The following is a 121,896-nucleotide window of genomic DNA, read 5'->3' as shown; positions in this document are numbered from 1 at the left end:
ATACTAGCTTTGAGAGTATTTGGGTCAGAATAAAATTATTTTCGTTGTCTTGTTTTTTGTCCCCATTCAATATAAATAAAAAAATAAAATAAAATAACTTTATTTAGCTACATGATAGCTCACAACTGCTTACAAGTAATAAATGATACAAGGTGAACTTACCATTGTAAACAATTTATAAACAAGTTTTAAGGTAAATGCAATGAAACATTGAGTAAGCGTCATCTGATCCCCGTACTAGTAAAAACTGTATCACGGTGTGTAGCTTTTTATGGGATGATTTTTAGTTTTAATTTGTTCTTTAATCTACAGCTATAAAGACTCACACGATACACCAATATTAGCGTGACAGAGTGGTCAAAAACAAAACAGCGAAGACAATTTTGACCCATTTGTAAATACTAGACATACTTACATAAAATAAAATTAATTTGCCTACTGTATTTTTCTTTCTTTTACTTTATCCTTGATTTTACTTAAAAAATACATTTTCTGAGAGTTTTATAAAAGTTTACGCATTAATTTAAGCAAGTTATTTGTAGTACACTTACACTTTTCCCAAGAGAAAAAGTTATAGAGAGTTTACAGTTAATTTTTAAGGTGACCGAATGTTACACAACATTAGAGATCATAACAATTCAATGATTATAAAAATTCTAATTATAATGGTTTTGACTTTGGGTTATATATATTATATACATTACATTGGATATTTCATACCGTTAGTATAGACAACCTAATTAGCTTGAACCCTAAATGGCTCATCAATTAATGTCCGTGACTACGAAGAAAATTACGATGTAGCTTACTTATCCACGATTACTTATACTTCTGTAATAGAGGGTTAACAATGTGCTTTTTATATGTGATTTCACATTGCTACATATTTCTTATGCAATTTCTTTTTTTTATATATACTTAGGTTATTCACTTTGGATACAATAAATAATACGAGTATTTACTTACTTGTAAGCCATGTCACGTTCTAACAAGTATGTAAATGCGTAACATGCATAGTGACAAGTGATAAAAATGCGACCGTGATACAACTACAGCAGCGGTATCATGGTCGCTTTTTATCACCTGTCATGCAATGCGGCAGTTTCGCACTTACATACTTGTTAGAACGTGACAGGCATGGTGACTAATAATAAAGAAGCGACCATAATAGTCTAACTTACCTAACGTACAGCGCCTGTAGCACGGTCACATTTTTATCACTTGACAACTGATAAAAATGCGACCGTGCTACAACTACAGCAGCGGTATCATGGTCGCATTTTTATCACCTGTCATGCAATGCGTCACTTTCGCACTTAGGTACATACTTGTTAGAACGTGACAGACATGGTGACAAATAATAAAGAACGGACCATATTAGCTTAACCTAACTAAAGTACAGCGCCTGTAGCACGTTCGCATTTTTATCACTTGTCACTATGCCTGTCACTTTCGCACTTACATTATTAGAATGTGACAGGCATAGTGACAAGTGATAAAAATGGAACCGTACTACAGCCGCAGAATAAATCTTCATTTATCAATACCTAGTTAGATTTTTTAAGGTGACCGAATGTAACACAACATAGACAATTCAATATTTAGATAAAATCTAATTATAATGGTTTAGACTTTGGGTCATACATATTTTATATTTAGTATGCTTAAATCTTTCGCGTCTTTCCTGTAGACATCGCAAAGTTAAGAGAATCTAAAGCTAATTGTTATGCTGCACCCTTACAGTCGAGATACATTTTTCAGTTTTTGAGACTTAAATAAAAAATCGGGATATATGTCTCAGAATCGTTAATTTTTATTGTATTGTCCAGAGGCCGTGATCGTTCCCTAAAATATGTTAGACCATATACTTAGTTTCTACTTGTCTACCTGCCACCTCGATTGCGAAAAGTCAATACATTGTATAAGTATCCTAGTATAAATAAATAAATATTAAATAAATAAATAAATATTATAGGACATTATTACACAAATTAACTAAGTGCCACGGTAAGCTCAATAAGGCTTGTGTTGAGGGTAGGTACTTAGACAACGATATATATAATATATAAATATTTATAAATACTTAAATACATATAAAACACCCATGACTCAGGAACAAATATCCATGCTCATCACACAAATACATGCCCTTACCAGGATTTGAACCCAGGACCATCAGCTTCGTAGGCAGGGTCACTACCCACTAGGCCAAACCGGTCGTCAAAAGTATAAAAGGTACCTATTTGAACATAGATACATCCCCAGGAAAACTACCTGTAAGTAAATTATCACAAACCAGGTCAATGAGGCCGGACACGTCAACAAACCCTTCAAATTGGACTATTTTGGCGACTAATTCAACGGAAGGTATTTCAACCGTCCAATCAAAATAACGGGCCGGTAAAATCAACATTTATACAACGAATTTTATAGAAGAAACATAATCATTTAATGTCTATAATAAATCAAACGATTGTAGGGTTTAAGTACTATGTCATTAACTATAATATTGTGTTTAACGCTTGATCGACTTGTCATCATTATGACATGAGTGAAAAAAAATGTTTTTATACCACGACCTTGGCAAACAAGCATTCGGCTCGCCTGATGGTTAGCAGTAACCGTAGCCTATGGACGCCTGCAACTCCAGAAACATGCACATGCGCGTTGCCGACCCTTTAAAAATCTGTAAACTCCTTTTTTGAAGAACCTCATACTGTAGACCCTCGGGAAAACCTCGGCAGGTAGCTCATTCCACAACCGGAGCGTGCGCGGGAGGAAGTTCCTCTTAAACCGCACAGTGCGTGACCATGGTTCTAGGGTGTGAAGATGAACACCCTGCCGTCGGCGGGCGGTGCGGTGATGGAAAGTAGCCGTGGGCATCATGTCAAACAATTCTTCAGAGCACAGCCCATTGTACAAGCGGTAGAACACACATAAGGAGTCAAAGTCTCTCCTTAGACTTAAAGGTTCAATACCACTTGTGAGTTTGGGATCGTCGACGATTCGTACAGCACGCCTTTGGACCGTTTGTATACGGTACGGTCACGTCAGAAAATATTGATACGAAAAAAGAGCCAAAAATATGTATATACGACTTTATTGCCCATATATTAAGGTAGTGTATATATATTTTTGCCACATTTTTCGTATCGATATTTTCAGACGTGACTGTACTATGAAAAAGGTTGTTTTGAAACTGGGGTCGTAATTTCGACAATTCATAATTTGTTTTTCGGTATTAATTTCGAGGGACACGTTTATCTTTAAGTACCATTATTAAACGTTGCGTGGGAATTAGTAAACTAAATTTAACGCTTGAAGGTAAAGGGAGTCCCTTTTAATCCCTAGTAAAGGTAGGTAAGCAAGATTAAAGTTACAAGCAAATACATGGCACAATACACTCGTAAGTTCATTTACCGAGAAATGTAGCCGCTTGCACACTTTTTAGCTAACATTAAAATTAAAATAGACTATTTACGATTCACTTCCAAAATGATTTTGTAGATATAATACTAGTATAGGTGCGAATAGTACTTAAGTAAATGACGAATCTTCCTTTGTTTGGTCAGAGAAAACTACTCGTAGTAGTAAACTATTCATACGATTTAGGTATTTATTTAGCTAATTTTAAGACTATGAAGTTTTTATTTTTGGGCACTGGCGTGACATGTTTCGGAGAGAAAAAATATTGACAGACCTTCCTATTTTCAAACACTTACAATACATTAGTGGCGGTCACGATAGACGGCGATGTCGCGCGAGTGGCTAAAAATACGTGGGTAAAATAAGCTTTAGGTGACAGATCGTTAAACAATAAAATCTTAAAATGCGGCGTTTGTTTGCTTGTTTCCCGGAACCCGCACTCATCTCGATACTTCGAGCGTAATGAATATGCTTTATCTAGTGCTTATTCTATAAGGTCGTATGCGCTAAAACGGGTTTAACCGTTTAAATTAAAAAAAAACAAGAATGAATCGAAAAATCACAACCACAAAATTGAAGTGCCTTTAGATTAATCTATATGGAAAATTTAAAGGCTCGAATCGGTCCCATTTGCTTTTACCCTTTTACAATGAAAATGTTTGTTTGAAAAGAGGCATCTTTAATACGATTTTCTTTACTATTAACCAATCGTAAACGGCTACTACAGAAATGAAGTCTATGCCTTGATTAACCAGTTTATCAAAACAATACTTTCATTCGTTATGTAATTGCTGAGATAAATCAAGATACCCGACGCCAAAATTTACAATGCGTCGTCTTAATGTTAGCATGACACGACACTTTAAATTCAACGATCATTGTAAAAGCTTTACAAGCGGAGAAATAATACCGATATTATGATGTTGTCAACCTTAGGTATACTTACGGATTTTTAAATCTGTTATTGATATATTTATGTTTTCGTATTTTGTTATTAATCGTTGCATTTGCTTGCGAAATCTCCGTTTGATCCCCATTCAGTCCAGAACCTAGTCGACCTCATGAAACGGTCACCGAACGAAACGAAGCCCTTCTACATAACACGGTTACAAAGTTCATTTACATAAGTAGGTACAAGACAATAACAAACCGACGACTTGAAGTTTTTGGGACAGAACGGATAATAAAGTGCCCTTTTTATCGTCTACCCTTTTAACTGAAGTTTTGAACCTTATTGTAACTACATTAGGTCTACCGATGGTCAGTTCTCGGTACATACTGTCAATTTACTTTCCTGTTTATTTATTTGGGCCCTACTCGTCCAATATAAAAACTCGTTTAAGATGTGTGGTCCTTTTTATCGCACGGTTACTCTAAACTATTACTACTACAACAATCGAGGTCCTTGCAGATACTCTGACCTAACCAGTCCTTTCCGATGCGTCCTCTTTGCGACCTCAACCCAAGTGAACGAGCCTGTCCAACATTTTCCGTGTGAGGACACGGACTTGCTAAAACTACCGTGTTGCCAACAGTATAATGTTATTTTCCCAACTACCCCTGTACTAATCGGGGTAACATAATAATGTTGTCACATTATAATTATTATTTAACTGCTATCTTAAATCTAAAATAAAAATAATAAATAAATATTATAGGACATCATTACACAAATTGACTAAGTCCCACAGTAAGCTCAATAAGGCTTGTGTTGAGAGTACTTAGACAACGACATATATAATATATAAATATTTATAAATACTTAAATACATAGAAAACACCCATGACTCAGGAACAAATATCCATGTTCATCACACGAATAAATGGCCTTACCAGGATTTGAACCCGGGACCATCGGCTTCGTAGGCAGGGTCACTACCCACTAGGCCAGACCGGTCGTCAAAACAAATCAAACATAACATAAATAAATCATGACAGATGTGCTACTGCAGTGCGTCAGGTATGTTTGTTTGAGGAGTGTACCGACTCCGACAGGACCAGTCATCGCTTACTTCATCTGTAGTCTATACGCCTCTTATCAGTTTCTATCACTCATAGACAAACCCCACGTCTTTTGAAAGTTGGCGTCTAGTCAGCGCTATGGAAAATGGCGTCGCTGCGCAGTTGCGCTAACGTTGCGTTGAGCATCAGCCATAGAGTTGACTTGACGCTAACGCTCGGGAGACGCTAGTGTGGGGTGGCCCATGCATATTTTTAGTTACAGGGACAGTATTTCGGACGAAGGTAACAAGAGAGCAATGCTATAAAAAGTCGTCGCAAATGAGGAATTTAACATTTGTAACTGAACTAACACTGGCCCCATACTAAAGGGCGCAGTCGTGCAACGCTGCGATATACTCCTTTTTAGGGTTCCGTACCCAAAGGGAAGGGGAAGGTAAATGAAATGTCATTTCGACTTGGGTCACGTGACGTGTGTTAAAAGATATTTTAAATTCAATATTTACAAAAATATTCTCACTAGAGGTTCACAAAAGGTACCTACTAATAATAGTACATTACGATAGAAGTGCGAAAAATAGGAAATTCGAAATGAGTGGCGATAAATTAAAACACGACCGAAGGGAGTGTTTTAAATCGACACGAGTTGTGAATTACCTATTCGCACATGTATCGTACAACGTTTTACAGTACATATGGCCCTTTAAATGTTCGACACAGTAACGTAATATGCTAATTTTCGCACTAGTGCTATAAAGTAGCATCATATGTACTGTAAAGGTAGTTTAGGTAGTTTACAGTACATATGGTGCTACTTTACGCAACTCGTGTCGATTTAAAACACTCCCTTCGGTCGTGTTTTAATTTATCGCCACTCGTTTCGAATTTCCTATTTTTCGCACTTGTATCGTAATGTACTATTACCATCTACAATTCTGCCCTAAGATTTGTAGATGGAAACAACCCTATTGTTACGGACCCTCCATGAGCGACTCCGAATCGCTCTTAGCCATTGTTTGTCAGCATACCGTAATGTGACACGTGCTGCAAAAATGACAACTGAATATCAGTATATTCACTATTACGTTCCTGACAGGGTAAATGCATCTTGTGGCGAACAAAGGCTTCATGAAGCGGGTAATGGTGTACGCAAGAGGGACATTCCAACACAATGACAACTTTTGTTTGTGACGTGACGAAGACATCCATCCTAATAACCTGCATTCATCCTTGGAATACCAATACTGTTATGCCAAGTAAATACTATTAATAACAAGCCAAAAGCATGTCGAGGCATGCTCAGTTTAGGGTTTCGTAGTTATTATTCTGTCAGAACAGGCCAAACGGGGGCTTATAATTTAGTATCATGTACATTACAAGCATAAGCGTTTTTACTAGGAAAAGAAGATTTTTTGCAATAACTCACAACCCGCTGGACTGATCACGTGTGCTAGTTTTCATTGAAAGTATTTACTCAGCTTTCATTTCAAGGTTTTTTTTTTCTATCAATATCTAATTAACCCTGTTTTTATCACTGACTCACTCACTCACTGATGATCATCAGAACTCTTAGGGTAGTTGCTGAAGTCCTAGAAAGCTTAAATTTGGTATTTAAGCTAGTATTTGTACACAAACAAAAACAAAATTATAAAACTAACACTAGACCCCACTCGTGTGTTGTGATCCTGTCGGTGAGTAAGGTTGCCAGCCCTCATCGTGGGGGGGGTGAGGTTTAGGGTCGGCAACGCGCATGTAACTCCTCTGGAGTTGCAGGCGTACATAGGTTACGGAGACTGCTTACCATCAGGTGGGCCGTATGCTTGTTTGCCACCGAATTAGTTTAAAAAAAACTTAGAATCCCCCCTTTAACCCTTAAACTAGTCAGTCCTTACAAAAAATATAAATAACCATATACTTTACATGACAACGCTATTCCAATTATGTAAATGTAGTTTATACCACCGACAACAATCGTACATACCGTAGCATTAAGTACAGGGTGCGTAGCCAACGTGCCAAATTGTTAACGCTCCGTAGCGAACCAAACGCAACTGTCACTGTCACACTAATATGGAAGAGTGATAGAGATGACTACGCTGCGCCACGGAGAGTTAACGATTGGCACGTTGGTTAAGCACTCTGATAACTACCTTACGAATTCCTATTCTATTCTATTCATTACTTTGGCGGTCGCTTGGACAGGTCTCCACGGAAGATCAGTGTTAAGATACCTGAAAGTTAACCTCTTCAGTGACTTTTATACTTTTTACTAATAGATGTGTTATAATAAATTGGAGCAATATTGTAAGCGTCTTGATAAATTTATTTTCTTTCTTTCTTTTTTCTTTCTTTCTTTTTTCTCCCTTTCTTTATTTCTTTGTTTCTTTCTTTCTTCTATAGGCGCCGTTAGCTTTAATTTAAGGTCTAATTTTTACTGTTCGTTTTGCGGAGTTTTATAGCGAATCAAACAATAAGACCGAGATAAACGCGATTTGAACAATAAGAAAGGTAAAACAATTTACAGTATAATAATCTGTACTTAATTAACAAACAGATCGTGCCATTCACGAAGACGCATACCTTGACTCGTACTGTCATGTTGTTAAAGGTTATATTTGACAAATCTGCGCGTCATCGTGTATGACTCGACCTATATATACTAAGAACCCAACCCAACCGCAACATTTTACATGCAACAAAGCTTGTCAAATACATGCAACAACATTCTTACTCACCCAACCTCGTTTCTCTATTACAATTTATTCAATCATCACCTCTAGCTTCAAGCAATAAACATCGATTCCCCATAACACGTAACAGATACGAGTATTATAAAGAGTGGCATTAACCACCCTTAGATATCTTGGCTACTCCCGCTTTCCCCATTCAGTATCTCTGGAGCCTTCGTGTCGAACACACCCCTTTGCGGTGTGTGTACGGGTTTACGTAAACAATTTGTGATAAGTGAATTGATTATACAAATGGGTGAGTGAATTGTATTTTAAATTTGAATTGAGTGGTTGTTTACATTGAGCAAGGTTATGTGCTTATTTTGTTTTCTGGTAAATAATACCGGCAAATTCAAGGTACGATGGTTTTAAGGAAGTTTTTTTTGTAATACTTAAAAAATAAACAGATAATGCCTACGTGAAAAAGCTACAAATACGTGTATCTAAAAGTTTATAAATAAATATTTCGGGAGAATCATACACAAATCGACCTGGCCCCAAACTAAGCAAAGCTTGTACTATGGGTACTAGGCGACGATATATAATTATATATTAATACATAGAAAACACCTATGACTTATTTAGGAACAAACGTCTGTGTTCATTACACAAATAATTGCCCTTACCGGGATTCGAACCCGGGACCATCGGCTTCATAGACAGGGTCACTACCCACTAGGCCAGACCGGTCGTCAAAATGTTGTACGTATGTATGTAAATACTTTATTGTATACTTTGTTGGTTAAGATACAATAAAACAGAATTTTTGCAATGTACAAAGGCGAACTTAACCCTAAAAGGAATCTCTTCCAGTCAAACTGAGCAATAGATTGATATTTTGAATGAATTATGAAAATGCTTCCCTACTTCCTTCAAACCATTGTCAGGGTAGTCAGCCGGTATTATTAAAAAAATAAAAATAAACACATAATACATTCCTTAATACAAACTAAACAACCACTGTGTTTTGTTTTAACCCTTTATACGTAGGGCACATTTATATTTTTTATGGCAAAAATGACCACTTTTATGGAATTGAACTTGACCTTGAATCTTTTTTGAAGGCTGTAAAGATTGTGCAAAGAGGGACATGATTGCCTTCCATAACGACCACCAAGACTGTGAGACGTTAAGGGTCGCAAGTTTTGTGATGACCTGCGGTGGCAGCAGGGCTCCATTTTGTCACTTGTCATTATGCCCGTCACTTTCACGGTTACAAACTTGTTAGAACGTGACAGGCATGGTGACAAATGATAAAGAGCCGACCTTATTAGCCCTACTGGTCCGCTGCACTCGCTGGCAAGTGGCAAAAACGACGACAAGGCGTCTCAGTGCCGTTTTCCAAAGATTTCCCTTGTCAGGCCTGCGGTAGACCATGTCTGCGTATCAGATGTGTCTGCGGTATTGCGAGGTGATGGACGAAAGTTGATTGTGATCTGTTTTTCCTAGTATGTAATCCTATTATATAATTTGAATTGTGCAGTGCTTTGGTCTCGACTGTAATGCTGTATATTATTACGTTTCAAAATAAAAATAAAATAAAATGTCAGCCTCGCATCGGTCTATTCAACCACCAAAAACCGTGTCTCTCCGGCGTTACACCATAAATCCTCTCTAATAGACGCAAAGACCCATGATGATGAAAATGATCATTAAAGGGCTAAGCATTATCAAACTTCGCTTTTGAATTAAATAGCAGTAGCTCTAACCTACCAATAAAAACCTTTTATATATCATTACTTTTACATTTCTTTGGAGTAAGTAAAACAGTATTTTAGGTACATTAAAATCACCTAGCTACCTATACTTATTTCATGTACAAAAAGAAAATATTAACCTGCTGTGTTTGATTAATCCGAACTTTCGTCTTGGACGATGTATGAAATTATTATGTTTCAATTAATTTACTTAAACATGTTCGATTATCTGTTTATGCCAAGACGATTGTCTGGATTACGCCAAGACGAGCACAAGGGCACTAGGTACCTACCTTTACTTATGTTTGGAGTATATAACAGATAAACAAAATTTTCGGGATATAATGACAATAGTGGGCTTATTAAGCATAAAAAAAACAATTAATTATATAGCTCTCATACTTTAGAATTTATTTTTATATAAAAAACCCCGATCTCGTCACTGACTCACTCACTCACTCACTGATGATCATCAAAACCCTTAGGGTACTTCCTGAAGTCCTAGGAAGCTGACATTTGGTTTGTAGGGTAGTACTCGTATTAGTACACTAACAATAACAAAATGATTATACTACATCGGTGGCAATCAAGCATACGCCCCATCAGGCGGGCCGTATGCTTGATTGCCAACGACGTAGTATAAAAAAAAAAGGTTATCATCCAATCACCGAAGTTAAGCAACGTCAGGCGGAGTCAGTGCTGGGATGGGTGACTGTTTTTATAGATAATGGTACGGAACCCTTCCTGTGCGAGTCCAACTCGCACTTGGCCGATTTTTCTTATATTGTCTCGGAAACATAATCTAGTTTATGTTTGTATTTTTTTATTGCATTTGCCTTTCATTAAATAAAAACTACACACAGTGGCGTAGCGAGCCTTGGCGGGGCCCCGTATAAAAATTTGTTTGGGGGCCCTTAGGAAGGGTAAAGATTTCTCACAAAAACGCACGTTGGGGGCCCCCGTGGCCCGGGGGCCCCGTATAATTGATACGGCAGGTACGGCGGTAGCTACGCCCCTGACTGCACATTTGCGGGAGCCCTCTCTTAAGTCGGTTTACATCAGTGCGCCTACTACAAAATTTCAAGCACTGTCACAGTGGCTTTTTGTTTCTATTATGCACCTACAGTTACGGGATTTTTTTTACCGCTGTTGCAACCTTAAGAAGGTCCATTATATCATATTTATTTAAACTTGCACGATATTTACTCACGCAATATCAAGTATAATTAAACTTGTCAATTACCTAAGAATACTATTTACCTTCGGGATTGCGAATCCAATGTTACACTTGAAGTCTGATGTAACTATAAAATTTATTTATACGCAATTCAGTCCTGTTTTAGTTATTACCCGACTATGGCAAAACAATAAGAGGATTATGATATTAATTATTAAATATCGAGTAAGTTTAAATAAATATGATAACAGAAACCCTTTAGAGCGTTTTTAAATTTTTCGATCCGATATCGGATATCGCATACGACTAAAAAGAAGCAAAAAGTAAAAAAGTGAACCATGTGAAAACGTTCTTAGGATGTAACAGTTGTATGAAACCCCCGTAACTTCTCCTAATTTAATAGAAACAAAACATCAGTATAGAAGCAGTACTGATACTGATGCAGACCGACCTTAAGTAACTACAAATATCGCAGGAATATGGCTTTATCTGTGCCGAAGCTAGACGTGCGTAGTGCGTGAGACTTTTTGCTTTTTAATTGCCGCTCGGAAGCGTGTAGGCCATAAATAACGTTGATATAGCGTTATGCGTGCATTTTAATTGCTATGCTAGATGTTTATTTGAAATAGGAGTGCAGAATGCAGCATATTAGCTCATATTGAACTACTTTTTTACCCGACTGGGAAAGATGAGAAGACGTTTTTTTGAATGAATATGTAGGTAGTAAATTTGTATTTAAGTTGATATTTTGTTTCAATAACTTCTTAAATTATACTAGATTTTTTTAAACGGAAATACGGGTATAATAATTATGTCCGGGATAATGATATAAAATGTATATTTGGCAGTCTTGCCAAGCAATATTTTGATACAACATTGCCGCCCTTTGCTGGAAAATGACCTTGAACGGCTTGAACCTATTGTGAGAATAGTTAGTGTTATATAACAAAACTAGTTTTCAGTCAAAACTAGATTTGACAAAGTGCCTTGGCGAAGCTATTTTTTTTAAATAATTATACAAGTAACTAGTGGAAACGAGATGAAATTTTTAGGTTTCTGATTTGTTTATGTATTGTTTCTGCCATAGAGTTATAAAGACTTTATACAGTTTTTATATAAAACAAGTGGGTACCTACGTAATTGCTGGTAACAACAGATATTTATTATATTAAATCAAACGAGTTATTCTTGAAAGTTGTATTTTAAAAGAAAACTTTTAAAGAACTTCACTTGAATCTTTCTTAAGGAAATACTAGTTATTTTTCCCGGAAAATAAGCTCGACTCGATAAAGTACTTGTGAAGCTTCAACAATTTGTTGTTGAATAAACAATTTGGTTCTTACCTGCATCTTCAATTAATTGAAAATACAAAGATGATTACCAATTAGCTACACATTCGCCATGTGAGGAAACATAGTTGAAATATTTTACCAGAAATTTGAAGCAAGTATAATTTTATTATGGAGAAGACAAGAGGAAGAGGTGGGAGATGACTGGAACTTTGCAAAGAGCGTGCGACTTTCAATCCGGAAGTCGCGGGTTCAAACCCCGGCTCGTACCAATGAGTTTTTTGCAACTTATGTATGATAGAATTTGATATTTACTATTCACTTTTCGGCGAAGGAAAACATCGTGAGGAAACTGGACTAATCCCAATGAAGCCTAGTTTCTCCTCTGAGTTCAAAGGCCAGATAGTAATGGCTTTCGTAAAAGTTAGTACCTACACCGATTCTCGGGATTAGTTGCCAAGCGGACCCCAGGTTCCCATGAGAAGTGGAAACAAGCCGGGACAAACGCTAGAAAGAAGACCAAAGAAGACCAAAAAGTCCACAGAGACACGTCAAAACGGTAGGTAGACGTCTTGTTGTTCCCCACCAAAGCTTGGTGGGCAACAATGAACCTAACCAAATTACGTAGGCTTTTTTCCAAGCTACATATCTGACAGCTGTAGCTGTGTTTCGTCAGGTGACGACCAAAAGTTACTAATTACTACCGCAAGTTAATAACCATAGAGGACCATATTAGTACTGAAATAAGGTTGATTTTTGTTTAGTAATTTTTTAGTAATAAGACTAATAAGTGAGTTTTAGTTGTCACCTGACGGTTTGTAAATAGCAACGGCGTAGTGCTATAGCAGATTACGAATTTCAACTCTTACAAACTGCTGCAAAGAATTTGTGAGCAATTTTTTTCGGATTGTTGTATTTCTTAGTCAATAATCTAATCACCAGATACAGTCAACAAAACAATTAGCACACAATTATGTATATGTACGGGGAGACACTAACGTCACTAACTATATAGTTTCGCCGACTATGACTGTCTGTTAAATAATCTTTAATAGAAAAAAATCGACTTTCTAAAACAGTTGAAAATGCCATGAAAATTATTACGACAATAGTGCATCTCAAAACAATTACAATTAGCCCCAAAGCGTAATACACTGGTCGTGGAGGAGTTCCATTCTGGTCTTCACCAGCAAAATAAATGTGTTCCAAATTGCTTGAGAAATGACTAATGGCATGAAAAATGACAACAAAAATGAGCCTTTGAAATTTTAAAGGCGGTAAAAAAAATTGTCCCGATGCACTCTAAGGTAAGGACACATTGTAAAGCCAGCAAAACTATTAGCTTAGAACGCCTCCGTGCAGTCACGTCATAAATATCGATACGGATAAATTGCCAAAAATATGTATACACGTCCTTATTGCATGCTTTTCAGTAAGTATGTTACAATTAGTTAGTTGTTTTACAAGGGGGCAAAGTTGTTGTTTAACCGCTCGTGCTAAAATTGATACCCGAGCAAGCGAAAGATCCCAAAATAAAACCACGAGCGTAGCGAGTGGTTCGAAAAGTGGAATATTGAGTTTAGCTAGGGTTTCAAGGTACAAGGGTTAAACAAGCTTTGTCTTCGAGTGAAACATAATTTATCACCACACAAACGCGAGGAAAGTAATAACTATGAAATATCAAAACAAAAACCAAATGAAATTCAAATGAACATTACAAAAAAAATATCATTCAAAATCATTAAAGTAAATTCTACCAGCTAACATAAAGAAACAACTCAAAATTTCTTGACCCCACATGTGGATAAAATGTAACTTTCTCATTCGTTTTTGAATAATCAAGACGGCCTTTACCAGTTGGTGTGGTGAAAACACATATGCCTACTCATGTTTATTTCGTTCCATTAAAGCTAAACCACCTAATCTCCAAATGGCCGCTTTGTAGATTCCTTTCATTATCTTAAAAAACAACAAAGAAAACAACAGGAAGATTCTCGAATGTTTCTCATTCTCGCAAAAGAATGTTCCAATAGGAAATGTGTTTGGGAAAGATGGCACAATCCATTATTATATCATTATCTGGAGGTCGATTCTGATTTAGAAATTTGTTATATATCTAAGGGGCACAGCCAAGAAGACAATTGTTCGTAGAAAACGCTAGTCGCAACTGAAGAGTGCGCGTAAACCCAGGAAACTAGAAATAAATAAAATATATAACTCTGAAAGTATACTTTCTGATAAAAAAAAAGTGGTGAAATCCCTCGGCTATGTTAACGGTCGGTCGGGTAGTCATGGGTGGGGCATTAAGTGAAAATTTGGAGAATTTTGATATTTTCTCGGCATCTGTAAAATTTCTACCTCTTTATGCGTTAAACGTTGAATGTCATATTCACCCTTTATGTTTTCAATGTATTTAATGAAAGTTATTGCAATTGGTTTCAATATTATTAACAATGTTTTTTTACTCCAGTCATGGGGTGTATGGCGCCATTCATTTTAAAATAAAGTAAAAACAGTGAAACATCAAGCTTAAACAGCTCTATGGCTCTTCTTTATGGTAAATTGTTGCCAGTGTTCAAAAACTCATGATAAATACTTATTTTACAGGATTTGGTTATAGTCTATACCATCCCATTACTGGCGCATGTTCCATTATAGGGGTGTTTACTATATATCACTAGCTATTTTATACCAAAATTAAACTGCTATAGTATGCAGGATAACAATTATTTAATATTTTTTAATATTTATTTAATATTTTAATATATATATACAGCATTACAGTCGAGACCAAAGCACTGTACAATTCAGATTATATGATAGGATTACATACTAGGAAAAACAGATCACAATCATCTTTCGTCCATCACCTCGCAATACCGCATACACATCTGATACACAGCCGTCCATCGACTTGCAAACATATCACAATCTGGTGCCCATGACAGAAGGGAGTTCAGCAGCCTTAGAGCCCGCACAGCAGGCGAGTTTTTATGTGCTACAGTGCGTGTAATTGGGACGGCCAAAAGCTTGTGACTTCGCGGTCGCAGGAGATTTTTGGGCACAAATGGAATAGCGAGTCTAACAGTTCGTCCTACCAGTTCAGGACAGTCTGTCTCGCCACGTAAAACTCCACATGCTGTCACCAGGAGATTGTAATTGCGTCTGACTGCAAGGGAATTAAAACCTAAAGATCCTAATAAGTACTTGGTCGGATATAAGAATGGATAGTAAGTATATAGCTTCTTATACAAGAACCTAAGAAATGTTTTTTGCACTTTTTCTACGAGAAGGGCGTATGTGATTTCAGCTGGGTTCCAACAATATATAATTCATCATCTTTTCGTATATTTTTCTATCAAGCCAACTTTAACCTTTTACTGTTTTTCTTAGTCTGCCCTCGGAAATATAGTCTTGGTTTCCGTTCCCTGTAAAAATTCAAAATAAGAACTGCAATTTTGTGGAAGCTCCCTCTTAACCCATTCAGCGCCAATCACGACACGTTGTCGTTTTGCCTGTACTGACAGCGCTACGACCGTAGCTCAGCGGTAAATGTGTTTAAGGCGTCTACTAACTGGCCCCAGAGCACGGAGCAGACGCAGGCACGCGTATAACCTACAAGGGCACCCGCGTCCGCGCCAGTTAGCGTTGCTCATACCGTAAAATGGGGTGAGTAGGGACGAAATCGAAGTTCAAACCTGGATAAGTTTATTTTTACATGTGGTACATTGACTTATATACAAAAAAGTGTTCCGCATGTATAAATTTTAGTTTATCAATTATAATTTGTTATTCCATTTCATAGTTTCAACGATAAACACACAATAGCAGGCAATCCCAGCTCACCCCGTAGTTGAGGCTAGATGGGATAGCAATTGGGTGAGATGGGAAAATTACTAGGGTTGACACTTTCGTATTATGACAATAGCTTGATTTGTCAAGAGAATATTTTATTTATGTTGCAAAATTTTTTTTTATTTATGATCCTACATAAAACCATTAATAATGGAGTAATGACAATTTATTCGGTACAAACACAACAACATAATACATATAAAACTTAAAATCTAAATCTAAAAATAAATAAAACTAATCTTAAAATAAATAATTAAAAACTATCCCCCTGTGGCATGGTGTCGTAGATGCTGGCAGCATTTCCTCGTTGTATCGCAATACTTATTATCTGTGCGAGGAAGCTGCCAGCTCTACGATCACCTGTACCGTCTGCTATTTTTTTGGCTAAATCCTTGAATACTGTAGACGCATTCGGACCCCACGGGCCAAGGGTCTCGACGCCAAATACGATTTCGTACCTTTTGGCGTCGAGACCCTTGGCCCGTGGGGTCCGAATGTGTCTATACTATTCATGGATTCAGCCAAAAAAATAGCAGACGCTACCGGTGATCGTAGAGCTGGCAGCTTCCTCGCACAAAGAATAAGTAAAACCATTTAAGGTTTTCTGTAAGTTGTGACCTTTATTTTTATGTTTTTTAGATAAGTCGGTTAAACACTCAGTATTAGCCTGTATTACTGTATGAAATAAATAAAAGGCACATTTTAATATAACATGTTTATTTAATTTGCGATTACTTCAACTCCTCCGATACTTCAATATTACGATAACGATACTGAACTATTAACACCAACTCCCCCCTCTATAATCCCGGTACACCCTTCGTTACCGTTCGTAACACTAACTCTTCCCATTCATGACAATCATGACCCAACTGTCCCAGTTGTTGTCCGAACTCACCACTGCGGCATTCAAATGCGGTTGAATCGTTTTCTATGTTAAAACCATTATAAATAAGTAAAATATAACTTGTTCTTTCCGTTTTCAATAAGCCCCGTAAGTATATAAACAAGATTCAAAAGGTTGATGAACCTTACTTTGGCAAATTTCAGAAAAACGAAGTTCAATTCCAACAAAATTCCACCGCATCAACATTGACAGTGAATTTCTGTTTTAAAATTGTATAATTTGGCAACTTAGTGCTGCCAAAAGAAGAATAAATATGTCTAAAAATATAATCAAATTACTTTAAAAGCAACCAGAGCCCGAAAATTAAAGTAGCTACTGAAAAAAGTAATTTTGAATTCGCTTCCATATCCCTTTACGGCCGGGAAAAATATTTTGCAAAGATTCATAAAAAATGCATGTGAACCGTTTTTAATTGTTATAAAATACGCTTATAAAATGTTTAAAAAAATCCTAGTGTCCTTTATCATAAAAAAAATCGCGTGCACGAAAGTGACGTTCAGGAACTATCTGGAAATGCACGAACGTGCAAATTCATTGAGTTTTGTAAAATAATATGACTAAAACGCAACATTTTACAGAACAATGCATGTGTATGCTGCACATGCATAGCATATGAAGTAATCAGTATTCAATTTAGCATAATTATCACAATTTTCTTTAAGAATCAACATCTTAACGATTAAAGAATGATTAAAAACAATAATCAACAATTGTAAAGTACTCTCAATTCAGTACATCTAAAGGAAATGCTTGAAAAAATTATTTTGACGTGTAACGAACACGTTGCATTTAATACAACGAGTAATAGCCCTGCTGAAATAGTCTGAAGCAGTCTGAAATTGGCGGGCTCTTGGAGATTTGGTATCGTCAAATTGAAGCATCATCTGAAACATCACTCAGACGCCTCAGACATACTTCACTACGTCGTTTTCTTGGTGGTTTAACCAACATTTCTAATATTTTGAAGCGAAAATCGAGAAAAACCAGTATTTCGCACCTAGGACGGCCTATGGCATCACAATCAAGCGAATATCCATAAAATGAATACTGATTCATTCACATGTAAAAAAAAAGAAAGAATTTAGTTTCAGTGTCCATCTCCTTGTTTAAAAAAAGGTCTCCCATGGGTTTATTAGTTCATAACTTTTTCTGAAGCTGTAACATACACGTATGACCGAATCTTTATCTCCCATCTCTTGACAACCTTAATGCTGATCGTTCCCGAGCAGTTAGACAGTAGGAAAACATATTTGTTGTCTTTCCTCCTAACTAGTGACACTGGGTCTGTCACAATCAGCAGATCTTTAGGTACATCTCATCGTATTCGTCGTTGATTCTTTGATTTCGTTTTCAATTCATTCAAAAAGCGAATAAGGGAATTCTTCGAGGTCATCGTATAATTCCTCAATATGTGATATACTCGTATCATTATTGCACAAAATTTCAAGGAATTTTTTGCCTCTTAATGGACGCTTAAAAAAAAACACAAATCTAACATTACAAAACGAAAAGTATTATAAAATTATCAAACATATGACTATTTATTTTGATTTGATTTTCTGCGCAGAAGCCGGATAGACAAAAACTTGCAAATAGTTATGACCATCGATTTACGGGCTACGGCCGAACCCACAAATTCGTGCACTTCTTTTTTACGAGCATGTAGTTTCCCCTTAATAACTTATTGGTACTCTAATTTGTGATAAATAAACACACATAACTCTTTTACTGTAATAATTAAGTGTTAAATAACAAGTTTGATACCAAAATTATACAAAATTAAGAACTTACGTGTGCCACTGCTCCCATCAAAAAATGCCACCATCTTCAAAGCAGTCTCGCGACAGACTGATCCTACTGACCTGCGGTATTTAATACTGAAACGTGTCGCTAATGTCTGCAGATTCGATCGGAATAGGTCTGAGCTCGAAAAGACGATTTACTTGCGGGCAGGATTTTTTAAAAGTAATTTGCAGAATTATATCGAACCGGTCGTAAAGGGTTATTCCCCCCACAATCCCTACTCACCCCATTTTACGGTACTATATTTTCACTAACCCGCTCACCCGCTCCGTGCAACCGCGTCAGACAGCGAACGCCCTTAATAATGTATGGAAATAGTGACGTGTCTTTTCGTAGCATCTGTTATTCTGAAACGATTTTCTATTCGTTTTGCGTTAGTCGATGTAGGATTGTCATTTTGGCTAAGTTCCTGATGACACGACTCAAGGTCGTGTCGAAATAAAATGAAAACCATATCAAATTGTTATAGCAGAATCCGTCACCCACGTTCACATTTCCATATTAATAACGTTTTCAAACAGGCGTACACGTGACGTGTATGTAGTTCATGTTATGCGTGAAAATGTTGAGCGGAATCAAATAATAGACTTGATTATTTTCGTCAGGGAATAAGAGCGCAATGTTCGTACTTGTATTAGCCCGAGTGAGACGCACGAGGCGAATAATAACCAAATGACTTTATTTAGATATTAAAATTTAAGTTCTAATTGGCCTCCAGCTTACTGTCGTCTAAATTTTATATAATGCCCCTTTAAACATTGTATAAGTTTTTGGTAAAAAAAAAAACATTTTTGGTACAAGCTTTTATCGCTGACTGTACTTTTCTTTCCACAGGCAACTCAAACTCATCGAGACAATCGTAACAACTCAAACACAATTAGTTTGCGTTGTTTTATCACAAAGTTTCCATGGCCACCTGCTGTCTCCATCATCAGATCAGCTCCATGTCACTACTATATTGCATTGTCATTTGATTTACACATGTAGGTATGCAAAATTTCAACTAAATCGGAGATCGGGAAGTAGGTCAACTTTAGATTCCAAGATTTGATCCACACTAATAACAAGAGCAAGTTTAATAAAAGCTTGTAAAATGGCTATATTTTCATCAGTCTGGCCTCTGGAGTGCAGTTTATCTCCATAACAAATTGTTGATAAAATTACCGGTTTTCAATTCCGATATAATTCCAAACATCAATATTTAGTTGATCAATCAAAAGTTACGAAAAGCGGGCGTCTTTCTTTTTGACAGTATAATATTGACGGTTTGTGTACATTTTACCAAGACTTTAACCATACAACTATTAAGGACTTCAACAAATCATACTTTTAAGGATAGCAAGAAAGCAAGAAAATGCTATAACGTCCAATTCTTTTATAATATCCACAGGAAAGATAATGCTAAAACGTTTTTACCGCATTTCCTATTATCCACAGCATATGGATGCGGCAGTCATTTTATAATAATATTGGCCATCCATCTTTTTTGAGCTATCTTAGATGTCACTTTTTGTGGGGTCGCTTCTTATGAGAGCGAATCACATTCTGCTGGAAATGAAATTTGATATCGTTTTATTAGGCATGCTTTCGGTTTTTCCATAATCCAATACTAACAGAGAAGAATAGCATTTTGAATCTAACGAAATAACGAACTAAATAATCCGAATTTAAGAAATCCGAATTTAACGAAAAACAATAATGAACTAAATCTTAAATCAGTTTGATTATGATGTCGATCGCTTCAGCATATCAATCAATCAATAACTTTAATTTGCAATAGAACATTCTTAAATGCAAGCAAATAATAATAATATGGCTTATATTATATGGCACACAATAAAGTTAACAAAAAATAAAATAAAACAATAACAATGCATTACAGCTTAGGATGTCAGAATGACATGTAGGCACAGTATAGATGTCAACTATTATTATTCCGAATCATATATTTTCATTTATAGCATTTGCAAAATATTATTTTATAGAATAATAAGGCTTATTTATAAAGTAACCTTTTAATTCAATTTCAAATGTCATAATATATTCTTGGTTTATTTGTTTTCACTCTTTTGAAAAAAAATAAAAACTTTTAGTCTGATTTTGCAAATTTTGAAAAAAAAAAGGAAATCCTATAAACGTGTTTAACAACGAGTATGACAAAGATGAATGAAATGCGAAAAAATATCAAAAATAACAGATTTTTACGTAGGTATATAAATAAATGTGGCGTCATAGAGTACGCAGGTAAAACAATTGACATCAAAAACAATTGAAGTCATACTATCTGTCATTCTTCAGACGAGAACGGGAAAAGATGACGCCGGTGGCGGTTCCTGATTCAAATCCACTGGCTTGCTTAAGATAAGGAATGTAACGTGTGCTATGATTTGTAATCAGTCTTGTCCAGTAATGACTGTGAGCTGAATTATTCATTGAAAGCCCTCGTCATCCGCTATTGAAGGTTCTGAAGTGCTGTCTCTAGTATGATACGCCCACGATTCCCGACCGATTTCAAATTGTTTTGACCGCGCACTCTATGACGCCTTGGCGGAACTGCATCGGACGCCACTCAGGAGTAACGTTACACCCTAGCTTTGTCAAATTTTATGTTTTGTGCTCCTTATATATGAGTATAACCTATCTATAGTTATATAACATCATCGATTTACACTCTGGTGGGCGCTGCCTCTATACGGGCCGTATGGACAGCATTTGAACAGTTTGACGACCTGTCTGGCCTAGTGGGTAGTGCCCCTGCCTCTATGAAGTCGATGGTCCCGGGTTCAAATCCTGGTAAGGGCATTTATTAGTGTGATGAGCACAGATATTCCGATTTTCTGTTACTACTGTTTGACTATTACTTATTCTGTGCCCACGGTTTATAGCCAAACAAATTTGTCAGAAGAAAACTGCGCGAAATTCAAATTTTACTTGGTAAGCCCCTACCCGCCTACATTTATTTTTGCCGCTTTTTCTCCTGACGGAAATGGCTTGACAGACTATATTATATTAACTTGTCGAAAATGGCTAAAAGTTTTCGCTTCAAGTATTATAAATACAACACACACGCCTTACAAGTCGGTTACACCGATGTTATTCAAACTTTTTTCAATGCCATGAAATTATATTGATCCCGCGAATTCTATTGACCCCGTTATACACTCCAAAATACACCAACATAAATCTTTTTAACTTCATTGATCCTTTTTCTTACAATATCCATGACCACTATTCATTGAGCCTTCAAATACCAAGGTACTAGAGCATTTTGTAAGTAAATAACACGAACCCGTGGACTATACAGAATGGTTAATTTTTACACGATGGCATATTGCCAGAAAGGCAAGGTCTTTGTGCCTATATGGCTTTGAGGAAAAGGGTTACAAAACATTCTGTATTCTGTTCAGACTTACAAATTGTTTGTAAATATTTCACACAATATAATATTTCTTGGTTAAAAATATTTACTTTAAAACAAGTTATACTAACATAGGAATATCGTATGATTTTGCTAACCATGGTGTAAAAGTAAATAACGTGTCGTGTGCAGTTTCATTATAGTTGACTAAACCGTTTCGAAAAGAATATTATAGTTGAGTTGGGAGCCCATACATGAAAATTACCCAATTACAATTTGGTATACGAAATCTTAATTCAAACATTACAGTCGACAAGTAGAAACAATATTTTACGTATGTGTGTGGGTTACAGCATTATTGTTTTCTAGCGAAGATATGCGTGTTTCACAGCAACTAATCTTAAAAATAACGTGTTTGTTTCATCGTCTCTGTATTTTAATATTAGGTATATCTATGATTCGACGTCTAAGAATGGAATAAACATTTATTCAAAAGAACCCGTAATCGACTTGATTTTTGGCAACGTATGACTTTTTAGCTGATTCGCTTAGATATTTTGAAACTTTGTCGGTGAAATACTTATCTGTAAAAATCTTAGTCAGCTAAATATAATATCTTTCAATCCCCGAGGCAGACGAAAAGAAAATGATATTTTTTCGTCTTAAATGAGTCTGTCTGCTCTTATCAGAGTTCAGCCATGCAGTTTCATTAAACATTGTGCTAAAACTTATTCTATATGTCACATTACATTATCTTTGGTGGAGGTCACCTTCTATACCTGAAATAATAAAATAGATTTGGTATCTTTTGGTTACATTTTCAATAATAAGAGTTTTATTTGTATAATGAATAATAAGTAATTGATTCTTATGCTTTGTGAACTGTTATATGAAGTATGGTTAATATTAGGTTAATTATAATCTTTTATAAAGTTCTCTCTTCTTCTTCCTCGCGTTGTCCCGGCATTTTGGCAGGGCTCATGGGAGCCTGGGGTTCGCTTGACAACTAAACCCAAGTTTTGGCGTAGGCACTAGCTTTTACGAAAGCGACTGCCATCTGGCCTTCCAACCCAGAGGTAAACTAGGCCTTGTTGGGATTAATCCGGTTTCCTCACGATGTTTTCCTTCACCGAAAAGCGACTGGTAAATATCAAATCTGTGGCCCTAGTGAAAAAGGGTACAAGTCTCTGGCAGTTTAGGTGTATAAGGGCATAAGTGTTACGTGGAACTTACACCCCTTTACACCTGCGATTACAAGTTTTGGCGTAGGCACTAGCTTTTACGAATGCGACTGCCATCTGAACTTCCAACCCAGAGGTAAACTAGGCCTTGTTGGGATTAATCCGGTTTCCTCACGATGTTTTCCTTCACAGAAAAGCGACTGGTAAATATCAAATCTGTGGCCCTAGTGAAAAAGGGTACAAGTCTCTGGCAGTTTAGGTGTATAAAGGCATAAGTGTTACGTGGAACTTACACCCCTTTACACCTGCGCTGCCAGAGACTTGTAGCCTTTTTCACTAGGGCCACAGAAATGTTATTTTGCACATAATAAGTTCCGAAAAACTCATTGGTACGAGCCGGGATTTGAACCCGCGACCTCCGGATTGCAAGTCACACGCTCTTACCGCTAGGCCACCAGCGCTTATAAATATCTAATAATAATTTATTTTATAAAGTTCTTTATTTACTAATAAAAGTTAAATCCAAATTACCAAGTCAAAGGAATCAAGGAGTTGTTCCTTAATGAAGATAAAACTGCAAAGGATTTGCAAGTTAAATAGGATTTATGAGTGCTTTATACAGTTATTTGTTTAACAAGGGCGTAAATTTTTGATTTAACTCATACTAATATTGATACCCGAGCAAACGAAGAATTCAAAAAGTGGAATCTTGAGCGTTGCGAGGGGGTCAAAGCACGAGGGTTAAATAACTTTGCTAGCAAGTGAAACCCACAAAAATACCACATCAACGGAAAAAGAATACTAACTTAAAGACATTATAAATCAAATCCAGATGAACGTTATTAAAATAACATTCAAAATCATCTCTTAAAGGTCAATTTTATTCGCCCACATGAGTAAAGAACTCGAAATTTCATTCACATTACATTCATCAGATTACTTTGCCACGTTTGTGAATAAAATGAAATCCTGTTCATCAGTTCTTGAAGATTAAATAGAGCCTGTTTTATAAGCTCGCGTGGTGCCATAGTTATTTATTTTACAAGGGGGCAAAGTTGTTCTTTAACCACTGATGCTAATATTGATACCCGAGCAAGCGAAAGTTTCCAAAATTGAACTACGAGCATAGCCAGTGGTTCGAAAAGTGGAATCTTGAGCGTTGCATGGGTTTCAAGGTATGTAAACAAACTTTGCCTCCGAGTGAAGCGCAAAATTTATCACCACACCTACGCGAGGAAAATACTACCTGCGTAATATCAAACAAATCAAACCAAATTAAATCCAAATGAACGCCATATAAAACGTATAATTCAAATCATTTAAAAGTCAATTCCAGCAGCTAACATATGGAAACAACTCAAAATTTGCAACTTTATCAATACTTTTTGAACTAACAAGAGGGCCTTGACCAGTTGGTGTGGTGAAATAGTACATTACTATAGAGGACGGGAAACGGCCGAGCGTAGCGAGGTCGAATAGGGAGACGCGGCCGGCAACCCCGTTTCCCGCCGAGATTTGTATAGTGCTTTTCTCAAGCTTGCAAGGAAATAATTTAAAAAATAATAGGATGATGATGATGATGATGATGATGATTGTTTCATGTCCTAATGTGATTAGGTTATTCAGTGTGTGGGGTATTGAAGGGGAACAAAAATGTAATTATTTTGGCGCTACCACGCACGCCATTACGCATTTTTCTTTTCTTTTTCTTTCTTTTTTCTTTTTTTCTTTTTTGTGTTTTTTGTTGTTCACGAAAGGGGAAAGAGAATTTGATTATCTTTACGCTACGACGCACGGTTTAGGAGATACAGCCCCTTAAAGATTTCTGCATGACTGAAAAAAATAAAACTTTTTGGGGCTGTATCTCCTAAACCGTGCGTCGTAGCGCAAAAATAATGAAAATTTTGTTCCCCTTTAAAATCTTGAAGTAATATTTAACAAACACAAAAAAGAAGAAAAAAAAACACAAAAAAGACAAAAAATTGAAAAAAAGCGTACTGGCAGAATGTTGCTTATAGGTTTTATAGTTGAATGCCTAGACGTGTATTTCCGGACCTAATTTGAAGTAAGTCATGTCAACATTTCATTACAAGTTTGAGAAAAAATATTTTATCGCATATTATGCTCGTCGAAATAAATACAGAATGATGTCCAGTAATATAAGTAGTTAAAAAAAATATTAACTATCTGGAATCGAAAAAGTAATTAGCGAAACTTGGAGATGTCATTGAACTTTCAATCTGCCTTTGATATTTCAAATTTCTACCTAAAAGGACAAAGAAAAGTAAAAATTACTTTGCTTTTAATTAAAATAGGTTAAATACTTTTAAGCGGCGCCAATTATTTAGCAGAAAGGAATTTAACAACCTTTTAATGAATATTTTAGCGTTATTACTTCAGTTATAATTGCAGCCTACTTATTGAGTAAAAACAATTTGAACTAAATTATCAATAAAAGATTCACAATAGTACATTACGAAAATAGGAAAATAGGAAATTCGAAACGAGTGGCGATAAATTAAAACACGACCGAAGGGAGTGTTTTAAATCGACACGAGTTGCGAATTACCTATTCGCACATGTATCGTACAACGTTTTACAGTACATATGGCCCTTTAAATGTTCGACACAGTAACGTAATATGCTACTTCTCGCACTAGTGCTATAAAGTAGCCCCATATGTACTGTAAAAGAAGGTTTCGTTTTCAAATTTGAGGAAGGATAGATAATATTTGTAGCTTATTAAAATATACAAATTGACCAAGAAACTATAATACTGAGGTGAATTCTATTCGATTAAAACATTTAGTATGTGCGTTCATTAAAATGTTTTTTTCACTAGTAATGAATTTACGAGTAACATTTTTGACCGAGTGAAAGATTCCCCCCTACAGGTCACATTTCTCGACCGAATCTTGTAAATTTAGGTAAGAAAGTTCGATAATTATGCAGTTTTTTTATAGCGATGAGGGCTGATGAGATCAGAGTCATAGGGGTTTACAAAGTTGACAGCTCACAGATCCACTAGTTTACATATAAGTGTATGTTCAAACCAGTACCTACCATTCAAATTCATATAATTCAAAACAAAAAGGGTTGGCAGGCATCCAAAGCTGATATCACTTCTTATCGAAAAAACTGTTCGCTTTGTTCTTTTGAAAACTTTACCCCTTTCAAATTTTGTTTCGGCGTGATTACAAATTTTTATCTTACAAACTTTTACACATTGCATGAATTGCGTCTTTTGTCAGCAGTAGCAGCAGTTATTATTTTAATTTGAAAACGCCTACGTTGAAATGTAATGTGTATATATTATATTTCAAGCAAACAAACACAAACAGCACCCATTCACGAGTATAACGCGTATCTCAGCCATCGCCTCCCTCAACCTTCATTCGGGAAAGTAGCCACCCGATCAACGACGTCACCGTATAAGCAAAGATTTTTAAGCGAGCATGACATGTTCAAGCTAACGGGGTATTTATTTATTTTTATTTATTTTAGCCTTGTTTTTCCTCTATATAATTTGATTTACAATGATATTGTGATTAGAGTGCATGCAATTTTTACAAATGATAATTTTTAATAATAGCAAAAGCAATTTCAACACAAATAATTAGTTATAACTTTTTTATCAAGGACCTCTTCATAGAGTAAAGGCCTCCTCCATTTTTCTCCACATAGATCTGTCATTCGCTTTATCAGTCCAATTTTTTCCTGCTACTTTTAAAACCTCATCGAGCCATCTCTCTGCAGGTCTGCCTCTGGGTCTCTTGCCTGCAGGTCCCTTCCATAAAGTTATCTTTTTGGCCCACCTGTCCTTGTTCATACGGGCAGTATGACCGGCCCACTTCCATTTTAATCTTTTGCTGTGCTCTAGAGCATCAATCAATTTTGTTGTTTTTCTTATGTCAGTACTTTTCTTTCTGTGTCTCAGTTTTAGATTCAAAATGCTCCGTTCCATGGCTCTTTGGGTTGTTAAAATTTTATGTCTCGTCTGTTTGTTGAAAATCCAAGTTTGGGATGCGAAGGTAAGATGCAGGAATCCAATATCTTTTTCTTTAATTTAATAGAAGTCTTTGACTTACTTACGGGGTATATTAATATTTAAATAATAATAACATGTAGATGTAAGACACAACATGTTTTGCTTGTTTTTTATATAATATATAAAAAAAAAAAATAAGTTATTTATCGACGCAAAAAAATTGTACTTACAGCAAAGGATAAGCAAACAAAAAAAGACACATAACGACAATAGGGACAATAGAGTCCATTGTTGACGGTATAGCTACACAAAATAACTAGCTTAAATTTACTTAGAGATCTAAAAGGTCTCTAAGTGTCAGAATCATATATTATAATTTTGTGACGTATTAGGCCAACACTCATATAACATTTTTGCTTTTTAAGACCTCAGGAATGCGTAGTTAAAATCTGTCGGGTTTAATTGGCCAACGGTATATCGCGACTTTCATTCCTACTAATATTATAACAGCGAAAATAATTATGTCTGTCTTTCTGTATGTCAATCTTAATATTACCCCCTCACGCTTAAATCGCAGAGGTGATAAAGATGAAAGGCATGGAGATACTTTGAGGCCCGAGAAAGACGACATATTTTTTATAAATCGTCATCATCAATCCATGCAGGCGAAGTTGCGGGCAGAAGCTAATATATGATATATTTCTCTATGTTCCGCAGCTTCCCCCAGTTCGGGCAAGCCGGACCGCCGCTGCCGTCTCCGGCGCTGGTGCCGCAGCCGCCGCTGTCAGCTATGGCGTCTGTTGCTACTGCCGTTCATCCCTATCCTCGCCCTGATTGTGCAGACTACACTATCGTTGCGGAACAGCGTTACTAATGGCAGAGAAGTTGCTGATGTGGAAGAGCAAGTGAGTCCTAGCATGCTCCTAGATATAAATTGGAGCTTTTCAAATCCAGCGTTGATGCTTCTTCCTCCATATCGTCACTTAACAGATGAGATTCTGGACAAATAATTACCTCTTTGAAAAAAGTTGTTGCCACAACCGCCATTGCAACTGCAGCCGTTCATTCACATTCTTACCGTGATTGTGCAGCCAACCAATACCTAATAAAATTAACAAACAAAAGTATTAAACACACTCCTAATGTAACATCATTAATTAATCAAAACACGCACACTATATTTTTCTTACCTGATGACCACTATGAGATCTTTAAAGCTATAAGGAACCTAAAAAATACTCCGTCTACGGGCTACGACGGTATTAATGCAAAAATCCTGAAACTAACTGCAAATATTATCTCATTACCGTTACATCATATTATAAATTTATCATATACAGAAGGGGTATTTCCGGATAGGCTCAAGATTTCAGTAGTGAAACCGCTTTTTAAAAAAGGCGATAAATGTGACATGTCAAACTATCGTCCTATCACTTTAATCCCTGTCCTATCCAAAGTTTTTGAACGTTTAGTATATAAGAAAATAGTCGCCTTTTTAGCCAAGCATAATTTAATAATCCCTAAGCAGTACGGTTTCCAAAAGAATAAATCAACAACACATGCCTGCTTCGAGCTAGTACGAAACATTACTTTAAGTTTAAATGATAAAGCAGCGGTAGTAGCACTGATGCTAGATATGAGTAAGGCGTTCGACTTCGTCTGCCATGAAACCTTACTGTCAAAGTTATATAAATACGGTATAAGGGGACAAGCATATCTTTGGCTAGAAAGCTACCTCAATGAACGGCAACAATGCGTTGAAGTTACCAAAGTGGTGAATAATCACAAGGAATCATATAATTCACCCTACGTGGTAAATAAATGCGGCGTGCCACAGGGAAGCATACTAGGGCCGATATTGTTTCTATTATATATTAACGATTTACCTAGAGCCACACAAAATGATACGATACTCTTCGCAGATGACACAACAATCATAATTAAAGAGATGAATGGTGATTCTCTATGTCATAATATTACACAGACGCTAACAAATGTTACGAAATGGTTAGATGATAATAATCTTAATGTAAATCTAAAAAAAACACAATTGATCCAATTTCAAACTTACAAAAGTAAATCTTTTGATGTAACTACAGACTTCAATAGCGTGCAACTTAAGGAAACTGATGCTGCAGTTTTCTTAGGTATTCATATGGATAAATTTTGCAATTGGAAAGCCCATATCAACTACTTGTGCAATAGGCTAGATCGTTTTGTTTATGTCTTGTATCGTTTGCGTTCTATTGTCTCTGAAGCGGCTGCAACCGCAGCCTTTCACGGCTATGTATCTTCACAAATTCGATACGGCTTAATAATATGGGGCAACTCTACCGAGTCCGATAGAGTATTTAAAGCGCAAAAAAAATGTGTGAGGTCATTGTGCGGGGCCCACTACCTAGATAGCTGCAGGCCATTATTCAAGAGAAAAAAGATACTCCCTTTACCATCCTTGTACGTCTTTGAAATGTGTAAATTTGTTAAAAATAATATACAATTATTTAAAAAAAAAGCCAGCGATAAACGGCACAAATACGACCTAGAGATACCGATGCATCAAAGGCTAAAGCTGTTCCAAAATAACTGCTACTGTATGGCTATAAAGTTGTATAATTCTATTCCCGTTGGTATAAGAACACTAGAAGGAAAGGCTTTTGGAAAAAAACTGTACAGTTTACTGATGGAACATTGTTTTTATAACATAAATGATTTAATACAATATTTTAAAAATAATAATGTTTAGATTATTTAATTAAGTAATTTGACATCGACACATATTAATATTTGATTTAAATTTTTGACATTTTAATGGAATGCTTGTTTTGTTTGTAATTTATTTTCGTGCTTAATATTCGAATGCTGAAATGCCAGCCAGACATGTAAAGAACTGTACAGTAAACTATGGGAACATTGTTTTTATGACATTAGTGAATCAATACAACATTTTAAAATTCATACTTTTTAGATAATTTAGTTTAGTAATTTGACATTGACACACATTGACATTTTTTTTCCCAATATTTTTCAGTACGGCTTCTTTTATATTTGTAATTTATTTTTGTGATTAATATTTGAATGCTGAAATTCCAGCCGAACATGTAAAGAACTGAATTTGTATACTAACAGCTTATCAACTCATGTTTTATCAAATAAATGATATAAAAAAAAATAAAAAAAACGCTGTCGCTGTTGAACAGTGTTATAGTCGTTCGATTTTCAGCTGGCTCGGAACGGCTAATCCTTTGTCTATTGTTAAGTAAAACTACATGACATGTGCTACTACCTGCATAAAAAATGGTCCAGTCACTTTAACCTATGGAAATTGCGATTTCTTGTGTGGTCCCTCTACAGTTAGTGAGTGCCGGCGAGTCGAACGCTAACGAACCAGTCTAATGTCCAGTGTTCTCGAGATGCGTAACAAATACGTTATCGGAGAGCGCACTTACACTGGTTTTTGAGCGTTGGACTAGCCCGCGCTCAGATGCCAATTAGAAATATACGACCCTTTTTTTTCAAGTTAGTAGCACGTGCGGTTTTACTTAACAATAGACAAAGGATTAGCCGTTCGGGCTACCTACAAATTGAACTTAATTAAGTCAGTTAAGTATCGGATGTTGAAGATGAAGAAAGTTGTAGCGAACACATTCTAAGCAATAATTTAGTTTATTTTAAAGTATAGTGTAGTGCATAACCTATGCCGAAGACCTCACAAACCCTCATGTTTCCGTCATTTCCAAAAACTGAATCCACATAGTTATTAAGCCTGCTCACAAGATTTTACGGAATTAAAGGAGAACAGTTGGGGGATTACCCAGTGCTAGTGATATTTTAATATAAATATAAATTATGAGGTATAAAAAAATACTTGCACTGCGTGTGCTATCAAAATCATTGAAGACTTGTCTTGGTCTAACTCTATGCATTCATCTCTTTCTGCTCAATACAAAATAACGTAACAAACGATGACATTTGGTGGAAACGAAGATGTTTTGGATTGTTTCTAGAATTAGTCTTATCGCCTGCGTGACCGCTATTTTAAAGCGTTGACGTCATTTTCTATCTGCATAGCTCCCACGGTCTTACAGTTGACTGCGTATTGACTCCTATTCATGTTCAATTATTCAACTATAATAAAATATATATTGACGCATAGTTATATTGGTATAATTGAGTAGGAAATATTAGCGTATGATATTAGGTATAAGGTAAAAGTGGGATAGTTAGTTGCCCGTCTTTTTAATCCATACGTAAAAGAGCAGTGTTATAAAAAATAAAAAAAACAACAGGTTGGACTCCGGGAGTGCCGGCAGAAGTGAAAACTTGAATAGCAATGTTGTGCATTTTTGATATTTAGGAATGGTTAGGGAATAATTTTGCACGAATTGCTTTAATTATCAGTATAAAAGTACTATCATTTATGTGGTAAAATACAATATTCATTTATTGCGCTATCGTACACAAATATGACAATTTATATTACATTAAATATTAACACTTCTGAACTATTACAATTATTTAACATTGAAAAGTTTATCTATCAGAAAAATCAACTTCCATCCATAAAATATCCATAATTTCAACGACTACGTCGTGTCCGACTTACGAATTTTCGATCTGTCGATCACGTGACCTGTCGCGAGTTTAACATTTTTTTCCCCATCCCAAAAAGTGCACAGCGCCGCTAAAGAAGTTTTCACTTCAAAAATCTTTTATTTCAAACCGAGTCCATGTCAAAGTCCATGTACACATTAATATTAAAATTACAAATAAAAAAATATAAATCACAATTACAAATTGTTTGACGACAATGATGTCTGTCTGTGGCATCATAGCTCTCCTACGGATGGACCGATTTCAATGCGGTTTCTTTTACGTGTGAGCCAGTTTCCTTGCGCTGTTTCTTAGCTGTTTGATATAAATCGTTCCAGGCAGTTGAATAATATCAGCTCTTTTCCAAAATGATGCCTTATTTGGCATAAAATGTTTTTTTTTTTTGGTTTGTATATAGGTATAGTGCTTTTGTGCATTTAAAATGGATTGGGAAGAATGCAAGAAGAACGGGATGATTTTTAATATGGCAAATATACATACACCGCTCTCGAAGAGAGTCAGTTAGCACAAAAAAAACAAGTACACATACTTTTACTATTTTGTAACTTACCTAGTGCTACCAGCTAAAAATTAGTTGTTGTCATCGTAGTAACTTATGATCAAAATGGAATTGATTTTGCCTGCATAATGTGCAAATATCTCTTGGTAAATATAAAAAAAAATTGTTGTCATGCGTGATAATAATTCAATACCAGGTTACAAATACTAAGAACCAATACCTTGTTTTGACAACTCTCAAATGTATTGTTTTATTTGTAAACGTTACAAACCGATGGCCCTGCAAAATGCCCCCTCGAGTGCGTATGCAAATGTCTATAGAACTGAATTAGCAAATATGTCAGTCTCAAACTCGTGGTAAGGCTACTGAAACACTTCATTTATTAGCAACACTTGTGCTACTGCAACGGGAATACGGGAAGGTTAAAATGGAGGTCGCTGACTGGGGTACTTTGTGACGCTAAAATGCCTATCAAAACCAAAGGCAAAGTATTTAAAACTGTCGTCAGACCAGCTATGCTGTATGGCTCTGAATACTGGGCTACCTTGAAGAAACATGAGCAACAACTTCATTCAGCGGAGATGAAAATGCTTCGTTGGGCAGGTGGCGCAACCCGCTTAGAGTGCGGAACGAGTACGTACGAGGATCCTTCAAGGTGGCACCTGTAACTGAAAAACTCAGAGAGGGCAGACTCCGTTGTTACGGTCATGTGATGAGACGGGACGACCACTATTCCGTGAAAACCGTGCTCAATATCACCACCAAGCAGAGCAGGGGCAGACCTCTGGCTTCCTGGTGGTCCACTGTCAAAAGAGGACATTGACAAAACGGGACAGATTATCCTGGCGCAGACGCATAAGAAGGTCCGACCCCAAATGAAGTTGGGAAAAGGGCAAGGTGATGATGATGAGCTACAGCAACGCTTACCAACTTGCATACTGTTATTGATGTTGTTTAAAATTATCCCCTTTTGAAGATAACCCAATAAAACTTTTTGGACCCTGTCCAATTTCGTCACTTCTGCACAAATTGCGTATATCAATTGTCTGTATTTCTGTAATTGAGACAAATTGCTTCCTGTAGCCATTAATGGTGATTCGTTCGTATTAGTCACTTGCACGTGTTTTATACCACAATAGATTAAAGTCGACCAGTATGTCAACCGATACAATTGTCGTAGCGACAATAAAAATAAATTTAGAAACCTGTAACTTCAATACATATTATGTCAAAATCGTTACTTAAAAAAAACTTATTCAAACGTTAATATTTTTGCTATTTACAATTTCACATGCAGATTGCATAGTATCAGGTTCACGTACAGTTTCCAAAATTGCAAATTTTCCACATGGAAAACATTAGGAACCTTTTCATATTATTTTATTGAAATCGAAATTTTCCATTTACAAAGTAAAAGCTAGCTGCAAACTTAGTACCGTTTCGGTATATTTCTATCAACTTCAACAAATACAAAATGTTATACACGTATTTAATAACTAAATCTTTCATAAATCTATTGTGTGTTAAACCTCGTTTGTACTGAAAAGTGTAAATAGATGACTAAAATTTCTGTCAGAATCCTTATCATAGTTATCGTACACAGACAAGAGATTAACATTCCGAATAAATCATACTTAGTTACAATTTTTTGCACTGATCGATATAATTATTTTTTACTAGGTTCTCAGTTATTTTACTGTTCAGCTAATATAAACTATGCCCAAGTTGACCTCATTTTTTAGCGATGTCACAAAGGTGCCGACTAGTTAGTAGGAATTCCGTTATTTTATTGAGGAAACGTACGGAATAAATTGCCAATAATTTCAGTAGCTCATGTAATATATTGTTTTGGTTGTTGCGGGGTCAAACCCCGGCTCGTACATACTAATGCGTTTTTCGGAACTTAAGTACGATATATCATTTGTTATTTACCAGTCGCTTTTCGGTGAAGGAAAACATCGTGAGGAAACCGGACTAATCCCAATAAGGCCTTGTTTAGGTACTCTCTGGGTTGGAAGGTCAGATGGCAGTCGCTTTCGTAAAAATTAGTGCCTACGCCAAATTCATCGGATTAGTTGCCAAGCGGACCCCTGGCTCCCACGAGCTGTGGCAACGTGGGGAAGAAGATTGCTTTATGTAGGCACCTAGGTAATTTTGAACTAGTAAAAATAATAGCTTATTTCAAGATTATTGAAGATTTTTATTGAAGACAGTAAAATATTTGACCGTAAACAGTTGTATTAAGTAGTAGTATACTCGTAAACGCAGCTATTTACGCCCACATAGAGGCAAAGGGGTAAAAAACTAAAAATCTTATTCATCGCAATTAATTTTTTTGCTACTTGTGATTTTTATTATGAAGAATTTTATGTAGCGTGTATGTTTATTATATTACTATTCACACATAATTATATTGTACACATTTACATATACACGCGTATTAAAGTATGTCTAGTAAAGGCTTTAGTCTCGAGTAATAATACTTTTTGATATAAAAAAAAACAACGGGTTGCACTCCGGGAGTGCTGGCAGTAGTGAAAACTTTAATATTAACGTTGTGCATTTTTGACATCTATTATACCTACGTAAATAAATTTGATTGTGGAAGATATTTTGAATGCGAACTTAAGTGTTAATATATAACATATACGTCATATACATAGTAATTCATGAGACGTGAGCAGGACTACAGCCTACACAATCAGTAAATGTTAATGAATCGTTCACCATCATATTAAGTAAAACAATCACGCTTCTTTTCTGTTATTTAACTCTTTGGTAAGGAAGAATTTGAGTATCTACAATCATGGACACCCAACAACACAAAGATACAATACAACACTATTATCAAAGATTAAATCTCTTTAACCATTATGACAGCACTTTGATTATGAAGAAAATAAAATCTCACACTCGAATGAGATACGATTTTTCAAAAGTAACCAGGCTTAAATTTAATTTAATTTTTTTTTTGGCATTAAATTTGCACGTCACCATGATGTCACGTGTCCGTCTAACTAATCTTTCTTTTTCAATCTGACGGTCACGTGACACCTGATGCGAGATTATCATTTTTTCGCCATCACAAAAAGTGCACAGCGCCGCTAAAGAAGTTTTCACTTCAAAAACTATTAAACATGGAAAAAATAACTGTCTTGGGTGGGACTTGAACCCACGACCACTGGATCACTACCAATCCCACCCAAGACTGAATTTTTTCCACTTTTAATTTATTTATAAGCTTAATAGCATCGTTCGCCGTCGTTTCTAATTAATACAAAATCAATGTTCATCTTATTCCAGTCAGTACTCCGAGTTAAGAGGCTGTCAACACCCAATGTCCTTGAAATTGATGTTACTTAAACAGTTTTTTTAAGAAAGACTATTTGTTTTAGTCAAGTAAGAGAAATATATGTTCATATTAATTATATTTCAAAGACCGTGGTTGTACTCGATACACGATTGAACGAAATCGGCTCGATAGAAAATAATTGCAAAGATTGGTCTTAAAATCACAATTAAACGGTTTTATGTGTTTATTGTTTTGACTTATGGGTCTGCAATTAAAATCACAATTACAAAACATTTATATCTAAACCGTGGTTGAGTAAAATATTACACTAATAATCCATTTTTTTTTATTTAAATATTTTTCTTATTATTCCCTTGCCCAGGCCCAGTAACATGCGACAGTGCTATCTCATTTACTCCGATACAAATAGACAGTGTGCGCACTTTAGGTATTGACAGCCTCTTAAGGTGATCATGTAATGTAAATTCTAAGGTATGCAAAACAGCGCCAGTATCACGTTTGAGTGGCGGCCTCAAAGCGGAAAGCGAGCCCACTAACGCCCCATACACACCTGGAGGCGGAGCGTAGAGAACGAGCTGCGAGCTGTTGGACTGAGCTGGAACGAGGCCAAGACGGTTGCTCAAGATAGAAAGGCGTAGAAGAATCTTGTGGAGGCCCTATGCACCAACGGGGTACCCTAGGCCCAACAAAAAAGATATAAATAAAAAACAAGCCTCATGTAAATTGTGATAAAAACAATAGACAAAAAAAATAAAGCATTAACATTTTGTTATAATATTTCTCATAGAAGTTACAAAATATGGGATAAGACTGAGATGCGTCGAGTAGATGACGATCCGATTATACCACCAGATAAATTTATCCATAGCTCACGACTAGCACTTCAATTGGGGATTGACCATTTAGCGTCGAGGCACAACTAAAAGGCACTTAGAACAATGTTATCAGTCCTAAAAATATTATAATATTATATTCGGAATAGGGGATATTACGCAAATCTCTGCGTAGAGGGCGCCACTACCACATTCTGAGGGCTTAGACTCTTAAGTGAGGAAAGAGAATCGAGAAGAGTCGTGGCAGAAATGGGAACTAACATCAATTTTAAAAGGCAATCAAACCTTAGACACCTGTCTAATAAAAAGTAAACAAACTTCTGTTGTTTATATGTCATTGTGTATTTTTATTTACAAAAACAGCACGGTTTGTGTATAAAATAATATCGAAACGCGCTAAAATTCTACATAGTTAAACACGGGAAATTAAATTTTTAAATTATTTCGTTTCGTCAGCGGAAAAGCGGCTAAAAGCTTCACTATCGACTTGCAAAATATACACAGAACCTGTTTCAGCTATAACGGGTATTTATACTATTGTATTTAATATTGAGTTATTATCTATTCAATAGTCCCCCTAATAATTAACCTCCGACAATAAATCGGTAAGTATATTCATACAAAATGTATTAATTTACAAGTCATTCATTATCAAGTAACTTGCAGACAGTTTTGATTTTGCCATTTCATGCATATGTACATGTAATTTATTTTCAGGATTGAGTAAAAGTACAGTATCTCGAATTTACCCTTTATTAGATGATATGCACTAATTTGTAATCCACGTATCAGATTCAAGCAAATCCGATTCAGATGAAGATGGTTCTACGAGTCTCTTTGGTTGTTCTGAAGCTAGCTCACTACGTGCTAGCTCAGTCATCAGTGACATTGAATATTTAGAGTCAAGACTTCGTTTATAATCAAATAAAGTTTTTATTGTTTAAGTTCGTATACTATATTTATTTGTACATATTCAAGTCTGATGCTCAAAATACACATTGAGCCAATGTAGCACAAATTAATTGTAGGTAAATATTATTGCAATGACATAAGGTCCACCGAAGGTGCACCGAAAAGCAGTAGCTTTTGGTAGTAGTAGGGGAATGTCGGGTGGAAAACGTCCGTCTGGGCGTCCCAGATACCGCTGGAGCGACGAAGTCCTAAAAGACCTGTTCGCCCTCGGAATACCCAACTGGCGTGAAGTGGCGCAGGATAGGGCAGAGTGGCGCTCTCTTGTGTCAGAGGCCAAGATCCTGTTTGGGTCACTGAGCCAGTCAAGAAGAAGAAGAAAAGAAATGACATTGAGCAGGTTCTTAACTAGTTTTAGTAGTTTTGTCAATTAAACTGTCACTGTACTTCCTGGAACATAAAAACAAACGTTCGGTATAACCTCTAGATAGAAAAGAGAAATGGCAGTCACTCCCGTGAAAACTAGTGCCTGCCCTAATTCATAGGACTCGGTTACTGAGCCGAAACCAGACTCCCAGAGAGAGCCGTGGCAAATAACGGGATTCAAGTACCATGATGTTTAGTGTCGTACTATAGCTTCGTGACAGTGTTGTCAGCATAACAAAAACCATAAAACATCTCTGGCACGCCCTCAAAAAAAAAACATTTATTTACCAACTAAATTAAGTTCACATTATTTACCAGGGGCCCCCGCACTAGGTGAGACCTGTATCGCGTGGAACCAGTTAGATTTGTACAGTATCTGAATTTAGTTACTTAAGTGTAGCATGCAAGTTACAAAAATCACTAAAAATTATACTTAAATCTTTGCGTACATTATAAACTATTACTTAGTATAGCTTCTGTCTCCACGTAGTTAAGTGATTGAAGAAAGGTGTAGGTAAGCTTTTTGGCCTCAATAACTGATCTGCCTTTGAGATGACAATGCATTAGCATGGCATTGTAGGTCGAAGCCTTAAGATGGTCCCCAAATCGTTTACCAAAGGCGGAGAAAACTTTCGGAACAGGTAAGTTAAAGATTCGCTTTTTGAGAAGCTAGACGTAACAATTCATGAGTGTAGACGATTTATGTGTAAGTAAGCAAAACGATTCTGTGCAAAGTTGGAAATCGAAAGGGTATCTTCAACATGACTTTCAATACAGAACGTTGAGCCCTTTCCACTTCCAAGATCGTGGTCTTATGAGCACTGCCCCACACGGTAATGCAATAACCAAACACTGACTGGCACAGCGCGATATAGACCATTTTGATAAGAGAGCTATCGGCAGAGTTGCGTAACTTTTTGAAAATTGGGATGGATTTCCTAACTCTCACGGCAAGTTTATGAATGTGATGCTTGAAATCAAGTCTTTCATCCACCAGCAAACCCAAGTACCTTATAACATCCGCACGCTGGATATGGTTGCAGGTACAGCTGTCAGTAGTCGGATCATTGCAAAGGTGAATTTTTAATATGGGGTCAAATGTAGGTTTAGACGCGGCGGTTTTGTGAAAACAGAGAAAATTCGTTTTTCACTATTTATAGGTAAGAGATTTGCACGAAACCAGTCAGCGGCAATTTTCAAGCCTCTTTCTGTAGCGGCGACGACATCTTCCCAACTCTTATCGTTAAAAAGTATTACAGTGTCGTCAGCGTAACATATTATTTCAGACTCTTCTCTTTCCGCACAGACGCTATCACGAAACACGAAAATCAAAATTTTATTATCTGCCTCTCTATCATTCCTGCATATTAGAGCGATAAAGAGGCCAGATAACGAAATTTCGATACAAACGGCTTTGATGCATCAATGTCATAGTACTTCTTCTTCTTCAGGTACCATATCCTCTACGGATGTCGGCTACCACAGTCCGGAACTCTTCTCTATTTGCAGTTTTTCTGCCCAGCGTGGCAGCGTCCATTCCCGTCCAACTCCTAAGGTTATCCATCAATGTAGTTTTTCTTTTCCCTCTGCCTCTTTTCCCTTCGATTTTTCCCTCTATTATCCCTTTAATAATATTATATTTGCTATGTCTGTATACATGTCCAAAGTAAGCGGTTTTGTCATAGTACGAACTTCTCAAAAACTGTTTAAGGCATAGTATGTATAAGTTACTCTATGGTTTATGTGATGTAATAGTGCTGCTCTCTGGCGGCAGACCATTGTAGTAATACTCCCTATTACGGAAGGCTTTTGTCTTATCCCTGTTTTCAACTTACCCCAACGCATCTTACCGACACTAGTTATTCCCATGTAATAGACCTTTGATCCTTTGAGTAAAGAAAGACGTTTTCTGTCAAAGGATACCCTTATCTCAATAAATTCCCCGTAGGTAAAGTATTAAGCTCCGAGAACACGGCGCTTAAGCGTTTATTCATGCTTGCATTGAGCTTGTTATTGAGTTAAGGTATTATTTAAACATCCGGGCTGGGAAGCTTCTGCATCCAGTAGAGTGAAACGAGATAAGGACTATAGGGAAATCCAAAGTTGCATACAAGAGCAACTTTTATGCCTCACCATTTATAATGTCAGGTGTTAGACCCCGTGCACCTCCATGATTTTGCTTTTAGTGATCTTTGCAGGCAAAAGATCCGATTTGTACATCGTCAATGAGACTTACTTGCGCCCTTTTTCTGTTTTTAAAAATCCTTACAAAATACTCGTCAACTCATGCTTGTTTCTTTTAGAATGGAATATTTGATGGTTATCTAAGGCATGACAGCCGCAGGTGCCTTATATATTATAAACTATATTGCAGTTTTATTTCACAGATTAATTTCACAGATATTACATAATTATAACAATAAACTATAAATAAACTTAATAATAATAAAAAAGGCTACAAATAAACTTAATCAGTTCGTGGACTGCGACCATATCTACACTACATATTTACTTTTAATCCACATCGATGGCAAACAAGCATACGGCCCGCCTGATGGTAAGCAGTCACCGTAGCCTACGGACGCCTGCTACACCAGAGATATTACATGCGCGTTGCCGACCGTTTAAAAACCTGTACACTCCTTTTTTGAAGAACCCCATACTGTAGCCCCTCGGGAAAACCTCGGCAGGAAGCTCGGTCCAGTAATTACATATACTAATCTATAGCTCGGTCTACAGCCGAAACGGAAAATTCTCTTAAACCGCACAGTACGCGACCATTTAGGTTCTAAGGTGTGAGGATGAACACCCTGCCGCCAGCGAGGGAGCGGTGCGGTGACAGAAAGCGGCCGTTGGCATCATATCAAACAATTCTTCAGAGCACAGCCCATTGTACAAGCGGTAAAACACACAAAAGGAGGCAAAGTCTCTCCTTAGACTTAAAGGTTCAATACCACTTGTGAATTTGGGATCGTCGACGATTCGTACAGCGCGCCTTTGGGCTGAGTCAAATGGTCCAAGCTGGCATGCAGGTGCTCTTGCCCAAAGGTGACAGCAACCAAGCAAAGGTGACAGATATAAGAGAATGTTGCGCCTGTGAACTGTGAAGATTCTTGCGGCCTCCTAGGGATCTCCACAATGAGTAGCTATATTTGTGCCCGGTTCTCATCTACTTTAACCACCCTAGTCAGGGGCCTTATTTTGTGATCCAGTTCGAGATCAGAATACTTAAAATAAAATACTAATCTATGATAACGCCATGCGATATACAATTTAGCTTGCATGACGTTTCTATTATTATTTTGACAAATAAAATAGAAGCGACTATAATATTTCTACTTATTATCTCAATGCCGCCGACTTAAGTTCATTAATTAGGTACTATTTGTTTCTCATAACGGACAAAAAATGGAATGCCTATTTTCTAATAACTACACAAATGATGCCATTGGTTCCTCGCTACATTATTTACCATATCTTCAAGTTGAACTAAAGTGGGGGAAGTAGGAGGCAGTGGTGGAGGTCCTTTTCCCTAGAATTTCACAGATTATTCCATTGGTTCCTCGTTGCATTATTTATCATCCGTCTGGTTTAACTAGCGCGTCACGCGGAGGCGAGCGCGCGACTTGACACTGAACAAATTACTGCCGGAAAATATTTTACATGGAAAAATTGAGGTTAGATCACCTTTTAGCTTGTTGCTGGGCAGGATTTTATCTAGCACTTAGGCTATTTTTAACTACCGACGTAATGAAAGGGGTGTTATACAGTACTCGGTGTTAAATATTGCACATTAGTCTTTAGAAAGAGACTATTGGAGTCGAAGTGGTGCTCAAAGGCCCGCAAAACCCCCAAATAATAATAAGAGAGGGAGAGAGACCACGCTTTACGTAGCTTAAATTCCGATACAGTTTTAAATTTGATTTGATATTTCGAAAACTTAATTAGCATAAAAAAACATCCCGTTGAATCAGCTCCACGCATAACGGTCTACACACAATGGCCGTAACGGCAATTATAAAATGTCATTTGATTGTTTAGCCACAAATTCAATCTGCTGTTCAATGAATGTTATGGACCCATTAAGGCTGGCTTTCGAATGAGGCGGAGAAGCTTGGTGGATTTAACAACTGGAGAGGACGCCTTGTCTGTAATTTTCTGTACAAAACAGTCTGCTGATTTTTGCGGGGGAGGGGCATGTCAAATGTACGGCTATTAGTACTTTACGTACAAGTTGCCATGTCAGATAAAAGTCAGTCCATACAATACATATGACCATTGGCCGAGATTTCCGACCGACGTGTAAGCTTTTCAAGGCGACTTTAGTTGTTAAATGGGATGGATCCTCCAAGTATCAGCTAGCCACCTGAGATTCTATAGACACACGCGCTAGGAAGCTTTTTGGAGATGCGGGATTGGTAGAGGCTAGGCTGCAGAGCCTAGAACACCGTAGAAAGACAGCCTATTTATCGGTATTCTACAGGATATATTTCGGGGAGTGTGGATGGAATTACATAATCTAATCCTCCCCATCTTCTGTTCTGTCACCGTGGGACTAGACGCGGACTTGCGTTTTACCCTTACGTCGTTACTCTGCTACTGATTCGCACTAAACGCTACGCATCCAGCTTTATCATGCGAACGGCTAAAGAGTGGAATTCAGTTCCTGCAAATCTATTTCCAGTCCACTATAACTTGGATCTTTATAATCGAAAGTGAATAGACATCTTTTAGGTAAGCATGTTATCCTAGACTGCATCGGCACTTACCATCACGTGACATTGTGGTCAAATGCTTACCTTTTCCCAATAAAATAAAATAATTACAACCAATGTTATTGTTTGACTCTTTTCATCTCCGCAACAGAGTGCTGGTGGGATAAAAATTGCCAGAATATCGTTTGCTAATAAAATCTCGAAAGTAATTCAGTTTTTGGTTTGTACAGGTAAGCAGAGCTACAGAACTTGGCAAGCTTGTGACGAGACTGCAGCAGGAAAGGTCAGAAGTAGCTTTCTTCATCTTCACCAATGGGAGTACGTTAAGGTAACTTGTTAATTACCGCAGGGGCCCATTTCACAAACGGTATTAGACTAATATTATTAGTCCACGAACTAAGGGCCCATTTCTCCAACGGTATTAGCCTAATAATATTAGTCCACGAACTGGGGCCCATTTCTCGAACGGTATTAGCCTAATAATATTAGTCCACGAACTGGGGCCCATTTCTCGAACGGTATTAGCCTAATAATATTAGTCCACGAACTGGGGCCCATTTCTCCAACGGTATTAGACTAATACTATTAGTCCACGAACTGTCAAGTCGTATGGGTTACCATAGCAACACACCAATAATATTAAACTAATACTGTTCGAGAAATGGGCCCCTGTCAAGTCGTATGTGTTACCATGGCAATTAGACTAATACCGTTTAAGATTTATAGATATTTGTTCAAACTTTCGTGATAGTTGCTATTGTAACCGGGCATATATGCATGGTACCTGTTTAACTTGTTTTGATCCTGAACAAAAATGGAAACGATTAGCCATAAAAACAATTTATGTAATAATCAAAGTTTTTGTCAATGAATTTAAAAGTTATGAAAGGTCTCCTAACACCATTATTATATAGTGTAGCAGCACGGTATTGTGGTTATTCCTTACTGATGAATTTAAATTAATTTCATCTTTCTCCTATTAAAAAGCCCTTGCCCTCACTAGCACGGGCGAATGAACAATAAGGTATCAAATTGAATTTTAAATTTTGAAAACAAAACTTTGGGCAGGGGTTACCCAACTATGTTTGCTCAGCGTTGGTGGAACCATGCAGACTCAACCAACACCAGACCAGTCCGCATCGGTCTGCTCACGCTTGCTCCCGTTGAAGCTGCTCGTTAGGGAGCGAAACATGTCGAACAATCTTTTACTTAATACATTCACTTGCAGCGGCTCGCTGGGCGGGTTCGCTGTTCGTAGACGCTTTTCACTGTCACTACATACGGGTTTTCCCATGCTATCGGCTATAAGCTCGTAGCGCGTAGCTGGCGCTGGCACTGAGGTCATCCGCTAGCCGACGCGGTTGCACGGAGCGGGTTAACGAAAAATAATATGAGCAACGCTAACTTGCGCGAACGCGTGTGACGGATTTTACCTACAATGGCACCCGCGTTCGTGTGCCTGTACGTGAACCCGCGCCAGCTAGCGTACGCCATGAATGTGTTAAAATACGTGAGTGACCCGTTGCCGAGAAACGTTACTTATTTCTCTATGTACATGGTAATCCGAATCGGCTTCCAAGTAGCCATGTTGCATTAACACACAGCCACTCACTGTAATTGCTAGCAACATGCAGCCCATTAAGTTGATTGTGTCCTGTCCTCACCTTCACTTAACGTTCCGTTTGGATTCAGACTTGGTACTACATACAACTAAATGTCAAATTTAATATTTTCTCGATCAAATACCTTTTTGATGTTTTCTGCAGTCGAATGAAGCAGTATTGCAGGGCGACTAGGGTTTGCAAGATCCGCCAATTTTTCGGATCCACATATCTCGGTTATTGAAATTTTACGGATCCGGATATCCAGATAGTTAAGGTAGTACAGGTCTATGTAAAAAAGTTACTTTCTCTGTCTGTCTAAGCTTTCTCTGTCTCTGGTCTGTTTAAGCTTACACGGGGTACAGGTTATGTTAAAGTATGTAACTTTACTTTTGAGTGACATTAACGTGAGACACTTCATTCGGTTCTTGTCTGTTTTAATTTTTTTGTCTTTTAATTATTTATATAAGAATTCAAGCCTTGGCGACCCTCTACATCTCTAAGGATAATTTAATATATATTTTTATATTTTATCTCTGACACGTAGAGACTTATACATCTCTAAAGAATTTTAGTATTTTATGGTTTTATTTTTTTATCATAGTTTTTTTTTGTGTAATTTGACATTTAGAGACAGTATACATCTCTAATAAAGTATTTATTATTTCATAGATTCGATATTCAGAAAGTCAGAAAAGTTTGGCCTATTTGTAAATCCCGCCAAATGTCAGGCCGTTATTATCGGTAGCTCTCGTCAGCTGGCCAAGTTGGATCTGGATACGATTAGGCCGGTGTGTTTCAATGGCACTCCTATACCTTTTAGCCCGTCTGTAAAGGATTTAGGTGTGCACTTGGATTGTACTTTGAGCTGGAGACCGCAGGTTGCCGAAATCAGTCGGAAGGTTACGGGCACCCTTCACGCTCTTAACAAATTCAGACACTTTTTGCCAGTCAAAACTAAAACTTTATTAGTTAACACCTTAATCCTACCCATTATCGACTATGGTGATGTATGCTATCCTGACTTAAATGAAGAGCTACTTGACAAGTTGGACCGTCTTCTTAATAATTGTATCCGCTTTATCTTCTGTCTCCGGAAACATGATCATGTGTCCTCGTTTCGTTCCCAGTTGGGCTGGCTCCCTATTCGTCAACGGCGTAATATTCGTATGCTCTGCACTCTCTATTCCATTCTCAATGATCCACACTCCCCTGAATACCTTAAGTACTTCTTTCACTTTTATGGTGCTTCTCGTGACCGTCAATTTCGCTCTACTGGCAATCTCTCTCTTTCTATCCCCACTCATAGAACAAGCTTCATGTCTAACTCTTACGCCATTCAGGCAGCACGTCTCTGGAACGGTCTTCCCCCTAACATTAGAAAAGCTCCCAACAAGTTTGCTTTCAAAAAATCTTTGCGTGATTTATTTGCTGGCAGTTTAAAGATCAATTAAGTATCAGTCTCACGAATCGGTTATGTATATTATGTATATATATGTATATATATATTTATTTATTTATGTAATGTATGTATGTGTCTTTATGTATTTAAGTAGTTTATAATTAATTTATGTGTATTAGGACTCTAATTCTTTCAATAACAATTTCTTTTAGTTTTAAACGCGCCGCCTACAATCTTTTCTGCTTTGCCCTAAGGTTGACTGGTAGAGAATGCCTCATGGCATTAAGTTCGCCTTTTGTACATTAAGTTTGTCTTTTGTGCAATAAAGTTTTAAATAAATAAATAAATAAATATTTGTAATTGTTTTTTTTTTTAATTTATTGTTTGTAAAAATGGACATGTAAAAGTGCCCCTGTGGCCTATTTGCTGAATAAATGTTTGATATTTGATATTTGATATTTCAATAGGGATGCGGTAAAAAAATGGACTAGTTTTATTTAGTAAAAAAAAGTAAATTAAAGTCACAAAATGATATGATACTGGAGTAAAAGTTACATTAACTTTTTAGGGCGCGGGCACACTAGGGATTTGCGAGCGGGTTCGCCGCGAGCGCGTAACGTGTTCGCCGCAAGTGCGCAACTAGTTCGCCGCGAGTGCGCAACGATTTCGCTGCGTACTGACATACTGGGGTGGGAGTGAATTCGTTGCGCGCTCGCGCGGCGATAGGCGGAGATCGGTGGTCGGTCGGTGATGTTGCTGGCCGGCAGTTTCACATTTGTCGCAGCAATGCAGTCGGCAGTATAGTCGCGGTGCAATAATGCTGGTGTAGTCTGTATCTGAATGGTACCTTTAGTCTGAAACTCAGCTAACCCTTGTTTTCCTACTAGACTTCGACGTACTATTCTAATTTAAGGCCCTGCGTGTATGTTTGATACAACCACATATTTCACGAGTTTATAGTGCATTTTTTGGCATTAGAATAAAAGGTAAACAATTTTGACGTGTAATTTTAAAGAAAACTGTTGAAAAAGGCTTTTAAAAAATTTGTTTGTATTACTTATGAAAGCAAAATAATGTAGATAATCGTATATGATTTATAATTGTTACATATTTGCTGTGAATTATTTTTCAAAAGTGTTGTTTAATAAAAAGACACATCAAGATAGCTTACCTTCTTTTTAATGCCAAATAAAACAAACTAGTACGTATGTATAAACTTTTTATTGTACAAAACACAAAACATAAATATGGCACAGTAGTATAGTACCTATAGGCTCTAATAAATGAACTTTACGTTTGTTTTTATTGTAGGAAGCTCACCACTGCTGCCTTATATATAATAAGGGTGCCAATCAATAAAGACCTTACTTATAGCACCGGTACCTTGACTAACATCCAGGAAATTTCAAAGATTGCTAGAAGAACGTTACAACGTTGCTAAAATATAGTCGTACGAAGTTGCCATTTGAAACTTTTCGATGTTAGTTGCCTTAACAAGTTTTAGGCAAGTAGCTAATATGTTTTTCTTTTTTAGATCAAACTTATCAATGCGTTTCACGATGACTGACAACGCGCTGCTCCAGATGGGAGACCTCCCGCTGCTGGCGTTCAAGAACAGACGCAAGCCGGTCGACGAAGTGACGTTTAGAACAGAACTCGGTGAACTCAGGTAAGTGGAGGCTTTTACTAGATACCAACATGCCAATTCTAACGTATTGTCACAAACTCCTCCTATGTGTATAAATACGAGTATATAATACTATATCATAATAGGACTGTGATAATATAATAGAAGTTAGAGGGGGGCGTCGCGATACTAAGCTAATGTTTGCCTTGGGTTATGGATTATGTGATTGTTTGAATCCTTACCTTATGTTAATGATCGCAGTCTTGCCTCGCTGTCACCAAGGCGCCACCGTCCTTCATATGAGGGTAAAAGTATGGTCAGTCCGGTTGGTCAGGTATACATGGTCATCAATTAAGGTCTGTCCGTTAGTCAGTTACTAGGGGCACTTTCTCTACTCCGTATTCTCTCTTTGTAATTTATTTTTGTGATTAATATTTGAATGCTGAAATTCTAGCCGAACATGTAAAGAACTGAATTTGTATACTAACAGCTTATCAACTCATGTTTTATCAAATAAATGATTATCTTATCTTATCTTATCTTATCTTATCTTCATGTGTCAACACCTTAACAACGGCTACCCAGCACCCAACACTTCGGGCCTAGATTACTATGGTTTTCAAAGAGGAACCTCAATATTACGCATCATTACGGAATTCTATTTATAAACTCATACAAATACACAACAGATATTCCGGATCACAATCGGTGACAATACAAATAATAAATACAGAATTAATCATACTTAACTTCTGAGAGATAAGCTGCTGTTGTCTCCGTAATCCGTCGTCAACTCGTGACACTCAAATTAATATAAATAAATAAATAAATATTATAGGACATTATACACTTTATAACACTACTGACTGATGACTGTGGCCGCTGAAGGCGAAATGGGCGAGCGCCTGGTTGCACCGGAAAGTAAAAGTATGATCCTACCCAATTATATATAAATAAATAAATAAAATAAATATTTATAGGACATTATTACACTAATTGACTAAGTCCCACAGTAAGCTCAATAAGGCTTGTGTTGAGAGTACTTAGACAACGATATATATAATATATAAATATTTATAAATACTTAAATACATAGAAAACACCCATGACTCAGGAACAAATATCCATGCTCATAACACGAACAAATGCCCTTACCAGGATTTGAACCCGGGACCATCAGCTTCGTAGGTAGGGTCACTACCCACTAGGCCAAACCGGTCGTCAAAAAAGGAAGAATTATAAAAAGATAATTAATATCTAGTGTTATTTTTTGTTGGTATTGCGATATCTACCAGATTTGCCACACGTACATTGTGATATCTAAATGATATCAGTTTGTGATCATTCGAATCGGGCTCCAACTCAAACTTACATTTTGACATCAGGCTGCGTAGCCAACGTTACAATCGTTCACGCTCCGTAGCGTATCGTAGCTATCTCTTTCTATCACTCTTCCATATTAGTGCGACTGTGACAGTTGCGTTTCGTTCGCCACGGAGCGTGAACGATATGCACGTTGGCTATGCGGGCAGAACAGAATGATATCAGGTACGAGCGAAATGCACGCGCGAATAACTTCAATGACATCATTTAGATGTCTGAATATCAGTTTGAACTGGCCTCCTGGGGTCTATCACACGCCGAAAAGTTGTATTTTGTGTTGAAAAGTTGCAACTGCAGTTACATTACTGTTGCAGCATTTTTTTTGATGTTGACATCCGAACGTACAGTCACGTCTGAAAACATCGACACGATCGAAGTGTCAAAAATATGTATACACGACCTTATGGCCCATACATTAGGGTAGTACTCGTATGTACTTATTTTTGGCACTTTATCCGTATCGATATTTTCAGACACGACCGTACCTAGGTAAAAGAAGCCAAATTTTTAGCTGTAACTTATACCGTTTACATCCGTTTTTAGTTACCAGTTGTTGTTGATGTCATCATAAGGCACCGAGGTTCAAAGGGCCTTCACAAGCTCGCGCCACTCCTTTCTATCTTCAGCGACCCTTCTGGCTTCGCTCCAGCTCAACCCGATCGCTCGTAGCTCACTTATGACATACCGTTGCCAAGAGTGTTCAGGGCGCCCGGAACCACGGCTTCCGTCCGGTGGTTTCCAACTGAAACGATGGTAGCGTTATTCTTTTCCCCTCTTCGAATATTATCTCCTATACATCTCCATTTCCATGTCAAGATTTCTTCGTCAATGGGTCTTTATCGGCCTATACTCTAAAGATCTTCATTTTGAATGGTTCTTGGCCAAAAAACGCAAAGGATCGATCTTAGGGACTTGACGAAAACTTGCAGTTTATTAGTTACCAGTTACCAAATTATAATTGTAAAAAACATTATTTGTGACTTTTGGGAACAAAAATATAGCTGGGTGTACGTTCTTATGTATTAGCACCTTAATACGAGTTATAGGCAATAAATCTTAAATTAAATTTCAGTGAGCGTTAAGTTTTTCAAGGTGAGGTTTTATTAGGGCTAAAATAATTTCTTACGGAGTCGGCTAGCAAAGTAATTTGGAAAAAAAACACTTTTGAATATATATTTCGGAGCGATTAAAGTTAACGATTTAAGTTCATATTATTATAATTGATGATCCAAAGTTGTCTGAATCTTTATTCAGATGTTGCCCGTGGGAAATCTAGAAAACTGATCGTTTTGAAAGCGAAAAAACTGTAATCATACCTTACATCCACAGACAAGGATGGTATTTTCTGCCAGGCTTTGTCCTATGATTGGACCTGCATTTTAAAATAAAAGTGAGTTTTAACACACCTTTCACGGTCTTATAATTTAGTTAGGGGATTTTTTTATTGTACCTGTAATAGCTATATGCGTAGTACTTACCTATGTTTTTCGCCGGATGGGTCCCATAAGATACCCAAGTATTAAATACACTACCATGTTGTTATTTGTAGTTCAGAACTCATGGAAAGCGATCCTATCTCCAGTATTGGCTCACAAACAAATACAGAATTGAATTCCAAAATACAGTAGAATTCTATAAACAAACGGCACAGGTTCAGCGTCCCTTCGACAGTGAAATCAATTAAATGAATAGCAATCAATCGTTATCAAGTTTGATTAAGTTGTAAATCTGTATCAGCGCTCAGGTGAGGAAAAATACTGAGACAATTGTATACGATTAATTGTTCTACTACTAGAGTTTATTGAGTTTGGTTAAGGGGGGTGTAAATCCAGAAAATTTTAAGGGGATAAAAGATTCTTCTAGATTTATAATATTTTTTTTATGATAGAGGAGGCTAACGAACAGACGGATCACCTGACGGTAAGCAATTATCGCCGCCCATGGACACCTGCAACACCAGAGGGGTTGTAAGTGCGTTGGCGACCTTTAAGATGGGAGTACGGTCAATGAGCTATGCCGAGGTTTTCGTGGGTCTACAGTAGAATAGGGTTCTTCAAAAAAGCGGCCAAGTGCGAGTCGGACTCGCCCATGAAGGGTTCCGTACCATTTATGACGTATTAAAAAAAACTACTTACTAGATATCGTTCAAACCAATTTTCGGTGGAAGTTTGCATGGTAATGTACCTACATCATATATTTTTTTTAGTTTTATCGTTCTGTTATTTTAGAAGTTACAGGGGGGGGGGGGGGGGACACATTTTACCACTTTGGAAGTGTCTCTCGCGCAAACTATTCAATTTAGATAAAAATTATATTAGAAACCTCAATATCATTTTTGAAGACTTATCCATAGACACGTATGGGTTTGATGAAAAAAAATTGAGTTTCAGTTCTAAGTATGGGGAACCCCCAAACTTTATTGTTTTTTTTTCTATTTTTGTGTAAACATCTTAATGCGGTTCACAGAATACAGTCATCTACTTACCAAGTTTGAACAGTATAGCTCTTATAGTTTCGGAAAAAAGTGGCGGTGACATAATCGGACAGACAGACGGACATGACGAATCTATAAGGGTTCCGTTTTTTACCATTTGGCTACGGAACCCTAAAAAGATGGGATAACTTTTCATAGGTAAGTTTATCAATTATCATGTTAACGTACGTAAAATCAAGATATTTCAATTTCAATTTCTGCGGAACAGGAGTATGACCAGTATGTTGAATAGGGTAATTTCCCGAAAGTAGGGTAATTGATGCCCTTCTTGAACTCGTAAAATCTTTTTTCATCAAACCCATACGTGTGGGGTATCTATGGATAGGTCTTTAAAAATGATATTGAGGTTTCTAATATCATTTTTTTCTAAACTGAATAGTTTGCGCGAGAGACACTTCCAAAGTGGTAAAATGTGTGCCCCCCCCCCCCCCCCCCCGTAACTTCTAAAATAACAGAATGAAAAATCTAAAAAAAATATATGATATACATTGCCATGCAAACTTCCACCGAAAATGGGTTTGAACGAGATCTAGTAAGTAGTTTTTTTAATACGTCATAAATGGTACGGAACCCTTCATGGGCGAGTCCGCCTCGCACTTGGCCGCTTTTTTATTTTTTCGTTTAATCTATACAATTCTTATAACACTTGACCACTCATGTCCGCATATTTTATATTTTTCTTCCACCAATTTACTCAAATGACATGTCGATCCGACTGACGGCAAATTGGTGGATGAGGGCATAGAGATAAATGTCAATGTCTGTGTGTCACGCGTAAATACTAGGAAATTGGTGGATGATGGAATCCTAGTTGTGTTTTACCGATACTCCGTCCGCAATATTATTAGTCCAAGCACATACATTGTCTATAACTGTGAGAAACTCAATCAAATGAATGATTTATTTTAAATTCAAATGAATTCCTTGCCCAAGTGTTGCCCATACTCACTTACTGACCGATTTCGAAGAAAAACTAGTTAGCATAATTACAGTAATATGTATTCAAAAATTGTTCTCATGTGGCTAAGAGCCTCTGCAGTTCTCATCGATATCACTTGCTATTTTTTATGCATTGCGGCATTTGATCGATCGATGGAATTCGTTGCACCTCAGTAGCCGGAAATATGTCTCAAATCGCATGCAATTATCGGCGAGGTTTGCCGAAACGAAATATATGTACGGACTGTATCCTGTGAATACAATTCTTAGTCATCATCAGGTGTATCGCAGCGGTAAAAGTGCTTAAAAATATATAAACATGCACTTAAAGTCTTGATAATTAAGGTTTGGCTCAGATATTTGTGAAAACCTTCGCCGTTTCGATATATCTGATGGTGATGACTGTACAAGCTACAAAATTTGACTGACGCAAATATAAAAAAATATTAAAATAAAAAATACTGGCACTCCGGGAGTGCCGACAGAAGTGAAAACTTGAGTCCTATCTCAAAAAATGCCAACATGCATGTGTATGTACGTACGTGCATACACAATATATGTACATACTTATATATAGAAGTGGCGGTTACGGTAACGGTAACAGTGACGTCAGTTCAATGGGTTAAAATGCCCAACGCGCCTGACGAAGTTTTCACTTCAATAATACGAGTGAATTTGATGTCAAAAAGTACCTTCAAAGTATTTTCTGTGTGTAGATAATTTTGAACATATATCACGCGCAGCAATATCTACTGCTGACTGTACCTTTTGTCACACCCATATTTGTAAATTTAATTGCTCTGTCAGCAAAAGTAAATGTCATGGAAGTGAATTACGTGCTCGTAAATTTTATCTGCCTTGTTTCAACATTAATGAAGCTGTTCGAAAGAGGATAAAACGACGTTTAGTTTGAATTATTATGAATATTTAGCTGTGATAGTCTTAGGGCACTTCTTCGACCCGAGCGTATTGTGTGACTTTGGTGGCCCAATTTTTTAAATTATATTTTAATATTCGAATAAATAAATAAAAAAAGTAAGGAAAGCCTTCATGTGATCATATCAGTTTTTAATATCACTGAAATCAAACACCTGATCTACACTGAAACCGATTGTAAATAATAATAATTGTCAGTTCACATTTTACTTTTTTAAGTTTATGTTATAAATAGTTATAACCGAGCAAAGCTCGGTCGCCCAGGTACTGAATATAAAAATATGAATAATATGAATACGAATATGATTGTGGTTTGTGTAGTGATTCACTTCAATTGTTTTATTCTTCCGTCACAATAAGCTAAACTGGAGCTTAAAGTATAGTAAATTGTTAACCAAGTGATGAAACGGTACCTTTCACCCGAGTTAAACAAATAGGCAAATTTGCATAAACAGTACATAATTAAAGTAAGTCTTTTTACTATGAAGGGGAAACTTTTTGTGATAACTCAAAAACAGCTAAACTGATTATGTCCGCTATAGTTTTCATTTAATGTATTTCTTAAGCTCTACTTCCACGATTTTTTTCATATTTTTTAGACTTATTGTTCAAAAGTTAGAGGGGGGGACACATTTTTTTTCTTTCGGAGCGATTATCTCCGAATATATTCACTTTATTAAAAAATATTTGTTGAAGACCCCTATTAGTTTTGAAAGACCTTTCCAACGATACCCGACACTGGAGTGTTAAAGCAAGAAAAAAAATCACCCCCTATTAACGTGTAGGGGAGGTACCCTAAAAAAAATAGATTTTATTTTACGAATTTGTTGGCTTTATTGATTTATATATCCATGCCAAATTTCAGCTTTCTAGCACTAACGACCACGGAGCAAAGCTAACAGACAGACAGACGGACATGGCGAAACTATAAGGGTTCCTAGTTGACTACGGAACCCTAAAAAGCGGATGTCTTCATTGTGATCTATAATTGATTTAGGTGACATGAGTTATGATAGTAATCCCTATGAACGGAATGTGAATTAAGGTCAAAAGGGATAAGTGTGGCTGCATGATAAGTGTGGCTGGCCTTCACATTGAAGCCTGCTTACACATTTATTAGTGTTCATTGCGAATTTATACATTTACTACTTGCTACTTGCATTTACTGGTCTTATTAATAAACAGGCTTTGGTGTTAAGGCCAGTAGGGATAAGATGGTCGGTTTTTATCATCTGTCATCATGCCTGTCACGTTCTCACAAGTATGTAAGTGCGAATGTGACGCATGACATGACAAGTGATAAAAATGCGACCATGATGCCGCAGTTACACTTAACCGGCAAACATGCTTATCCGTATTTACCTTACCTTAATTATACTTAATATCAGTTAATATCCAAAATGAGATGAGTATGGGAATAAATGGGATGTGAAATATCTTTTTTACCCACCTACCTTTTTCAGACGAGTTCCGAGTTACTTAAATATCTATTCGATGTAGATTGCTTTCAAAGTTTATTGGCTAGTCAAAAAAATATAGTTAAACGTAAGTTGTTTTAGTACCCAAGTACTTCTGTATTTATGTTCTATGCAGTTTATTTCCTTTCTGATACATTAGATCTATACATTAGATATACTCGTACCTATATGTATTTATTTCAGTTAACATTATTTATAACTATGAACATCCAGGTCTCTTTTTTGCCTTTTTCTTTTGTTGCAGTACATCTTTTATATTGCATATTTAATGTGTTTATATGATTGTTTGGTTTCTGAATACACTAAAAAAAAACAAGCCAAATTTCCAAAGCACTGATAATAGCCCTCCGTATGCTGTTATTAAATATTAGCTAATGAATTAATAACCCTGAAATTGTAAATTACAGTCCAAATTGTCTGGAACGTATAAGGGATATGGCTGTTAAATGTCAATTTAATAAATTATCATCATCATCATAATACAAGTTCCTGGCCCTGGCTCTTGTCAGTGGCGCAGATGCAAGGTTTTGCGGACCTCAATTTTTTTGAGATACAAATTTCACAAAGAGTAAGTCGACACTATTAGAAACTTAAAACAGTCACGTGATTTTTTTTATACTAGGTCGGTGGCAAACAAGTCCGCCTGATGATAACCAGTTTCCATAGCCTATGGACGCCAGAAACTCCAGGGGTGTTATGCGCGTTGCTGACACTAACACTCCGGACCCTGAGTGTTAGTGTCTGCAACCCTAACACTCAGGAGCTCTGGCAATCTTACTCACCAACAGGAAGAAGGAAAACAACACTATGAGAGGGAGGTACTTCCCCCGTTGGGCTGTGCTGTAGATCTGGAATGACAGCCGCTGTGCTGCGCCCTACCACACAAAGCGAAATGACATTAACAGTGCCCATACCTCTCTTTTGGACGTAGTTTAAAGACAACCTGGGGACTAGTCCAGACTTCTCATGACGTAACATTCCGATACATTTTTTTCTAAATTCATTTGGCGTATATACGATTGTCACCTAAGCTAGGCCCCAGTAACGACCAAGTTAACAAATATATCGTAACATATCTTTGTTACCTACCATATAAATAAGGATGTTCTCCGATATATTTAGTCATTTTGGCCATCACTAGAGAGTGATTTGTTGCTGACTGTACCTAGATGATCTAATGCTAATGTGGAAAATATTACTTCAAAAGATAAGTTTGAAGATTGGAAGCTTGAGAAATGACTTACTTAACTAATGAATGTTAAGAAAATATGTGAATCCATCATGTCCGTCGAAACTTTTCTGTCCTGGCATCTTCAATCAAAGTTGGAAACATACTTTAACTAAAATCAACTTTTCCTTATACTTTTATTTTCTTTCTTTAATCTCAGTAGATAAACTAAGGTGGGGTAAGACTGTCACCGGGACAAGACAAACATTTGTATGGAATCCTCATATGTTTGTCAATTCGATTCAATTCAATTAATTTATTCGTTCATCACAGGTAGGTACTTAAATAGGTGGTAACTAAGTATTTTAAGGAACAGCTATGATGTGCCTTTTGGCGTACGAAATAACTTCTAATTATCTAATCATATACATCTACAATATTTTTATTACATACTCCCCATATATCTTGCCTCGAACAAAATAAACTATGTTCGTTCTGCCCCACCTTATGATATTCTAAAGCTGACAACAGAATTGGTTTTATTTAATTTGCACATTAGAAAAGGTACAAGAACTGTGGATAGTCATTAATGTATGGACTAAAAAAAATATTTGTTTTCATTTGGATTGTTTTCATTGAAAACTACCTACGTATTCGTCGTTTCGTCATTAATTTAAAGAATACATTAAATCCTAGAAGATAAACAATAATACGAACTATAGAAAGCTCAAGTAGGTACAAATAAGGTACAATATAATTAAAACGTTAAATATTTACATCATCATATCATCATCATATCAGCCTTTTATCGCCCACTGCTGAGCATAGGCCTCTCTTCCAGTACGCCACTTGTCCCGATCCTGAGCTAATCGCATCCAGAAGTGTCCCGCAATTTTCCGAATGTCGTCCACCCAACGAGCCAACGGACGCCAGGGGCATCTTTCATCTGAAAGCGGCCACCATTCCGTTAACATTTTAGTCCACCTGCCACCAGTCACATGTCCCGCCCAACTCCATTTTAGGTTGGTAATGACGCGACCCACGTCTAGCACCTTGGTGCGACGACGGATCTCGACATTTCTTACTCGATCTTGAAGCTTGATACCGAGCCTGGCGCGCTCCATGGCTCTCTGTGCTACACAAATTTTATGCACAGCCTCCTTGGTGAGCGTCCATGTCTCGGCACCGTAGGTCATGGTGGGCAGGACACATTGATTGAAGAGGCGAGTTTTCAATATTTACATAAAACTTACCAACTTTTATTATGATTAAACATTACATAATTACGAGTTCAAGCATTGACCCTCGAGACTTCTCTTTTTCGACTGACATTTTACAATAAAAGCAATCCTCTTCTGGATGCATTTATGGCTAAATGAAGTTTTTAAAATCTGAATGATACCATCAATACTATGCTTTGTTTAATAAATTTAGTCACAGGGTCATATAATTGGGCAAAAAAAACAAAAAAAAAACTCCTCCCCGTTTTATTATTACTTTTACTAAAAAGCTTAATTTCTTATCATGACGTTGTTTAGGGATTATCAAAATTGTGGAAGATATGTATCACCAATGTTCTTAAATTTTCCTTCACCGAAAAGCGACTGGTAAATATCAAATGATATTTTGTTCATAAGTTCCGAAAATTTCATTGGTACGAGCAACGAGCCGGGGTTTGAATCCGCGACCTCCGGACTGCAAGTCGCACGCTCTTACCGTTAAGCCACCAGCGCTTCAGCGCTTCTTTTTAAGTACCTATTTATGATATCTAATTAAATTAATTCATACAGTAAACTTATCTCTACCTTTTTTCATTTTCTTTCCACTATCATACTACCACTCCCGCAAAATGCAAGGCTAAAGACCCAACCAAGGTTACTTGATGGGTTTTTAATACCCCTAATGGATATAATCTGACACACCCTGTCATATAATGGCGTTTGTTATAGTTTTTATCACTTATAATCCCTTAAGAGCATCAATCGCGTGTTTGTGTATAAGACGCCTACACATAAGAGACAAAGCGTTTAATAATACAGTCGAGTTCATAAATATCCTAGGTTGTCAGTGTCAGTTTCGGCGGTTCCGCGGCTGGCTCACTGACACTGCGGATATTAAATATTATATTATAGGGCATTATTACACAAGCGCTTACACTACACACTGCGGATATATATTCATGAGATGTATACACTAGTTTTAAGGTATTTATCTATGGGCCACTCTTCATCATCATTTCATTTCAAAAGGCGACCATAGGCTCGCTGGTTAAGTGGCGACAGACAAATGGTTTAAGACTTAAATACTTAATAAGTACACATATATGTGATCAGAAATGATGACAGATAGCATTTTTTGTTATGTATTTGACGTCGATTATAATAACTAACATGGATAATCCTTATTTGAAATAAAACAATACTCAATTTTATTATTGTAGTAAATTAGTTTTTTTTCTGTTTGATATTTCCAATCGATTTCTTTTGAAACTAGTTCTCGACAGCGACTCTAACGTCTATCGCCAGGGGCAATGTGATAAAGCAAGAAACGGTTTCTAATGAAATGCATTTATATTTAGTGCATAAATTATACATGAAATGCAAATTATGTCACATCCATATACTTTCGTTTAGTTCTAAAATCACTACCTGTATCCGATTATTAGTGATCAGATCAGATACAGAGGTAGCCTCTGTTGTGCAAAATTAACGTACCTACGTAGCGACGTAAATGAAATAATATAATAAAATTATACGAGTAACCTTCTCTTAAACTTGCAATGAAATGTTGACTCGAACTATAGTAAAAACCCCTGTAATGGAACATGCACCAGTAATGGGATGGGATCCTGTAAAACGAGTATTTTATTTACCATCAGTTTTTAATCGCCGGCAACATTTTACCATAAACAAGAGCGAAAGAGCTGCTTAAGTTTAATTTTTCATTGATATTTGTTAGTTTGAAAATTAATGGCGCCATACATTCCATTACTAGAGCAAAAAACCACAGTTTAATTGGTTAATAATATTGAAACCAATTGCAGTAGCTTTCATTAGCTACATAGAAAACATAAAGTACGAAATTGCCAGTCAGCTTTCAAAGCGTAAAGCGGTAGAAATTTTACAGGTGTCGGTAAAATATCAAAAAAACTCTAAATTTTCTCTTAAATGTCCCATGATTGGTGCCGTTAACATACTTCAAATAAGGTTCGGAAATACTACGTACTCGTATCCGGTGCGATGAGTAAAGATGATATATGTAAAGGAATTTCATACAGCCTTATACACCTAGGCCTGTAAAGCAACCTTCTTTTGTTATCAAGCGTCAAATTGTGACACAACGTCTTGGCGTTCAACCATCGAATAGTAGTAGACTCGTCATTTGTTTCTAGCTGTGTAAACATACGAATAAAATTTTACTAACTTTTTTAATTGAATTGCAAGTTTGAGAAAAATACTATACAACTCTCAGCGAGAAACGGGGTTATCCTGCAACCCTTCGTTTCCCGGCCTCTCTATATAGTAATGTACCTACTATATTACACTTGCGTCTGTTTCGCTTAGTACCTAGTCCTCAAAAGTCCTAGTCAAAAAGTATAAAGCACAAGGACTTACGAGTATTATTACATTTTCGATGCCAATGTGTTCGCGTCCGTCCGTGCTTCCGTATAGTACTTTCATTCAAACATGTTTACCAAATATCACGCGAGATAGCGCTGTACCAGGAGCAGCGATTTCTACATCGCGCTATTGAATTTTTTATAGCGATTGTATATAAGGGTTTGGGATTATTTTGAATATTTGTATTAACTTTATTTGTAACTGGTTGTTTATTTTCATAATCAATCTTTCATTAGTAAAGTGTGTCCTTTTTCACCGAGTTAGGAATACATACACAATGCTAAACGAAAAAGTTTTCTACGGGTTGTTTCATATTACAAAAAAAACATAAGTACAATAACACGTTTTTCTATTTGTGTGTTATGTACTCTTATTTCAATTAAGTACTTGGAAAAAGAAAAGGCCTATTAAAAATATACGAGCACGTTTACCTACACTCATTCATGTTCATCAATACCTACTCCATAAAAGGTTTTATTGAGAATTTACTGCTGCAACCGTAAAACGAGACAGGTATATTATTATCTTCGGGTGTGTTATGGGGTCGATAACGTTATGGAAATGTTGCTTCGTTTCAATCAGTAAAATAGAGTGAACGCACCCTCCAATGGTTGGCTCCAGTTGAACGGCCAAGGTGCTCAAAAATATCTGAACACGCAGTCTAACGCCTTGACAATAGAGGCGTGCTCAGATATTTGTGAGCATCTCGGCCGTTCGGATATATCTGATGGCGACTGTACCCATTGTATTGTATTGTAGTTCGGGCGATTTTCCGCAACTCGACGACAAGGGGGGGGGTGGAGGATTGGCTACTCTTGCCAGCCCAACTCCTCGAGGAATCCTATCTAACCTTTGATGTTGAGTAGGACCTCAGGGAGGTCTCTCGGGGATCTGAGATGTTTTGCCCTGTATGGGGCCACTCCGCTGCATTCCAGCACCACGTGAGAGGCTGTTTCTTCTGTCTCCATGCATCCTCGGCATAGGGGACTGTCTGTGACACCTGTTATGAAAAGATGTTTGTTAAATAGTCCATGACCTGCTATGACACTGGTTACCATACTCAGTCGGACCTTCCCTAGTTGAAGGAGCGCCCTTGTGAGCTTTCCGTTGTACTGCTTTGTGCTGACTGTACCCATTGATAATGCTTTGTACCTACATCGCTACTATCGCCAGCCATTTCCCTTCGTGCGGCAAGATGCCTCGAAATGGACACTCCGACAACCGCGCATGCGGCGGCCGCCATTTTTAATATTGAAAAATGGCCGCCGTTGGACAAAACTTTACTCTTATTCCCAGTTGTTACCACTAAAATAATTTAATGTTCTTTACTGACAAAAATACGTACATAAATACACGCATGGATTGCAAGGGACAAAATTTTTAAATATTGCTTTGTCGCCCTAGGAGGGGATATCTAAACTGCCTTAGACCTTTCATATACAGGATGTTTAAGGATGTTAGTCTCCACGATATATAATAGCCGAATATAGATTGGAGATTATATATAGTGTTGGATAAGACTCGAGTTTTTTGAGGCCTCTTAAGAGGGAAACCACATGATTGTCCATACAAAAATAGAAAACGTTTTTCCACTTCTAAATATTTTCCATTTTTCATGTTTTTTAATATGTTATTGACGCAATGAAAAACTAGGTTTATTATTATTATTTGTATGTCTCTTACAAATTCTCGGGACCATGGGGTCCCGGGCATTATGAAGGCGTGTGTGGGGCCGAAGCCAACACGTAGAGGCCCCTTGTAATAAGAAAATATACTCTAAAAGTAATGTGACACCAACCGACGATTATCCCTGTTCACACTGTAGCAGTGCACCCAAGAACAAGCCCCGGTTAGTGTAGGACTATTGTAAGAACAGGTACAAAAAGAAACCGGGCTAATATAAGGTTGAGTTGCTAGTGCACTGGTAACCGAGACTATGGAGGTGACTATGGCACCTGCCCTGATCATATGTAAAAAAAAACACAAAAAAATAGACAGGTGGTGATTCGCCAACTCACAATACGGCTCAGGGTGTGGAGAGGTGTGCGCCGCTTTCGACTCAGTGGCTGTCAGCAGCCACTGTGCCAACTCGCGTCTTATGCATATTTCACTTCCACCCTGCGAGCATACAGCTCTCCCCACTCTGGACTGCTTCTTCTGATAGGATCTTAAAATCATCTAGATGGCCTGTGTATCTAGTAAGGGGGCACTCCAGAATGATGTGGTTGATGGTCTGGTCTGGGTGCCCGCAGTTACAGGTAGGAGAGGAGCTCCAGCCCCATTTGTACCAGTGGTGGCCGCAGTTGCCAACTCCTGTTCTTAAGCGGTTAAGAGCAGACCACACCCTGCGCGGTTCCCTGAATCCCACTCACACTTATCCTCAGTGAGAGTGACAGAATAATCTAAAGCTACGGGGCCTTAAATGGTTAATAGTTTCTTCGTGTTGGAGTACTGAAAAGTTTTGTATTTCACGCGGTAGCAAAGTTTGTTTCACCTTTGTATCTTGACACCCACGCAACGCTCAAGATTTGACTTTGCGAACTACTCGTATCACTACTGACACGATATAATAAAATAATCTAAGTGCTAATATTAACACCGAGGGGTTAAACTTTGCCTCCTTATAAAACAAAATTGAAAGTTGCGTTGAAACTCTAGATCCATGGCGTCCCAACGCAGACAAGTATTTTGCAGAAATCACGAAACGTCTGGTTGCCGTAACTGGTCACCGAAGAGCTGGCGGCTTCCTCGCACAACGTATCAGTATTGCGATACAACGAGGAAATTCCGCCAGCATCGGTACAATACCTCAAGGGCCTATTTTTAATTTAAACTAGTTATAGTAATCCTCTGTATATATCCATTATGTATATTTTTATTGTAAATGAAATAAATAACTATTGCATTGATTATTTACTGTTTGCTCCCCAGGGACAGCATATACACCGAGAAGTCCATGAACATGACAGATGTAGTGGAGTGGTACACAAACGCCAACGCAGCGCTGCTCAACCATCTCACTAAAGAAATTAAAGACACAGATAGCAGTACCATATGGAGGTAATATAACTCTTATTTCTGCATTATAAATCTCTTCTAAACTTAAATAGATGTCATAAAGTAAACTGTTTTAACTACTTGTAAGTAAATCTAGCTGATCCAGTTTATCTTTAAGTAAGTACTCTTGTTTATGTACCACGGTCTCGGTGTGAAAAAATCGCCTTTTCATACAAATATAGTCCTCAGTTTCCTCTTTAGTTTTTTTTTTCACTGCCACTTATGCATTGCCAACCTTTGAGAACCCTTAATACCTGCTTCTTGAAGAACCCCATGTCATAGCGCAAGGGCAACACCATATTAACATTATTGAAAATATTTAGCTAGCCCACTAGCTAGCATACCAGAGCTAGCCCACATGTTTGTTTTTTCGAATCTTTATTATAAGATCTGTTTTTCGCTCCCAATTTGTACAACAATCTAAAAATCTATAAAAGTCAAACGTAGGGCGATAGCTATTGTTAATATACATCAAATTATGTAAAAGTATTTTCCATAGTGTTAATATCCAGAGAGGAAAATGGGGACTACGTTTGTATGGAGAAGTGGCCCTCCACTTTCCTCTTAATAGAATAATCTGTAGCCTTACCACGAATGACTTAGCAGTGTCAAACTGATATATTCGCCAACGTCTGCGGAACTTCGCGCTAATATGCGAGTATGAGCGAGATGCATAGAAAGTAAGCCACGCACACGCTAGCTAATATGTCAGTGTAAAACTGACGACCAGTCTGGCCTAGTGGGTAGTGACCCTGCCTATGAAGCCGATGGTCCCGGGTTCAAATCCTGGTAAGGGCATTTATTCGTGTGATGAGCATGGATATTTGTTCCTGAGTCATGGGTATTTTCTATGTATTTAAGTATTTATAAATATTTATATATTATATATATCGTTGTCTAAGTAGCCTGAACACAAGCCTTATTGAGCTTACTGTGGGACTTAGTCAATTTGTGTAATAATGTCCTATAATATTTATTTATTTTATTTATTTATTTATTTTAAAACTGGTGGTAGCCGTACTGGTTTGTTCCCTAAATTGTATAAATAAATCTCTTATTAAAATGTCTGTTACTTATTATATCGAGACACGTTGTTCCAATGGTTAATCTCGAGCTTCAAATTTTAATTAGGCAGCTGACATACACGTACATGACATAGATGATAATGACGAAGCGTGTTGTGGATGTTTTTTTTTTTCTTGTTTGCGTATATATTGACGAAGCCTGCGTCGTGGATCTGACATCTGTCTTAATATGATTTTAATTGTGTTTTTAATCAATTTTAAATTTAACTTCGAACACGAGGAGTTTTTAGGGTCAGAAACGCACAAGTAAACCGCTGGAGTAACGGGCGTCCATACGCTACGGTGATCGTTTACTACCAGGCAAGCCGTATGCTTGATTGCCACTGACGTGGTTTTCAAAACGAAAGAGTTTTTTATTACAATTTTACGCCAGACTTTTTTTTTTGTTTTTCGTCTGAAATAATATTATTCCATTCAAGTTGGTTCTATTGTTATGTCAGGATCTGATGAGGGTACTCTTTAAATATTGCAGACACATTTCACCGAGTCATATGTAGTGTTGGTAGGAACTCAAGTATTTTGAGTCTAAATTGAAGAACTCGACTTGTTTTTACAAGACTCAGAGCTTAAAAAACTTCTGAGTCTTTTAAATCACGAGTCGAGTCCTTTATTGAGTATTTTTTAAGCGCAACTCAAAAGGACTCGAGTCTCCGAATAAAGACTCAGTCAACAATTTTATAGGTTTTAGCTCAAACAACAAATTGTATGATTTACGTTATGTGCATCCATGAATTTTATAGGTACATAAAGACAACGCATTTCGAAGTTATTTGTAATAAAATTACAATTTCTCCGAAAATTACTCAAGTCTCTACAAAATACTCGGGTCTCTAATAAGTCCAAAAGAACTCGAGTTTCTTCTTAATTATAAGAGTCTGAAAAACTGAGTCGAGTCTTAAAGCAGATGACTCAAAGGACTCGAGTCTTAACCAACACTAGTCATATGTATATTTTATAGTAAGCATGATCTTGATAAACGAAGAAAATAAAATAACTGACTTCACAGGATAGTTTTAAATGTCATAAAAACGTTTCTATGAATTTAGTTATTTTTTTGTATAAAAGAATATTTCTTCAGCACTTTCAAATACTTACCAACAACTTTGAGGTTCAGAAAACGAATCTAAATCTTGATGCCTTTCTTTAGGGACTTCAGCTTCGAATCCAGAGTTTTTGATTTTCGCTTGATAGAAAAAATCAAGTACATAGATCTAAAATGCATTTTAAAAAATAATTATATATTTTGCACAAAAGCTAAACATAATGAAAATTATTTCTAAAAATGAGCAATATTATACTTGAGGGAACTCAGCGATTACTTTTGAGGGTTCCGTACCTCGAAAGGAAAAAAACGGAACTCTTATAGGATCACTTTGTTGTCCGTCCGTCCGTCTGTCTGTCTGTCAAGACCCTTTTTCTCAGGAAAGCGTGGAGGTATCAAGCTGGAATTTATATCAAATACTCAGGTCTATTGTCCCTTAGAGATGTGAAAAAATCAAACTTCTAAGCCAACGCAATCAAAAGATACAGCCGTTTATGCCGCAAATTTTCGACACTCGCAAGGGAATCAAAACCTATAGGGTACTTCCCGTGAACTCAGAATATTGAAATTTGGTACAAAGCAACGTCTTATAGCACAGATAAAGGAATAATTGCGAAAACCGTAAATTTTTAGTTACATCATATAATATATACCTACAGGTTTGTACGGAACCCTAGGTGCGCGAGTCCGACTCGCACTTGGCCGGTTTTATTTATAATTTAAAGCAACATAATTTTAATTTTTAATAATTTTATTTCATTTTTTTTTCTTTTTTTTTTGTTTAATTTTTGTGCTGAACAAAAATTGTTTTACATACTATTGTACCGCATTCAAAGAAATAAATAAAAGATTGATTGATTGATTTGATTGACCAAAAATTTGAATAAAAGTTTTTTTAAATTAACTATTATACAGAAATTTTATTCTAGGTATTTGGTTGGCTTCAAGAATATCTTGCGGAGCATAGAATGCAAAGGCATCGCGTCCGTTCTAGGAATCAATTACTTTGGGCGCGGTACATTGCAACCAAGAGCACACGAAAGGTAATATGCGAAACTATTGGCCCAATCCTAACAAGATGTCACAGCGATACGATACCGGTCAGTGTCAAAAGTGAAATTTCTTCAAACATAAACGTCACTTTAGGCACTGACAGATCGGTATCGTATCGCTGTGACATCTTATAAACATTGTTCGAATTGGTCTGAGAGTCTAAAGTAAGTAATAAAGATAATTGGACAGCGTTATGTAATAACGAGTTAAGCAATAAAATTAAAAAAGAAGTTACGAATGCAGATCGTTAAAAAACGTGATTAACTATGTTATCCACTTAGTTATGTCTAAAAATCATTTCTAGTTTTTTATAGTTACTTTTACATAATATCGAATACGAAATTTCTAATGAACAACGAATTAAACGCCCACTATTTGAGAGGTAATCCGTTATTGTTTTTATCCCAACTGATTTCGTAACGCTGTATCGAATTAACTTCCCATTGAGGCTCCTTTTTTTACATAAAACAACTTGTGGTTTTGTGGCTTGTTTTTATTACAGTTTCTGGTTTGGACCATGCATGTTTGTCAGTCTAGTAGTCCTCGACTCTGTAATAAGCCTTCAACATCAATGACATTAATGAAAGTAAATCTTAAGAGCTGAAAAGGTAATCTTAAAGCATCGTCAGGTACCTTTTTATAAAAATGAATGCATTGCCCAACGAATGACATTTGTACTTTGAGGACACGACACTTTCTGATATAAAGCTTATTTTTATTTATAGTGTTATAATTATGGACTTCTTAGTGAAGGATTCTAGATTCTTAAAAACATAAATAATAGTATCATGATCATCATCATTAAAATATTAATTTCTTTGAAAAATGTACTCTAAAAATAAACTTATAAAACCAAGTGAAATGTTAAATTTTTGAAACTCATTTTCTTAGTTTTAACACAGTGTCGATTGATCATTTCTTACATAACGCAGTCCAATTATCAAAGATGAGGAGGTGCTAACAATACACATAAGTTTAGTGCATGTTAATGGCTTGTTTACACGATGGACCATTATACTGGAGCTCGACGAGGTGCTGGTAATGGGCTCAAAACGTCGCGATCTATATTAAATTAACTATCCGCGATGTAAACTGTTTAATTTGTTTTATTTCACGAATAACTATCTCGTCAACCAACGACAATATTCTTTTCAGGCAATTCTGCATCTCAGACATTAAACAATTATGATTAAAGTCCAGTCGCGGCATTTGCGTTTTATACATCCGTTCTTGCATTAAGAGCCCGGTAACGATTTTAGAGCAAAAATGTATAATTTATAGATTTAGTCTTTGAATTTATACACCTTTTGTTACGTAATATCTAAATAATAAGTATTGGATTCTATTAGCACGTCTTCTTATCATGCCTTTTAATAATGAGGTCGCAAGGGTGAGTCCCCGGTAATATGTAATGAGAAGGGACAGTTTTTAAAAAAATATCATAAAATTATTGTGGTAAATTATACAAAACAAACAGTTTCAGCAAATTTATATTGTTTAAGTTTTAAAATTACGTTGAAATTAAGTTGATTTTCAGAGAAATTGTCACTTGTTTTGAAGTAATTTCTGGAAAAAATTGATTTCGTCTAACTTTCACTTTTTATTTTATTTTTATTTACACTACTCCAAATTTATAATAACAAAAATGTAGTTTATTAAAGTTGCAGTACAGGATATTTGGAACACAAAATTACCATTTTTTGCAGTCCAAATTTAACGAAATTTAGAAATAAGAGATTTATAATCAGTGCTTTACTCGCGTTTACGTCCATCAGTAAAAAAATCATTACTAATTAAGTGACTGTTAAAAAAAGAGATTTATTAAAATTAAAGATAACAAGACGTTCAATTAGAAGGTGGATTATGAAAGTGTACAATTTTATCGACTAAATCTATCAATATGATTTTTTTGCGACTGAAATCGATAACGGCCTCTTAATATTGGTTTAATTGATTGACAGTATATCTCGCCCGCAATTATAATACTTACATTTATGGGTGCCAGATAAATGACCTCGCATAATTTTCAACCCCCAACAAAAAAAGACGGATTTTATAAGTGACACCGTAGCTTTTAAACGTATCAACAGATTTCGTAGCTTTTTTATATATATTTGAAACAAGGTTTTCTAGCGCTGGTTTGTTATAATCGGTTCAGCTGTTTCTTTCCGTTTTTTTTTTATGAAATTATAAATATATTCAATCTGTCAAGGTTATACCTCGCGTTTATAGTCCGTTCCTTTATCAAATGAACTTCAGTTCAATTCTTCTGAATTTTATTGTACAGATTCATAGCACACCTGGTCCTCGGGAGAGATCTATTAGACAACACTTTGAACTATGTGCCTTCGCTCATACCACTGCATGTGGACATCAAAGAAGACAGCCCAGAGTACAAGGAGTTGGAAAAGAAGTAAGTATTTTTACACACTTTTATTCAGCTTCACCGCGTATATTTTCATTCATTTTAATTTTTGTAATAAAGATATAAGCAAATCTCGTCCTTGTGGCAAGCAACAAAGAGGGACTTTTTGCCGGCCACGATCACATATGATACAATCGGAAGGTAGCAATTCGATGGAAAAACACATAATCATCGAGTTTATCTCATTAGAAATGTCTCGAGAAGTTCTTGATAAACATGCAAATGAGAAGCAAGGAATAACTGTGTCACAATTTTTTTTTGACATAACTCAGTATAGTAACTTGTTTAAAATTTAAAAATTCACCGCGAGCAAGATTTGAAATTGCAACCTTTCGGAATAACGGTCCAAGCCCTCTGGGAGGGATCAACTTTTTATGTTATTATTCTATCCCGTTGCGCAAGAGACAAATAGTGGTACCGTTTGTTTTTTGATAACATAGTAATTTAATTTTTTTTTTAATTTATATTTCAATTATTAAATGTAAAGTCCCTAGCGAATATCGCTACTTAGTACAAAAATAAATTAAGCATAAATATTCAGAGTTTTTTGAAAAAGAAGACTTCATTTAAGGGATGAATAGTTTAAAACAGTTCGTGTCATTAACAATGATGCGCAGATTTGTCAAATACGAGTATAACCTTTAATAACATGACTTTGTGTAGTGCTTTTCTTAAATTTGCAATTAAATAAAAAACATCTGAGTCAATTTGTTTTATTCCAATAGTTTGTATCGTCCACGATGACGCGCAGTTTCGCAAATCAATCTTTAATAATATGATATTACGAGACACACGTGTGATTCACTCGTCGTCGTGAATGACCGATCTATAGGTTTACACAGCTAAAAATAAATTACGTATCTACTACTACTTGATGGTTGAATGCCAAGACGTTGTGTCACAATTTGACGTTAAAAAACAAAAAAAGGTTGCTTTACAGGCCTAGGTGTGTTACGGCTGTATAATAGTACATTACGATACAAGTGCGAAAAATAGGAAATTCGAAACGAGTGGCGATAAATTAAAACACGACCGAAGGGAGTGTTTTAAATCGACACGAGTTGCGAATTACCTATTCGCACATGTATCGTACAACGTTTTACAGTACATATGGCCCTTTAAATGTTCGACACAGTAACGTAATATGCTACTTCTCGCACTAGTGCTATAAAGTAGCCCCATATGTACTGTAAAATACCTTTACATAATCATTTGCAGTCATCGCACCTAATACGTTTCCGGACCTAATTTGAATTATGTCATGTCAACACACACATAACATTGCAACTTTGAGAAAACGCTATTAATTATTTCTGATTTTACCTTACCCGGTGATAATGTAACGGTGAATTACCTAGGGCCAGTTGCACAAACCACAGTTAACAAACTGATCGACCTCATGCAACAGAGATCTACGAAACATCTCATATAATAAAAAATTGCGAACACTTTAACGGTGACAGTCGCTTTGGTGCAACCGATTCCTAGACCGTCAAAAAGCCTTTAAAAATTACGTAACATAACATACGATTCAAGGTCGGCCAGAGGCAATTAGGTAGGTACACTTCCTGCAGTTTATTTGCAAAACAAGTTTTCGACCAGGTGATAAAACTAACACTATTTATTAAATATAAACTGTGCGGTTTTTAAATTGTTTGTTTTCCTTATATACTGAAAAACCTTCTGTGGCGGAAGCCGGATCCGTACGTCGGTACGGATCCGGCTTCCACCACTGGAGGTCTTCAGCTTACGCAGATTAGGCTCTGGACCTCATACCTGGTCACGATTTCTCTAGTATATGCAATCTTTTCGAGGCTAAGCGTTGACTAAGACTAAAAGCGACCACACGTGCTTGCACCGCCTGTACGAATCCCGTACGGGATTACGATATAGCGAGAGAACAATATTTCAGAAATAAAAATATTTAATAATAGTTTAGACATCTGCTACGACACAACCTGTTCTTTGAGCACTTCATAGAAGGAAAGAGAAGAAGAGGAAGACCGAGAAAAAAAATATTTCAACCAAATAAAAGAAAAGGTTCAGGTCGTGTCATGCCAGTAGGTTAAGGAGTTGACAGAAGACCGGACGAGTTGGAGATTGCTCCACCGACAAGAGCACAGCTCTTAAATATAAAGAAGAAAGAAGAAGAAGTAGATTGTGTCACAAGGAAGCAAAACGACACATTTACGGCGAGAGCGTAAATTGAATCCTGAACGAACCGAAGGATTCAAGTGTTAACGCCCAAAGTGGAAATAATTTATACACATACTGATTTTCACATCACGTATAAGGAAATTATTAAATTATACAATATTATTAAAGCTAAAAAAAAGTATACAAAAAAGATGAAAATAGTCTCTTAGAACAGAAAAGAGCCACTTTGGTCCCTCTTAGCAGGAAAAAAAGTACCACTTTGACCCCTACTAGCAGAGAAGAAAAAGCCCTTTTCCGAGTGGGTAATGTGAAAATGATTTGATTTGTTCTCTTAGTTTTCTTTACCTTTTTGAAAATAAAGAAATGCAAACCTTTTGTTCAGGAACCAGCTGATCGTCGAAAACAGTCTCCAGACTGGAAACCTGACTGAGGCTATCTCTTACTTCGACCAAACAACCACTCTGTTGGACAAGCTCCGCGCCGTACAGAAACAACTACGGGGGTATATCAGGTAAGGTGTAAGGTAGACTGCGAACACGGTGTCGCGTTTCCGCCTTACGGCCTGGCCAGGCCGCAACTTCGCGCGGCGGCGGCAGCGGCGAGTAGCGGCCATAAGTGGGAACGAAAGGTCGGAACGCTGTGTCTCGCTCCAACCTATTCTTGCCGCTCGCCGCGGCCGCCGCCGCGCGATGTCGTGGCCGGGGCGTTACCGCGCAACGCAGCCAGCGCCGCGCCGTGTGCCCGCCTGCCTGGTCGAGGCGGATCAACTTCGGGTTCTTCGCCTAAAAAGAATAATTGAAGTAATGTGACGTAGTATGGCGAATCCATGCAAATTAAAACGTCAAAATAAAACATTCTAAATTAAAAAAAAAATTACAACATTTACAGTGAGATACAAAATACATAGGAACGTTTATTTATATTAAAACAGCCAATACCTGCTGGGTAAACGTTATATTGTAGTCGTAATTGTTCTAAAATAAATAACTAATGCGATAGATTTTTAAACCATCATAGAAGGTTTATGATTATGTGCGTAGATAAAAATATTTATTGCTAAAAATGTACAAAAATACCTCAGCTATCACACCACTTTAAAGCGTCCATATACCTACCATACACCTTGTGCACGACGAAGGAGTGTGACAAAATCAGCACAAACACGAAAGCTATTCATAATATTGAAACCTTTGATCCTATGCGTGGATACGCTATCTATTAAACGAGATATGTGCGTACTATTAGAAGTATTCATATCCCCTAGTGGTTTCATGTACTATACTGTGTTGTATTGTATTGAATGCAAATAAAGAAATGAAATGGTTGCGGCGTAGGTCGAATTTTTCCAAGTATATGCATTTCTTAGGGGGCGCCGTAATATTTCAGTAAGAAATGCATATACTTGGAAAAAATCGTCCTAAGCCGCCGTGATCCTGGTGGTCGCGCGTTTGCAGCCTGGGCCACAGCACAGATCATATAATACTAGGCCACAGGATGCCTTGGTCACCTTGGCCTTTGGTTGGTAGTTCCAGTATTTTAATTCTCGTTGTTTTATCAAAGTGCAACAATTTCCACAGCATCTATATTAATGTAAGCGCCCACGTTGCAATCGCATATACTTAATTGAATACGTGACTCGACCACCCGACCGATGCTATTTGAATCTCAGGCTTAGCTATATTAAAACAGATCTCAATTTAAATTGTCAGTCGTTGGGGTCGCCGATATTTGTTCAGTGGGTATAAACTTTTATTAGATTGAGGTCGGGATTTGTTATAGTGAAGCCTGTGACTTTTGTGTATATAACTTGTGGCCGGTTTTTACAGTGTTTTTTAAGGCACCGTAACAATTCAAATCAATTTATTATTTGATGTTGAATTATTTTGTCTCCTTTTTTATTGTAGCAACAAATAAACGTCTTATCTATCTACATATATTCAAGAGGTGTTATACAAGGATCCATTGAAATAGTATTTTATACAATCGTTATATAATAGAGAGCTTTTCAGTCGAGTACCATGTACTCAGCAAGCTTCGCTGCCTAAGTAAGCTACGAGATAGAAAAGCTTGATTATATCACTATTATATAGCTTTTTCTACGAGCCATCTAAAATATATTTTTTTTACTATACATATTTATAATAACGCCTATTTCCCGGAGGGGAAGGCAGAGACCACGGATTTCCATTTGCTATGATCCTGACATACCTCTTTCGCTTCCTTCACTTTCATAACATTCCTCATACACGCTCGTCGGTTTAGGGTGCTCTTGACCTGGCCTTTCATCAGGATTTCCCCGATTTGATCAGAGAAAGTCCGCCGAGGTCTACCCTTTCCAGCTCCCTTATACACTCTCTTTCTTAACCTCCTTTCACTCATTCTTTCCACGTGTCCAAACCATCTCAACATACCTTTCTCAATTTTTGTCACTACATCTTCGTTCAGTCCACAATTTTTCCTTATCACACTGTTCCTAATTCTATCTTGTAACAGAAAGTTATATCCTTAAATCTTGATTTTGATATCTAGGGAAGGAGTAACAGAGAGTTTGAGGGAGGCACGTCGCAGCGAAGCGGTATGCGCTGGAATTCTGGTGCTAGTGTGTGTGGTGTCACCCATCATCATTGCTCTCGTCAGGACAGCTGTCAATACTATTCAGGTTTGACTTTTTTACAATTCTTTTGAGTGTCTCACTGCTGGACAAAGGCCCTTCCCCATTACATCCACGGATTTTTCGGGCTGATGAAAAGGAAGAAGGCAAAGCCGTCCAGCCATTTCGTTGCAGTTGGGGATATTCCGTCCTCGACTTTCCCTCATCCACGTGATTGCTACGTAAGTATACCAGTTAACCTATACAAATACACTCGGTATAAGTAATCAGCCCAGTCCTATTTGAACCCAGCAGTTCCCAAACCTTTAATAAAGAATAGATTCACTAATGAAATCTATTAAAACGGGTCTGTCGCGTATTTTAAGCCAAAGATAGCTCCACATGTATCGCTCCATAGCGAGGAGTTTCCAGCTCAACGGAAGCACGCATTGGCGGTTTGCGGTTTGCGATCTGCGTCGATCCGTCATTTTTTATTTCTTTGACTGACGGCGGTTTTGTTGTTAAAATAGATTCACTTATATACTTACTCTATTATTTTTTAACTAGCAACTTCTAAATATACACGATGCTCGATTACGGCTCCCTTCAATGTATCTCTCCTACTAGGAATTCAAACTCTGCTAATAAAATTGAAAACAAGTGGTAAATATCACTAAGCTCCCAATTTTTACTGCTCCTATTTCATAAAACTTACCGTTAAGTTTTCAACAGATCTTCGAGTGACGAAATAGAGCGCTCGAAATTCAAAATCGGCCACCTGTGTGAATAGTGTAGGATATTTTAGTTAAAATACTAGTAGTCATAAATGGTACCCTCTTACAGGTATACGCCACGAACTTGGCCGAAAAGGCACGAGAATTAGAATACGAGAAGGAGTTGAGCGACTCTCTCCTCTACGAGATGCTTCCAGCCACCGTGGCTAAACAGCTGAAGCAAACCCAGCAGGTAACATAAACACATTACTGCACAGCTCAAGGAGGCCGATTTTTTTGCCTTCTGGCCACAGTGGCAAATATAGGTAGATGGGACAGTGGCTTTTTGAGGCAGTGATCCTCCTTGCATGTTTTTTTTTAAATACTACATTGTGGCAAACAAGCATACGGCCCGCCTGAGTAAGCAGTCTCCGTAGGCCTAACCGACCCTAACACTCCGCACCCTCGTTGAACTCTGGCAACCTTACTCACCGGCAGGAACACAACACTATGAATAGGGCCAGGGCCTAGTGTTATTTGGTTGCATGTTAGTTTTAATAGTAAATTTAATTTAATGTAATGTTATTTATATAATATTAAATTTTAATTGTTTTCTATTTAATTTCTATAATAGTATGTTTTTAAATGTTATTTAATTTTGTAAAATATGGATTATCAATGGTCTGAAATAAATGAATTTTATTTTATTTTATTTATGTTTGTTGCAGTTTTTATTAAGTGTGTGATAAAAGAAATGAAAATAACACACAAAAACAACGCACTTATTATTATTACTATACGTATTTAGTCAGTATCGTAGGTTTCTCCATGAGTATTTGGGCAGTTCCATGCTTAAGCACTTTGCTATACAACGATATGAGACTTCAAAACATGGTAGATTCAATTCGAAAACGGATCCAGGTTCCTTTACTTCTGTTCTATACTTTACCTACCTGTAAATGGAGCATGTATACAAATATAAGAGCTAGAAGCGATGAAAGAGCTTCTAGCGGTCTTACCTAAAAGACGTCTACCCTGCATTGACCCTACACAGGGAATGTCGTGAAAATTCCATGTAGAATGCCAAACCATTTAGCATTCTACGCTCGCCGAATAAATATTATCCGTTATCAGGCCGTTCGGGAATAGCCGGGTCCACACAGAGCGAGCATACGCGCGAGGCAATTTCCTCACGCACAAACTGGCCAGTGTAGTCGTGCCTCGGCCTAGGCGACGAAGTAAACGAATCATAAAGTTTAAAATGTTTCTTTTAACTGTTTTCAGGTCCCGGCGGAGTATTTTGCCTCGGTGACTGTCTACTTCAGTGATATAGTCGGGTTCACTGCTATTGCTGCAGTGTCTACTCCTTACCAAGTAAGAACCAATAAGGCAGAGGAGAGAAAACTCCTGTTACACTGAAAAAAATATGGCCTATCCAGCACACCTTAAAATGATTTTCATTAAGATCAACTGCTTTATACAATATCAACAAATGTTTGTAAAATAATAAAATACAAAACAGTAACGTTAACTAGTTAGTAGATACATTTATAAGTTTTGAAAAAACGGTGAGATTAAACGAACATTTACTACATTTTAGTTACTCAAAACAGTAAAATTTACTGTCTTTTCGGCACGTGATAATTTACTGTTTTGCTATAAATAGTAAATTTTAAAGTCTGTTTAAAGCATTAAACGTTAATGCAATTTCAATTGGTTTGTGGTTTAAATGGTTTTATTTTTTCAGTGTACTATACCGGTTTAATATCACTGTACCTCCAAAAAAAGGAGGAGATTATCAATTCGTTGGAAGCTTTCCTCGTAAAAACGACCGTCCAGTCGCCATCGGAGCGACCGAGGTGCTCAAAAATATCTAAACAAGCACTCTAGCGCCTTGAAAATAGAAGCGTGTTTAGATATTTAGGTGTGGGACTGGTGACAGTACCAAAGAAACACTATTTACATTGGAAAATTCCAAAATGTAAACAACAATTTTATTTATATTTCGGTTTGTCATTCAAGGAACATAACTATTTGTAACTATTATTACATTAACAGTTTTGAGTGATTCACGGTTAGTTTCACTAGACTTAAATCGACCGGGGTATGCACCGTGATTACCTTTTAATATTGTTTTTGAGCTCCCGATATTTCGACGCAGCTACGTGCATCTTGTTCACGGACAACTGGAGATAGCGGGTGGTTGTCAAAGTTGTGTAGACCGCGCTCGTTCTACCCTCATTCGTGCGCGTCGGCTGCGTTCGCTTTCAACGTTACCACTGGTCGTGTCCACACTTGTGGACAACGTCAACAAATGCGACGTTTTGAGTTAAAGCAAAAATAAAAGCCTTCGGTTTTTATAAAGCCTATGAAAGTACTACCCTTTGATTATACGGTCATATCAAAAATACACGCAGTAGATTGTTAACAACAACTGTATTAGTTTTCATAATTAAATAGGCTAGGGAATTTAAGAGCCCAAACACGGTGTGCTATTTGGTATTTGATCAAATTGATGGCGGGTCGACAAACAGCCAAATTCTTGAGACGTATTCCGATCGTAATAACAAACCATTAATTTGATCTGGATTTGTTATAAGTAGATATCATCTGTCAGTGGCAAATGAGACGTCTCTGGTTGAAGGAATATCACTTTTAACACTGCCAGATTTATATCCATAATAACAAATCCAGATGAAATTTATAATAATTTTAAAACTAAATACGGGACTTAATCGCGTAAACTTACGTTTATTATATGGCCTGACGTTTCGAACGTGACGTTACGTTCGTGGTCGTAGGCAGACTGGCGAGGAATTGTATCATCTTGCTGCGCGGGTTTTGCGAACTACCCGCACTTGATCTTGATTATTCACTTGTACGCTAGGGTTATCACTTTGCCTACATACAACACTCACGACATCCGTGTTGGAATGTTTTTTAAGTCCCGTAGGTATTAGTTTTAAAATTATGAATGAAAATCGTGTTGGGTTAAATCAATATAAAATTCATAATGTTATTACAATCAGAATACGTTTCCTTAACAGGCCTTGTTTGGGACTTTTTTAGGGTTCCGTAGTCAACTAGGAACCCTTATAGTTTCTCCATGTCCGTCTGTCTGTCTGTCTGTCTGTCCGAGGCTTTGCTCCGTGGTCGTTAGTGCTAGAAAGCTGAAATTTGGCATGGATATATAAATCAATAAAGCCGACAAAGTCGTACAATAAAATCTAAATTTTTTTTTAGTGTACCTCCGCTACACGTAAAGTGGGGGTGAAATTTTTTTTTTCGCTTCAACTCTAGAGTGTGGGGTATCGTTGGAAAGGTTTGTCAAAACTAATAGGGGTTTTCATTAAAACATTTTTTGATAAAGTGAATATATTCGGAGATAATCGCTCCGAAAGAAAAAATAAGTGTCCCCTCCCCCCCCTCTAACTTTTGAACCATAGGTCCAAAAAAATATGAAAAAAATCGTGGAAGTAGAGCTTAAGAAAGACATTAAATGAAAACTATAGCAGACATGATCAGTTTAGCTGTTTTTGAGTTATCGCAAAAAGATTTCCCTTCATAGTAAAAAGACTTACTTTAATTAGGTACTGATTATGCAAATTTGCCTATTTGTTTAACTCGGGTGAAAGGTACCGTTTCATCCCTTGGTTAACAATGTACTATACTTTAAGCTCCAGTTTAGCTTATTGTGACGGAAGAGTAACTACGGAACCCTACACTGAGCGTGGCCCGACATGCTCTTGGCCGGTTTTTTTATGATATAATAGGTAAACGCAAACGAGAATACGGATCACCTGATGATAAGCGATCATCGCCGCCCATGGACACCCGCAACACCAGAGGGGTTATAAGTGAGTACACTCTTTTCTTGAATGTTTGAAGGTCGTATCGGTCCAGAAATACCTGTCTTTACAATAAGTTTTACGACATCTCTCTCAACATTAAATGCTAAACGGACTAAAAGAGACATATATAAGCGTTTGTTTACTCTTGAGGTTCTGTTCCTGTTCTAAAAATAGGAGTTATATCCGGATTTAACCCCTTAATACTACCGCATTATGGATGAGGTTGTAGAAAGGATTTGCCGGCATTAGGTTGAAGTGTGGTGCCTAAAGATTGGTAGGCTTTAAGGATTATAAGGTGGTGAAGAGGTTTTAACGTGATCAAATATGATAAAACCTCTTTATGTGTGTGTTATTGACACAATGAAAAATTAGGTTAATAGGTTTTCATTTTTTTTAGCGAAACCTATAAACCTAGAATATATTATGCTGAAGCGATCAAAATCAAAGTTATTTGTTAAGATTTAGTTAGTGGAAACTGTTTTCTCCCGAAATGGAATTTTATAGAAAAAATACCGTTATTTTGTTAGGATCGCAAAGCTATTCCTCCCTCGTAATATTCGAAACGGGCCATTAGATTGGTTGTATTTTAGATAATATTTGTCTTTAAAATATGAATAAAATGTTGCAACTCCTTTTGTTTCTCAGATTTTGGTAAATCATTGTCGTTTTAGCGAAATAGTTTATTCTTGATAATTAACATAATTACCTTCAGAAAACTATTTCTGAACAGTGTATTTTCTCATGTGCAATAAAGATTAAATCAAAATAAATAAATTATTTTAGTTTTTAGTTAGATTTATTTAAATCTACTAAGACTTAGTAGTGTATTTTCACATGTGCAATAAAGATTAAATCAAAATAAATAAATTATTTTAGTTTTTAGTTAGATTTACTAAGTCTTAGTAAATTTATTTTGATTTAATCTTTATTGCACATGAGAAAATACACGGTTCAATAGGCGAACTTAATGCCGTAAGACATTCTCTACCAGTCAACCTTTAGGCAAAGCAGATAAGTTGTAGGCGATGCAAAAACATGAGGTATTAGGTGATACAATTAGGTACAGTACGAACACAAATTCACATTACGTACTAACAAAAATATAATGTCTTATTAATATAAAAAAATTATACAAGATTATATATTTGTTTAAAATTCTGCTCTGTAGTGTTCGTTTATATTATTTCGTTATATTGATTTGTAAGTCCACATCTTTTTCTCAGCTACGATTACTTACTAAGTTGAAAGAAATAATTTACACAATACACAACAATACCTACCCTGCTTCAGCAGGTTTTGTTTTACACACTGCCTAATGATTTTACGGTAAATTAAGTTTTTTCTCATTATATTCCTTTCCCAGGTCATTAGTTTCCTGAACTCAGTTTACAAGCTGTTCGACGACCGTATCGAGTGCTATGACGTCTACAAAATCGAAACCATCGGCGACTCCTACATGGTGGCCTCTGGGTTGCCGGTCAGAAACGGTAAGACATTTGCGTGCATTTTTACTTTTGATGCGGATCCGCACGCCGCTCCGAAGTGCGAGCGGGACATTGCTATTTGCTTTATACAAATTCTCAGAATTAAAAATAAAGAGAATTGAATGCCATAGGGCATTTTCTAGCGGCTGTTTTTCTCTATAGGTCATTTGACATCAGAGGGCCTACCGCGAACCACGTTCGACGGGTTGCCTCCCTGTCACACTTACGTACAAATTTACAAGTGCGACAGAGAGGCAACACGTCGAACGTGGTTCTCGGTAGGCCCTCTGATATCGATAACTGAGAGACTACTCGAGCGGGCTGATCAGCTGCAGACCTACGGCGCGGCGTCCATGTTAAACAAATGCAAACATATACGAACCTCAGTGTCAGTTAATGCAACGGATGTAAATTCGAGAAAGTTTAGTATGGTCAATGCGACCAAATATTGTCGGTACATGTGAGAGTTTTTTATACAATAATACACGATTAGTATCTTCATCGACAAATACGCTTGTGCACGGAGTTTCCCGTAGATGGCTTTGACTGCATTGTCTTTACACTTCACTAAAACTGAGGCTTTCACCACAGCCACCGTGTGCGATGGATGGTCTGCCACGTAATAGTGACTTAAATCAAAAACTTTAACTTGACATTTAAGAGTACACTCCACACGAAAAAACAGGGGCTTTCTATACTACTCCCTGCAGTTTATGCACGCTCCTTTTCGACTTTTTTATGTTGCAGGCAACAAACATGCCACGGAGATTGCGAGTATGGCGCTAGAGTTGCTAGCTGCCACAGCACATTGCAGATTGCCGCATCGTCCTGATCAGGTACTTAGGTAACTGTCTCTGTGTACTTGTTTGCCTTTGCTTACCATACAGCTTGGTGTGGTTGTACACCATAATAAAATCTGCTACGGCTGTTGCAAACATTGCGCTAGCTACCACGGCACATTGCAGCCCATTGTCTCGATCAGTCATTGTATAGCCAGAATCAATCAAGCGTGGCATGATGTTAGCAACAGCAGCCTATGAGTGCTAGTCAATCCATTGATATATAGGTTTCTAAGGACTTGCCTTACGAGCACTAAGAATGGTGCTAGTTCAGTCGTATCACTGATGAATTCTAGCCAGTCGTGTAGTCTAACGCAACTAGTTGCGATCAATCGCGCACTTGATGCGAACTCATCAACCAGTTGCGTTGTGGCGTTAGACTGCACGATTGGCTCGAACTCGTGTGCGTGACACCGCTGTACTGGCCCCATTCTTATTGCCCGTATTGTCATCCTTATATGTAAATGAGTCAGTCACAATAAACTTACCATGGAAACTGCGAGTATGATGCTCGAGCTGCTACATAGTAGCCACGGTACATCACAAGCCACACTGTCCGGGTACTTAGGTAGCAGTCTCCGTGTTCACATGCAGCTCGTAGAGTAATATACCATGGCACGGAGATTTAAAATTACCACGGAGCCACGGAATACTGCCCGATAACTCATATCACCGGTGGCAGCATGGTTCCATTTTTATCACTTGTCACTATGCCCGTCAATTTCGCGCTTACGTACTTGTTAGAATGTGACAGGCATAGTGACAAATGATATAGAGCCGACCATCTTTGCCCTACAATTAAGTAATTAGGCAATGGGTAACTATCTCTGTATAATTGTTTGCCTTCACTTGCCATGTCTGTGTAGCTTATGCCTTGGTCAGTACAGTCACAATAAAAAAAAAACCGTGAAATAGATTGCAAGAGTTTATTTTTTCTTATTACCTGGAAAACCTACACCGTTCAAATGCGGCAATTTAAATTGAATAGGTAATTTCAAAATGCTGTTTACTTATTGGGATTTTACCAAAGAAACAGATTCAAAATTAACTTATTGTCAGATAAACGACGACGACCAGTCTGGACTAGTCAAGTGGGTTGTGACTTGTGAATTGATGCCTGCCTATGATGACGATGGCCCCGGGTTCGAATCCCGGTAAGGGCATTATTTGTGTGATGAACACAGATATTTGTTTCTGAGTAATGGGTGTTTTGCATGTATGTATTTATCTATATACGTATGTACATATATCATCGTCTAGTACCCATAGTACAAGCTTTGCTTAGTAGGGAGGGTCGTTTTTATTCTAACCCTTCTGTAATAGTCAAATTATGTCGTCTAACATGTTCATTTATAAATGTGTTAAATATCAATACTTTATTTTAAGAGCAATAACCCGTGCAACGATCGGCATGTTTGATATCATTCATACAATTGTGACGATAGATTCGATAAACATCATAAGCTTGATATTTATCGACTCTTTAACGGCAGCCACTATATTTGACCGAATTATTTCTTCATACACAGACGTTATGCATGAGAAGTGGCATCCACACAGGGCCATGTGTCGCGGGGATCGTCGGGAGCAAGATGCCGCGCTACTGTCTCTTTGGGGACACCATTAATACGGCTAGTCGCATGGAGAGTACGAGCGAGCGTAAGTGGCTAAAATATAATGTGAATGTGTGTGGTAACCGGCGTACACAGCTTATAGTTCGTGTCATCCACGATGACGCACAGATTTATCAAATATAACCTTCAATAACATGACATTACGAATCAAGTCAAGCGTGAATAACACGATCTGTAGGCGGTTAACGTAATGACGCCATAATCATGCTGCGGGAAAGGTGTGCGAGCGAGACAAAGCTGAATGTGATAATAAATAAAATAAGAGCGTTGTCTTGCTCGCATACTCCCCCTCTGGTTTAGTTTAGTTTTCGAACTTGTATCACCAATAAGTAGCATTTTTGTGTTTTCCTTTTTTCAGCAATGAAGATTCAAATATCTGACGACGTCAAGAGAGCTCTGGACAGGAATGGCAGGTTCATCACATCCCCTCGAGGAGTAGTTGATGTCAAGGTATTTGATAAACAGCAAACTTTTCATAGCAATACTCATACGTGCTCATACTATTTATCTGGAAACATGACAATAATTTGCGCCGTAGCGGACGAAACTCTATCGCACTAAAAAGAAAGAGTGATAGAGATACAGATAGTACGTTCGCTACGGCGTAAACGATTGTCATCTTGGCTAGGTTGGAGAGCCAAGTTACATAGTCGGCAAGCTACAGCTCATTACATACTATTTACTTACGTACTCCTCTGGCGCAGCGACCAAAAGTGTGTCTTGACCTTTAACGCGACTGCTCGCCACTGATCCCGATCCTGTGCAATTACTCGCCAGTGTTCAAACTCGCGCAGATCCGTGTCCACCACATCCGTCCATCAATACCTAGGTCGACCGGTCGGGCGGTGTGCTGTCAGCTTCCCTCAAACCCTCTTTTCATCGCCCGATAGCCTCCCATTCGTTCTAGATGGCCAAGCCACTGAAGCCATTGCGCCTTTGTGATCCATGATGTTTGGTTCAGCAACTATCTGTTCGACTTCAGCGTTTATGTGAAAGCTCATTAGTCTCGTTTATTTCCTTACAGCTATTAATATAAGATGCATACCTAATAGCCTGAAAATAGTCATTCCGGTAAAATTACGTATGTTCTACGGTCGGAGCGTTTGGAATAAATATCCGTGATATTTATTCCAAAAATATAAGTGTAATACTCACTAATATAAGTGAAATAGTCGCTTTTCGGTGAAGGAAAACATCGTGAGGAAACCGGACTTAATCCCAATAAGGCCTAGTTTACCCTCTGGGTTAGAAGGTCAGGTGGCAGTCGCTTTCGTTAAAACTAGTTCCTACGCCAATTCTGGGGATTAGTTGTCAAGCGGACCCCAGGCTCCCATGAGCCGTGGCAAAAATGCCGGGACAACGTGAAGAAGAAGAAGAAGATAAGTGAAATAATCAAAATCATTGATTCAGCGGGCTAAGCACGGTCGCATTCTTATCGCTTGTCACCAGGCCTGTCACTTTCTAACAAGAATAAAAGTGGTAAGTGATAAAATTGCAAACATGCTGCCACTGCAGATGATAGTGCTATCATAATTGTCTAAACGATACGATTCACTTCGTCTTTCGCCTCGTCACTCTCGTGTGTAACGCTATCATTGATCCCCATTGTTATTTTCAGGGTAAGGGTGAAATGGTGACGCATTGGCTGGAGGGTCGGTCGGGCCCGTCGCCCGTCCGTCTTTCCTCGGGCCTTGACTGCAGCGCCCCCAGCTTCCTCGCCCGCATCCATTCGCAGCGCGGACGGGAGAACAGACCACATTAATATACGTAATTTTATGTTTAAAGACTTATTGATTTTGAATTGATTATTTTTTTATGTTTGAAGTCAAATTCTACTTTCGAGTACATATGACAGCTGATGTAGTCATTCGACACTGCACGGCTATATTATGCGGAGGGGTTGCAGTGAAGGTTTGAACAGTAACCACAAAAACAATCCAAGATTTATTAATTATGTAAGATGAGGAAAGTCTACGTCATGCTGTCTAGCAACCCCACATTGCATTTTGGCATTCTTTATTATATTAGAATTTAGTATACAATTGGTATTCAATTTGTGAGTTAAACTTAGAGTTTTAGTATACAATTGGTATTCAATTTGTGAGTTAAACTTAGAGTTTTAGTATACAATTGGTATTCAATTTGTGAGTTAAACTTAGAGTTGGTGTTTATTTCAAAATTCCAGGCAACTATCAGCTACCAGGCATTAAACTACTTATAGACAAAGTTTATTTATATGTTGGAGAATAATATCGTAGGGACTAATTTTTCCAGCCTCTCGTTTGCTTAAAAAGTAAATACCTATGCCGGAATTCAATAGGGGTTGCTGGAGGGATGCTCTACAGTAACCCCGGCTTCATTTAGTTTATGCTTCAAACTGAATAAGTACAGATTTTTCAAGTACAAATTTAATAAAAAATGCCAACATGCAATATGGGGTTGCCACAGATAATGATGTGAAAGTCTAAGACAATGTCATGCTTCGAATTTGACAGCTAAAAGAGATGGCGCTGTACGGCCACAGTGTAAAAAAGTCACAGTGGACCGACGATCGATGTTTGCGTAAATCCCGACACCGCACAAGAACTCAGTAGGGTTGTCACAGACTTTCACACAAATGCCTAAATAAGAGTAAAGTTTCATATACATATAGATAGTTCGTGTTATCCACGATGAAACGTCAAACTTCTATGAAATTATGACGTATAAATAACACTTGCACTGCGTGTGCTATCAAAATCGTTGCAGACTTGTCTTGGTCTGACTTTACTAACAATGGCGATCTAAAGCCCGACCAGAAATATATGATCATTGTCAAGAGGGCGCTGTTATTTGCATGTATAGAGTGACAGTTCAGTTTAGTATGAAAAATTTAGTTCCAATGAAATTCCGCAATATGGCGCGTGATCATATATTACGGGTCAGGCTTTACCTATGCAGCTAGGGTGATCACGGAATTCAAGTTCACAGTGACCAATTGAAGGCATACTTTTGAACGCAATAGTTGTGCCCTGTCCTTCGTGTGTTAACCGAATTCAATGTAATGACGATTCACCGCATCTTAACGCGAACGAACTATAGACATCCGATTCAGGTATCTTTCATTAATGAACCGGACCTTTTAGAGCCATCTATGTACTTCTGCTATCAAACTTGTGGCTGAACATTGTCTTTTCGCAATTAACTAAACATGGACTTTTGAAGTAAAAACTTCTTTATCGGCGCTGTGCACTTTTTGTGATGGGGAAAAAATATTAAACTCGCGTCAGGTGTCACGTGACCGTCAGATTGAAAATTTGTAAGATGGACACGAGACATCATGGTGACGTGCAAATTGAATGTCATCGAAGCCTGGTTACTTTTGAAAAATCGTATCTCATTCAAGTGTGACATTTTATTTTCTTCATAATCAAAGTGCTGTCATAACGGTTAAAGAGGTTTAATCTTTGTTAATTGTGTTGTATTGTATCTTTGTGTTGTTGGGTGTCCATGATTGTAGATACTCATATTTTTCCTTAACTAAAAGTTAAATAATAGAAATGAAGCGTGATTGTTTTACTTAATATGATGGTGAACGATTCATTAACATTTACTGATTGTGTAAGCTGTAGTCCTGCTTAGTGCTCACGTCTCATGAATAAAATTACTCTGTATAAGGTGAGGTAGGGGAAGTGTGCCATGCCGTCTAAGTGCGCCTACCTTGAATATATCGAAAACTGCTATACTACTTACGAGTATATTACTAGTATTCTAAAACACTTAGACTCTAAAAGTGTTGTAGAATACTAGTAATATTAGTAGTATATAAGCAATTTTCGATATATTCAAAGTAGGCGCACTTTGACGTCATGGCACACTTACCCTACCACACCTTATGTTATATATTAACACTAAAATTCGCATTTCAAAATATCTTCCACACTTAAATTTATTTACGCAGGTATAATAGAGAATTATCTCTTTTTATAAAACTGCTACTTAATGTCTCTAAAATATCAAAAATTCACAACGTTAATATTCAAGTTTTCACTTCTGTCGGCACTCCCGGAGTGCAGCCCGTTGTTTTTTTCTTGATTATTGTTGCTTGTGAAACTAGGAATTATTTGCCGTCATTCGGGCATACTAAAACCGTGCTGCTATGTTTAGTATTGTATATATTTATTAGAGAAATATATGTGTTAGATATTAATCTAACAAGGAAGGGTACCCAACTGTCCGACTCCGATTTGATTCATTTTGATATATGTTATAGAGTAGTCTAAAATAACGGACACGTATTTTTTTTTTGCTGCACAAACTCAACCTATTGGGAGAAATTGTCCTCCAAAGTACTAAAAAGTTACTAAATCTTCTAACTCCTATAGAAAGTGATGCTCAAGCAACTTGCTAGTTAATGGCTGGTTTGAGTATATGTTTGAAAGCAGCAAAAAATAATGAGCACGTGTTTTGTTATATCGGCTAAAACTATTTTTTTCCTAAAAGAATCGACATTCGAAGTTTTATAATATCTTATCACTATAGTTACACATAAAGACGGGTGTTTTTTTAGGAAAACTTGAGTTTAAGCAGATATAACAAAACACGTGTAAATTATTTTTTCCTGCTCTCAAACATAATATACTCAAACAAGCCATTAACTAGCAAGTTGCTTGAGCATCACTTTCTATAGGAGTTAGAAGATTTAGTAACTTTTTAGTACTTTGGAGGACAATTTCTCCCAATAGGTTGAGTTTGGGCAGCTAAAAAAAAATACGTGTTCGTTATTTTAGACTACTCTATAACATATATCAAAATGAATCAAATCGGAGTCGGACAGTTGGGTACCCTTCCTTGTAAGACATAACTAGTCAATCAAATTAAATAAAAATGTCATAGTTTCGAGATATTTGTAGCTGATAGTACCTATTTGTAACATAAGTATAACCAATTGTACCAAATACATGTTTATATTAATAAGCAGAGAAGGAAAACGAGTGGAATTAAGAATGAGTAGTTTAATTAAAATAAGAATACATTTTATACGCGAACGAGAGCGAAGTTACAGAAATATAATTATGTACCAATTACCTTGCGGTTTTATTTATCATTAATTTACTGGGTACTTAATTTATTGGAGAAAAAATTGAATCTTATTAAACGGACATTATTTTATTGTGCATGTGAACACAGAACACATGAATTTCATTAAAATTCAATTGACGTAAGTCATTATAGGGTTTTTTTTTGAGGAAGGAGCGTTTTATTTATTAATAATATTAACCAAAAGTACATAAAATGGATAAACAAAATGTTACAAGCTAGTTAGTTTTACCTGTCCCGTTGTCTGTTTGTAGGTCTATAAGCAAATTTGCAAGTTAAATTTGACCCACTTCCCGGTTTCCGATGAAGATGAAATTTTGCATACATATGTAAGTCGGGTGACAATGCAACATTATGATACCATCGAGTTGATCTGATGATGGAGACAGGAGGTGACCATAGGAACTCCGTGATAAAACAACGCAACCTAATTGGGTTTGGGGCTTTTACAAGTATCTCGATGAGTATTAGTTACCTGTGGAAAGAAAAGTACAGTCAGCTATAAAAGCTTGTACCAAAACCGAATGAATGAAATGAAATGAAATAATCAATTTTTCTTCATAAGCGTGAAATTAATAGTCGGGATTAGGTTGCCGAGCCAAAGCTTTCTACGTGACAAAGTTATAAGATAATTCAATAATGATGATGAAATAATAATATACACCGTGTTTTTATTGAATTCCGTTAACTTCGGGGTATTGGTAAGTACGTTTAAGGAAACTACATGACATAGTAAATATTCCAAAAAAAAATTTTTTTTTTCATTTTTTTTTTAAATTTCTTTGTTATAAAAAGTAATTAAATGTTGCACATAGCGTTGTTGCTGTACGGGCATTACATTTATCTTAATAAAACAATTGCAAACTGTGACATGTCAATGTCATTTCGAACATCGATCGTCCGAGATAGTACCTACTTACGTTTAGTAGCAAATTAACCCATACTAAACACTAATCAATATGTGAACGGGCCCTAAGGTAAGTGTACACACTCGTAAGGGCTTTATAAGATAAAAATAAAATATCGATTATATCCGAAATATAGTTAATTAGAATACCGGTGTCTTTGAGAAAGTTACTTTAAGCTCAGGAATGCACCCTTGAAATTAACGCAAATAAAAAAAAACACGGTGTATAAAGTTAAACTTATAAAATAAAAGTAACAACCAAAGTGGCCAAGTATATTGATGTATGCGATATACTTGACGGCCTACTAAAGTCAAACCAAAATACGTTGGCAGTAATTCTGACACCCAGACGGTGCACGGGTTATTATAAACATTTTCCGATAATTAATGAAACAGACAGTAAATGTCAAACCTGCTTACTGTATTACTACTTATTGTATTTTTTTTTCTCCTCTGAAGACTAGTAAATAGAATTTAAGTATGGCTCATGATTTCATTTTCTTTATGCTGTTAGTATGTATGTTAACATTATGTACTTAATAATGAACCTCCAGGTCTATGATTCTTAAGTATGTTAAGTACTCTACATTGTACTTCAAATCCATTTGTATATGTGACTGTTTGTGTTCTAAATAAATTAAAAAAAAAAAATTTGCTTGACACTTGCACCGTCTGGGCTATAAAAATCGCTGCCAACTCATCTTGGTCTGACTTAAACCTAGGTAATATCTCTGCATACGAAGCAGAATATCATATCCCAGGTTCAAATCTTGATAACGGCATTTATTTCTGTGTTTATGTTGTGATAACTCAGGAATAGTACATTACTATAAGGCCGGGAAACGTAGGGTTGCAGGCCACGTAGATATATAGGATAGAGATACGCAGCGGGCAACCCCGTTTCTTGCCGAGATACGTATAGTGCTTTTCTCAAACTTGCAATTAAAACAAAAAATTGTAGTCAATTGTTTTGTGGCGACCTACTCGGCTCGCCACTCTACCAGCGGCGGTGTACAACCTCATGCGCGTAAGTCCGCGCGCCTGCGCGATGCGCCACCGCCGTTGCTTAGCAACGAATATGCACAACAAATCGCCGTACCAACTACATAGCTAACTGAAGCTAGTTGATGGTTGGATGCCAAAACGTTGTGTCACAATTTTACGTTAAAAACAAAAGAAGGTTGCTTTACAGTCCTAGGTGTGTAAGGCTGCATGAAATTCCTTTACATATCATCTTCACTCATCGCACCTGATATGTAGTATTTGCGGGTGAGAGTCAGAATGGCGGGTGTACCTAAATAAAATTAAATGAAAACCATACCATATTTTTGTACCTAATTTGTACTATTTAGTACCTCCTTTAAAAAAAATTGTACCTCACGGTACTTAAAGTTATCACCAAAAAACAGGTGACCCGCCATCCTGACAGTCAGAATGGCGGGTGTACTTTATTACGCTATGTTCCCATGGTTATTGATAAATTCTATAAAAGCCAAATTTTTGTACCTTTTTTGTACCTTCATATTCAATTATAATACGAGTCATTTTATTTTTGGTTTCCAAGTTTTACTCATTTTATATTTTGCTTGCTATTACAATTTTGCAGGCGTTATAATTTTTCAAATTATCGATTTAATTTTTAAGAAAAAACGCTAAGGTACAATTATTTTTATTACGCCAGGATTTAGTACCTTTAATGTTTAATCTGTTAAGTTCAAATAACTCAGTAAATCATGTCTTAAAAAAGGCTAGGCGCCAATTCAAAGAAATCTTCCTAAGAAAAATCATTTTTAAGACATGATTTTCTGAGCTATTAGAACTTAACAGATTAAACATTAAAGGTACTAAATCCTGGCGTAATAAAAATAATTGTACCTTAGCGTTAAAAAAGGCTAGGCGCTAATTCAAAGAAATCTTCCTAAGAAAAATCATTTTTAAGACATGATTTTCTGAGTTATTTGAACTTAACAGATTAAACATTAAAGGTACTAAATCCTGGCGTAATAAAAATAATTGTACCTTAGCGTTTTTTCTTAAAAATTAAATCGATAACTTGAAAAATTATAACGCCTGCAAAATTGTAATAGCAAGCAAAATATAAAATGAGTAAAACTTGGAAAGCACAAATAAAATGACTCATATTATAATTGAATATGAAGGTACAAAAAAGGTACAAAAATTTGGCTTTTATAGAATTTATCAATAACCACGGGAACATAGCGTAATAAAGTACACCCGCCATTCTGACTGTCAGGATGGCGGGTGACCTGTTTTTTGATCATAACTTTACGTACCGTGAGGTACAAATTTTTTTAAACGAGGTACTAAATAGTACAAATTAGGTACAAAAATATGGTATGCTTTTCATTTGATTTTATTTAGGTACACCCGCGATTCTGACTCTCACATTTGCGGACCTAATTTGACGTAAGTCATGTCATCATTTCATAGCAAGTTTGAGAAAAAAATATTTCTATATTTGTTTCTTAGTTATGGACACAACGTATTACAGTACATTATGGCCTTTTAAATTTTAGACATAGTTACGTAATGTGCTAATTATCGCACTAGTGCAGTAAAGTAGCGCCTTATGCACTGTAAAATATGATACCAATATCATTGAAAGCCCCATTTAGTTGGTTCAAGGATTTACATGCGATTTTCGTTACATTGCGGTATTTGGTGGATCGACTGAATTAATTGTACTGTGTGTGTAGTTAGGGTGTGTGGGTGTGTAGTAGTTAGGATGTCTCATGGTGACTTGCTTCCACGTATAAACATGAACAGATCGCACTGAAATCCGAATCGAATGAATATAAATAATTAGGGAAAAATTAAACAATTTATAAACATTTATAATAACATTTAATTGACACTTCGTTAATACAATAAGATTGGCCTTGAAGTTTCTTAATGTGTAAATAATTTATATCTTACAACGACGGGGCATCACCCTCATATTCTGAAAACTTAACGATATCTACAATAGATAAAACAGTTTTGTTAATGAAGTTCAGATTGACAAAGAAAACGGACGAAAATAGCATATATATCTGAGGCATCTATAATAGTGACAGCTGTTATCTTCATACCATTTAAACCTTAAAACGCAAAATCTCGCGACATTGTATAGAGATGTCACCGTACCCAAGCGGCCAAGTTCAAAAGTCGTAGTAAGTATTTGCACAATTCTCACACTAAGTCAGAACCGCACACGACTTCGGTGTGTGAGCTTCCTGGGGGCCGATTTTTGAATTTCGATGGCTCGATTTCGTGTTATCGATTTTTAGCGATAATACTATCTCCACTGCTAGAAATTTTAATTCTACTAATAGAATTGAAAACGGGTGGTCAAGACCTAGATTGCCATTTTCTATTGCTCGTATTTTAAATAAGTTTTACAAGCTCTTATCCCTGACCGTACTTTTCTTTTCATCGAGCCAATTCTAAAAACCCCAAACACAATTAGGTTGCGTTGTTTTATCACAGAGTTCCTTTATCCACCTCATGTCTCCATCATCAGATCAGCTCGATGGTTCCATAATATTGCATTGTCATCCGACTTCAATGGATCAAATTTAACTTGCAAGATGGAGTGGATCCAATTTAACTTGCAAGATTTGATTACAGACAACGGGACAGGTGAAACTAAATATAAGCTTGTAAAATAGCATTTCGCCGTTTTCCACAGGTTTTCGAGTGACAAAATCGATCGCTCGAAATTCAAAAATCGATCGAGCGATAGCACCACAATCTTTAGCCGATTCCTGGCCGCGTAGCCAACGTTACAATTGTTAATGCTCCGTAGCGTGGCGTAGTCATCTCTCTCTATCACTGTTCTTAATTAGTGCGACTGTGACAGTTGCGTTTCGTTCGCGTTGGAGCGCGAACGATAGGGACGTTGGCTACGCGGCCTGGAAAGATGGCGCCACTTTTTGATATTTAACAAATTTAACACAAATCAGTGAAATAATAAGGATCAAATTCAAATGACGTTCTAAAAGTTTCAATCATGTGTCGAAAGATGACAGTAAATTTACTGTGGCCTCAAAGTTTTCTTTGACAATCCACCTCTATTTCAAATTCGCTTTGGTAAAGTACCTACGTACGTAAAGGCGTGCAAGTCTGTGTAAATTTAGCGTGGTCAGAATCAATTTAAAAAAATTGTTGAGAAACGATATTTAAATTTTAGAGACCTGCGGCGGTATCATGGTTCAATTTTTATCACTTGTCACTATGCCTGTCACTTTCGCACTTACATACTTGTTAGAACGTGACAGGCATGGTGACTAATGATAAAGAGCCGACCATCTTAGCCCTACTGGGCGACCAACTAAGCTCGAGATATCACGATTCTTGCTACTGTTAAAGCATTGAGGGATAATAATATGCCCAGCGACTTGCGGTATTTTCGATAAGATTTTTATTCTCACCATGTAGATACATACCTAGTGTCCGACATACTACACGGTGCGTTTTTTTTATAATAAAGACGGTGTAACACGAGGAACCCGACAGATTTTAACAAAGCATTTCTTAGGCTAATGTTGTTATTGCATTTAAAATGAATTGTAATTTTTTCGTAAAAGGACTATGCGTCAAAATGGCCCCAATACCAACAGAGTTGAGAGTAAGGTCATTAGATAGGTATTTCTATGTACTTCATTTCGTTCTATGGGCACCAAGCGAAATTCCATTGCAGAACTGAGATATTGGTATTTTAGTCAAAATGTCGTCACCCTTATTACCTAGGCAATATAGTCCACCGCCGGGCCAGCGCGGCAAATCATTCAGTGTGCTCGCCCGGCGGTGCGCGAACATCTACCCTGCAGTAATTAATTTACTTACTTGGACTCTATTGCCGGGCGAGCACACTGAATGATTTGCCGCGCTGGCCCGGCGGTGGACTATATTGCCTAGGTAATAAGGGTGACGACATTTTGGCTAAAATACCAATATCTCAGTTCTGCAATGGAATTCCGCTTGGTGCCCATAGAACAAAATGAAGTGCCTAGAAATACCTATCTAATGACCTTACTCTCATTTCTGTTGGCGTTGGGTCCAGGCTCCATACAAAGTTGCCCATGGTCCTTTAGTTTTTTCAATGTGTTACTTATCACTTTTTGACATCTATCAATAAGGGTACTCGTATTTAGACTACGCCACATAATGGCATCATCGCTAGCATTAAAAAGACGTTTTGCACTAAGTAACTAAAACATGATTTTTTTTTAAATTGGTATTAACTCTGAAACAAGGCGAATTCTAGAAAAATTTATGACATTTTAGTCCTTAAATTTGATCAGGAATACACTGTTAAAATCTTTCGGGTCCCTCGTGTATCAAGACATCCTATTTGTTGTTACTTATCCATATTTCGCACATTACATAGTTTATTGATTTCATTTATTAATCAAGGTTATGACGACCAGTCTGGCCTAGTGGGTAATAACTGCTACCCTGCCTATGAAGCTGATGGTCCGGGCTCAAATCCTCCTCAAATCAAGGTCATGGGTGTTTTCCATGTATTTAAGTATTTATAATTATATATATATATCGTTGTCTAGGTACCTTCAACACTGCCTTATTGAGCTTACTGTGGGACTTAGACAATTTGTGTAATAATGTCCTATAATATTTATTTATTTATTATTTATTTACAACGTAATAATTACAAGGGCCTACGGTCCGATTCGAAGAATTATTAAGAAACAAAATTGATTCCGCTGTGATCCCAGTAAGATCTATCTACGATATTTCTAGCATCAAAGTGACATTGGTTGCCCGAATCGAGCTGCTTCTGTCAATTATTACGACATACAAACGATATCTAAATGACAACTTATCTCAACCGGAACTTATCGTTATCATATCTCATTCTTCGAATCGGTCCGCTAGAATAATTTATGCCTAGAAGGCTGGTAAAATGGCTGGACTAAATACTGGCCAGGTCTCTGGTCACATGTGGTTTATTACTTTTATGTGTGGATAATATGTTAGTTAACTTTTTCAAATATTATCGGACAATCAGGTTTAAATTTGCATGGACAATTTATGAATGATATCATTCATAACTTGCACTTTTGAACACTACTGTATATCCCGTAAGTTTATCTGATTACTAGTTTTCTACTCATCTACTCGAAGGTTAGCTGGAAGAGATCCCTGGAAGGCCGCCTTTTTTGTACACATGGGTTTAGTAAGTACAATAAAGTGCCACTACCTACTACTTTATAGATCGCTCAATAGAACATCGGATCGAAAATACCACAAATTGGATTGGGCATGCCTTGCATTAAGGGATGCAATTGTTATTTTAATATCAATAAATATATAACCCTTTATAAACCCAATGTTCAAAAATTGGGTTTATAATAGTACATTACGATACAAGTGCGAAAAATTGGAAATTCGCAACGAGTGGGGATAAATTAAGAGGCCGTTATCGATTTTAGTCGCAAAAATGTCAAATTGATTGTTTGATGATTGTAGCGCATGACATTGTACACCTTTTGTTAATTATTAAAAATAACAAGTACTGGTTTCTATTAGCACGTCTTGTTATCTTTCATTAAAATAAATAATTTTTTAGAAAACAGACTCACTTAATTAGTAATGATTTTTTTTTCTGATGGACGTTTAGGTAAACGCGCGTAAAGCAGTGATTTTGTCGATCTTATTTGTAAATTTCGTAAAGTTTGGACTGCTAAAAATGGTAATTTTGTATTACACATATTCTGTACTTCAACTTCAATAAACTACATGTTTGTTATTATAAATTTGAAGTGGTGTAAATGAAAGTTAGACGAAATCAATTTTCTCCAGAAATTACTTCAAAACAAGTGACAATTACTCTGGAAATTGAATTAATTTCAACATAATTATGATACTTCAACAATCTACAACATTTGCTGAAACTTCTTATACATCATTTTGTATAATTTACTAACATAATTTTTTGATGAATTTTTAAAAACTATCCCTTCTCGTCACCTATTACCGGGGACGCACGCTTGCGACCTCATTATTAAAAGGCAAGATGAAAAAACGTGCTAATAGAAACCAATACTTGTTATTTAGATATTACGTAACAAAAAGTGTACAATTTTAACGACTAAATCTATCAATTTAAAATGTTTGCTCTAAAATCGTTACCGGGCTCTAAAACACGACCGAAGGGAGTGTTTTCAATCGACACGAGTCGCGAATTGCCTATTCGCACATGTATTGTACAACATTTTACAGTACATATGGCCCTTTAAATTTTCGACATAGTAGTGCGGTAAAGTAGCCCCATATGTACAGTAAAGAACTTTTTCACCACACCAGCTCGTAAAGTCTATTTCTATCTCAAAAGTCTATTTTCAAAAACTGATGAGTATGTTGCATTTTATCCACTGGCTTGTTGGCTAGCTTGTGGGACTTTGAATGATAAATATGTATTTGGATTTAATTTGTTGTTTCGCAGTTCATCGAGTTAGTGTGGTGAAAAATGTCGTGTTTCATTCGGTAGCAAAGTGTGTTTAATTCTTGTGCCTAAGGAATTAAGGAAGGAAGGAACGAGGAATTAAACAAGAACTTTGCTCCCTTGTGAAACAAATAACTATTTACGTTTCCGGATTCAAATACAGCCTACTTTACAATATTTCAACTACTTACTGACATAAACATACTATTTAGTGTGTTAGAGGTATATACAGTTATTTTACAAGTTATATAATACACTAGACCTTTCGTTTCGATATCTGTCTGTCATCATCATTTATTACCTACTTGGTCCAAAACCCTTGGGGACTAGTTGGAATAGATTCTAATATACCTTTGACGGGATCAGACATCAGATTTTAAGGAGCAAATTTTAATGACAGGTAGTGAGTTCCTATGTCGATAAACTCAGTTATCGATGCGTGTTTTGTTTGTAAAAATACATTTATTTTTTAAAGAAAATTATATTCGTCTTTATTTTAAAAGGATATTTATGGATGAAAGGATATAGAACTCGCAGACGTATTAACATTTCAATAAGATGTGAATTAGATTTGTATTACATATATATGGATCTGATTTGTCAATGTCATAAGTGACATTTCTTCAACCAAAAACGTCATTTCTTCACCAATAAAACATCACTTTTGATAGTAACAGATCAGCTCCATATGTATTCCAAATCGAATTCACAACCTCTTATTAAAATTAGAATACGCGTATCGGTACTCATAATAACACACTATACACACACACACACACACACACACACACACACACACACACACACACACAATACACACACTATGGTAGATTAAACCATATTCTTTGAAATAAAAAAATGTATTTGTTGTTGTAATAGTTTTACTCCCAAAGGAGTTTTTAGTTAAATTTATATTAAAAAAATGAAATTAGAATAATACGAGTAAGTTCCTCAGCTTCGATGCGTTCCAAATACTCTGTCTGTCCGGCTATTATAAAATTTGCCTTTATTTTATTAAAAAATAGAACCTCTGAATGTAAACTAAGTTTTTTTACATTTTCTATTTTTAAATCTTAAACTAATATTTATATTTATATTTCAATTCAATTCTTTATCAATTTCAACTAGCCCCCTTTTTCAAAATTTACACTCCATACTTTCGTATACACAGTAGCTTACAAAATTATCACTAATTATATATTTCGATACATACAATACATACATAGTGCGATACTTTAGGTATTTTAATTCTTTAAAAACGCTTAAAATGGAAGAATGGCTTTGCGATTCTAACCAATAACCGTAATTTTTCTATGAAATTCCATTTCGGGAGAAAACGTTTTCCACTAACTAAATCTTAACAAATCACTTTGATTTTGATGTCGATCGCTTCAGCATAATATATTCTAGGTTCATAGGTTTCCCTTTTAAAAAAATATTTATTGTTTTGCAAACTTTGAAACAAAAGAGGGTAAGCGGAAAAACGTTTTTTCCGCTTGTATGGACGATCATGTGGTTATACTTCCCTCTTAATAAGTATTATAAATTATAATGTACACTGGGTCGTATTTGCTCCCTAGCACTGTGATAAAATCTCGTCTTCATACTATTCAAAATTACATCTCAGTACATAACTCTGCACCCATGCAAACTATATACAGTATATACTATGTACGGTCGAATTCACTAACAAGCCAACATGCTAAAAATATATTTACACGCCCTTATTGTCAGTGTCTTAGATGAATGCAAATATAATTTTGAAAAGTTGACTTGTAAGATAAACTCGACTTGGTCAAGGAGGAAACAGTGACTCAGTAGAAAATACCCGGGTACAGTGGCTAAAGCAATGTACGCGTATATAGCTTGAGCCACTCTCTACCCGGCTATTTTTACCGAGCCACGTTCCCTCCCTGACCCTACCATGGTTACCACATATTTCTTTTAGTTACTTACTTCTCAATGGCGCAGCGACCCAAAATGAGTCTTGGTCTCCGACACGAGTACACAGTACGCCATCACCACCAGTTATCGGCTTGGAGATCGCGCAAGTCCGCTTCAACATCGCCCCAAATACCTGGGACGTCCGATTGGCCTCCGCCAGCGTCCCAGGTTCTTTTAGTTAACAATACCGTTTTTATAAGTCGCAATTTTTTAATATGACGCTTATGGCATTCAGCGGTAATCACCTATACGGTATAGGCGATAACGTAACAAGAAATATTCACTTATTGCACGAACACAATTTTCGTAAATTTCTACGATATGAGCATTTCTATGAAATCCTGGTCATAGTCCTTGAGTCGGGGCCCACATGGACTTTCGAGTTGGAGTCCTGCGCGCTTGCCGACAAGCCAGAACGTTTCCATCTGGCCTTTGCCCTGTAAGTATGATAATTAAATTACTACTACTAAACTAAGTTCTGGTCATAAATCATAACCCAAATTTCGCCATGAGACGAACCACAAAAATCGCGAAATTAATCTAATGTGATGTACACTGAGGGCCCGAAGTAGACGAAATGTATCGGCCCAGGAGAATATTTTTTTCACGATTTTCATATTGGTCCCATGGTAACCTTGTTCAGTATGATCATCTCAATACATTTTTGCCATTTACGACCCCGAAATCTTCCAGTATAATCATAAAGAAGCAAACTAATTTACGCAATCACTCGTACTCTGAAATCTCTGAATTAAATACTTCCTGACATTTGACATCATTCCGATTTTCTTGGCGCTTTTGATTGTTGACAACATATCCTAGATCTGTGTTTTTAGAGCATTTTACCAACTGGAGACGCCTTGTGTGTAATTTTCTGTACAAAACAGTCAGCCGATTTTTGCGGGGGAGGGGCACGTCAAATGTATCTCTATTTGTGTCGATTAACTTCAAACTCAGATAAATCCATTCGACCTTCTCAGCAAATATCTACCTTATTACCTTTTCATAATACCAAAATCGCATAATCTGACAGATGGATTTACCTGAGTTTGAAGCTAAGCGATCAGTCAGTCAGTCCATACAATGAGTGAGTATGACCATTGACCATATTTATACAATCAAATAAAGTGTTGAAATTGTTTTAAGTATTTTAACGAAACTTTTATAATAGTTTCATGGTGATTTAGGCTTCAATGAAATTTAGTTCAGTCATACTTACAGGAATATCTCTAATGCCTCTTGACTCCACCTCGTACCCACCGATGAGGTCTAAAGCCGTCTTCGTTGTATCTGATATGTGGATTTTCATGGCTGCAACAAGAATAAGAAATAAGAAACCTGTTACCAAATATTTATAAATCAAGATTTTACGCGCACACCTATAGTAGGCAAAACATGAGGCAAAACCGTACTTTTTTACAACGGGTAGTAAAACTTGAAACAATAATAAATGAGCGGTGAGAGGTTATAGTTCTTAGCCTCCTTCCCCCCCACACTACACTAGCGTTTAGTAGCGGTTAGTAGCTGTATGGCTGCTCAATCCAACGTTGGCGCAACTGCGCAGCGATGCCTTTTCTCATAGCGCTGACTAAATAGACGCCGACATCATCGCCGCGCCGTCGCCCAGAAGACACTAGTATAGTGGTGTGATGTCCAAAAGTGTCGGGAACGCGACGCCACTTCTGTAAAACTTTTAATAAAGCTTAGAAGCCTATATTTGGCATGATAATGTTTGATAACGCGGGTTATTTAGGAAGCTGCTGGTGGCGGTAGCGGCCCCGACATAGTATAGAGACTTTATTGTGGAGTTCCCCCGCTACGAAAATAAATATAAATGCCCCGAGTGTTCACAGATTTAAGGATGTTCTAAGATGGTCTAAAAAGACCCAAAAAAAAGAAGAAGAAAGAGAAGGTCTCTTTAGACCTGGCTCTTTAGCCAGGTACTCCATAAACTGTTTAGAGCTGATCGCGGTCAATATCATAAAGCGCATGGTAAAATTTGGGCAGACTGCTTCTTCGCCACCACTAATGCGTTAAATATAAGCTAGCTCCAACAGCGTACTTAGTCATGCATGACTTAAGTAACTGGAAAAGACATACTAGCAAGCCCCCAGCCCCCACAATGCAAAATCCCATTATTTCCCATATCTCACCTTCCCCCGTACTTTCCATACGACTCGCCGTGTTAATAGTATCACCAAAAAGGCAGTAGCGTGGCATGCAAGTCCCGACCACCCCCGCCACGCAGGGCCCCGTGTTGACACCGGCGCGTATCTTCAGCGCCTCGCCGGGGCAATGGGGGACTGTAGCCCCGTCCAGGCTCCGCATCAGTGAGAGGGACATGTCCGCTATTTCTGATGCGTGTTTGTTCCCTGAAAAAGAATAAGCTTTATTATATATGTCCAATGCGATCGCCTACTTGTAAAGCTGCCAGTCGCCAGTCACGCGAACATCTTTAAAAGTCTTATACTTATTACGCCCGCGAAACGTGGACACTGACACAAACAGACAGAGAAAGATCGGAAAGCTTCAAAATGTGGTATTGGCGGAAAATGGAAGGGACCGAAAAAAAATCAAATATGAGGGTGCTAGATAGGATTAAAGAGAAAACAATAATAGAAAATAGACGATGTGTACTTCTTGAACATCTGCCACGATAGGAATAATAGAGGGAAAGAGAAGAAGAGGACTGATAAAAATATAATTCAAACAAATAAAGGAAATGGTTCTGGTCTTAGAGCATTTAACCATCCAGAGATGCCTTGTCTGTAAATTTCTATAACTCTTTCGTACACAAACCAGGCTGCCGATTTTTGCGGGGGAGAGGCACGTCAAATGTATGGCTTTTTGTATGTAACGTACAAATAGCCATGTCAGATAAACGTCAGTCCATACAATAAGTAAGACGAGAGTATTAGCCGAGATTTTCAACAAAGGGGTAAGCTCTTAAAGGCGACTCCGGTTGATTAAATGCCCTAAGGTTCAGGTCGTGTCATACCAGAAGAATAAGGAGTTGGCAGAAGACCGTTGGAGATTGCTCCACTGACAAGAGCATAGCTCTTAAATATAAAGAAGAAGAATAATGGGGTTGGCGACTGTCAAAGATTTTTATAGATGGCGTCAGCATAATTTTGTTCTATGGGATTTGGCCTATGGGAATAGCATCCAAGTCATTAAATAACGTAGTATTCAAAAAAATATTCGTACCGTTAACACAGCCCGGTCTATCTATAGTATCTAGACAATTTTCTTACTTACTTAATCGCAGAGTATAAAATTTTGAATGGGTTAAACATGTTGCAAAACATAGATTTGTCGTATACAAACCGTTTCGTTGAGGCAAGCCAGAAACAGCCATGTAAGCATCGCCTATAGTTTCTACTTTGTAAACATTGTACTGCGTTATTTTCTCATCAAATAACCTGAAAAAAGAAAAAAGAATACTGAAAACATCAGGCCTAATAATGAAAGTATGCGTGGTTAGGAGGGTACTGGAGTATGGTTCCTCTATATGGACCCCGTATTACTCTGTACACAGTAACGCTATAGAGGCGGTACAGAAGCTACTTTTGAAGGTTCTTGCATTTAGATTTAAATTGGGACGTGCGTACATATCGTATACTAGTCGACTAATCAAGTTCAATATTCCCACACTAGAAGCTCGCCGTAGGATGAGTGACTTTTTAAATTTATACAAAATTATAAATAAATAAATAAATAAAAATGTTTATTGAGTTAGCACAAAGAAACGTGATTTTGACTGGGCTGGTGCCTCTTTTTAAGCGTACATGACAAAATTTTTACATATAGGTACAATAGCTGTGGCTTAAGACTTAAAACGATATTTTTTTTATTAAGTTAGTATAAAGAAATTTAGTAGGTATACACCGTGTTTTTTTTTATTTCCTTTAATTTCAAGGGTGCATTCCTGAGCTTAAATTAAGTAACTTTCTCAAAGACACCGGTATTCTAATTAACTCCATTTCGGAGATAATCAATAATTTATTTTTATCTTAAAAGGCCCTTACGAGCGTATGCACTTGCCTTAGGGCCTTTTACATATTGATTAGTGTTTAGTATGAGTGTATACATTTGCTACTAAACGTAAGTACTATATTACTATCTCGGACGATCGATGTTCGAAATGACATTGATATGTCACAGTTTTCAATTGTTTGGTTGAATGAAATGTAATGCCCATGTTACAACAACGCTATATGCAACATTTAATAACTTTTTTATAAAAATGAAAAAAAAAAAAATTTTTTTTTGATAATTAACTATGCCACCCATACCCCGGAGTTAACGGAATTCAGTAATAACACGGTGTATAAAACATTATTTAATAAAAATCTGTTCTTAACGCTCTTTGAGCCCTTTCTAATTCCAAAAACTTAGTTTTGGTCTAACTCCTTCTTTGTGGCACCTTGGTCTTGTAGCTCGATGAATAATATCTTAGATATTTCGGGCCGATTTGCCATCTTCTATACGTGTCACTGTCGCCATATTAGGCGTAACGTCACACAACATTATGCCTAATATGGCGTAATGAAATTTAAAAAAATCTATTACGCCCGTAGACATAATATAGCTCATTTCATCTCAGTATTCTGGCATACAATTACACCGTTTACGAGCAAGGGTGATGATAAATAAGAAATGGTTGTCTTAAAAAGGTATTTAAATACAAAATAGGTATTTTGCATTTAAAAAAAAGTATTTCAAATAAGTCACATCTCTGCCTAAAAGACATTGATTTAGATTTAGATTTAGATTTATTTATTTTCATAACGATAAATTACAGTAAAAATTATTATTATGTTAATCTATATGAATTTACATTATGATCGTCAATGATTTGGCATGCAAACATATAATTATAAAATGTCAACAATAATTATCAAAAAACAAATTCGAAATTACCGTCAAATTAAAAACTACTAAACAAAGGAAACAGGAAACAAAAAGAAATAATGGAATACATGTCAAACAAAATATTTAGTAGATATCACATAATGATCGTCATTAAAACTAAGAGCAGTAATAATTAATAATATTCTAGAACAAATGTCATCTTAAATCAATTTGCTATTGTTTGCTAAGATTTCAGTTTTGTTGCTCATTAATAGTGTACATAGTCAAAAGTCAAGCAGATCAGGGTCAAGCAAAATCATTTGCAAACAGCAAATCTTCAAAAATATTAACGCTGTAGACGAGCCATTAAAGATGCATTCCAAATTTAATAGATTTTCATTTCTATACGCGTGCAATAGAGATAGCAACAGGTGGGTCAATGTCCGACAATCTATGTGGAAAGCGTTTCTTCTTTACCTATAGTACCTACCTATTAAGTTCAGTGAAATATAAATAATTTTCCATTGGAACAAAGTTGCATTATATTTAATAATATATGTATTTGTCAAAATACCATACAGGTAATAGAATAGCTTTGCGATCGTAACAAAATAACGGTACTTTTTATGAAATTCCATTTCGAGAGAAAACGGTTTCCACTAATTCATAGCAAATCACGTTGATTTTGATGTCGATCGCTTCAGAATAATATATTCTAGGTTAATAGGTTCCGCTTTTATCAAAAAAAAAATTGTATTGCAAAAATAAAAAAGGATAACCTATTTTTCATTGTGTACACATACACATACTAAAAAATCAAGGAGAATGGATAATATTTAAAGTAAAAATTAAAAACTCAAATTAAAAATAAACTATACAAAAAAAAATCTCAAGTCGCCGTCTATTGGCAGCGTGCCCAGAAGGCAAGTTGCATTTGTGTTGTTTCGTTCAATTTTCAAACAAAATAAAACCAACTCTGTTTCTTACACCGTAGGTTCAAATTTTACAGGCATATTTTGGATTATTTTCTTGTATTTTTTGAACCTCACCTGTACAGCATGTTGAGCATATTGATAATCTCCATAGGCGTACTATTAGCAGATATAGATGTAAACCCCACAATATCACTGAAGAATATGGTGACGGCATCAAACGCCTCTGCCGGGACGGTCTTCTGTGCTCGCAGCCGTTGAAGCACAGGCATGGGGAGCATCTTTGAGAGAAGCAGATCGCTTTTCTGCTTCTCAGCCATTAGTCTCTGGGTTGTGGTTGCGATGGATGAGGAGAAACCCTGAAAAAGACAATAAATCATAAAAAAGTATTTTACATAAATGTTCGGGCGATTCACGAATACTCCGCTGTCATTGAGAAGGGACAAAGCTTGGAAATTAGAAGGAAACCAAATATATGGCGCGCTGCGCGAAACATACGAGTCTTGTGACGGAAAATGTGATTGATGCGTAGACGTATATTTTGAGACTTATTTATTGAAACAAAAGCAAAAACACTTTTATTTCAATAAGTCTCAAAATATACCTCTGCTTAAAATTTTGCTAGTCAAATCCGTCGACTACGTCACTAAATAACTATTTTATACTTAAATTTACTGCTATGGTATGCAGGGACTGCAGGGATTTAGACAATATATATTGTTTTCTGATTTTTTTCCTACGGAGCCAATTTTAACCCTTCAGTTTTGGCTGGAGTCTGCATTTGAAAATATATAGCCCGATTCGAAGAATGATTAAGACACATTTAAGATCTTGGAAAGATCTTTAAAAGATCAATAATCAAACAACATGTCGAAATTGACGTTTATTTCGATTCCGCTGTGATCCCAATAAGATCTACGATATTTCTAACGTCAAAGTGAAATTGGATGCCCGAATTGAGCTGCTTCTATCATATCATACGACATACAAACTGTATCTAAATGAGAACTTGTCTAAACCAGAACCGATATCGTATCTCATTATTTGAATTGGACCGTAGCTTTGCGATCCTAACGAAATAACGGTATTTTTTCTATGAAATTCCATTTAAGGAGAAAACGGTTTTCAGTAACTGACTGGTAGAGAATGCCTTACGGCATTAAGTTCGCCTATTGTACAGTGTGTTTACTTATGTGCAATAAAGATTAAATAAATAAATAAATAAATCTTAACAAATCATTTTGATTTTGATGTCTATCGCTTCAGCATAATATATCCTCGGTTTATAGGTTTCGCTTATTAAACAAAATTGCAAATTTCAACTTGAAAAATAGGAAAACCTAGAAACTTAGTTTTTCATTGTGTCAATAACATACTAAAAATCATGGAGAATAGAAAATATTTTGAAGTGGAAAAAAGTTTTCTCTTTTTGTATGAACGATACAAGTAAAGTGGTATAATTCCCTCTTAAAATGACATGCTTACAGACAGCAAAACCATTCGCTTAGCACTTTTTTTACGTGGTTATTAATAAAAGTGTTGGTTAATAAATGCATCACTCTATTCCGCCTAGCTGAGTACTAGGACGATACGTCGGACTCGTAGCCAAGGGGCCAAATACCACATATTTGGTGCTAATCCAAAAGTTTTCCTGACTACATAAAAATAATTCTACGGATAACACTCACGTATTTTTAGTCAATCGCGCAACATGTTTCGGTGTGTTAGTATGTCTAACGACTGTTTAAATTCGATGACTACATGAAACTTGGTATAATTTTAGAACGACATGCTCACAGTCAGCTAAACTAATTAGCTTAGAACTTTTTTACGTGGAGTAATAAATGCATTACTCCATTCTGCCTCGCTGGGGAACTAGGACGATATGTCGGACTCTCGGCAAAGGGGCCAAATACCACATATTTGGTGCTAAGCTAATAGTTTTGATAACTATATGGCAGTGGCTAGGTACGTATGATTCTTAAGACTGGGCCGACCGTCCAATGGCGCCCTCATAAGGGGAATTGTGTATCCTAATAAACGATTTATACAAAAATTTGTTGATTTATTAGAAAAAAACAATTCTCCTGATGTGGGCGCCATTGGACGGTCGATTCAATCTTAACAAATTTCTGAAGTCATATACCTACATTGAATCGACGATTTTTTTCTAAACTTTACACATGTAATAAACATATTCACGCCTGTATTTCCAAAAGGGCAGAGCACATGAAACTGCTAATTTCAATGTCATTTCTAGCAATTAAGCAATTAATGTATATAATAAAAAAATAAAAATAAAAACAAATTTTGATATTGCAGGGTCGGCGTCAAAGATATGTTTACATTTTTTGCCTTATTACAAATAATATTTACACTAAGGTACTTTTACTTTATTTTAACTACAGTTTTAACTATGGGAGAGGAGCTGTGCTTAAAAATACTGCCAATGGCAACTTTGTTTTAGACGACGAAAATAAAAATTTTGATTTTGATAGGCTTGAATGTATTTTGAACCATAGAAACTATACATCCCTGTTGCATTGTAGTAATTATTTATTTTAAGATTATTATAATGTAATGTTTACCCAGGTATTGGCTGTTGTATTTATAAAATGTTTTTATGTATTTTTCATGTCACTATACGATGTTACTATAAATGTTGTATTAATTTCTAAAAGAGCCCTTAAGTAGGCCACTTGCAGATTTTTTTTTTTGAATTTTGCAAATTTTGAATTTGGTAACAATATTTATTAAATCATGAACACATACACAATTACCAAAGAATATTTCAACAGGTATATTAGTTAGCAATATGATTTATAAATGGTCGCTTAGTAATATATACAAACTATTAAAAGTGAATTTCTGTTGTTGGCGCCACACGAAGTTGGGCTCCTATGGCCCAGCGTAGGCCAGTCTAAGGGACGCAGGTATGCGGTGAAATGAGATAAGTAGCAATATCACTTGCTCCCTCTAATGCATAAATGCGTTTCTAGGAGTGGCCTACGCTGGGCCATCGTGTAGAGGAGCCATTAGCCATTACATCGACGACTGTCAAGAAATAGCGCCAAGCGTAAGCTCCCTTTTTAACTGATATATTAATCAGTGGTCACCATATGAACAATTGAAACAAAACTGGTTTGAATTATACAGTTGTTAACACATATCTTTGAAGTCGATTGCAATATGTGTCGGATATGGTTGCCAGCTCATCGCCCACAACACCAATGTAAAAACTTACATGTAAAAAATACGATAGTTTTTTTTTATATTTTCCTCCCTCCCATATTTAGTCGGATTTTCCCAATAGAAATTTAAATACCGGATGCTTAACAACAGCAGCCACGGACCTAATAATCAATGTCACATGAATCATACGCTGTCATAAATCGGAACATGAAATGAGTCGTGAATGCAAATTAAGTAAACATGTTGGTCATTTATTTTTGTATTTATCACAATTATCCCTTTACGGCCGGGAAAAATATTTTGCAAAGATTCATAAAAAATGCATGTGAACCGTTTTTAATTGTTATAAAATACGCGTATAAAATGTTTAAAAAAATCCTAGTGTCCTTTATCATAAAAAAAATCGCGTGCACGAAAGTGACGTTCAGGAACTATCTGGAAATGCACGAACGTGCAAATTCATTGAGTTTTGTAAAATAATATGACTAAAACGCAACATTTTACAGAACAATGCATGTGTATGTTGCACATGCATAGCATATGAAGTAATCACTATGCAATTTAGCATAGTTATCACAATTTTCTTTAAGAATCAACATCTTAACGATTAAAGAATGATTAAAAACAATAATCAACAATTGTAAATTACTCTCAATTCAACTACATCTAAAGGAAATGCTTGAAAAAAATATTTTGACGTGTAACGAACACGTTGCATTTAATACAACGAGTAATAGCCCTGCTGAAGCAGTCTGAAGCAGTCTGAAATTGGCGGGCTCTTGGAGATTTGGTATCGTCAAATTGAAGCATCATCTGAAACATCACTCAGACGCCTCAGACATGCTTCACTACGTTGTTTTCTTGGTGGTTTAACCAACATTTCTAAGATTTTGAAGCGAAAATCGAGTAAATCCAGTATTTCGCACCTAGGACGGCCTATGGCATCACAATCAAGCGAATATCCATAAAATGAATATTGATTCATTCACATGTAAAAAGAAAGAAAGAATTTAGTTTCAGTGTCCATCTCCTTTTTAAAAAAAAGGTATATCAACGCCTCCCATGGGTTTATTAGTTCATAACTTTTTCTGAAGCTGTAACATACACGTATGACCGAATCTTTATCTCCCATCTCTTGACAACCTTAATGCTGATCGTTCCCGAGCAGTTAGACAGTAGGAAAACATATTTGTTGTCTTTCCTCCTAACTAGTGACACTGGGTCTGTCACCATCAGCAGACTCTCTTTAGGTACATCTCATCGTATTCGTCGTTGATTCTTGGATTTCGTTTTCAATTCATTCAAAAAGCGAATAAGGGAATTCTTCGAGGTCATCGTATAATTCCTCAATATGTGATACTCGTATCATTATTGCACAAAATTTCAAGGAATTTTTTGCCTCTTAATGGACGCTTAAAAAAAACACAAATCTAACATTACAAAACGAAAAGTATTATAAAACTATCAAACATATGACTATTTCTTTTGATTTGATTTTCTGCGTAGAAGCCGGATAGACAAAAACTTGCAAATAGTTATGACCATCGATTTACGGGCTACGGCCGAACCCACAAATTCGTGCACTTCTTTTTTACGAGCATGTAGTTTCCCCTTAATAACTTATTGTTACTCTAATTTGTGATAAATAAACACACATAACTCTTTTACTGTAATAATTAAGTATTAAATAACAAGTTTGATACCAAAATTATACAATATTAAGAACTTACATGTGCCACTACTCCCATCAAAAAATGCCACCATCTTCAAAGCAGTCTCGCGACGGACTGATCCTACTGACCTGCGGTATTTAGTACTGAAACGTGTCGCTAATGTCTGCAGATTCGATCGGAATAGGTCTGAGCTCGAAAAGACAATTTACTTGCGGGCAGGATTTTTTTAAAGTAATTTGCAGAATTATATCGAACCGGTCGTAAAGGGTTATAGGTTCCTCAGTTATGGATGTTGTCTAAGTACCTAAATATATATTTATCCGTATGTATAATGTCGCTTAGTGCTTATAGCATAGCATATGGGCATAGCTTTGCTTAGTTTGGGGCTAGTTCGATCTGTGTAAGATTGTCCCCATACCATACATATATTTCCAAATGTATTCGCTAAATCAAAAATATACCCTTTGCAACCGTAATATTTTTTGTAAAGACCAATGGAACGATATATCCCACTTGAATTTATACTGTTTTTTTTTACTTTTAGTGATATGCATAGTGTGACCCCCCCACCCCCTTTACTTAGGTAACTAAGTAGTGGCCAGCGGCACACAAAATGCACATACGTTCCAATAGTACATTGGGATACAAGTGCGAAAAATAGGAAATTCGAAACGAGTGGCGATAAATTAAAACACGACCGAAGGGAGTGTTTTAAATCGACACGAGTTGCGAATTACCCATTCGCACATGTATCTTACAATGTTTTACAGTACATAATTATGGTCCTTTAAATTGTCGACATAGTTACGTAATGTGCTAATTATCGCACTTGTGCGGTACAGTAGTGCTCCGTAGTACTCCCTTCGGTCGTGTTTTAATTTATCGCCACTCGTTACGAATTTCCTATTTCTCGCACTTGTATCATATTTTGTCATGTTATTAAAGGTTAGACTTGACTAATCTATAGTAATATATAATTATAGTTTGTCCCATCAGACAAACTATAATTCCCTACTTAAAAGTAACGACATTATTACTTACTTATTTTCTCGTAGTCCATGTGCGCATTATAGGTACAGTAGGTACAGTCAGCGTCAAATACTTTGTAGAAGTCAAAGTGGCCAAATAGTTCGGTACACCATACTAAATATATGGTGTACCGAACTATTTGGCTACTTTGGTTGCTACAAAGTATTTGACGCTGACTGTACATGAATGCAAAATTATTCATAGCATAATTTTCTATACTACCTATTATTATAACTACCTATTAAAGAAAAGAAAGAAATATATATATATATATTTTCAACACACGTGCTCGTAACGTGGAACTTATTGAACCGCTTTTAGACTCTAGTTATTAAACACGCGTGCTTTTTCATTATATTATAGCACTTGTGTGTAATGTATGATAATCCATCAGAGTTATAAAGGTAACTAATTGTTAACAATATGTATGGAAACGGAGCCTTCTTAATTGGTCGAATAATATTTATTTTTTTAAACCAACTAAACGATTTTAAAAGTTCAAAGAGATTTCATCTCGCAAAACATAATTGATAGATCACATTGTCTTGTAAATTTCATTCCTAAAAAAAGCGATTTGGTCTCAATCCATCGGTTATAAATACGAAAATATTCACTATTTTTATATTTTTAATAGGTATTGGCTGTTTGTCGATTTCGTTCGCGCCTATGCCATGCGCGCGCAATAAGATCGCGCACAGAAAAGAATAACGCGCCATTTTCCTTATTTGTTTTTAGTTTGGATATTGACAATAATGTCCATTTAAAGTATTAAAAATGAAGAATAAGTAAATTTGACGCGGCGAGAAATACTAATAGAGGCAGGAACCGCAAATTTTAGCCTTTTACCTTCAAAATCGAGTGAAAAATACTTAGCGGCATATGACACTTTTGTACAATGGAAAACTTGCAAAAACGCCCAGTCTTTCTCGGAAAACGTGTTTTTAACTTCAATAAATTGGCGAATAAGTAACTACAAGCCCAGTTCGCTTTGATGAAATTATTAGATGTTATAAGTGAAAGCCACCATTTTGAAAATTATACTTGAAATGTTTTAACAATTAAAATTTCATTAATATATCCGTTTTGTTTTTTTCCTCGCAAGTGTGTTGAAAAATGTCGTATGAAACGCGTGTGCATTGATCATTATTACAGACATCAGCTTTCTTATTGCGCGCTCGCTTGCAGCTCGCGCGCACAATATCGCCTCGTGTGTAATGACCAACGTAGCACATTTATATCACAATGTACTATTAACGCCACAACTTATACATAACAGAAAAGAAGACATGCATACATTAAAAAAATATATCAGACGCTAAATCAGGACCCCCACTCAGCATAACTTAATTAAACATATTTCCTGGTGCTGTTTGTACAATCAGGAACCATTTTCGTATTCTGACTTTTACATGATAGTGATAATTTTTTCCCCTTAAAACTAGATCTTGCCAAATATCAAGAAATACACAATCATATGTTTGGTATGTCCCGCCAATAACGTCTACTTCCTTAAGAGGGTAATTTTTCCATGCAAAGGTTCTCGACATTTTCCTCTCTGGATTTTGACCCTAGATGTTTCTTTTTTATATGAGTTCAATATTACCAGTATCTGTGTCTGTACGTTGTGCTTTTTTTGATATTCTTGTGTTTACCTATATAAGAACTAGGTTCCTTCTAACAGCGCTATAAACGGCCAAATAAATGCGCAGTAAACAGACGTCTAGCACACAAAATTGACAACAATAAACGCAAAAATCAAAACGGTCTGACACAGAAAATTTCTTTCTCATTCCGTTCCCAAAATTTCGTTACGATTGGTTATGTGTTGGATGAGGAAAATGTCGATGTCTCATTTTGTATGGTTTTTTGAACAGCGCGCCAAGCGGGACGTTTTGGAAAGTCAAAAATCTCATACAAAATGACACTTAACGCAAACGCGTACGTCACGTTTCGCTGTCGAAAATATTTACACTAGGGGTACTGATAACTTTATTTTCCGCTTACTGCTTCTACACTAGCTACTACTGTTTTAATCTAAACATATTATTATTAAGGTAGGGCACTCAAGCTCTATTAACACATTGCTTATTATTACACTATTTTTTGTATGAGACTGCTTGCTGCCTAAATAAATAAATAAAAATAAAAAACAAATCTGAGAAAGGGCTCAGTTGATATATCCCCTTAAGAAACCAGTGTAAGAAAAGATTCACACGATCGTGCTAAATATCTAAAATCGGTTTTTAAAATTGAGACATACTACAGGCCATTTCGATCGTGCACTGACATTAGAATGACATCTAACTGGGGCGACATATTCGTTTACTCGAAAAAGCCCTTTAATAAAGAGAAAAAAAAACACATCTAACTGAACTGACGTCATTCAGTATAGTCCGTACATCTATTAGCGCGGGCGAGACACACGGTACCTAAATAAAATCATTCAGATATGATTTCGTCAGTGTAGGTTCGAATGAGCTTGTTAAATTGTTAAATAGTGTCAAACCATTTTATTGGGGGTTTTCACTCGATATTGGCGGAACCGCTGTCTAAAACTGCGAAATTCGTGTACAGTTTTTTTGACAACTCGTAACACATTGAAACTGTAATGTAGAGGCCCAACGGAGCCGACATGTCTCATTGATAAAGACTCCTTTTAAGTAAATATGTAGATAAAAAAAAAAAAAGAATTAAACCAAGATAAATTGGCAGCAATTTTAACAGCCCAGACAGTGCAAGAGTTATTTTTAACGTCAAACTTCTATGAAATTATGACGTTTACTTGACATTTGCACAGGCAAGCTGGGCTATCAAAATCGCTTCCAAATGAGCTTGGTCTCACTCTACTTACTTATTAGAAAAGTCAATATTTTCAAATTTAATTTACAGTGCTTACATAATTTAAATATTATGTACTTTACTGTAATGTTATTTTCTTCGATTAGGCATATTTAGTGAGATAAAATAGTTTAATTATAGCACATAAGCAATCAATCATCATGATGTAAAAAAAAACTTACTGTAATTACAAACATATTAAAGAATGGAAGATCTAAAATTCTCGATTTCTTATGTTCTAATTGCTATGTTTATGTTATGTTGCACTAGCTTTTCATTGAAGGAATTAGTTTCCTCGCGATGGGAACCCGTATACATCCGCGAAGAAATTCAAAGGTGTATATGAAGACCCTAACCGGCATTGACCCATCGTGGGGACTATAGCCAAAGCCCTCTTAAGCATAAGAGGGGGGGCTTAAATAGGCTGAATTATAATATATTATATTTAAAACTATATCATACAAGTTCCAAAATGAAATTAAATGGTAAATTTTTTAGTGGCATACAGAATATTGAAACAATAAAGGTAAGTATTTTAAACATTCAAGGTTGGCGTTGGTGACGTCAAGTATTTACTTCTAGTACTAAATCATTTCGAATACCTTGATAAAAACATTTTGGATCCGTTTGCATTTTTAATAACTTTTATTTTCATTCTTACATGAAATAGGATAGATTGACACCATGAACAAAAACTTATCTTGAGTCATGTTATATCAGGATTCTTCACATACGTGTTAACGCATTTTGTGAATAAGTAGAGGGTAGGATGTCCTGGGGCCCATTTCTCGAACGGTATTAGTCTAATATTATTAGTGTGTTACCATGGTAACTCATACGATTTGACAGTTCGTGAACTAATAATATCAAACTAATACCGTTCGAGAAATGGCCCTGGCTAATAGGCCAGATTAGCGCCTAACAAGGCGCTCAACTTCGTTCAGTGCATCCGACGCTATAGCCTAAGCAAGACGTGACTCGTGGTTTACAATGAAGCTCTCACATGTGCTACTCGTAATAGTTATTTTTGGAGTCTGCATCAATGCATTTCCACACACGAACTATAGATCATCATTAACAAAATGTCCTATAGGGCAATATGAAATATTTAAAAACGGAATTGTTATGTGTGTTGTGTGTTCAAAAATCAGGAATCATCCGTGCGGTAAGTGGTACTTATATTATTGGATTTATTGGTTATTTGGTTCTATCTGTGTGACCATTTCATCTATACGTGTCCTGACAGCGATAATTGTTTTCAAATATTATGTTTTTACTAATATATTTTTAATACCAAGAAAGGTACTTATGTAAGCTTTTGTATCATTTATCTGCAAAACTGATTTAATATGATACGTCAAATAACAAGTAGTCTCTTGGAAAAATTCATAGTTCGATTTTATTGAGATATTACGCGATCATACAGAAACCATACAGAAAGACTAGCCATAATATACATATTTAAGTAGGTTTGATAATAGTATTTTCCTTTAGTCCTGTGCACCAATACAATGATGTTTATATAGACAAATAAATAAGTTAGTCTGTTGTCAACGGGAGTCTCATTCTTTACAGATAATATCTGTATTCTTAATAACAAGTGACCATAGAGATTTAGGCTCCGAAATACCAAAAAAACCGGACAAGTGCAAGTCGGACTCGCCCACTGAGGGTTCCGTACTTTTTAGTATTTGTTGTTATAGCGGCAACAGAAATACATCATATATGAAAATTTAAACTATCTTACTATCACGGTTCATGAGATACAGCCTGGTGACAGACGGACAGACAGACAGACAGACGGACGGACAGCAGAGTCTTAGTAATAGGGTCCCGTTTTACCCTTTGGGTACAAAACACTAAATAAATTGATCGTGTGTGTGTAATTGATCGGAATTAAGTGAGCTAAAATATATATTATTCGCAAGAGGACATATATAATGCTTACAACCAGGTAGACGAATATATGTTTCCAGTCTTCAGCCAGCGCGTTCCAGTTTCTAGTCTTCGAGCGTCCCGCGTGCTATCGGCGGGCTTCTTTCTTCAGCAACCCTACTAGTCTACGCTCAACAATTTGCTTATTTATTTATTGAGGAGATAACACAGAAAACATACATAGATGAACAAAAACTTAAAATACCATAAATGTCCTTAAATACAGATGCCTCCATATACTTTATCTAGGTGTTTGTAATTTTATTTATATGTAAAGGACGTGGGAGGATAAGGGAACATCTCATGCCTTAATAACTTTTCAGCCTAATTTTTTTTCTGATGATGTGCCACGGCATTTCACGCAATTTCAGCATTCACCTCTTATTATTTTTGAATAAAATAAAATGATTTTCATGAATACTTCCGTTTCAATGGAACGAATTATTTCGTGCTTTACACGTGTGGTAGGTACTCTTAGTTGAGACCCGCAATTATAAACAGGTTAACATAAGGAAAAGTGTCATGCGCTGACGAAGAAATCTTTTAACACGTTTTCCCACAATTCTCGTTTTTAGACTTGTTCCCATTTATCACTAAGCGAGCGATAACATGCAAGTCATGTAGAGTTTAAATATTACGAATATTATAAATATTTAACAATGAATTTAATATTACATTTTTTTTTAATATTGGCACATGTATTTTTCTTATTTTATATTGAGTGTTAACCTGTTTATATCGCGGGTCTCAACTAAGTTTAAAACTCGTGTAAAGCACTAAAGAATTCGTTCCATTGAAACGGAAATATTCATGAAAAATCAATTTATTTATTTATTTATTATTCAAAAATAAGGAGAGGCGAATGCTGAAATTTAGTATAGCACTTACTAATGACTTAGCACATTATCAGAAATAAAATTTTAAGTCGCGAGATGTTATCGCCTTATATACCCTTATCCTGCCACGACCTTTGATGACGGCTGTCTTTAGGTCTTAGCACACTATTGCAACTCAACAGCCACTCGACTCAAAATTAAATATTGAAATTAAAGCCTTATCTTGTATGTCCTACAGTACAATGTTTAAAATTTAGGTAACTGTCGGGTGGTCTACGCGTCGTCCACTCGTCGTCCACTAAGCTGAACCAAAAGTGAGTTGAGTTGGTGTGGAATATAGTGTGCGAAGACCTTTTAACTGGGCGCGGGATTTTGAGAAGAAATCGATCTCGAGAAGAAACTTATTGTATTGGTCGCACTTTGTGTATAGGTGCACCACGTTTTCCAGTGTTAGTCTTTGTCTTCGGAAGACTGAGGAGGTGTGTAGGTGTGTCACATTGCACACACACAATTAATAGATAAAAAAGTCGGACCAAGCCAAGTCTGCATTGCATTTGTAATGACAAGATATTATGATACTACATACCTCTGGTCTGTACACGTTCACGGTCCGGTGCCCCATATATGGGTCACGCTGAACTATCTCCACACATCCGTGCCCCAATTATGGGTCACGAAGATACGACCAGGTACGCACTTAGATTAGTATAACTTTATGAAGTGCGAGATAATACTTATAGGTATAATTCTTATACGTATACTTAATAATATTTTTGGTTACTTATAGAAAGTTATTGTTCTAATCTTAGCGCGTGCCTGGTTTTTTTCTTAGTGACCCATATGAGGAGCATGGACGTGAGATTGCAGTAATTTGCTTGGGCGTATGAGGAAATGCATACACTATATGTATGGAGGACTGTTGACGTGTTAAGCGGCCCGATTCGAAGAATGAGATACGATAACGATAAGTTCTGGTTTAGATAAGTTCTCATTTAGATATCGTGTGTATGTCGTTTAATTAACAGAAACAGCTCGATTCGGGCAACCAATGTCACTTTGACGTTAGAAATATCGTAGAAAGATATAATTGGGATCACAGCGGAATCAGAATAATCGTCAACATTGAAATGTCGTTTAACTATCGATCTTTTAAAGATCTTTCCGAAATCTTAAAAGTGTCTTAATCATTCTTCGAATCGGGCCGAAAGTCGATGCCAGATTAGCTTAGAGGAACTTTATCAATTCTCTATACGAGTTTCTTTTTTTTTTTCAGGTCATTTCAAGAATCACATTCACCATCGTCGCAACGCTAAGAAAATCAATTTAAAATAAGACAAGAAGGTACCTATCAAGTTAAAATTTACTTAATTCTTAAGTAGGGCTACTGCATCTTAAATAATTTTCCCATTTCTCCTCGCCCCACGTGCCATACCATACAAGAGGCGGGGGAAAATGGGAATGATTTATATGCTGCGCCTATACAAATCTGTGCCAGGTGGGGAAAAATGAGAATACACCCTTGAAGCAGAGAAAAAGACACATTTCTGCAAAGTTAAATTTTTAACTTAATCATAGCCAATATTCGTATTCGTAAAAGTACTATTCGTTGGATCACTAAAGCAGAGACGCTTTCCAGATAGATTTTCGTACATTGACCGGCCTGTTGCTATCTCTATTGCACGCGTATAATTATATTGCTATCAAGCTCGCACAATGACATTAACAACCGGCATCATGGGCGGGACATAAACATAATTATGCCCGTGCAATAGAGACACTCATAGCAACAGGCGGGTCAGTGTACGAAAATCTATATTTTTTATACCTATATACGTCGGTGGCAAACAATCACACGGCCCGCCTGATAGTAAGCAGTCTCCATAGCCTATGGACGCCTGCAGTCCAGAGAAGTTACAATGCGCGTTGCCGACCCTAACACCCCCCACCCTGGTTGAGCTCTGGCAACTTTACTCACCGGCAGGAACACAACACTATGAGTAGGGTCTAGTGTTATTTGGCTGCAGTTTTCTGTAAGGTGGAGGTACTTCCCCAGTTGGTCTCTGCTCTAGGTCTGGAATGACATCCGCTGTGCTGTGCCCTACCACACCACGCGAGATGACATTCACAATGCCCGTACCTATCTTTTGGACGTAGTTTAAGGGCATACCCGAGTCCGAATCGAGTCTGGAGAGCGTCTCTTCTTTAAACAATATTCAACGAATATTCAGTCACAATAAAATAAATACTTTACTAATGAGAAAAACAAACTTATTAATAAAAAAAACTTCGCAGAAGATTATATTTATTACATTAAAATTATTTATTTGTTTTTTCCAGGTGCTGCCAACTTACATGACAGCCTCGTATCACCATTGGCTCACCCTTATCCCATCCACTTGGGGTGCAGCATGTCTTTTTCTTCCAAACCTCTTTACAGCCCGTCAACTCATCATCAATAATGATATATAAATAGATTATGCTAACATAAATAAAAACCGGCCAAGAGCATGTCGGGCCACGCTCAGTGTAGGGTTCCGTAGTTACTCTTCCGTCACAATAAGCTAAACTGGAGTTTAAAGTATAGTAAATTGTTAACCAAGGGATGAAACGGTACCTTTCACGCGAGTTAAACAAATAGGCAAATTTGCATAATCAGTACCTAAAGTAAGTCTTATTACTATGGGAGAAACTTTTTGCGATAACTCAAAAATAGCTAAACTGATCATGTCCGCTATAGTTTTCATTTAATGTCTTTCTTAAGCTCTACTTCCACGATTTTTTTCATATTTTTTGGACCTATGGTTCAAAAGTTAGAGGGGGGGGGGACACTTTTTTTTTCTCTTTCGGAGCGATTATCTCCGAATATATTCACTTAATCAAAATGTTTGTTGCAGACCCCCATTAGTTTTGAAAGACTTTCCAACGATACCCCACACTGTAGGGTTGAAGCAAAAAATTCACCCCCACTTTACGTATAGGGGAGGTACCCTCAAAAAAATTTAATTTTTATATTTTATTGTACGACTTTGTCGGCTTTATTGATTTATATATCCATGGCGAATTTCAGCTTTCTAGCACTAACGACCACGGAGCAAAGCCTCGGACAGACAGACAGACAGACAGACAGACGGACATGGCGAAACTATAAGGGTTCCTAGTTGACTACGGAACCCTAAAAGGAGGAGTCACGATTTTACGAAATTTCTAGACCTGGATAACGCCTTCAACAAGTGTTACGGAAGGAAGTCGACTACACTACGCATTCCACTATCAGGGGACTAGGTCTACATTAGCAACACCCACCAACAGATCCCATAAAAATTGCCATGAATTACCATTGCGTCTATGTGAGTATAAACATATAAATGTATTTGCATTTTAGATCTAATATGAATCATAATCATGGGTTTTTCAATTAAAATGCAAACCAAGTATCCAAGTCGGTTGAATCATATCCAAATTTAAGCATCGATGAGTATGGATGAATGGTGAAATTTAAATTGCAAGAATTAAGAATATTTTGCATTGGGCTGGCCACCTAGAAGAATACCGGAGTTAAGGGTGACTAAAATAATACCCCAACAAAAGAAAATACAAGGCAAGCCAAGAAAACGGCGGATAGACTGCGTGGAAGAGGATCTTCGAAAAATGGTACACAAATTGGAGGCAACATTGGAAGAAACAAGTAGGGCTGCCATCCGTCCGGGTTTTCCCGGATTTGTCCTAGTTTGGAGGCCGTCCGGGGGGGTGTCAAGAAGTGTCCGGGGAAAACCCGGACACTTTTCATGTAAGGAAGCGCATTAAAACTACATGTAAAATTAAAGGTCTTGTTTTAAAAAAATATTATTTCCGGACTCGTCCGGGGAAAAAATGCTATTTACGACAAATGTCCGGGTTTTTTTGAATCTTTGTCCGGGTTTGGCGAAATTCGAGATGGCAGCCCTAGAGGCAAGGGACCGGAGCATTGCTCACGCACTGCTTACAGTGCGTGAGCTCTTTCATTCGGGTTGTATTTATATCTCTTATAGTAGATAGACTTATATCACTTATATCGGCAATGTCTCGCGAATGTAATAGGTACTATTATTCCGATTTCATTATAACTCAGAATACTTTTTATCGTACTGTAAAAAGTTAAGTAAGAATAATCAACAATGTAAAATAGCCCAAACTGTAATATCTGTGGTAATAGTATCCGAAATCAATGTATCAGTATAGAACGTTTCCGAACGTATTTAAAAAAAATGATTTTTAAAAAATTTAAAAATTAAAATTATTTATTTCTATACAGAACACAGAAAAACATAATAATGGTATACTGCCGGATCCCAAACTAGGCTGAGCCTGTATCTCGGGACCCTTGAGTGCAATACATTGGCAATAAGTATAAAGACGTTACAAATAGGTACAGACGTTACAAATCAGAAAGAGAAGATTATAAAACTAAAATATAACAACACACAAAAATACATTACAAAACTTGTAATGTCTAATGGACCATCTCGCTCTTTTGCACCTAAGCCAGCTTAGCGATAAGAATACGCTGTAAAACATTTTGAATATATAATAAAATACTCAGTGTTAGTGATTAAGACATCAAACACTACACTAACATAACACAAAGTAGACCATTGCCGCCCCGAAAGCGCCTTTCCATACAAACGTAGTCCTCATTTTCCTCTCTGGATATTCACATTATCCAACATGTTTGTTGTATATTAATATAAACCACAGCTATGCCTCTATGTTTTTTTTTTCAAACCTTTAATTATTAATAATGTTAGGAACATTTTTTTTTAAACCGGTTATTCTGTCTGGCATAGGTATGGGTGATATACATCAAAATATGTAAAAACTTTTTCCATATCCAGAGAGGGATGGGGACTATGTTTGTATGGAGAAGCGGCCGTGGCCTATCGTCTTAATTAATTAATTTGATTAATGAGTGTGCAAAAAAATGTATGAACGATAAAAAATAAAATATTTTTTGTAATAGGTAACGAATTCCATTTCTCTCGGTGATATTTAATTAAGGAATGTCACACCTTCATTAAGAGGCTGTCAACACCCAATGTCCTTGAAATTGATGTTACTTAAACAGTTTTTTAAGAAAGACTATTTGTTTTAGTCAAGTAAGAAAAATATATGTTCATATTAATTATATTTCAAAGACCGTGGTTGTACTCGATACATGATCGAACGAAATCGGCTCGATAGAAAATAATTGCAAAGATTGGTCTTAAAATCACGTTTATTAATTATGACGTTTGCTTAACACTTGCACCGTCTGAGCTATCAAAATCGCTGCCAACTTATCTTGGTCTGACTCTATCATTCTTAGAGTTCACGGACAAATAGACTCATTAACATATGTTTACTCGGGGCTCGAATACTAAAGTGATGTTTATTATTTAAGGTTATTAATGTACATTTATGCATTTTATTGAAAATGTAATATTAATATAAAGGGTTTCGATATCGATAAGAGGGAAGTGCTTTGCGATCTTAACCAAATAACGGTACATTTTTTTATGAAATTTCCATTTAGGTATAAAACGGCTAAACCTCGAGAAATCAGTTGGATTTTGATGTCGATCGCTTCAACATAATAATTCTAAACCTTCGTTTTTAACGCATTCATTGCTAGGGGGCGTGGCCTAGGAAGAAATTTGTGTTACGCTGAACGCATATATGCGTTGGTGGCAGTGAATTGTGTGGAATTCTGACAGCTGTCATATATTGACTTTTCAGGGATAGTGAGTATTTTTTGACTGTATATATTATTATCAATTATTTTTATATGAAATTAATATTTCTTGCATGAAATCTTATTTGACTGAAAATTTTCATTGTGTCAATGACATACTAAAAAATCATGGAGGATGCGGAGAATTATGGGTGTACACATATATTTGAAAATATGTCTATTGTCTACTGAATGGAACTGTCAAAACGATTAGCCACTATGGAATTTATAATGGCAACTAAACAAGTTACGTCACGGTCAAGTTACCAACTTTTTAACGTTCTTTCCGATTATTAAATATAAATTGTATCAAAAAATAACTGTTTTCTGGGGGTTTTCAGAAAAAAAATACCCGTTTTATCTTAATTATCCTTAATATTCCATAAACAATTATTAGTCAGTTTAATAACGTAATTAATAAAAAAATATTAATACAACTTGTATGGTTAACTGCGGTACAAAACTGACAGTTAAAACTGGGACACTTTTTTATTGCTTAATTCGTTAGTGCTCGTAATTCTGAGTAGAAATAACCCAAGATTTATTAGGTTTAAAAAAAAGTACAGCGTAATTTTTTTCTAAGAATGCCCTTTTAAGTTTTTCTAATAATATTCTAGTGCATGGTGTGAAATAATGTATTTTAAGTATAGTCAACATTCCTATTCTAAATCAAATTATGAATGCGAAATAGTCGTATGCGTATCGCGATAATAAACTTTTTTAATGTGTTATGTCTAGACTGCAGCCAAAAATAAGTTATTCATTATTATTCTACATTTATATAAGATTTCTTTAGACACTAAGGTGCATTAAGGTAGCTTCAAAGGTGGTATAATTTCAAAAATCGCATTAATTTTCAAAATTATACCGCTTTACTTTATATGAGCAACAATAAATTCATTTATTTATTTACTATTGTTTATTTGGAGTCCTTTCACAGATTTCGTAAATAAAAGTAATGCTAGGTCATTACACATTACGTACATACAGAATGTACAATGCCAAAGTAACAAGAATATTATGAGAATACGATTCGAAATGCAATACACAAGACAATGTATGCAAGATAAGTTACCTAAAGTGTACTTATCCTTTCTTGTCCTATTACGTAAAAAAAAATTCCCGATGACATCATCACACTTTTCTCTGGAAGTACACGATAATCATCACTTAAAATGTTGTTGTATACTTAGATAACCTCACAAAGTATTGAAACCAACCAAATAACCACTTAAAAGTATCATTTCTAATAAGATTTTCATCGATAATCGCCGTAACGAACGGATCATCTGAAATTGCAATGTCTAGGTCTATAAATCGTATTGTTGGAAAGTCACGTTTGTTTACATTGTCACATATGTTTGTTTGTTTGTTTACACGTAAGAATAAATACACTTTACGTTGCATCGCATAACAAGTCTAGAGACAGAAACAGAAGCACGAAAAACTAGAAGGGGTAGCCACGCCTACGTGTCCGATTACAGTAACGTCAGTAACGGTTAAATGCACAAGATAAAACAGTAGTCGTCTCTTTCCCACTAACTACCCAGACGGCATACATACTTTTAGGCATCGTACCACAAACTCAGGAGAAACAAGTCACGAATGAAAAAAGACATTTATACATAAACATGAAACTGTTTTAATAGTTATATTATAATTTAGTTTTTTTATACTTTTATAATTATTAAATTCGTTCATTATTTAGTTCTATTCGTCTCTTGACCTAAACTCTGGAGGAATTTAGTGTAGATTAGAAAAGCATATCTGCCCGCGAAGCCAACATGCCAATCGTTAAAGCTCCGTAGCGAACGAAACGCAAATGTCACTGTCGCACTAACAGGGAAGAGTGATAGAGAAAGATGACTACCCTGCGCTACTGAGCGTTAACGGTTGGCTTGTTGGCTACGCGGGCTGGGTGCGTAGACAAGATGTCAATCGTTAAGACGAAAGTGGAGGGCCCGCGCAAAATCACCTTTTCATACAAACGTAGTCCTCATTTTCCGCTCTGAATATTAACATTATTGAAAAACCACAGCTATCATATCGACGCTTAAGAATCAATACTAACTAACATTTTTTACGTTTTTTACCTTTTAATGTAGTTAGATGCAGAAAAAGATAACGAACATAACTGCATTAAAAGGTAAAAAACTTAAAAAATGTTAGTTAGACAGTATTGATTCTTAAGCGTCGATATGTCCCTACGT

The 121,896-nt window shown here is 36.6% G+C and overlaps 2 protein-coding genes and 1 long non-coding RNA gene across 4 annotated transcripts; 2 read left to right on the top strand and 1 right to left on the bottom strand.

The window, feature by feature from the left end:
* Window positions 1–8,295: 8,295 nt before the first annotated feature.
* LOC133524448 (uncharacterized) lies at window positions 8,296–86,021 on the top strand. Of its 2 annotated transcripts, XM_061860486.1 has the most exons (16): window positions 8,296–8,370; window positions 28,087–28,274; window positions 42,906–43,003; window positions 47,213–47,347; window positions 62,255–62,383; window positions 65,437–65,550; window positions 67,848–67,973; window positions 70,525–70,653; window positions 72,672–72,801; window positions 73,576–73,698; window positions 74,730–74,819; window positions 78,660–78,783; window positions 79,528–79,616; window positions 81,149–81,278; window positions 81,612–81,703; window positions 82,872–86,021. In XM_061860486.1, exons 1-16 carry the CDS (start codon window positions 8,367–8,369, stop codon window positions 83,013–83,015), a joined length of 1,845 nt encoding a protein of 614 aa, XP_061716470.1. In that variant the 5' UTR covers window positions 8,296–8,366; the 3' UTR covers window positions 83,016–86,021. The 2 variants fall into 2 exon arrangements, with proteins under 2 accessions (XP_061716470.1, XP_061716472.1); XM_061860488.1 differs by lacking the exons at window positions 81,612–81,703; window positions 82,872–86,021 and having other exon boundaries at window positions 79,528–79,624; window positions 81,149–81,277.
* Window positions 86,022–95,840: 9,819 nt separating this feature from the next.
* On the bottom strand, window positions 95,841–104,154 carry LOC133524445 (atrial natriuretic peptide receptor 2-like). The gene is made up of 5 exons (XM_061860485.1): window positions 102,555–104,154; window positions 99,979–100,073; window positions 98,805–99,023; window positions 97,871–97,962; window positions 95,841–97,088 (listed from the first exon to the last, which is right to left on the bottom strand). The coding sequence occupies exons 1-5, from the start codon at window positions 102,815–102,817 to the stop codon at window positions 96,966–96,968; spliced, it is 792 nt and encodes a 263-aa protein (XP_061716469.1). The 5' UTR covers window positions 102,818–104,154; the 3' UTR covers window positions 95,841–96,965.
* Window positions 104,155–111,211: 7,057 nt separating this feature from the next.
* Window positions 111,212–118,155, top strand: LOC133524443 (uncharacterized). The gene is made up of 3 exons (XR_009800376.1): window positions 111,212–112,334; window positions 115,214–115,281; window positions 116,278–118,155. It is a non-coding gene; the product is annotated as an uncharacterized LOC133524443 (long non-coding RNA).
* The last annotated feature ends 3,741 nt before the right edge of the window (window positions 118,156–121,896 follow it).

The sequence above is a fragment of the Cydia pomonella genome, chromosome 13, assembly GCF_033807575.1.
Source record: "Cydia pomonella isolate Wapato2018A chromosome 13, ilCydPomo1, whole genome shotgun sequence".
Classification (NCBI taxonomy): Eukaryota; Metazoa; Arthropoda; class Insecta; order Lepidoptera; family Tortricidae; genus Cydia; species Cydia pomonella.
Note: the sequence above shows the minus strand (reverse complement) of the source record. Positions and strands in the feature narration are given on the sequence as shown.

Coding starts and splice junctions, on each gene's coding strand:
- LOC133524448 (XM_061860486.1), top strand. Junction 47,348..62,254: donor ACAGAACTCGGTGAACTCAG/GTAAGTGGAGGC, acceptor TTTGCTCCCCAG/GGACAGCATATACACCGAGA. Junction 62,384..65,436: donor GATAGCAGTACCATATGGAG/GTAATATAACTC, acceptor ATTTTATTCTAG/GTATTTGGTTGGCTTCAAGA.
- LOC133524445 (XM_061860485.1), bottom strand. CDS start 102,817: ATGATTTATTGTCTTTTTCAGGGTTTCTCCTCATCCATCGCAACCACA. Junction 100,074..102,554: donor ATGCTCAACATGCTGTACAG/GTGAGGTTCAAA, acceptor TTCTTTTTTCAG/GTTATTTGATGAGAAAATAA. Junction 97,089..97,870: donor GAGGCATTAGAGATATTCCT/GTAAGTATGACT, acceptor TCATACTTACAG/GGCAAAGGCCAGATGGAAAC.